General features: G+C 35.9%; 15 protein-coding genes and 1 long non-coding RNA gene across 26 annotated transcripts in view; 10 read left to right on the forward strand and 6 right to left on the reverse strand.

The window, feature by feature from the left end:
- LOC109186763 (tubulin--tyrosine ligase-like protein 12) overlaps positions 1-638 on the forward strand; it is a 6,105-nt gene extending 5,467 nt beyond the window's left edge. The window contains exons 15-16 of one of the 2 annotated variants that reach the window (XM_019336886.1): positions 315-511; positions 570-634. In XM_019336886.1, the coding sequence (XP_019192431.1) occupies positions 315-464 (150 nt within the window). In that variant the 3' untranslated portion in view covers positions 465-511; positions 570-634. Of the gene's footprint in view, positions 1-314 lie in introns of both variants that reach the window. The other variant, XM_019336885.1, reaches the window with a different exon arrangement.
- A 12,228-nt stretch (positions 639-12,866) lies between these two features.
- Positions 12,867-15,697, forward strand: LOC109186764 (serine/threonine-protein kinase At5g01020). The gene is made up of 5 exons (XM_019336887.1): positions 12,867-13,491; positions 13,587-13,722; positions 14,403-14,539; positions 14,663-14,786; positions 14,899-15,697. Exons 1-5 carry the CDS (start codon positions 13,096-13,098, stop codon positions 15,507-15,509), a joined length of 1,404 nt encoding a protein of 467 aa, XP_019192432.1. The 5' UTR covers positions 12,867-13,095; the 3' UTR covers positions 15,510-15,697.
- A 10,432-nt stretch (positions 15,698-26,129) lies between these two features.
- On the forward strand, positions 26,130-28,583 carry LOC109186622 (RING-box protein 1a-like). The gene is made up of 5 exons (XM_019336687.1): positions 26,130-26,395; positions 27,036-27,086; positions 27,210-27,269; positions 28,159-28,230; positions 28,322-28,583. The coding sequence occupies exons 1-5, from the start codon at positions 26,239-26,241 to the stop codon at positions 28,357-28,359; spliced, it is 378 nt and encodes a 125-aa protein (XP_019192232.1). The 5' UTR covers positions 26,130-26,238; the 3' UTR covers positions 28,360-28,583.
- Positions 28,584-35,587: 7,004 nt separating this feature from the next.
- On the forward strand, positions 35,588-38,845 carry LOC109186620 (subtilisin-like protease SBT1.8). Its single transcript, XM_019336685.1, has 2 exons — positions 35,588-37,316; positions 37,982-38,845. Exons 1-2 carry the CDS (start codon positions 35,699-35,701, stop codon positions 38,641-38,643), a joined length of 2,280 nt encoding a protein of 759 aa, XP_019192230.1. The 5' UTR covers positions 35,588-35,698; the 3' UTR covers positions 38,644-38,845.
- A 30-nt stretch (positions 38,846-38,875) lies between these two features.
- On the reverse strand, positions 38,876-41,438 carry LOC109186621 (cation/calcium exchanger 4-like). The gene is made up of 2 exons (XM_019336686.1): positions 41,233-41,438; positions 38,876-41,123 (listed from the first exon to the last, which is right to left on the reverse strand). The coding sequence occupies exon 2, from the start codon at positions 40,996-40,998 to the stop codon at positions 39,037-39,039; it is 1,962 nt and encodes a 653-aa protein (XP_019192231.1). The 5' UTR covers positions 40,999-41,123; positions 41,233-41,438; the 3' UTR covers positions 38,876-39,036.
- A 7,087-nt stretch (positions 41,439-48,525) lies between these two features.
- Positions 48,526-52,557, reverse strand: LOC109186140 (proteasome subunit alpha type-6). The gene is made up of 9 exons (XM_019336059.1): positions 52,291-52,557; positions 52,019-52,113; positions 51,603-51,684; positions 50,523-50,619; positions 50,199-50,257; positions 50,015-50,097; positions 49,342-49,437; positions 49,150-49,209; positions 48,526-48,934 (listed from the first exon to the last, which is right to left on the reverse strand). Exons 1-9 carry the CDS (start codon positions 52,364-52,366, stop codon positions 48,842-48,844), a joined length of 741 nt encoding a protein of 246 aa, XP_019191604.1. The 5' UTR covers positions 52,367-52,557; the 3' UTR covers positions 48,526-48,841.
- A 1,547-nt stretch (positions 52,558-54,104) lies between these two features.
- On the forward strand, positions 54,105-59,155 carry LOC109186654 (3-phosphoinositide-dependent protein kinase 2-like). Of its 2 annotated transcripts, XM_019336737.1 has the most exons (12): positions 54,105-54,782; positions 55,724-55,904; positions 56,051-56,103; positions 56,380-56,481; positions 56,544-56,652; positions 57,018-57,096; positions 57,210-57,375; positions 57,714-57,848; positions 57,990-58,114; positions 58,360-58,582; positions 58,679-58,758; positions 58,860-59,155. In XM_019336737.1, the coding sequence occupies exons 1-12, from the start codon at positions 54,606-54,608 to the stop codon at positions 58,873-58,875; spliced, it is 1,446 nt and encodes a 481-aa protein (XP_019192282.1). In that variant the 5' UTR covers positions 54,105-54,605; the 3' UTR covers positions 58,876-59,155. The 2 variants fall into 2 exon arrangements, with proteins under 2 accessions (XP_019192282.1, XP_019192283.1); XM_019336738.1 differs by lacking the exon at positions 58,860-59,155 and having other exon boundaries at positions 58,679-58,762.
- LOC109186657 lies at positions 58,149-77,855 on the reverse strand. Its single transcript, XR_002055156.1, has 3 exons — positions 77,845-77,855; positions 74,911-74,921; positions 58,149-58,321 (listed from the first exon to the last, which is right to left on the reverse strand). It is a non-coding gene; the product is annotated as an uncharacterized LOC109186657 (long non-coding RNA).
- LOC109186655 (mRNA cap guanine-N7 methyltransferase 2) lies at positions 59,917-69,192 on the forward strand. Of its 4 annotated transcripts, none has more exons than XM_019336740.1 (12): positions 59,917-60,020; positions 60,069-60,222; positions 60,319-60,397; positions 60,515-60,609; positions 61,396-61,467; positions 61,559-61,668; positions 62,483-62,605; positions 62,693-62,785; positions 62,937-63,005; positions 63,235-63,323; positions 63,428-63,558; positions 68,717-69,192. In XM_019336740.1, exons 2-12 carry the CDS (start codon positions 60,097-60,099, stop codon positions 68,864-68,866), a joined length of 1,137 nt encoding a protein of 378 aa, XP_019192285.1. In that variant the 5' UTR covers positions 59,917-60,020; positions 60,069-60,096; the 3' UTR covers positions 68,867-69,192. The 4 variants fall into 4 exon arrangements, 3 of the variants coding, with proteins under 3 accessions (XP_019192285.1, XP_019192286.1, XP_019192284.1); XR_002055155.1 differs by having other exon boundaries at positions 59,924-60,222; positions 68,717-68,921; positions 68,975-69,192; XM_019336741.1 differs by having other exon boundaries at positions 59,923-60,222; positions 63,428-63,522.
- On the reverse strand, positions 69,473-74,322 carry LOC109186653 (pyruvate kinase 1, cytosolic-like). Of its 3 annotated transcripts, XM_019336735.1 has the most exons (16): positions 74,161-74,322; positions 73,791-73,887; positions 73,560-73,657; positions 73,296-73,451; positions 73,074-73,151; positions 72,680-72,811; positions 72,248-72,328; positions 72,003-72,074; positions 71,807-71,896; positions 71,310-71,454; positions 71,041-71,129; positions 70,721-70,816; positions 70,562-70,629; positions 70,307-70,406; positions 70,157-70,216; positions 69,473-69,857 (listed from the first exon to the last, which is right to left on the reverse strand). In XM_019336735.1, the coding sequence occupies exons 1-16, from the start codon at positions 74,227-74,229 to the stop codon at positions 69,705-69,707; spliced, it is 1,584 nt and encodes a 527-aa protein (XP_019192280.1). In that variant the 5' UTR covers positions 74,230-74,322; the 3' UTR covers positions 69,473-69,704. The 3 variants fall into 3 exon arrangements, with proteins under 3 accessions (XP_019192280.1, XP_019192279.1, XP_019192281.1); XM_019336734.1 differs by lacking the exon at positions 74,161-74,322 and having other exon boundaries at positions 73,560-73,887; XM_019336736.1 differs by lacking the exons at positions 72,680-72,811; positions 74,161-74,322 and having other exon boundaries at positions 73,560-73,887.
- A 5,149-nt stretch (positions 77,856-83,004) lies between the features above and the next one.
- Positions 83,005-85,984, reverse strand: LOC109186638. Of its 3 annotated transcripts, none has more exons than XM_019336712.1 (2): positions 85,730-85,984; positions 83,005-85,221 (listed from the first exon to the last, which is right to left on the reverse strand). In XM_019336712.1, the coding sequence occupies exon 2, from the start codon at positions 85,138-85,140 to the stop codon at positions 83,389-83,391; it is 1,752 nt and encodes a 583-aa protein (XP_019192257.1). In that variant the 5' UTR covers positions 85,141-85,221; positions 85,730-85,984; the 3' UTR covers positions 83,005-83,388. The 3 variants fall into 3 exon arrangements, with proteins under 3 accessions (XP_019192257.1, XP_019192258.1, XP_019192256.1); XM_019336713.1 differs by having other exon boundaries at positions 83,005-83,294; positions 83,386-85,982; XM_019336711.1 differs by having other exon boundaries at positions 85,528-85,981.
- An 11,011-nt stretch (positions 85,985-96,995) lies between these two features.
- On the forward strand, positions 96,996-100,530 carry LOC109186640. Its single transcript, XM_019336715.1, has 5 exons — positions 96,996-97,214; positions 98,139-98,765; positions 99,159-99,247; positions 99,885-99,984; positions 100,070-100,530. The coding sequence occupies exons 1-5, from the start codon at positions 97,068-97,070 to the stop codon at positions 100,259-100,261; spliced, it is 1,155 nt and encodes a 384-aa protein (XP_019192260.1). The 5' UTR covers positions 96,996-97,067; the 3' UTR covers positions 100,262-100,530.
- Positions 100,531-103,521: 2,991 nt separating this feature from the next.
- On the forward strand, positions 103,522-108,618 carry LOC109186639 (glucomannan 4-beta-mannosyltransferase 9-like). Its single transcript, XM_019336714.1, has 8 exons — positions 103,522-104,337; positions 104,688-104,786; positions 105,211-105,463; positions 105,604-105,714; positions 106,061-106,197; positions 106,413-106,526; positions 106,731-107,137; positions 108,240-108,618. The coding sequence occupies exons 1-8, from the start codon at positions 104,038-104,040 to the stop codon at positions 108,400-108,402; spliced, it is 1,584 nt and encodes a 527-aa protein (XP_019192259.1). The 5' UTR covers positions 103,522-104,037; the 3' UTR covers positions 108,403-108,618.
- A 4,198-nt stretch (positions 108,619-112,816) lies between these two features.
- Positions 112,817-122,890, forward strand: LOC109186177 (transcriptional activator DEMETER-like). Of its 2 annotated transcripts, none has more exons than XM_019336101.1 (22): positions 112,817-112,935; positions 113,050-113,098; positions 113,578-114,310; positions 114,631-116,442; positions 116,602-116,991; positions 117,340-117,430; positions 117,533-118,530; positions 118,637-118,902; positions 119,014-119,093; positions 119,219-119,303; positions 119,371-119,462; positions 119,536-119,604; positions 119,728-119,764; positions 119,877-119,959; positions 120,311-120,844; positions 121,146-121,182; positions 121,275-121,332; positions 121,491-121,630; positions 121,733-121,798; positions 121,956-122,070; positions 122,163-122,201; positions 122,582-122,890. In XM_019336101.1, exons 3-22 carry the CDS (start codon positions 113,647-113,649, stop codon positions 122,716-122,718), a joined length of 5,793 nt encoding a protein of 1,930 aa, XP_019191646.1. In that variant the 5' UTR covers positions 112,817-112,935; positions 113,050-113,098; positions 113,578-113,646; the 3' UTR covers positions 122,719-122,890. The 2 variants fall into 2 exon arrangements, with proteins under 2 accessions (XP_019191646.1, XP_019191647.1); XM_019336102.1 differs by having other exon boundaries at positions 114,631-116,421.
- Positions 122,891-122,994: 104 nt separating this feature from the next.
- On the reverse strand, positions 122,995-124,314 carry LOC109186178 (probable bifunctional TENA-E protein). The gene is made up of 3 exons (XM_019336103.1): positions 124,102-124,314; positions 123,506-123,652; positions 122,995-123,408 (listed from the first exon to the last, which is right to left on the reverse strand). The coding sequence occupies exons 1-3, from the start codon at positions 124,264-124,266 to the stop codon at positions 123,013-123,015; spliced, it is 708 nt and encodes a 235-aa protein (XP_019191648.1). The 5' UTR covers positions 124,267-124,314; the 3' UTR covers positions 122,995-123,012.
- A 12,722-nt stretch (positions 124,315-137,036) lies between these two features.
- LOC109186114 (cytochrome P450 77A1-like) lies at positions 137,037-138,902 on the forward strand. Its single transcript, XM_019336023.1, has one exon. The coding sequence runs from the start codon at positions 137,171-137,173 to the stop codon at positions 138,725-138,727; it is 1,557 nt and encodes a 518-aa protein (XP_019191568.1). The 5' UTR covers positions 137,037-137,170; the 3' UTR covers positions 138,728-138,902.
- Positions 138,903-142,227: the final 3,325 nt, after the last annotated feature.

The raw sequence follows: 142,227 nt of genomic DNA on the forward strand, positions 1-142,227 counted from the left end.
AATTGAACCTTGAACCTCCTTCCTAACTTTGCGAATAAAATATTCAATTATTCATGCATTTTAGGGGAATGTCATCCAAGTATAATAGGAATTTTAGCAGACCATATTATTTATTTTTGGTACAAATATTATCAAGACCCACGACTCACAATGCTGTGTGCACCCTTTCACGAATGTTCACAACCCCACAAATCTATGTGACATGTTGGCTGTATAAATATCCTTAGTAAAGTTGCTACTTGTGAACATGAACATCCTAATTATGGTTCATGGTATAAGAATTGATGGAATCTACTGTATATGCTTGTTTCCAGGTTACCTACTGTCCTGACTGCAAGAGAGCTTGCACGTATGACACAGAAGCTGTGGTAAAAGGAGGAGAAACTGTCAAGGGCCACGATTTCTACAACTATGTGTTTGGCTGTCTTTTCCTTGATGAAACTAACCATGTATCTCCATTGTAAACAGGTATACCAAATGCTCGAAAGCTTTTGTCCTTTATATGCAAGAACTAATTTACAATATGTGAACGCCATGCTATTTCTTAGCAGCGTTTCTGCACATCAAAGTGTGAAAGGATGTTGTTGTATTAATAGTAATTTCTGCATTTTAAATGATACTCGTAAAAGTTTTTGACATCTTGTTCTTTGTTAGATCTCCTGCCCCCCTTTGGCTCCGTCCTCGGTTAAATATAGAAAACAACTAATCAAGTAACGTCATATTAGGATGTTTATATTATATGGTAAATATCAGAACCAAAAAAAAGTACGTATTATCACTCCAAAAGTAAGTAAATAAATAAATAAATAAATAAATAAATAAATATATATATATATATATATATATATATATATATTAATTATGTAAAAACTTAAATTGTTATTGGAAAAAGGAAGACTTAAAAATAATAATACATATATATATTGCTTGATTGATGACTTTATAATTATCGACTAATTGTTAACTTATATACAAAAAGGAAGACTTAACTTGCATATATACATATATAGATGAAAAAGTTTGACATTAATTGGAGCAAAGCGTGTTCGTTGTTTGAGAGATTATTATCATCATCTTCAATTAAGGATGACATGCGACGTTTACCTTAGATGTTCTTGTCCCTAACAAATTTCTAACGTGGTTACGTTCCCTTCGTTTAATTAAAACTTTTGAGAGCTAGTATTTGAGCTGGTTTACACATGTGTAGTACGGTGACAAAACGAAATTCACCTAGATTGCATCATCTTTCGAGTAGCCGTTACAAACTTACAAAATATATTTAGGTTATTCATAGTTGACCGACTCAAATAAAAAAGCTTAGGGGGGTGTATTCAATCATGACTTTTGTAGAGTTTTAAAGACTTTTAAAATGATAGATTTTAATAAACTTTGATTGACTTTCATAGAGTCGTTCAAAACTTTTTAAAACTTTATAAGACTCTATAAAAGTCTATATAAAAAACATTCATAGACTTTTATCGACTTTTTATTTTAAAAAGTTTACAAAAGTCATTGAAATTCTAAATTGAATACATCCTTACAAACATTCAATGATTTTTATTCTTATCATTTATAATTTTCTTACAAAACATTTATAATATATCATAAAATTCTTCTTATTATATTATTTTTGAATGCTCTTATTATATAGTTCTTCACCCATATCAACATTCTCAACATTATTATTTTTATCCATAGTATGCTGAGACTTATATGCTAATTACTTATTCTTCAAAAAAAAAATGCTAATTACTTATATATATTATTAAAAAACATCAACAAAAAAAACTATTTCATTAGAAATTCATAACAATATTGAACAATAAAATTTATAATAAAAGAATTAATCAAATAAAATATTTAAAAATATAATTACAAGTTGCATAAATAAAAAATAAAAAAATAAAAAATAAAAATCTAATATTAATAATATATATACAAGTTTTCAAAAAAATAATATATATAAAAAATTATACTTGATATATTGCTAGGCTTCCTGCAAAGAGCTATTATTTGCAATAATAATTTGAGACTGTGAACAACAAGGTGTTACTGTTTGCAACCCAAATTGTTGTTGCGAATAGTAGTTCGCTATTCGTAGTAACCTGTTGTTAATATATATATTACGAATATAAACATAATAAAAAAATCAAAATATATAAATATTTATATGAATATTATGAAACATATACTAAAATTTGAGGATGAAAATTTTGATTTGTTCATGTATTTAGGGAGAATTAGAGAAAGTTAGGGATAAAAAATTTATATAAAAAATAAAAATCAATATAAACAAGCAATAATAATGAAATAGAAATAATATTATTTCGAATTTTTAGATAAATATTGTAAAGTTCAGGAGAGAGAGAAAAATTGGTAGAGTTTAGGTATGAGGAAAATATAGGATAATGAAGAAAAAAATAATTTTATTGAATTTAGATAGGTTTATAAAATTTAAATATGGAAAAAATAAAGTTTAAATAGAGAGAGAAAACATTCAAATCTGTTAGAAAGAAAATTTTGAAATCTTGGGGTTGATGGTTGGATTTCAACTATTTATATTAGACCAGGAAAAGTCTACAAAAGTCTTAAAATTAAAAAGTCTACAAAAGTTCATAACTTTTTGAATACCACATGACTTTTAAAGACTCTTTAAAAGTCTTAATCGAATACCACACGACTTTTAAAGACTCTTTAAAAATCTTGATTGAATACCGCCTGACTTTTAAAGACTCTCTAAAAGTTTGAATTGAATACCTCCAAACTTTTAAAGTTCATAAAAGTCTTTAAAACTCTATAAAAGTCATGATTGAATACACCCCCCTTAGTCTGCTCCTGATAAGAATCAAGCTTATAACTTACTAAGTCAATAGTCTGACTAACTTAGTTGGATTACTGATCCATTTCTTTAGTCTTTACTCTATGAACCAAACACCAATCTGCAGGTCACTGGAGTCCAATGGCTTGTACGTACGAATATAATCATTGTCAAATTGTCATTTTCATTTATAACGTACAAAAAATGTCATATTCTTATTTACGTAGTGGGGAAGAAAATGATGATTTGTTTTGAACAAAAAATTCTTATCCAATAATATTATAACCAAAATGAAAATATAGAATGAAGACTAGGCAATTAAATTACTGGAGGAACAATTTCCCCAAATCAATGATTTGCAGCTTGGTATGCAGTCAATAGAAGTTACAATAACACTTCTCTAATATTTTGATTTCTGGGAAGGTTTGGTACAACTCCACTTGATAATTACAAGCTATGCATATGGTAGTTGTTGTTTGATTTATTTGTTCATCTTATTTTTTGACATTTTTGCAATCCATATGACATGTAATAATACTAAATTCTCCTCTTTTTTTTTTTTTTTTTTTTTTTTTTTGGTGGGGGTGCGTGTAATATCTAGTATCTCCACCACGAGATTAATCTAAATTCATTATGAGAGACACATGCAAAGTTTAACTCTTACTTGATGTTAGGGATATTAAGGTCCATACTTAGGAGCTTGACGAGGAAGTGTAATGGGGGAAGCCTGGGGATTAACATAAGGGATTAGGTCCAAAGCTTCTCCCAGGTGAAACATGCGGATTAATCACAGCCTTCGATCTTGTCATAATCAACAACCTAGAATGAAGAATAATTAAAAAAAAACGTGGTGAACATTATGTCGTTTTGCATAAGGTCACAGTTTAAGGTGCGTAAGTTTAAAGCTTAAGGTGCCTAAAGTTTATAGCGTTAGGTGCCTAAGTTTAAAGTTTAAGGTGCGTAAGTTTATAGCTTACGATGTGTATATTTAAAGCTTAAGTTGCATCAGTTTAACTCTTGCGTATGTTTAAAGCTTAAGGTGCATAAGTTCGAAGGTTAAGTTGTGTTAGTTCGAGACACTTGACCATTTGCATCCAATGTTGTCAAGAAGCACATTTTTTTAAAAATAAAATGACAAATTCCTTCAATTTGAACCGTTGATCTCATCCCAATATTTTTCAACTGAGAGAAGCTTCGCACATGAACCATCTTTTATATATATATATATATATATATATATATATTAGTTTTACACACGCATTGCGCAAATGAGTTAATACCCAATGTTTAAATAAATAAAGAGTTAATTTCACCAGAGGTCCCCTATCTTTGATGACAATTTCAAATTTAGTCCCAAACTATTGTTTTTTCCGGTTAGCATGTTAAATGACAAAAACGATAGTCTGAGACTAAATTTGGAATTGTCACAGACCTTTGTTGGAATTAACTCTCTCTCTCTCTCTCTCTCTCTCTCTCTCTCTATATATATATATATATATATATATATATATATATATATATATATATATATATATATATATATATATATAGGCTTTGGATCTGGTGCACTCCCTCTAATAGATGAGACCATGAGGCCTACTAATAACCTTGATTAAATTCCCATCTATGGTTGAGATTAAAACTAATAAAGTCAGCTATTATCAATGTTAAGGTTATATTAGTAATTGTAAGCCTAATTTATTTAAGGACATAATTTTAATGGAATATGAACCATTTTTTGATGCTTTTGAGGATGGAAATTAAAAGATTCTAATATTAAAATAATTAAGGAACTGAATTAGCGTTAACAATGGTAGATGTGTGAAGGCTTCGCGGTTGATGGCAGGAGCAACAATTGAGGACTTTCAGCAAATGGATATTAGCATTACGGGTAAGTGCGTATAAACCTCTAAGTCTGCGCATTTCCATGTTTTTTTCGAAATGGTTAAGAACTGAACCAGGTTGGGTGGTGGGCGATAGCTGACTATAAAAAAACGCGAGCGTAAAGGGACACATGCCTGTGCGTACGCCGTCCTACCTAATAGGCAAGGCATGAGGTGTCTATGTTTTTGTCTTTTCTTTGGGTTGTTCCGGTAAGTGCATATACACTTTTACGCTTAGGCCGTTGGATAGACCGGTATCGAACACCCCCCACACTCGTTTAGTTTTCAGCGTAATACCTAATAGACAAAATAAACTGTGGACATGGCTTTGGTTTTTTTTTTTTTTTTTGGGTTGTAACAGTTAGTGCATAAACACCTTTATGTCTATGCATCTTCCTGGTTATTTCGAATCGTTATAAACTGAGCTACTTCGGCAGCGTAAAGGGACACCTGCCTGTGCGTACGCCGTCCTACCTAATAGGGAAGGTAGGAGGTGTCCGTGTTTTTGTCTTTTCTTTGGGTTGTTCCGGTAAGTGCATATATACTTGTACGTCTGTGCAAAAGTCAATGTTTTTGTAAAACGTTTGAAAATTGAACGAGGGTGGGGGGTGTTCAATACCCGTCTATCAAACGGCCTAAGCGTAAAGATACATTGGGCAGTCCGTACAGCTTACTACCTAATAGACAAAATAAACTGTGTCCGTGGCTTTGGTTTTTTTTTTTTTTTTTTTTTTTTTTTTTTTTTTTTTTTGGGTTGTAACAGACAGTGCATAACTACCTTTGTGTCTGTGCATTTTCCTGTATATTTCGGATGATTATAAACTGAGCGACCTTGGGGGGTGTCCGATAGTCGAAATAATGAACATGTCTGTGCATAATGCATTCATATCTATGATGGTGGTTTTGATTTGATTACGCAGGTTTTTGTATTATCTTACTTTTGAGTGACAGGTGCACCAACGATGGGTGGCGATGTCGACGAAGACCATTGTTATATGAATATATCCCCGAGTGGGACCATTGTTATATATGCACAGACCCTAACAAGTAACACAACTAGCGTGATACAGATAAAAAAAAGGCTAAAAAAAAAGTAAAAATTCATCAACGAAAAACCCCAACGGCATGTTTCAGCTAATAAACACAATCGTATAATCATACTAAATATGCACATTTTGTAATGCAGTCGCACAGCCACTTCTACACACATGCACATTAATATGCACAAAACATAAGAGTAAATGCAAACCAAAGTAACCATTTATCTAACAAATGCATTCAGATTGGAGCTGATACGCACATACCCATTAATATGCACTAACATAACATTGTCTATGCACTTGCTAAAAAATGCAATAAAAATATAGTAACAGGCAACGCGCACAGACACTACCATCTAAACGCATAAACGATGTATTAATCTACAGCATATTTCATCTAATAACACCATGCAACTGATATATACTGCCGGGTACCATAATATGAAAATGCACATGCTATTTAATATGCTACGCACATGCACATTAGTATGCACAAACGCTTCATAGGCTTAACGAGATGCCTGATGGAAGCTCTAATCTTCAATTGCGGGAACATATTAACATCAACCTCGTCAGCCTGACTATTCGGCGCAGGGTCAGCGGGGGCTTGGGCCGCTTCGATATCTTCGTGTGGTGCCAAAGACGGCGCGGGTTGGTGTTCTTCGACAGGGGATCAGGATGTAAAGGTACAACCGGATCGGCTACACCAACGGGGAGGGGGACACCGTGACCTGCATAAATTGAAAAACAACACCGTTTAACCAACCATAAATAAACAATATAAGTGCAATATAAACATAGATAAATCTGCATTTAACATCCCAATCACACACCATTATACCTATCCGAATTAAAACAAATACAAATCTGAAGATGCACTGCGCATATACTATACCCTATAAAAGCACAAACCACGTACACACCCAGAAAGCATAATAATGCAACTACCATAACAGACTTAATAAAACAAAAAGAACACTATAACTGGACTGGACATGCGCATATAATATATCTGGTGCACAAAATATATATTTCTAAAAATGCACAAACCTTAAAACGAACGACCAATGAACCCAATGGTAGGATAAATGAAAAAGATGTTTAAAACACACTGCAAAACCCTAAATAAACTTTATAAATGCAAAATAAAGATAGATAACATTGCAAACAAAGCATTGTACCTATCCAAATTAAATCAGATCAAAATGTGAGAATGCAATACGCATATACTATATCCTAGAAAAGCACAAACGACATACACATCAACCAAAAGCATATAGCGACATACTAATTAACGATAAAAAATGCACATACCACCACGTCTAAAATGCACAAAAATGTGCATAGAATGGATGTTAACATGGATACAATGAAAATAATTAAGGCTAACTAGAAATGCACTCGCATAGTCACTACTAAGCACATACCCATTGTGCCACATCCCCTTACTATTCTTTCTTTGAAAAATAAGGGGTATGACACACTGCATTAAACTACAAACAAAGCACTGAAGAATTAATATGCACAAAAATTAAAATTACAAAACCACGATACTAAATCTACACAATCATGTTTGAACATGTATTCCGCAACTACATGATCCTCTATATGCACATACTAATCAGAACGCATATACTATATACCTACAATGCATGATGTTAATAGCATATATCTGCCCTATGAAAAGAATCAAAAGAAGTTAACAGATTTAAAATGATAAAAGTCATATTAAGTATAGATATAAACACCTGCGAGCTTCCAAATTCCTAGCAATTTTACGTGTTTTTCCACCCTCAGCAACATATGGAATTACAACGCTATGTTTCATTTTTCATGTTAAACCATTCACTCAAATCACATCCATATTATAAACTAACTACATCTAGAATTTATAAAAATTAACAGAGAGCACCATTAACAGACATTGCAGCCGGATAAAAAAAAATGAATGGCCGACGGATAACACTTTTATGCCGGAAAATCAACATCATCACACACATGCAACCCCAAAACCTAACCTGTACCTACCCAGTCCCCGCCTCCCAGAGTCCCCAAAAAAAGAAAAAAAAAAAAAAACATAACTACCCAGTCTCCTCTCCCAGTCCCCGCCTCCCAGAGACCCGAAAAAAGAAAGAAAAAAAAAAGATTCCATGGACGCCGGATAACACGATTCCGCCGGAAATTCACCATCATCAAACACATGCAACACACCCCTAACATCCCCATTAGAATAGCTTGACTACAGAACCACAAAACCCCCCATTGTTAGACTAACATATGATTACCAAAAAAAAAAAAACTTAAATAATAACACAAACCCTAAACTGTAACTTGTATGTTCCCCCTCCCAGCCCGCCTCCCCAGTTCCCCCTCCCATCCGGCCTCCCAGAACCGGCGGTCCGAACACCAAACTATCACAGAAAGCACACACAAAACCCACCGAAACAGAGGCACACCCAAAACCCCCCGAAACGGAAAAAAACAGTAGCAAAAAAGGGGGATTGAGATTACCTTCAATGGGGACGCCGTTTGACCTCCGTTGCCTCTTCGATCAGCGGACAGTAGACCCAACCATGTTGAACGCCGTGGTTGTGATGGAGAGGGAGATAGTGATGGAGAGCGAGAGTTATGATGGAGATGGAGAAGGTGATGGAGAGCGAGAGTTCTGATGGAGAGGGAGAGTTGTGATGGAGAGACGCAGAAGACGAAGTGGGTAAGGAAAGAAGGTAAGAAAAGGTGGGAAGGGTCAGAAGATACGCATATTACCGAGGCAAAATTAAATACACCTTATAATTACAGTAATTGCGAAATTACACAATACTCCCTAATATCCTCTTAAGTCTGATGCACGTGGCAAAAAGACCCAAATCATCTAGACCATTCATCTAAACCAATTAAGGGTCAGAAAAGGTGCTCACGAGCTCACCTGCCAAGGGGGTGTGCACCAGATCCAAAATCTATATATATATATATATATATATATATATATATATATATATATATATATATATATATATAATGAAGGTTGAAATAATAAATAAATAGCAAAATAAAAAAGAAAAGCAAAGCCGGTGGGAGAAGTCCGGCGGCCAAAATTATTCGCTAAGTTCTAGAGCTCTTTGCACCGTATGTGGTGACCGATGGGAGATGAACCACATAACTAATGCTGTAATGTTATGGGGAGATGTATGAGAATAATAGTGTTAGAATATGACAACACGTACAATTTCTCCATGTTTTACATTATGGCCGGGGATCGGAGTTGAGTGGGTGTATATATGTAGTATCTTAGGAATCAGTATTTGTGCACTTAAGTTGGTTAACAACTGGATGGCTATATATATCTCATCCTCTCTAGAAATTAATGCGCCTTTTATAGGTGAGGCGGGATGAACATATAGGACTATCGATATGTCTTACATGTGTTGAACGTAGGTTGGGCGGTCATATATAATTGTCATGCCAAGTGTTCAGATGAGACTGAAGAGATGATGGGATGTGATTTGATGATTGTTCTATTCGAGAAGTATCTTTGAGGTAATTGCACGGCAAAAGGCTTAGCGACCGGTCACGTTAATGGACTTCCTGGTCAAGTCGATTTATATTCCTTTAACCAACCAAACGTTGGAATACAATTCCTAAATCTATTCTTATACATCACGTTTGGTTCATGGAATGAATTTTGAGGTAATAGGAATGTTATTCCATAAGGATTAGAATAAACAATGAATAGAATAGGAATTGTATTCTATTGTTTGGTTCGCGGAAGGAATAGACTTTAAGATTACATTACAGTGTTTGGTTGATTTAAGGAATTGAAATGAAATATGTTTTAAAAGACATAAATACCCTTATAAAAATATGTGATGGTGGTGGCGGTGGTGATGGCGATGGTGGTGGTGGTAGCGGCGGTGGCGGTGGTGGGGTGGTGGCGGCGGGGGTAGTGGTGGCGGTGGTGCTAGGGTGGTAGCAACGGCGGTGACGGTGGTGAAATAGGAAATAAATTTAATTGGGGGTAAAATAGGAAATAGAAACTTTAGGTTATTCCCGAGAACTCAGGAATAGCCTAATACCAGGGGCCCAGGAATCTCTATTCCCCTTGCAAGAGGAATATGTCATTCCCGGGAACCATGTTTCGGGGTATACAAGTGGTTACCAAACAAAAGAATAGACCTATTACTGGGAATGCTATGTTATTCCAGGTCTATTTCGTGAACCAAACAGCTCATTAGCGAGTCAAACAAGAGAATACAATTCATGTTCTATTCCTTACATATTCCATTCCCTATGAAATAACATTCCTATTCCCTCCAAATTCATTAACGTATTGTTAGAGAAACATCCTCAATTTCCACTCACCGATATCGTCTTGCTCCAATACAATAACAAATTATGGTAAATTATTCTGAACTTCGCTACTAAATTAAACCCATAGATATGTCAATGTACAACTACAAATAAAGGAAGTAGAGTAAACCCATGTATTATGAAATAATTCCAAGAAATACACCATGATTCCCTCTACCTACTACCTAGATTGCTACATTCACAATTTCACATCCCCCATCACAAATAAAAGCCACAGAAACAAAAAGAAAATAAGAAACTTAAAACCTTGCCAAAATTGTCAACTAATTGGATAGGTGTTAAGTTGCATGTCAGAAAGAAAGAAAGAAATATTCCACAGGCCCCAAATTTCAAAAGAAAAAACAACATGTTGGAAGTGATACCCCACCTACCCCATCTACTGGGCCCACCCCAAGATATCTTTGGCCTCTACATACAATTCATTTGCTGATAGATAGATGTATCTATACACAAGTATAAAGTGAGGTTTGAAAATAAATATTTTTTTAAAATAAAATAAAATAATAAAATGCAGGGGCTTTGGCTTCTAGAACATCTAACAACTGTGCAGACCAACCTAACCCCCATGTTTGCTTACAAAGTCCTAAATACTGCAGTATTCATCGTTATGTTTGACCTTACAAATCCTCTGACCAAATCATTATTGGAGCAAACCGTGTTACATGCATATACATACATACTCTTCTTACCAAATATAATAATAGCAATAATTCTTTTTAACCTAAAGAAAATGACACTTAACTTTAATCTTTCAATTATGATCATGACAAGAGCAAAATTTAAGTTCGTTATCGTCTAATTAAGAAAAAGATCAGTGAACCTGTTAACTCATACATTCGCTAGAGCTGCAGATTCTCAGTCTGATTCTCAATTTTGGTACTCTGAATTGTATTTGTTCGTTACTCGCTTTAACGAATTAATACTAGTTTTAATTTTTGTTTAAAAAAAAAAAATTACATAGCGAATAAATGAAAGAATAGTTAAAGACAAAATATTATTTCTCCATTTGTTTATATTTTTTTTTTTTATTTAACTTACGTAAATTATTTTCTAAAAAATATCCCCACGGCCCACTCACATATTTTTCATTTTAATCACTAATGTTTAATTGAAATACAAGTTATTGAGACTTGGATCAACAAACTAAATCAAGTATTTAAAAAGTAAACTTTTTTGTTTGTTTCTTAATTATTATATGGATATAGTAAACCTTAACAACACATTTGGTTCACCAACTAAATATTGGAGGAATTGTGTGATTTATATTCTTTGTATAATTTGTAGACTATTACACATGAGCGAGATTTAATTTACTTAATAAAACCATCAGATAGTACTTACAAGTTTCCTTTGTCTTCCAAAAAATACACGGAGTATATATTAAGAATATAAGTCTTAGTCCATCAAGAGTGGGATAGACACGAGTAAAGTATGTATTCTGTTACACTATTTGGTCTGTTTGAAGAATAAGTTTCAAAAATTATATTTCGAATCGAAGGGTTAAGAAATAGAAATGCAATAAACATTTAATCGACAAAAATACCAATAGTGTACTAGAGAGAATGCGTTATAAGGTAATATATCATATTGATAACTTTCGATTTAACTCAAAGCAAACCCTTTAAAAAATGGGTATCAATAAGATTATACTAGTAATTAAAGGGAGTGTAGGATAGGGGATAGAGCTGCGAGATTACAAGTGAAAAAGGGAGAGATCAGAGAGACGATATATAGATGCAATAACCTAAATAACACTCTAATTATCAACTTATAATATCTCTAAAATCATGTCCGTAATTCCACTAAATTCCAATATCTAAACTCGTATTTGTGTGTAATATACTAATATATACCAATTACATCCCTATTTACAAATCGAAAATTCAAAAAAGGTGTTTTGTTTTGCGGCACGTTTCTAAATCATATTACAAGTCTTATATTTTGATTCGTTATGTTTTGTTTTTTTCGATACTAACAATAGTTCAAAAAAAAAAAAAAAAAAGAAAGAAAAGCTCCCCGCGTAAAGGAACACGCAGAAAGGAAGAAAGAAAGAACAATCCAAACACAATATAATGCAATATTTTTATAAATCGTAACAAATATTGAAAATTCCAAAAAAAAAAAAATGAATAATTAAAACCTATTTGGTAAAATAGTTAGCATATCAATCAATTTTGTCTTTTTTGATCACTATTAACTGTTTGACTTAGTTAAATAATCAATATGAATATTTGATTAATTATCTTGTTGTAACAGCTTATTGCTCCAAACACAAATATTTAAAAAGTTGCTCAAAACAGTTTTTTCGATCAAATTTTTGAAAAGTCATTTTGTATGTAATCAACTATCCGTTAACAATTAATTTACCAAACATCATTTTTACAATCAGCTAATGCTATCAATTAATCAGACCCACTAACTCAATCAGCTAACAGTTATTTACCAAACAATCCTTAAAACTAAAACACCAAAAAAGAACAGTCAAATCATATTCGAAATTCGCTTTTCGGCTGGCTAGAGCATACATATGTGGGAAACTGTCTTAGAAGGTTTGGAAATTAAGCAGCTTCCAATCAGAGTGCAGGAAATAAAAGTCAACAGGGCAGCCATGTCATTTCATCACGTTCAACCAATATTTTAGACTTGTGACTTCTTACCCACTAAAAATATGTTATTTTATTGAATTAATATTTATTTATTTAGCCTCCACGTCTACGGAGAAAAGATCCCGCCCGCGAGTGCATGTTATTGTTGGTGTCATCTCCTCTCATTTCTATAAATGTATAAAGGAGTTCGCAAACCTCATTATCTGTGTCTCTTTAGAGATAGCATTTGCTTCTTCTTCTTCTCCTTCTTCTTCAACACTACTATTCGCCTTTGAATTGCCGTCTTTCTCCGATCTGATAATATTCCGTTTATCTCTTCTCGATTGATCGATTGATTTCTCAGTCATACAACGATAAATTAAAGTGGAATCGAATTGAAGATGAAGATCACATTGGATTCGATTTTTACGGGATGTTTCAGGGCGGCGCCGGCGGCCGGGAATGACGATATGCCGGCGACGCCGAAGAAGCCGAGGAGAGAGGCTATTACGAAGCAGGCGTCGTTTACGAGGATTCCGGCGACGGAGCTGAGCTCCTCCGCGCTGTCGGAGGATCTGTCGATCTCGCTAGCCGGTTCCAACATTCACGCGTTCACACTGCAGGAGCTGAAAGTGATCACGCAGAGCTTCTCCAGCAGCAATTTCCTCGGCGAGGGCGGGTTCGGACCGGTCCACAAGGGCTTCATCGATGATAAGCTTAGACCGGGTTTGAAGGCCCAGCCCGTTGCGGTTAAGCTCCTTGATTTGGATGGCTCCCAAGGTCATAGAGAATGGCTGGTGAGCACGCATGAAATTAAAATCATAAAATATTTTATTCTCCATTTTTATTCAATTTAATAAATCATTAATTTTTTATTTATTTTTTTCAATAGACAGAAGTCATATTCCTGGGTCAATTGAGACACCCACATCTTGTGAAGCTAATTGGGTATTGCTGCGAAGAAGAACATAGGCTTTTGGTCTACGAGTACATGCCCAGAGGCAGCTTGGAAAATCAGCTCTTTAGAAGTACGCCATCTTTTACCACCCCTTATTATTATTATTATTTATATAATATATAAATATAAATTATTAGTTTAACATTTTAGTTGAAACATGTTCGATAATAAATTTTTCGGGTAGCTTTCAAGTAGACTAAAATGGAGTTTTAGGACGGTTTTTGTCAAATATTGTAAATGGAAGATAAGAAAAAAAGAAAAAAAAGAAAAAAAATGCAAGTGATTTTGTCACAGTTGACCTAATATCATAAAAATTTTAGTGATGCTTTAACAAATGTGGTTGGTGGAGGGGCTTTTATATAGTCCCCAGATTTTTACCAAATCAAAAATATAATTAGAATTAGTCTGCACTGCTCATTGCATATCTTGCCTAAATTCAACGTTATTGGTTGGTTGAGATTAGACCATTAAAATATTATAGCAATTCTCCCACGTTGTTAAGCAAACATAGACCTTATCATGTCATAAGTATATTATATATACTAAAGTATATATGTCTTTCATTAAATGAGTGGACAAGAAATTTGTCAAATTAGTATCGTTTTATGAAATATAAATATCAATACTGTACATAAAAACGTATTTTATTCGATTAAATTATTAATGACGATACCGTTATGCGACTCGATCACGAGGTCTTTAGCAATTTTTTTTTTTTTAACTTTTTAATATTGAAATAATATAATGTAGGATATTCAGCATCACTTCCATGGTCAACAAGAATGAAAATTGCTCTTGGAGCTGCAAAGGGTCTTGCCTTCCTCCATGAAGCTGAAAAGCCTGTCATTTACCGCGATTTCAAAGCCTCAAATATCTTGCTAGACTCTGTAAGTAACATTTTTTACTCTTGTTTTAAATGATGAGATAACAACATTAAATATAATTCGGTTAAAATTAATCTTAAAATTTTACTATATATTTACTTATCAAAGTTGTACAATTTTCTCCAGGATTATGATGGTAAGCTCTCTGATTTCGGACTTGCTAAGGATGGTCCGGAAGGTGACGACACTCACGTCTCCACCCGTGTGATGGGTACCCATGGTTACGCTGCTCCAGAATATATCATGACCGGTAAAATTACAATCTTATCTTATATTATAATAATTTAATTTTTATTAAAATATTTTGTGAAAAGAAAAGAGAGTTATTAATAAGATTTTTTTGTATTTAATTAATGTTACAGGGCATTTGACTGCAGCAAGTGATGTGTATAGTTTCGGGATTGTGTTACTTGAATTGTTAACCGGTCGAAGGGCAATAGATAAGACTAAACCAAACAGGGAACAAAACTTGGCGGATTGGGCACGGCCGCAGTTAAAGGATCCGCGGAAACTCCGGCGGATATTGGATCCGAGACTGGAGGGAATGTTCTCGGAGGCCGGAGCACAGAAGGCGGCGCTGCTGGCGTACGAATGCCTGAGCCACCGGTCAAAAAGCCGGCCGACAATGAGCACGGTGGTCAAGACACTGGAACCTCTGAAGGATTACAAGGATGTTTCATCTGTAACATTCGTGTACACAGCCCCGACAGAAAAAGATACAAAAACAGTAAGTACTGAAAAAGATAATAAAGGGGAAGAAGAGAAAAAGGAGTTGAAGAAAGAAAATGAGGAGCACCGCCACAAGCACCACCACCAGCACCACCACCACCACCACCAGAACCGCCATCATCAGCATGATCAGAAACACAGGACGAGAAGTCCCAATTCCACGACGGTTTACTCTGAAACAGCTCTGCAGCAGAAATTAAGGTCGAATAACTCTCCGTTACATCATGGAATGAAGAGAGCTTAACCGTATCAAGATAAGATGTTGCAAATCAAATTGTATATATATATTTGCTTTTGTATCATCAGCAACTATCAGTATACGATTTTTCATTTCTTGATTTTTTTTTTTTGTTTTGTTTATATAAAATTTGAGAAGTTGTACTTACCCTTTTGATCAGTTAATAATATACACCGGAGTACTTTTTATGGATACATTAAATTTCTCATCAGAAGAGATAAATCGCGAGTTATCCAATCAGTTATCAATTTTTTTACCTTTGTCTGTATACGTACTTTTGCACCTCTTATCAATTTTTTGAATTTTGGATCTCCCAATGACCCTCATGTCTTCAATTAATAATAATATACTTAAAACAATAAATAATGTCATGAGATGTTAAAATGTGTTTGCAAATTGCTCCAGCCAAGTTAGTTAGATACTATTCTAAATTTGACTTTATGTGAGAGTTGTCTATTGGTATTATTCGTTTGATGCAATCTAAGTTAGTTTACCTCACCATGATCCTTTATCAGATAGCACCTCCAAGTAACGGCTAGTTTTTGTAAATTTTAAAAACAATGGTTTTTAGAAATAAATATATATATATATAATGAAAAATCACAAATTTAGTTCTTAAATTGTTAATCTGCAAACTTTTAAAACTTAAAATGTATTTATACTAGTCCAAACTTACATACTCTTCAAATGTGAAACAAAAACTCCTTTAGGGGCCGTTTGGTTCACGGAATGTTAGATTACCTTAGGGAATGTTAGATTACCTTAGGGAATGTTAGATTGCTGAGAATGTTAGATTACTAGGAACGTTAGATTACCTTAGGGAATGTTAGATTCCTGTGTTTGGTTAAAATTGAGGTATGTAATATAATCATGTTTGGTTTAAGACCGGTTATCTTTTATATATATACACTATAATATTCTTAACATATTTTCATATATTTTTATAAATTTAAAAATTAAAATCAATAAGATAACGGTACCATATATAATTACATAACGTAATAAAAATAAAAAATATATAATTACAAAAATGATTTTATATATATATATATATATATATATATATATATATATATATATATATATATATATATATATATCTACTATACTAATAAGAACCTAAGAGAGTTAGGCCTATAATAGGTAGAAAAATTGGCGGTCAAATTTTTTAATCAAGTGAATGGCTCATATTGATCAGATTTTAATTTTTCCTTGAGATTTCCTAATTTATCCTTAATGAATATGATTATCCGTTAACTTTTCCGTCAAATATTATCTTTTCCGTTAGTTTCTGTTAGTTCACCGTTAACTTACTCATTGATTTTAATAAGAAAGGTCTCAGGTTCGAACCCCATCCCAATCAAATTAAAGTTGGCATAATTAGTACTCTATTTTACTCTTATTAAACTAATAATAATTAATAATTTAGTAGCTACAACAAAAAATAATACATATGCATTTCTTTAATTTAAAATTATTTGTGTACAATGTTTCAATAAATTGATAACAAAAGTCATATCTTCAAGACTTAAGTGCATCTCCAAGAAACTTATTGGTGTGCACCAGACAAGCTTTGTCCCAGGTAGACAGATAACAGACAACATAATTACCTACCAAGAAGTCCTCAACTCTATGAGATACAAGCAGGGTATGTCGGGGTGGATGGTGATGAAGATAGACTTAGAAAAAGCCTATGACAGACTCTCATGGGATTTTATTGAAGACACACTTCAGGCAATAGGATTGAATCAAGTTTGGATAAGTAACATCATGAATTGTGTCTCTACTTCGCGACTGGCAGTAATTTGGAATGGTCAGAGGACCGACTGGTTTAGACCCGGAAGAGGAATTCGTCAAGGGGATTCCATTTCTCCTCTTCTTTTTGTTCTTTGTATCGAGAGACTAACTCACATTATACAGGAATCGGTAACTAATGGGCGTTGGAAAGGTATTAAAATTTCTAGACATGCTCCTTATATTTCTCATCTCTTTTTCGCAGATGATTTAGTTCTTTTCGGCGAGGCGACTGTGGAGCAAGCTAGGGAGATGAGACGCTGCCTGGATCGCTTCTGCACCAGCTCTGGCCAGAGGATCAGTCTTAATAAATCATCACTGTTCTTCTCTAAAAATACAGATATAGACTTACAACATGAAATTGTGGAAGCTGCTGGTGTTCCATGTGTTCCTGATCTAGGTGTATACCTGGGCATCCCGTCAATCCACGGTAGACTGAAAGCTGACTCGTTTGCAGGCATCATTGAAAAAATCCAAACTCGTTTGTCAGGTTGGAAATCCCACACCTTATCATTCGCTGGAAGATATACGCTAGCCCAGTCAGTTCTGTCCTCTATCCCCTACTACATGATGCAGACAACATTGATTCCAGCAGGTGTTTTAGACAAAATCGAGAGACTCACCCGAGACTTTCTTTGGGGCAGCAAAGAGGGTGAAAGGAAATGCCATCTCGTAAAATGGGAAACAATCACCAGTAACAAGGCCCAAGGTGGTTTGGGCATTAAAAGGTTGGAGCTGATGAATCAAGCGTTTCTAGCCAAACTAGGCTGGAGATTACTACAAGGAGATAACAGTTTGTGGTCGCAATTGTTTATAGCAAAATATGGTATCACTAGTGCTGATTGCTCTAATTGGAAACCCAAGGCAAATATGTCTAATGCGTGGAAAGGGATATTAAAGTCTGTTCCTATTCTTCGTAAAGGCATAAAAAAGCAAATAAGGAATGGAGCAGACACATTATTTTGGCTTGAAAGCTGGCTCGAAGATAGGCCTCTGATTGAGATTGCAATAGATGATGTCTCGCAGGTCGACCTGACCAGATCTGTTGCAAGCTATTGGGATAGTAATTTAGGCTGGGACTGGAGTCATCTCAGTTTAAAACTTCCACCTGAATCCATGAATCGACTAGCTGCAGTCATTATACATGATGAACAGGAAATGGTAGACATCACTGGATGGAAAAGTGAGAAATCTGGGAACTTTTCAGTAGCTTTAGCTTACAACCTAGCCAGCGGCGCTTCTAAACCTGTGGAAGCTGCCAAATGGAACAGTATATGGAAGCTTAAAGTGCCAAATCGTATCCGCATCTTCCTATGGATTGCCAGTCATGATAGGATCATGACTAATAAGCAGAGATTTAGCCGTGGGATTACTTCAGATGATAGATGTCCATTATGTGCTGATAAGGTTGAAGATACGGAACATGTTTTGCGGCTATGCCCGGCAGCGGATGGCATTTGGAAGGTGATATTGGCAGAATCATATGAGAAGCTAAAAATCCTTCCTTTCACAATCTGGTTTCAGAAAGGTATCTCGGATATTGGCAGAGGCCATTCCCCTGAAATGCCCACCACCCTCTTTGCCACAACGTTATGGTGGGTGTGGAAGTGGAGAAATGAATGGGTATTCAATGGCTCTGCAAAATCGCTTCCCTTAAAGATTGACTGGATTCGAATGCAAGTTGAACAGACCATTAAGGCCTTCGGAAGATCAAGGGGGCCTTCTTGCTCTAATGAAGTTGCGACATGGAAACAGCTCTGCTGGTCTAAGCCACCAGAAGAGTTTGTAAAAGTAAATATTGATGGCTCTGTAACCACCAGCAACAAAGCCTCCTGCGGGGGTGTAATTAGAGACCAGTCAGGTACATGGTTGCGTGGTTTCACCTATACCATCGGAAACTGCTCACCATTTGAAGCTGAATCCTGGGCCCTGCTGAAAGGCATCCAACTCACACTAGCTATGGGCTACAATAAGGTGATCTTTGAATCTGACTGTGAGGAGGTAGTAGCTTACTTTACAGAATCAAAACTCCCATGCATCACGGCTCACAATATCCTTGAGGCATGTAAGAAGGAGCTTCGTAGAATACAAGTCTGGCAGATCAACATCATTCTTCGGGAGCAGAACCGGGTAGCAGACAACATCGCGAACCTCGCCAGGCATTTGCCGGCCGGCCTCCATGTGCTTATAGACCCACCGGCGACACTCGGTGCCCTTTTGGATGACGATACTTCCGAGCTTCCTCTGTGGCGTTTTGTCCAGGAACCTGTCAATAGCATGTAATATAGCCTGTCTTCCTTGGGTATCACCCTTCCAGCAGATATAAAAAAAAAAAAAAATGTTTCAATAAATTAAATAAGAGAAATAATTTCATTAGTTATATTGTCTTTAATTTATTTTTCTCCAAAGTAAAACTTCTTTACATTCAAATTAATCAATTAATTATATTCACTACATTGTCTATTATCTTTTTTGTGCACTATTTTTTAATTAAATATCAAAGTTATAATACAAAATAATGCTATATATTTATTTACCAAGTATTTTACTAAATACCATGAAAAAATTAGAAAAACATAATTAATAAAGCCAGCCATATTAACTACTTGAGGGATTTGTTGACAAAGAGAGTATTCAAATCACACAACAAATTGAAGTGAGAACTACATCGCAATGTCCTTGTTTGATAATCAGCAGTTAGCGGTTAGCGTTAGCGGATTTGACCAGCGAATTATATCAACAGTTGGTAAAAAGATATTTGAAGAAATTAGCCCCCGTTTAGATTAACATGTAAAATGACGTAAGGGTATACATATAAAAATAAAAATAATAATAATAATAATAATAATAATAATTGTTATAAAAAATAAAAATAAAAAGTATAATTAAACCAATCATATTAACTACTTGGGAGATTTATTGACAAAAAGAGTATTCAAATAACACAACAAATTAAAGTGAGAAACTATCTCGCAATGTCCTTGTTTGGCAATCAGCAGTTAGCTCTTCAATATGAGTATATATTTAATATTTTATGCCCTAATTTTTATTTGCTCCCCCTTATTTTTCGTATTTGGTTTCAACCATACCCATACAATTATTTTATTGACAATTATAATCAATCTTGACTATATTATCTTGCATTTATAAACTTAGAATTACCTATTTAAATACGCAAATTCAACATTCAATTATCTATGCATGAACAATTCCAATATAATTTTGCATTGATATATTTTATAGTACTTATTTTAAAAAAAAAAACATTGGGCATTATCTCAATCGCGCAATGCGCGTAAAAAAACTAGTATATATAATAAGTTAACATACAATATATATATTTTTAAATAATTAAAATTAAAATGGCAAAAGTTATAAATATCCAAGGTTATCTTACATTACCTAAGAAAATGAAGGGAATCACATTCCCTTCAAAATCCTATGTGGAGGGAATGTTTCATTCCCTGGGAATGTTATATTCCCTCAGATAATATGAACCAAAAATAAAAATGTAAACTCTGGAATGTTACATTCCCTTGGTTATGTAATATAACCTGAACCAAATGCCCCTTAGCTTAAAGTTTTTCAGAGTTCCAAATTTCTAACTTAATGAGTATATTTTGAGAATGAATTTCTCATATACCCATTATTCATTTTCAATTGTATAATATATCAAATAAACTTCTCACTTAAAGAGAACTAGACCCAAATAAAAAATGGACACCACTTAAAATAGAGTTAATACGCAAAATGACCATCCGACTATTAGCCAATACTCGATTTAGTCCCAAAATATTAAACGTACTCAATTTAGTCCTCTAACTTTTAAAATCACACATAATATGGTCCTCGGTTACAATTGCCATTAAAAGTTAAAGGACTAAAATGAGTACGTTTAATACTTTAGGACTAAATATAATATTAGCTAATAGTCGGAGGACCACTTTGAATATTAACTCTTTAAAATATTACTTCAAAATAACCACTTAAAACGTCATTTTTTCTAAATTTTCATACAGCTACGTTTGAAATTCTAAAACAAATTCAAGCAAACTCCTAAAATGAACGAAAGTTTAAACTATTTAAGAGTTTAAATTGATAACATTTAGAACAGTTTAGGGACTGAATTTTTAAAAATTAATAATGAGAACACAAAAAATGCGATTTTTCTATTAAAATAAATGCATTCTGACATTTGAGCATTCTTCTAGAGAAAATATATATATATATAACAAAAGGAATAAACAAACTAAAAACAAAGTATAAGATATGAAATACAGCTAGGCAGTCTGAAACCAAAATGATATAGTCCGACCAAATATGGTGTTGGTGAGGGGTGACTAAATCATGCTAGCATCTATCCAAAGACTTGACTTCATAAATTGACGACGACGATGATGATAAGGATGTTTGTGAGGAAGCATCCATGTTGTTTCCTAAGATATAACAAATCCCTAGTTTTAAGGTGCCATTCATGGAGTCAAGGCTCATATAAAATATATATACTCCGTATTTTGTATGTATTTATATGGTCCATACGTATTGGATAAATTGTTAGAATAAACAGTTGTGGAATAAGCTAAGTAGTCGTTTGGCAACTTCGTTTCTCCAAACATCATCTTTGCCCAAGTTTAGATCATTCCACTGGAATTGGTATATATATAGTCAGATAACAAGTGTTTAAAAATGATAATTTTTTAAAAAGGGATTATTATTATTTGTTCACTTCCCTTAACATATGTGATACCTTAATTTGCTATGCATTTTTCAAAAGTTTTTTACCATCCAACAAAAGAGTGGTGACTCCTTCAGTGATAAATTCATGAGCGATGCTATATTTTCCTATTAAATTTATTTTATAATACTCTGTAAATCCGTATTTGATTAATTCTTTTTGCATTTAATTACTAAATAATTTTATTTTCATATGATGCCAAACACTTTGTGCTCAGATGGTATGTAGTGATCTCTCATGTGTGGGAGGTCATGACTCATGAGATTGAGATTGAGCTTCAGTGGAGGCGTTGTTGACTTAGTATGTTCGAACAGATACTACAATGTCAAAAAAAAATATATGATGAAATCACTAATTTACAAATAATTGATAAATAAATAAAAAATAGTTTGTTTACCTGCCAATTAGGAGGTGAATGATAGATAACATTAAAGAAAATAACGTTTTCTAAATTTATCTGCGAGAATTTGGTACACTATCACTAACAATTATTTGATTGGAAGATATTTCCCATATGTTTGACTATTGAACCATCTCCTGAAAGTGTCTTTTTCATTTAGGTATTGTTTGGTTCATAAGTTCTTTTTTGGTTCATAATTTCATATGTTCTAGAATTTGAAATCACAATCATTCTTATTGTGACTGCTTTCTTTAAAATGGGAAAAAAAAAAAAAAGATAAAAGAAAAAAAATTTAAATTAATCATTTAATTGTTACAAAGATGTACCACATTACACTTAAAAAGTCTAAATTAATAATTCAACTACACACATATATGTTTACATATTATATGTTTAACATGAGTTATTACGTGTGCGTGTCGATTTACTATTGCTCTAGTACTAAATTAAAGAATATAATTTGTGTCAACTAAAAATCCAAACATATAGTTAGACTACACATTTGTATTTATATATATGTTCAACAGTTACTATACTAACTTTAGTAGTTAAACTTTTAATAAGTTAGCATGTTTAGCTTTTAGAGTTTTTAACAACATCGTAATGTTAGAAAAAATGCATAACTTCTCTAAAAGTTTAGGTGCTAAAATTGTGATTTACATGTCAATTCTTGTTATCTTCTTTTATATATATATATATATATATATATATATATATATATATATATCTACTATACTAATAAGAGCCCAAGAGAGTTAGGACTATAATGGGTAGAAAAAATGGCGGTCAAATTTTTTAATCAAATGAATGGCTCAGATTGATCAGATTTTAATTTTTCCTTGACATTTCCTAATTTATCCTTAATGAATATGGTTATCCGTTAACTTTTCCGTTAAATATTATATTTTCCGTTAGTTTCTGTTAGTTCATTATTAACTTACTCATTGATTTTAATAAGAAAGATCTTAGGTTCGAACCTCATCCCAATCAAATTAAAGTTGGCATAATTAGTACTCTATTTTACTCTTATTAAATTAATAATTAATAATTAATAATTTAGTAGCTACAAAAAAATAATAATAATACATATGCATTTCTTTTATTTAGAATTATGTGTGTACAATGTCATTATTCAAAAAAAAATTATTCATTATCAATAAATTAAATAAGAGAAATAATTTCATTAGTTATATTGTCTTTATTTTTCTTCAATGTAAAAATTCTTTACATTCAAATTAATCAATTAATTATATTCACTACATTGTCTATTATCTTTTTTGTGCACTATTTTTTAATTCAAAGTTATAATACAAAATAATGCTATATATTTATTTACCAAAGTACTTTATTAATACCATGAAAAAATTAAAAATTAAAAAAACATAATTAATAAAGCCAATCATATTAACTACTTGAGGGATTTGTTGACAAAGAGAGATTTCAAATCACACAACAAATTGAAGTGAGAACTACATAATGACTAATTTTATACTTTAGATTCCAATTGTTGAACTCTGTTTTCACAAATCAGAGAACTATATGTTCATAGTTGATAACTATACAGTTTAGAAAATATGAATTTACAGTACAGAAATTATGAATCTACAGTACAGATATTATGAATCTGCAGTATAGAAATTATGAATCTACGGTATAGAAATTATGAATTTACTGTATTTAAATTATAAATCTATGGTTTAAAAATTATGAATGTAAATTATAGAAATGATAGATCTACAATATAGAAATTATGAATTTACAGTACAGAAATTATGGATATGGAACCGTGCCCACCTTGCGTGCTCAAAGCATAACGCTCTTACTGCCGGAATCTCCTCAAACAATATTAGTATATATTTAATATTTTATGCTTTAATTTTATTTGCTCTCCCTTATATCCCGTATTTGATTTCAACCATACCCATACAATTATTTTATTGACAATTATAATCAATCTTGACTATATTATCTTGCATTTGTAAACTTAGAATTACCAATTTAAATACGCAAGTTCAACATTTAATTATCTATGCATGAACAATTTCAATATAATATTGTCTTGATATACTTTAAAATACTTATTTAAGAAAAACATTGGGCATTATCCCAATCGCGCAATGCGCGTAAAAAACTAGTATATATATATATATATATATATATATATATATATATATATATAATTTTATTTTGTTCATATTCTTTGTTATTTTTATTTTTTATTATTTTTCTTTTTGTCTTTGTTAAGCCTATAATTTATAAAATATAAATATGTCATTTATCTATCAGTTTAAACTTAATTGAAATAGAGCTTATTTTGTAATTAGATTGAAAATTAGAGTCATGCTTAATTTTCAAATAATTTTACATTTTTTTTTGAAAACCAAATAATTTTACATGATCTATTGTATTAGAGTTGTTATACTATGGACCAGGGTCCACCTTACAAGGTGGACCTTGGTCCTAAATGACGTATAAATTGTATTCTTTTTGTCCCATTTTATCTGTCTTACTTACTATTTATTGGTCAAATCAACTCTTTCTTCTTTGTTTATTTTCATTAGTATTTTTTATTTATTTTTAAATTTAATTTTTTTGTGTTTAATAGTACTTTTAGAATTGTTTTTAGATATATAAATTTTGTATATTAATACTAAACATAATATTATGAAAACTTAGATTAAAAATAATTTCAGTCAAACCTCGTTAACCGAACTAGACACCTAAAATGGGACGGATGGAGTATATTTTTAGTATTGGAATTGTGAATTTCTAGAATTTAAAGTGTGTTTCTAAGTCAAAACACATAACAGCTGTAGAAGAGAATTTGTGAACACAATACAAGATTTTCAATCTTCAATTTGTTAGTATTGTGTGATTACAATATTTGAAAAGAATTTGTGAATACAAAAAAAAAAGTAATTAATTACATATGTGTTAACATTGTGTGTTGTATACATATTATGAATTTTTAAAAAGTAAATTATGAATATTTGAATCCGGATCTACCGAATAATTTGCGATTGTATTACCTAATATTTTTATAGTAATTTTTAAAAAAATTTCTTTAATTGTTACAATTTACAAAGGCCATATACGTAAATTGCGGATAGTTATGCTGTGCATCCGTATGCACCATGCGTGCATACGGATACAAAAACGACATCGTTTTATTAAAAATGTGTGTCTCTCTTTAAAAAAAAAATTCAGGTTCGATTCCCAGCAGCAGCATTATGTTGTTCATTCATTCTAAAATTTTAGTTCATAGATTATGAAATTTTAGTTCATTGATTCTGGAATTATAGTTCATTAATTCTGGAATTGTAGTTCATCGATTCTGAAATTTTAGTTCATAGAATCTGGAATTTTAATTTATTCATTCTGAAATTTTTAGTTCATAGATTAGATTCCGGAATTTTAGTTTATAGATTCTGGAATTATAGTTCATCGATTATAGAATTATAGTTCATCAATTCTGAATTTTTAATTCATATGTTGTTGCTGGGAATCGAACCTGATTTTTTTTTTTTAAGGGGAGACGCGCGTATTTAATAAAACGACGTCGTTTTGCATCCGTATGCACCATGTACGGATGCACAGCATAATAACTAGGGTCTATTTGGGCCGAATGCCAAGGCCCAATATTCTGATAATGTCGACACTATGACACATAGTAAAGGCCCATATACACTGTACTCCATTCTACATCGATTGGGAAAGCTGAATTTCTTCTATATACAATATCAGAAGAACAGTTCCAAGTCTCGAGAGCAATTGAATCATCGGAACCGAAACCTAGCTTTGATTAGATGGCATCCTTGGACACCGATGTGACTATGGTTCCGGCCGGCGAGGGCGAGGGCGGCGCCGGAGCGACGTCTTCCGTGGCGTCGACTTCCTCTTCGGCCAAGAAAGGGAAGAAATTCGAGATCAAAAAGTGGAACGCCGTTGCTCTTTGGGCCTGGGGTATGCATCTTACCGTAGTTCGCCTTATGTATCGGTTACAGTTTCTAAAACCCTGATGTTGCTGTGTTTATGAATATTTTTGCATCATTGATTGTATGGATCCGTATATGTGTACATGATTGAGGTTTTTTTGCTTATTGATCTTTATAGTTGAACAAAATATGTATATAATGGCGAATTAAATCCTGAAACTTCTTGTGAATAATTAAAACCTAGCTGCTTGTAATTATTTTTGTTTGTTTGTTTATTTGGTTATTCTTCAACAAATATTTCCAATATGATTTTGGTGGTGGCAATAGGTCTATAACCTTGCTCTCTCTTTATAATGTATACGGGTGATCCATCCTTCAAACACAATTGAATGAAGTGTTAGCATATTAGTGAAGGAAAATAACAATGATTTTTGTGTTTTTATCCCAGCTATATGAAAGGTTTATTGTTTAATTTTGCTAGTTGAATTTAATTAAGACTAGCATATTAATGAAGAGACGATAATGATGTATTATTTGCCCTAATGATGCAAAAGGTTTTTACTAAGAAAATGTGTGTATACATAACTTGCCATGTGTATATTCATATAAGCTAAAGCTTTATTCATTATGTGTTTTGATAATTTGACTTTGGTGATCTATCATTGCAGATATTGTGGTGGATAATTGTGCAATTTGTAGGAACCACATTATGGATCTCTGTAAGTTTCAATTGTCTTTTCTCTTTCTTCACTAATGAAAATGTTTTGTTAGTTGATCATGTTTAACTTGAACTTTCTTTTTCAATATATATGGGGCTTGCTTTTCTTGTGTTTCTTAATTAGGTATTGAGTGTCAAGCTAATCAAGCTAGTGCAACAAGTGAGGAATGCACGGTTGCTTGGGGTATGTAGTTTGTTTTTGCTGTAATGTATTTGTACTTACCCCTTTCCTCTTGTTTACATAATCTGAATTGGCAATTATGTTTCTATGGATTTTTCTGAACTTAGTTTGGGTATGGAATACATGATCTGGCTTTGATCATCAGTATGATCACTAATATTTTATTTTATGTTGTGCTGCATATGATTCTCATATTTCTTTACATCTTCAGATTTGACCTTGTACATTAGCTTCCTTTATGTGCAAATGATTGCTTCACTCTTCCAAAATGAAATGCATATAGGCTCTATTCAAGTTCAATTTTATTTCCTTGCACTATTACTGGTTATCTAATTTTTCTTTGGAAGATAGAATTGTAATTCCCATAGTAGTTGTTTCTGAGCATTAAACTGAATCATGTGTATTTTTAGTCTTACATTAATTTTTCTTGCTAATGTGGCTAATTCAGTTTCCATTTTATGATCACTTCAATTGACATTCTGATATTCAAAGGATATATACTATGATATGCTATCCTCAAAGAATTGATTTTATGATACAAAATATGTGATAGCCTGATCTTGAATTACCTTGTGTAGTTATTTTTGGGATGTCTTAATTTCTAAGAAATTATATTCCCAGTATCCCACAATTTACACTACTGTGTTTATTAATCTACTGTTTCCGGAGTATTTAGTTCAACCTTGCATAGTTGCATGAGGTTGAAATGAACAAGTGTTTCTTTCTCTATGAATTTTAAAGTTTTGTTCTATGCTGTAATTGCCTTGAGTTGTAGTTGACTATATCTATTTATAACTGGCCATTGTTTGTTGGCTGCAACTGGTGTTTTTAATGTGGATGCCTAGCATTGGATTTTGTGCACATTTTTTTAATCAAGGGTAATTGTTTATAGGAGTTTGCAACCATGCATTTCATTTCCACTGCATCAGCCGATGGCTCAAAACTCGTCAAGTGTGCCCCTTGGGTAAGCATTTACTCGTGTCATCTCAATTTTGGCAGAGCATGCAGTTGTTTATTCCCCCCTAACTCTTCTTTTACAATGTTGCATCCTTCAGACAATAGCGAGTGGGAGTTCCAGAAGTATGGTCACTAACCGCATCCTTTGTGAATGAAGCTACTTCCAATCTTCTGCTCTGTTCAAAAAACTATATTCGGAGCATGATGGGAGCATTTAATGCTGAAATGATTTAAACTCATGCATTGCGGATTTGGTTTGCTTAGTTTGTGATATGTAATATGTATGCCATTGAGATTCGTTAGTTATATTTTGCTGCAAAATCTAAGTGATCACTTATCTGATGTCAATACTTGTGAACCCCTGAGGTGAATAGAGAGAGTAACCCCCCACCCCCAACAAAGAGTTTGGCACAATTTGGTACTTTGTGCTTTCCAGCATTCCTACGTGCCTATTTATTGATAAAATTGCAATGTAGTGCACGCCTTGTTAATAGTTCTGGAGTTTTGTTATTTTATTTTTTCCCGGGAGGTTGGGAGTCTAACTTGTGATGTCTTAAGGTCGTTCAACACTTTGTCCTTTAAGCATGAGGTTGGGGGTTCAATCCCCACCTATGTGAATGGAGCAAACCATTTGGCCTGTCTCCTACTATTTAGTGTGCTAACCGTTGGGACGGAGGATTAGTCTTCTGACTTTTGGCTGGAGAGATACCTTGGGTAACCAAACAAAAAATTTAGTATGGCAAGACCACAAGGTCTTGAGCTATGGTTTATAGCTGAAATTGAGATGTAGGCTACTCATTAAAACTTTTGATGTTTTATTTCATATGTAGGCTACTCATTAAAACTTTTGATGTTTTATTTTATATATATACATATGCATATATGGGAGAAGATTAAGATGAGAATAGGCTTTCAAGTGATTAGTGTGGATTGATTTGATTCATTCATTTGAGTAGACCAATGGTTGAACATTATTGAAAAATACAAAGGGAAAAGATGGGTATTATAAATTTTTTATTTTGTAATATTTATACAATTGACTTTGTATTTTTTAAATTAGAATTTTCAATAATTTGATAATTTTTGATGGATGGTTGAGATCAATTTTTATTTTTTAATCGGGAAAATAACACTTTTTCCCTCTAAGTTATATACTTATAGCACTTTTTTCCTTTCAATTATTTAGGTAAGCACATTAGTCCCTTCAATTATTCTAAGAGTGGTTGTTTTTCCCCCTAATATATTAAATTGACATTTATACCCTTAAAATAAACATTTTATTTATTTTACTTCTCCAACAAATTATTGCGTATACGTAGGGATGACTACGATTCGGTTCGAACTGAATCGGACACTATAGCAATCGAATTAAAAGTTTTCGGTTATGATTCAGATCTAGAACTCAATATTTGAATTTCAATTTATTAAAATTATGAATCAAAAAAATTGGATCCTGAACCGTGAACTGGCGGTTCCGGATCCGATTCGCGATTTTGAACCGTTTTTATTTTAAAAATAGTCTAAATTCAACAATAAATGTATTTTATTTTTTCAATTTGGAACATGAACCGTCCGTTCCGGGATTTTAATAAACTCTAAATATCGAGTTTCGATTCTAAATTGTAATTGGAATATTTCGGTTTGGTTGCTATAGTGTTTATTTGGTTTGAACCAAATTATGGTCATAATTTGTTGGAGAAGAAAAATAAATAAAATATTTATTTTAAGGGTAAATATGTCCATTTAACATTTTAGGGGGAAAAAACAGCCACTTGAATAATTGAGGGGGAAAAAATGCTATAAGTATATAACTCAGGGGAAAAAGTGTCATTTTCCCTTTTTAATCTGAGGGAGTTATTTTCATTTGGAGTGACACTAACTTATATAATGCTCTAATTTGTTGTGATGTAGTCTATTTCTTTATTCTTACTCATGGAATTATGTTTATTACATTTAAAATTATTTATTTATTTATTATTATTACTCCGTATTATGACTGTTTTTTCAGAGTGGTGATATTTTCCTTTTTTATATAAAAAAAGTGATATTGGGTATGGCACACTAAAAGAAAAATTCTTGTCTAATCGATCGATTAACAGAGTTGTCTTTTTCATTTCACTGCTGCAATCATCCTTTGTGAGTTGTGATTAAAAAAAGAAAAGGGAATAATAATTGGTGATGAGCAATCAAGGTAAAAACAAAAGAGGCAGATGCAGAGTTGAGTGGGGAAGCGTAATGACTAATGCGTGACAATATAATGATTGTTGTGTTGTGTGCATGGGGAAAACAAAATTAAAATTAAAGAAAAAGAGGAGAAGGCAGGGAACAACACTTTCTGAAAGCGTTGTCTGTAATAAAGCAAGTGCCACTGCTTCTGCTTGGTATGGAAGAAGGACCACTCCCTTTAACTCCTCTAATATGGTTCCACTTTGCAGACCCAGTTGCCTTAATATCAAAACTAAAGTAAAGGTTCACCAAAGAAGATTAAAGAGGGCCGGGGTAAAAAGCAAAAATAACAAATCAAATGGTACGAATTTATTAACTATTACTTCACAATTTCTTATGAACTTGATGTGAAATTGTGTTGGGACTTTGGGTTCTGCTTGTATATTTCCGCCATGTGTTTCCTGGTCCAACTCTATAAATACTATACTTCACCTACTTGAAGGAAGATATGAGTACATTTTTAGATCGAATATTCTGAACTTACTTATGACATGGAATTGTACTTGACAACATTACCATAATCCATAATATTATTACTTTACTTCATTATCTCTTAACTATACACTGCATGACAATACTTTGTAGCATATACATCCTAGACGTACAATTTACACTATTACATTATATAGACAAATTTACTCAATACTCATAACACATTAAATTGAAATTATTTTACTTTTAAAAAGTACCACTTTCAACTCGAATAAATTAATTAAAAGATTTTTCGTGGTTGCTAGTTGTGCTTATTATGCGTAAACATCACAGAACTTGTTTAATTCCACTGCACATGTTACATATACGACGACTAAGGCATCGTCATATTATATACACATGTGCAAGGACAGAAAGATTGGCTAAGTTTGTACGTACATAAGTTGAACATGATCAATAATAGTATGAAAAGTTTTGTTTAATTTAATGTTTAAGAATTAAAAGTGTGTGTATTCAAATAATTCAATTTAGTCGGTGCAAAAGATCATTCTCTTTGTTAGAGCCAGACATTAAAGTAGAATAGGTGCAATAGCTAGCTGTCTGGAATGGCCTTAAACCGCGTGGGTGCATTGTGACAAAGCTACCTCACTACTTATCATCATGTAATTTGTATAATATTATATATGGAGTATTATATTTTATCTGGTTCGTTTAAACTAGTTTACACCCTTATAAGATATTTAGTAAGATAAAATTGTAACTCCTTTCTTATCAAATTTTATTTTTCCAAAAGGCTGAACCCCTTTCTTATCAAATTTCATGAAATTACAATTTATGATTCCATACAATCATGAAACTGAAATTTTCAAGTATCCTTTAGGAACCCAATTCCACACTTTGTGGAATTGTAATTTCATGATAAATTATCATTTTATTCTTTTTCTACAAAATTAGAATTCATTTTCTCCTAATTTCTCCACCCAAGTTCCAACCAAACGCCGATGTTAGAATATTATGAAGACCCACAGAGCAATATTAGACTCAGATAAGTAGATTGTATTCTAGATATTTTGACAAAGAACATCACCTTATGAGATTTTATTTCGTTTGAAATATTAAAGAATAATAATAATAATAATAATAATAATAATAATAATAATAATAATAATAATAATATATGAGTTGATGGCAATAATTAATTCCGATTTTGTAAATTAGGGTACTGTGGGGTGCAATTTGACTACGTGATGTCGAACAGAGAAAAAAAAGGGAATTTAAAAATAATATAAAAACATGGCTGGATTTTGAATATTGAGCATTTAGATTTGGGTTGGTTTTTTATATGCAGAGCGTAGACCAAAATATAATGATAATGTTTAGTAATATATTTAGTTTATCAATTAATTTTAGTTAATTTTATTATTATTAACTGTTTGACTTGGTTAAATATTAAGTGTTTGATTTTTTTTTTAATAATTTATTGCTCTAAAATATTAAAATTCAAAAAGTTATTCAAATCAGTTTTTTCGATTAATTTTTTTAGAAAATTATTTTGTATGCAATCAACTATCAACTAACATTTAATTTATTAAACATCTCTTTACACTTAACTAATGCTATCAACTAGTTAAATCTACTAACTCAATCAGCTAACTGCTATCGACAAATAATTATTTAGCAAACACCACGAAACTGAGAAAATTGGATTATCCGATAAATAAATAAATGAGCATGTAATGATGTATTATGATGATGATTAGGCTAATCTATAAGAAATGTAAAACGCTAAAGCATGAGGTGGTGTGGCATGTTGGAACAGGACTGGTTACGTTGAAGGCCGCGAATTGCGCCACATTCATCGGATAGTGCAGTGGGCCAGGCTGTAGTGAGTCCTAGAATGGTGGCTCAGATCACATGCACAGCCACCTTAGCCAACCAACCACCACCTACCGCCGCCATCCAACGCCACCTCCTTTTCACACTCCGATCCACCGCTTTAATTTCTCACACTAACTCCGGCGCGGTGAGCCTACAAACTAATTCGCCTATATTTTAATGACTTCAACATCAATTAAGAGCATAATCGAGTTAAAATATTCACGAGTTACTTGAGTTTTGATTATATAAATGTTAGAGTTTGATTCTTTCATTGCCAAAATGAGATCAAGTTTAATTGAGTAGTTCAAGACTTCAAGTAATACATTGAACTAAATATGAAATTAAACTCAAGTTTTGCTATATATGTGGCACTGCATTATATTGTAAACAAACCCTATTTTGGCGAAGGATTTAGCACCTTCTTTGGAGAAGAATCTGCGCCAAATCTTTTACCACTGTAGCAAATAAAAACTTACTTTAAAAATAATAATAAGGGAAAATGGCACTTTTACCCCTGAGTTATATACTTATAGCACTTTTTTCCCCTCAATTATTTAGGTAAGCACATTAGCCCCCTCAATTATTCTAAAAGTGGTGTTTTTTCCCCCTGATATATTAAATTGACATTTATACCCTTAAAGTAAACATTTTATTTATTTTACTACTCCAACAAATTATTGTGTATATGTAGGGATGACCACGGTTCGATTTGAATTGAACCGGATACTAAAGCAATCGAATTAATAGTTTACGGTTATAATTCAGATCTAGAACCCAATATTTAAATGTCAATTTATAAAAATTATGTATCAAAAAAATTGAATCTTGAACCGTGAACCGGCGATTCCGGATCTGATTCGCGGTTTTGAACTGTCTTTATTTTAAAATTTTATTTTTTATTTTAAAATAATCTAAATTCAACAATAAATGTATTTTATTTTTTCAGTTCAGAACATGAACCGTCCGTCCCGGTTCACGATTTTAATAAACTCTAAATATCGGATTTCGATTCTAAATTGTAATTGGAATATTTCGATTTGGTTGCTATAGTGTTTGTTTAGTTTGAACCAAATTATGGTCATAATTTGTTGGAGAAAAAAATAAATTAAATATTTAGTTTAAGGGTAAATATGTCCATTTAACATTTCAGGGGGAAAAACAGCCACTTCAATAATTTAGGGGGAAAAAATGCTATAGGTATATAACTCAGAGGGAAAAAGTGCCATTTTCCCTAATAATAATAAGTGTGTGTTTGAATCCCATTAAGAATTTTAGTCATTAAGAAATCCTAACAAATCATAATGGACGAAGATCCCTTGTGCATAAAATGTACAGAAGTGAAAATAAAAAACTGACAAGGAAACTCATAATTTACCTCTTCTAGCAACTTGTGGTTTAATAATACAATTATAAATATTCTAAATGGAATGTCATAGGTTCAAATTGCATCCTAATCAATGATGTTGGCCTAATCATTGTTCATGTTGAGCAGAAACTATAGATAAATTAGATTTTAATTATAAAAAAAAAATAATTAGTCAAGCGTAAGTTAGGATTGTTAATGTATCAACAACAACAAAGACAATAATAATAATGGGGTCACCTATATTAATTTTATTAAATAATGAAAATAAAAGGAAAAAGATATATTTTATATTTTGATAAATTAAAGCATATTAGATCAATTAGAAGTTAAAGTTAGTGTCAAACACCTTATGCTCAGATGACATTTAGTGACCTCTCCTATATAGAAGGTTATGAGATTGAGTCACAATAAAGATGTTGTTGACTCTTTGTGCTTCATTAGGTTGAGAAAGCTATAATGTAATAGAGTCAGTAGCATTCAAAAAAGTTAGTATACAGATAACAAAATACTTGTTTTAAAAAATAGTCCATACATTTTCATATAAGTCTAATTTTCATAAAAGTCAGACCATATATATTACTCCATATATCAATTTAAATTTTTAATTAATTTTCCTTAACAATCTATTTTTTTTTTCATTTTGAAAAATAAATGATTGTTTTTTTTTTTTTGTGAGATAAATGATTGCTTAATGGTTTACCGTCTCGCTAAGAAAACTAGGACGCTGACGTGGTGGTCTTTCGGCAATGATTTCCGGTCAAAAGAAAGATTTTTCACTGAGGGGCAGCTCATTATAGCCGTTACACTTTCATAAATGCATCGACTTTTCCGGCAAATATGAAGACAAAATAGTATCGCCACTACACGCATCGATACTCACCTATTCCTCGTGTACAGTGCCATTTCATTTTTATAAACTTTAATCCCAACAGAAATAATCAATTGATTTATTTTCTCGAAAATTATCTTTTCGGTTAAAATTTGGATAAATACTCGAGAAATGCCATTTTAAAAATATTAATCTGTAAAATTAAAAAGTACTAAATAGCTCAAATGACAAATGAATTTCTTTGTGAGAACGATGTCAACTCTTGTGTCTTTTTGAGTGAATGAAAATTAATTGAGTGGACCCAAACCATAAGACGAACTGAATTAGCTTTGAGTGAATGGATATTAATTAGGTGAATCCAGACCATAAGACAGATCAAAATAGCTCATAACACTTTTATTATTCAAAAATTGATTGAGTGAATGAAGCAAGATTCTTATATCATATTATCTAGATTGAGCCAGTCATATGTTAAAAAATAAGTTTATATATATATATATATAAAAAGTCTTTATAAGTAACGCACATTTACAAAAAAAAATTATTACTGCCATCTTTAAATTTTATATTAGTGTCCTCAGTAACTAGTCATGCTTTGTCCCCCGACACCGGTCTTTATCTCCTTCTATATCCTCTCTGACAGACCCGTTTTTCCCATATACCCGACCCACTTTCCTCTGTTACTATTGTTATAAATCAAACGTTTTTATGCTCTTCTCTTCTGGAGCTCTAATTTGATCTGCAATGGCTTCTCTTCTATCATTATTCTCCGCCATTGCCGTTTGCCTTCTTTTCCTTCAACCATGCCTTGCTTCAAAGAAAACATACATCGTACACATGAAGCATCATGCGAAACCTTCTTCGTTTTTAACCCACCAACAGTGGTACGCCGCCAACCTTCAATCCCTTTCTTCTTCGTCTGATTCGCTTCTGTACACTTATGACACCGCCTATCACGGATTCGCCGCCGTGCTGGAGCCGGAAGAAGCGGAGCTGCTCCGCCAGTCTGAGGATGTTGTCGGAGTGTATGAGGATACGGTGTATAGTTTGCATACGACTAGAACGCCGGAGTTTCTAGGGTTGGATGTTGATCTAGGGCTTTGGGCTGGGCATGGGCGTCAGGAGCTCAACCAGGCTACTCAGGACGTTGTGATCGGCGTTTTGGATACCGGTATTTGGCCGGAGTCGAAGAGCTTTGACGACGCCGGAATGCCTGAGATTCCGGCGAGGTGGCGGGGGGAGTGTGAGTCGGGTCCGGATTTCAACCCGAAAGTGCATTGCAATAAGAAGCTTATCGGTGCTCGTTTCTTCGCCAAAGGATATCACATGGCTTCCGGTATGGTCCGGTTTAAGGAACCTGAATCGGCACGTGACCAGGACGGCCACGGCACGCACACCGCCAGCACCGCCGCGGGTTCTCCGGTGGCTAACGCCAGCCTCTTTGGTTATGCTAGTGGGGTGGCGCGTGGGATGGCTACTCACGCGCGTGTCGCCGCCTACAAGGTGTGCTGGAAGGTCGGGTGCTTCGGATCCGACATTCTCGCCGCCATGGAACAAGCTATCCACGACGGCGTCGACGTGCTTTCGTTATCGTTGGGCGGCGGCTCCGCGCCGTACTACCGCGATACCATCGCAATCGGAGCGTTTTCGGCTACGCAAAAGGGAATCTTCGTCTCATGCTCAGCCGGGAACAGCGGACCAGCGAAATCTTCGCTCACGAATACTGCGCCGTGGATCATGACAGTCGGCGCCGGTACCATAGACAGAGATTTCCCGGCGTACGCCACTCTCGGCGACGGGAGAAAATTCGCCGGAGTTTCATTGTACAGCGGAAAGGGAATGGGGAAAATGCTAACCAGTCTGGTTTACAACGCCGGAAATAACAGCTCAGCCAATTTGTGTTTACCCGGTTCGCTTGATCCAAAATTGGTTAAAGGAAAAGTGGTGGTGTGCGATAGAGGCACCAATGCTAGGGCTGAGAAGGGCATGGTGGTCCGGCGAGCCGGCGGAGTGGGGATGATAATGGCGAACACGGAGGAGAACGGGGAGGAGCTGGTGGCGGACAGCCACTTGCTGCCGGCGGTGGCCATCGGGAGGAAAATGGGGGATTTGTTAAGACAATACGTTAAGACGGCGAGGAATCCCACGGCGGTGCTCAGCTTTGGAGGGACGGTGTTGAACGTGAAACCTTCACCGGTGGTGGCGTCGTTCAGCTCCAGAGGGCCCAATATGGTGACTCCTCAGATACTGAAGCCCGATATAATTGGGCCCGGTGTAAATATCTTGGCGGCCTGGTCTCTTGCAGTTGGGCCCACTGGGCTTGATGAGGATACAAGGAAGACTCCCTTCAATATTTTGTCTGGTAAGCATCTTCTAAGCCCATTCAAAGTTGTTACATAATGAGTGTTCGATACAATTTGTATGTGCCATGCCAACTCAAGCATCGTGACCTATATCTAGACTCAAGATGGCCCCCCCCCCCCCACCCCCCACACACGCGCGCACGCGCGCACACACACACACACACATATATATATATATATATATATATATATATATATAGAAGTCCGCTCAAATGTGGTTGTACCTTTTCGTCTGATCGTTGCGGCCGCTTGAAAATGCATCAATAGTGTTAACAAAAGATATGAAAATGTACAAATACACCAAAAACGCACAATACACTCAAAATAATGCATCATAACTCTGAACATTTAGGGACACTTTTATGCATACTTAATGGTGTGTTTTTTTGGTGATGCGTATTTAATGGTGTATATTTGTGTTATACATATCCTAACATCGTTTGTACATATTTGTATAACTATTGGTGCAGTTGCACTATCCGCACCTGAATTCTGTTATATATATATAATAATGTTGTGTCAATCTAGACATGATATTCAACTGAATTGCATATGAGTCAAATCACACTATAAAGATTAAATTTAATTAATTAAACTCATATGTTTTGTTATTTTTTTTTTTAGTGTGAGAGTCTTAATATATAAATTGATGGAATTTTTGTAGGTACATCAATGTCATGCCCACATATTAGTGGGGTAGCGGCGTTGCTAAAAGCGGCACATCCCGAGTGGAGCCCGGCGGCGATCAAGTCGGCGCTCATGACGACGGCCTATGCCCGAGACAATACCAACTCTCCTCTCCGGCAGGCAGAAGATTTCGCGGTTTCAACCCCGTGGGCGTACGGTTCAGGCCATGTCGACCCGCACAAGGCCCTCTCTCCGGGCCTCGTCTACGACATCCGCCTTTCCCATTACATCAGATTCCTCTGCTCCCTAGACTACGCCGCCGAGCACATTCAGGCCGTGGTCAAGCGACCAAACATCACCTGCGACAAGAAATTCGCCGATCCCGGCCAGCTCAACTACCCTTCGTTCTCAGTACTCTTCGGGAAATCAAGAGTTGTTCGGTACACTCGAATACTAACCAACGTCGGAGCTCCGAAATCCTCATACGAAGTCGCCGTTGAAGCGCCGTCGTCTGTGGCGGTAACCGTGAAGCCGGCGAAGCTTTTCTTTAAGAATGTCGGAGACAGGTTGAGGTACACTGTTACATTTGTGTCGAAGAAGAGGGTGACGGGCAAGGATTCGTTTGGTTCCATTTCATGGAACAATGCCCAGAACCAAGTGAGGAGTCCGGTCGCTTTTACCTGGCCGGAGCTCTTTTAACTTTTAGCAGTCCGATCACGGTTGAGAATTCCGATTATCATAAAGGGTAAAAGAATGATGAATTTTATTGAGATTATTTAGATGCTGCTAGAAATTAAAGCTAATGTATTATTAGGATCGTTTTAATTATGTAATCTCATTTCCTGATGATCAGAAGATCAATTGATTCTATTTGCTTGTTAATAAAATAGTTTTTTTGTTCTACTAGAGAGGCAAAACTATATTATTCATGAAGTTCCAATAGAAGTTGATTTCAAGAACCCAAAGCTCAGAATGTACACAAGAACTACTCTCTATGTTACACAAAAACAAACAGTAATTCATCATATATGCATCTTGGGGATACTACATTTAGTTTTTTCATCATCATCATATATGGATGGATCCAAAAGTTCAAGGCCGAAACAGGAGTGATCCATCACCCACTGCAATGGTAGCCCTGACAGAAAGAAACACCAAGTAAATGGTCATAAGTCCCAAGCCTAACAGCCTGCTCGGGCGCATCCCATTTCTCGGCAGCACAACGAGGGTAAACAGAAGCGCCAGCATCAGAAATCCCAGCGTGTAATACAAGTTGTTGTCCCGTGGAATCGTGTAGGGGTCGGGTTGTTTTGACCATGCTCCCAGCATCATGGAGATGCCGAGCCCAACGAGCGTGTTGAACATTGGCCCCGCATAGGAGCCCGACATGGCGATCTGCACGCCATCTCGGTTGTTCATGGCAATGGCGACGTTGGAGATCAGGTCTCCCATCGAGTTGCCCCAAGCCAAGACGGTTAAGGCAAGGAGCGAGGGGTTGATGCCAAATATGACCCCGAATGCCACTAAGAGGGCGACTAGTTCATTTGCCACGATGTAGAACCATATGATGCTCATGAAGAACCCCCCGAAGATCCACGGGAACAAGAACTTCTCGGGTGGGCGATCGGGTTTGGTGTAGACGAACGCAAGGCCTCCCAGGACGCCACCCGAGCCAGCACCAATGATGTACACAATCTCGGCCCCGAGGGAGCCTCCCTTGTCTTGAGTGTTCCAAAGGAAGGAAAGAAGTAACGGTGCCAAGGAAGCACTCCCCACAGCATAAAACTTGGACCATCTCGTCTCATCAACTATGGGAATCGTCAACCTTCTCGTGAGCATCAATGGCAATTCGAGCAACGAGACCACCTTAGAACACGAAACCTGTGACCACTTATCATCACCACCAGGATGTTCATCATTCCAACCCCAAAAAAACTCGGGGCTCTCCCCAGGACCCACCTTCACAGCCTCGTTCGAGTAGATTGCAACATTCGAAGTCCAAAGCCAATGTGGCAACTTCTCGAGCTGTGGCGCAACATCTTTAGAATCCAACTTCTCGAGCTTCCCTTCTTTCCCCCTTTTGCTTCCATTTCCATCACTACCCGTTACTGGCAGCAATGGAGTCACGCAATCCGCTTTTGATCTCCCGAAATGCTTCCTTAGAATCTCGTTAGCAGCAACACAGACAGCATACACAACATAAATCGAGAAAAAACCCATTGCAACCCCAACACTAACCTCGCCACGAATCAGAATCATAAGCAGAGAAAAAATCACAAAAATGAAGAAACAAACATCCCTCAAGAAGCATTTCTTGTCAATCTGAACACCCTGCTCGGTAACACACAAAGCCACAGTGCCAACAACAACACAAGTCACAAACACAGCTCCCCCGAGCACACTATTCAACCCCATACCACCCGAATCATTCCCAACGAAAGCAGCAATACTCGCAAACACATCGGGGGCGCCATTCCCCAAGGGGAGCAGAGTTACCCCCGCCACAGTCGGGGGCAACCTCAACAAATTCGAGAGCTTTTCAAGACAACAACAAAAGTAATCTGCAGCAGTGTTACCCAACAAGTAGAACAAAGCAACCAACCACACTGCTAATACCAAATACCCCAAACCACTATAGTTGTTGCAATTGCAGTAGAAGAACTTGATATAATTGAAATACCCCCCAGAATCACACCCAGGGTTATCCCTCAAGTACTCACATTTGGAATCATAACCCTGATGATCATATATCCCAGTGCAAACAGGAGTCTTACTAGCACCCAAACTATCCCCACTTTTCTCATCACTGAAAAGATCAGAACTTGATGAATTATCAAGATTCTCCACAATTCTCCTCCTGGCACCCTCTTGCCTAACACCATTCTTGTTAAAACCACTTTGGGAGATCTTAATAGCAGGACGGATAGAAAAAGATTGCCTTGAAAATGAACCTTGGTGAAGAATTAAGATAATAAATACCAACCCAATAAGCCCATTGAAAATTCCACGAAACTTCCATCGAGCCTTGAATAAAAACCCATTCAAAATATCCATATTTCTCTCTCTCTTTCTTAATTATTCAAACTCTCAGATTCCCACCAGAAAGCAAAAATATATTTGTATTCAGATTTCACCCAAAGCAAAAATTTCAGGGTGAAAACCCGTTCTAATCTTCAGAGCTACAGAAATCAAGAAATGGGCATGATAAAATCGCCCCCAAAAAAAATTAAAAACTATACAATATTGCAAAATAGCCACCAAACAAAAAAAAAAAGGTTAGGTTTATACCTTAAAGACAGAGAGAGGGATTGAAGAAGCTTCGTGGTGGTTTCTTAGACAAGAAAAAAGGCGATTTTTCTTGGGATTTTTGACTTTTTGTTTTTGGCAGTGATGAAGATGAAGTTAGATACCAAACTGAGGAGAAGAAAATTTGGGAGGTGAAGAGACGCGCAGAGCGCATGAAAATGTGGTAGCGACGTTTATCGAACAGACAACCGACGATGGAGGGTTAGATACGACATTGACAATGTTAGTAAGCAGGCCAATCAGTGGCGGACACGTGAAAGTTTGTAGATTGATGATTGAAGATTCACGACAATGAATGCTGATTATATATATACGGGTTTTGATACAGTGATAAGGTACTACTATAGTTTTATACTTTTGATCGTAGAACGTTAAGGGTCATGAGAAAACGACTGTATTAATACGGAGTAATAAAAGACCTACTATTTTTATTTTGCGTTGTTTTTTCACTCAAAAAAAAAAAAAAAAACATACTATTATTCTTTTTTGACATTTGAAAATCCGTCTAGGCGCTAGGCGCCTCTAAACCGTAACAATTTTTCCCTAAACCCTCGCTTAGCGTCAAATTCGGCCGCCTAGAAACTAACTCGGCCAAGTTAACTCGTTTCCGGTCGAGTTTGTCGAGTTAACACAGTCGGCCTATATATATATATATATATATATATATATATATATATATATATATATATATATATATATATATATATATATCCCCACACATGTACATTGTTTTTTCATTTTTAGTAAGTCGCATAGTCGCCCACCTAGTGCCTACTGCAACCATGATACAAATACTCCGTACTAAGTTTTTATAATAACGAAAGAAATTCGCAACTACTATTCCAATATGTGTGCATTGTGTAAATATTGTTTTGTGACTCTAGTCGTAAAATAGCGCAAGGATGTAAACTAGTTTAAGTTGCACATAACTTATCTATTCAAATTAAGAAGATAGGTCACTCTTGTTGAGAGTCAAACTTGTAATATTAGGTCATCGGAGTTTTACTTGATTTTTGCAAAAGGAAAAAAATCAAGTAGATGATAGATGATGATTTTTACTTAATTTTTCTTCTTGCAAATCTTGATTTTAGGTGTGGTTAACATGGAGAGAGAAAAGATAAAAAGCAAAGTCATTTTTCGCGAGTCCTAGCTGCAACATGCAACATGCAAGTAATGGCAGAATTAGCAACATGACCAAAATGTCGTAACAAAAGCATATTTGTGAATCAAATGTGACACAATTAATAATTCGAAATTCAAATATAAAATAAGACAAATTTTTCTATGACAATATCTCACGACGAGTCTCAATCTAAAATTGGTCCTTACAAATTAAGTTTATAAATAAATACAAATTAACTAAAAACCATAATATAGAAGAGTCTAAACTAAATTATCATCTACAGACTCCACGTACCACTCGGTGCAAAATCTACTAATACAAAAACTGAAATTAAACATTTTGTGACAATATAAAAACTAATCTAATATTTAAACGTATCACCCATCCACCGCCTCTATTATCAATTTATCATTACTATTTTTAGAAAAATGAAATAACAAAATAAATCATCAACTGAAATACAGTTAGAACTGTTGTTTCAGTTTGGTGGTGCAATCAGATCAGAACTGTGAAGTTTCAGGTCAGAAAGCAGAAATTAACCTCCAAAATAACTACTAGCAACCGTTTGGCGGTTAGGCATTGGCGGTTTGGAACAATACTGTCGTGAATATTCTGGCATGGCCTTCAATTCGTTTGGTTTGAATCCATAGATTCATAAGCCACCTATTCTTTGTACATTGCATGATAAATGCTGATTCAATCACCCCGCCATTAAATCAAATGAATAAGACAATAGTTCTTTTTAGTACTACCGATTCTATTAAAATATAAACTGGAGTTTGAAGTCATAATTTCTCATTTGAGAGAGTCATAATATTGTTATTGAGTTACAAACTACTTTAAAATAAGAAAATAGTTTGATACCGGTCAACACATGCATTCTTAGTTACGTAATTTTATATGGTATTTTTAGTGTTGACCAATAGTTTGATATTGGTTAACACATGCATTTTTAATTAAGTCATTTCATATATGATATTTTTAGTGCAATTTACCTCTTAAATATTGTTTGCAGACTATTAAAAAAATAGAGCTTACTCAATGTATATTCCGCAATATTAGTTACGAATTTCTCTCGTCATAAAAACAATAAAAATAAAAATAAAAATCTGAAAGATAAGGAGTAGCCATGTAGATGAAGCATATTTGTAACTTTAAATCTATTGTTTATTTTATGATAAAATCATATATACAAATAGTGTTTAACGTTTAAATTAGTCAGTAAATTGAATTTATAATTTCTTTAACATTTTAAAGGATCAAAATTGTAAAAATTGAAAAAGAGAAACTAAATTTATAATAATAAATAAATAAATAAATAAACAATCTATCTATTGTATTTATAGTAATTAAAAGAATGTTTTAACTCATATTAATTTGCTGATAGTAAAACTTATAGCTTATTTTAAACCACAAATAAGATATAAACTCTGTTTAATAAACCATAGGGGGCTTAACACAATAGTTTATTTTGAAATAATATATTAAGTACTATTTCAAAATAAGTTATTAGCTTTTAACATTTTTTCTCCTTTTTATCCTTATTAATTTACAAAAATGACACTATCTAACAATTCATTAATCAAAATATTAATATCTCAGTTTACCTTTATATATTTTTTTACATTTATAATATTTTATTCAACAACTAATTTTATCAAATACTTTAATTTCAATCAGTTAATTTATTATTAGCTATTCACTTTTTAACTTTCAACGTTTAGTTAGTTTTTCAGCTAGGTGTGTCAAACAAAACCTGTGTCAATTTCTTAGTATATAAGTTTCTTAAACTTATTTGATTTAAGGGAAAATGACAATTTTATTCATTATGCTATAGAGAAATAGCTAACTCAAATTATTAAATTATAGGTTTAACTAGATTTAGTTTTTGATTTTTTCTTTTTATCAAATTGACACTTGTAGTCATTAGTGGATCATGGTTGCATAGTAGAGTTAAGACAATGTGTCAAGTATTTGAAGTGTAATGAAAAAAATAATTAAAAAAAAAAAAGAGTAATTTTTTTTATTAAATATAATTTTATCTCTTATTTATATTATTACGTGACATTTAAATTGATTATTTATGCAAAAAAATAATTAAATTTGAACAATGCTTGCCCTCCCCCTTCTTTAATGTTAAAGTATTATTCATGTGATATTCTAGATATTTTTGTAATATAATTACTAGAAAGTATGAATTATCATGAATCTTGATATTATTATATTTCTCACATGAAAAATGCATGACATTGACATTCAACTTGGGGTCGTGGGTTTATACAAATAGACAAAAAAAGACTATCAACTTTTTTTTTTTTTAGTGAAAATAATTATTTGAAATAATTATATTCCTATGCAATTCTACTACATAGACTCTCAAATTATACTCTCTAAATTTTACTTCCTAATATGGCGAACACTTTTTTCATGTAAGTTCCAATACAAGTGTCTACATCAAAATTTTGTGTGTGGGAATACAAGTAATATTTTCCGTTCCTATGTGGTCCAAAATGATTAAAGGGAGAGATAGAGTGTCTTGTTATACTATGGACCAGGTTTCACCTTGTTAGGTAGACTCGAATTCAAAATATATAATTTATATATTAAATAAATATATACATAATTTACATATTAAATATTACAATTTACATACTAAATATTTATAATTTTTTTTATAAAATTATAAATATTTAATATGTAAATTATGTATTTTAGATAGGAGTCTGGCTTGAGTGTCCTTGTGATACTGTGAGCCATAGAAATATGAAATGGATCACCAAAATTCCCAACATTTTTTTCAATTTTCAAGAAGATAACAAACATGTCGGCCACATGAAAAAGTTAGACTAAAACACCGTCCATAATTATTAAGATATTTTACAAAATTTACATTACATTTTGTTCTTTTATTTTTTTTTCAGCATTGATATTGACACTCTCGTGAAATATGACTAATTTGTTTGAGTTTCAATCAAGTATCATTAAAAGAATAGATCTTGCACTTGAACCACATTTGAAGGAAATTTTTGTCATGAGCATTTGTGCATACACATCAACTAATTATGAATGATGTAGACAAAGTAGCTGTTGAGTATATAATATAAGAAAAATTGTCAAATAAACCATTTAACTATTGATGAAATAGTAATTATACCTTTAAATTTTAAAAAGTTGAAATTAAACAATTGAACTCAATAAAATTATCTATCTAAGCGCTATTTACACGTTAATTATGAGTCATCTACAATATCATATTTATATTTGTACATTAGGAAACTTTTTGAGCAATTTCTGACTCCTAATCATATTTGAGTCACTATAAACTCTAATTTCACACTTCGAGTGTGTGAAGGCTCAAGACGAATAACTAAAACACTAGAATAACAATATATTTCTTTGTTTCTTAATTTATACTAAATTACTAAAGGTTGAGGGTCAAATAGGCCACTCAACTGCACACCAAAGTGCAATTAGGCCATTGAATTGAAGTAAAACAAAACAAAAATAAATAAATTAATTGAGTCCGTGAACAACACAAAATTATACAATTAGGTCTAAAATGACCTGTTTACCTTAAATTGTGCTGACGTGGTTGGTTACCCATTTTAAAAATAATTTTAAATAAAATAATTAATTAAAAGTCTCCGGCAGGCTTCGTCTCCATGGCCATAAGACGAAGGTTTGTCTCACTAGCCATGGAGACGAACATGGAGACGAAGTCACTTTGTCTCAATGGCCGGAGACGAAGGGATGGTCTCCAACCATGGAGACGAAGCCTTCGTCTCCGGCAGTTCTATTTTTCTAAAAAAAATTAATTAATTATTTTATTTAAAAATAGTTTTAAAATCAGTAGCTGTCATTTCATGTAAATAGATTAGACCTAATTGTATAGTTTTGTATTGTTCAGGGACCCAATTGTATCTTTTTTTAGTTCGAAAGTCTAATTGCACTTTGGTGTATAATTGGGTGGTCTATTGAACCCTTATTCCAATTACTAATACTAATAATGTTATCCTACTAAAATTACACTAACTGTAGAAGGTAATAGTATGATATACATAATATCTTCCTACTAATCTGTAATCAATCACCTTCTAATTCTTATACACCATAGTTGATTCTTTCCATTAATTAAATCCTCATTATTTCTTTCCTTTTATGCATATCAGTATAAAACCATTTTATTACACAATTATTTTCTTTGATTTCTTAGGTAAAATATTATTACAAAAAAAAAAAAAAAGAGTAATATATACAAATTTCCTTGTAGTCTCTCTCATAATAATTTTGTTTAGACTATTTTGGTTTTTCATGGGATTTGGTCCCATACTAGTCTGCTTGCCTTCCTTTCACACTCACCATTCACACCATTCCTACCCTATTTCCTACTGGCTAGTGGCTACTATTCAACAAAAATAATTAAGCATTCACTGTTCCATTCTCACGTTCATATTATATTCCATTTGAGAATTGACGCACCAATCATTCTGGACCGTTCAAAATAGGTGAAGGGAAGAATCTATGCTTCATCCGACCATGCAAAGTGACAGCAGAGTCATTGATTGTCCTGTGGATGTTTATGTAATATGTACACTTCATTTTCAATCATGTTCGTTCTTGACGTTTTTGTTTTTATCAACTTTTATAGATACACGATTTGGCTACGCATTTAATGGTCAATAAAGCTTGTCATGCATAGTTACACATTGACAATTATGGTTCCATTGAAATCCTACTTTAAAAAATATAAACTATAAGCATCATATTATAAAATGACATTGTATCTTATTTATTTAAAGTCATGTATATAATATATATAATCTAATATAAGTTAACAGTGGTGAAAAATTAACGGGAGAAAAATGTGTTGGTGTACTAAATTGTGTTTTATCTATTGTATACTAATAAATCCTTTCTAATTTTTTCATCTTTTTGTTCCATCTTAAGTTGTTAACATTGTTAAATAACACGATTAAATAATAATAATAATTTGTACAATTTATGCTTATGTTTTCATACACTTACAAATTATTTTCAATTATATATATTTTTAATTTATTCGTGATGTATTACTTAATCATAAAAGTTCTAAGGTACCAATTACACACCTAACAGTCCAATACAAACCCTACAAAAAAATATTACGTTTTACTTAAAAAGTATTGCATACCTCACATGAAATAGTTTTACACATAACTTACTCAAAGTTATACCTAATGCAAGCAACACCATGCTACTAGGTAGCATAGACTTTTTGTAATTATTTATATTGTCTTTAATATATATATATATATATATATATATATATATATATATAATTTCACATTCATTTTTATTATCTATTTCTTTAATAATATATCTAAACTACTTTAACTTAAATTATCTTTTTTTTTTAATCCAATATTTCATATTTTCCAATTTCCTATAATCTATTTTTTTTTTAAAGAATTTCTCCAATTAGTAATCGCAATCTTAAACTTCCAAAACAACTTCTCCAATTAGTAATCACAATCCTAAACTTACGCTTTGTGCTAAAATAAAGAGACATAAAATGGTAGGCAATGGCACACTGTAGGAAAGAATATGGTGCCTGCAGCCTGCAGATAAGGTATGTGCATGAGAGTTCATGGCTTACTCTCAATAATCTAACAGGGCGTTTGGTTGGAGGGATTTTAAATTCCCTTCCCACTTAATTCCCACCTAATTCCAAAGGCCATTAAATTCCGTAGTTTGGTTGGAGGGAATTGTAATTCCATGGAATTGCAATTCTCCCATTTTCATGGAATTAAAATCTCATGTCCCCCCTGGTATTTTAATTCCTGGGAAAAAAAGATAGTGATGAGTCAAAATTACCCCTTCCTTTTTTAACCTAAAATTAATGTCTAACAACAATAATGGACATTTTTGACTTTATACTACTTATTCCCTTTCAATTCCCATGTATACCAAACATTGGAATTGAAATTCCCAGTAATTCTATTCCTGTGAACCAAACACTAGAATTTAAATTCTCACTTTATTCCCAGTAATTCAACTCCCATGGAATTACAATTCCTTTCCCACATAATTCCCTCCCTCCAACCAATCGCCCTGTAAGTGTGTAAAGAACCAAAGAAAAATAGGAGAATTAGTCGGCTGAAGAGAAAGATACATTTTCCAGACATAATATTTTCATTTTCAAAGAAAAATGTTTTCAGTATATATAACATTAAAATGAAGTGCGAAGAGTGTTCAAAGATGGTGGTAAATCAGTATTCTCCCAGAACTTCAAACAGCACAATACCCATCAAATTAGGGAAAACTTGCAGGCAACAGGTTACGGGTATAATAAAATCGAGCTATTTGAGAGAACGTTGCATCAGAACAATTTTTTTAGCCCAGCATTCTAAGCGTGTATAAAAATTAACAAATTTTCAGTACCGGGATGGATTTTTGACCAAATAGATGGTTACTCCATTGCTAATTAATTTAGTCACGCTCGCTGATAGCTGTCAAGTGCTTATCGATCTCCTCAGTCGACAGCACTCTAAAGACTGGATCTTCTTGACTCACAACACCGACCTGAGCAATGTCAAAAAAGTTTCATGTGCTAGCAGTCATAACGTGTGTCCAGAAAAATTAACTTAAAAAAATTAGTCAACCCAGCTTGCAACATTGTTACTGAGAGCAAATATTTGCATGAACGTTCACTTCATTACGTTAATAGCAAGGGTAGAGAATAAAAAGCTAGATGAAAGTTGGTCTTTATTCACAGAAGGGGAGGAGAAAGGACATACCTCAATCTCACTGGCCTTGAAATCCTCCTGTAGAACAGATTGAAGTGCAGAAATTGCAGTCTACAAAACAAGAAAAATAAAGCAGGTTAATAAATTCCAATCACGTTGGTTCACCATTTCAACTCCAATGAGGCAATGTCAGAGGAAAATAAGTGTATTTAAAAACATATTCCATCTTGCTTGTCCCTTTACCTGTACAGTTTCATCGTAGGAGAAAGCTGGGTCATTTTTCATTTTTTTCTCAAGAAAGTTGATTGCTTCTTGTTCTTTTGATCCAGCACTGGTTGCCTGACACAAGTCATCTTATCAGTTTAGCTATCAGAAGGAAAGGCACAAGTTTTATTTTAACTCTAATCTGCATTCTATCTCAAGATTGCATATGGAAATTTAAGTACACATTCCAAATATGAATGGAAATTTGAAGATTAGATGACCTCTGAACATCAAGTCAGGCTAGTAGTTCTAAGCAAACAAAGAACACGGTTTTGGCTCTCAAGGAAATCAACTGAACTAGGGTATCCTACTGTTATACTCGGAGCATTGCATCCTAAAGCACACATTATTCAGAAAACTAGTGGCTGTTTTTTTTTTTTTTTTAATCTTAATTTTATGGCTTAAGGGATTTGGAAAAAAAAAAAAAAAGGTGCAGTAACTATGCCCAGATAATATCCAATTCTAAAACCATAAGTTTGATTTGATCTTCTTCAGTTATGCTACTTGATCATACTTTAGATGTTACCCAAGCCAAAGCTCAACCCCATGCGAGGGGTGGGCAATGGGGGGTCACCAACTAATTGCTGGCAGATAAAATGGGAATAACTTCCACTAGTTTTGAATGTGAAGAATATAAAGTTTTCTCAAGTACCTTGTGACCAAAAAAGTGACCAGCAGGATCACACTTGAAGAGCTCAGGCCCTTTCTCGTCATCAATGCCCAACACCATTGCAACTTTATATTGTAAACAATAATAATAATCAGATTATCAGAATAGGTGTCATAAAATGAAGCAGCACAAAGGCTAAAAAAGTGGAGAATGATCAGTGGCAAACCTATTCCAAGAGGTCTCATATACGCATGCTGGGTATAGACCTGAGATTTGTCTGCAATCCTGTGCACAATGTGATATATTTAGTGGATCACTAAAATAGTATTACACCAGATGCTTGAGTGCATTCTTAAGTTCAAAGCTCTACTCAATCATCAAAGTCTTGATGCCGGGAATTTCTAAATATAATATATTTTTACCAATTAGAGCATCTAAATTTTGAATGACTCTCTTTATGCATGATGAATTACACATTGGGCCTAGCAGTTTTCATAAAGTGGCTAGATAAAACACAGAAAGGGAAGAACTATGTGAAGCAACAGAATACCATCTAGACAGCACATCCACTGGCATTTCATATCCATATCTAAAGCGAAACTCAGCTGCTTCATTCCTAGCCTGTTGGACAAGTGTCCTGGCATCAGCTGCAAAAAGGAATAGGAAAACAATGAGAAAGAGTTTAATGTTTTGTCATAATCACAAAACTCAAACCCCAACAGTAAGGCTCAGAAAGCAAGGAAAATAATGTTACTAGAAGGTCAGACAAAACTGCATCACGCAGGGTATAGGAAAGAAAGATGTGTTGAACATTATCTCTGATTTTTTCAGAGAAAGAAGTGCTGGTGCTTGAACCCTTGACCCAATGGCCAATGTGTGAGCACTTGGCCTGAATATCAAGCCCAACATTCATGAAAATAACACTACTAAACAGAAAGTTATGATAAGCTTCCAGCACTACAACTTATCTAGAGACATTCAAAGCAGCAAAAATACTGTTAATTTTTTCACTTGTCTTATAATGCAATAGTATTTGAAATTTTTGTTCTGTCCAGTTTAAGCCAGAGTTGGGAACTACTGAAAACCACATTGAAAGAAGGGCAGAAAGAAATTGAATTTTTTGTTCTGTCCAGTTTAAGCTGGAGTTGGAAATTGCTGAAGTACAATATGGAATTAAGGGCAGAAAGAAGATTTCAACTTTCATGAACAGAAAGTTGATTATACCTTTTCCTAAAGATATTAAAAAATGTGAACTCAGATTTCCTGATAAACAAGGGCTTTCACAAATGTCTCAAATGAAGATCACATTCTCCACTTGCAGTATTAGGTAAAAGTAGTTGAATATTACTAGTGCTGTCTAGTTTTAACCAAAAGCTTGGAAAGTGATAGACAGAATAACATAAGGAAAAAAATAGGCCAAAGGCATCAACTTTCACGGATAGAAAATCCATTATACCTTCGACCATGGATATAAAAAGTTTTTTAAAAAAAATGCTTTGCCTATTCACAAGGCCTCTAAGTCTCTCACTATCATCCCAACCATAGGTCATTATAGTTTATAATACTCAACAATCCCAAAATGGCTGAACTACTAAAACAGTTGAACTACAGGGAACATAAAGCAACAAACCTGTCATTCCAGTAGCCAATAATCCAATATACTTGGTGATGGGAAACAAATGGGTTACACTAGTCTGATCCAATAGCTTATCCTGCTCAAACATTAAAAATATATATTAACAACTTTTAATTTCCCAAGTAACTTTTTTAGTCTCATAATTAGAGGCACCATAATTATAGATTAAATCCTGCAGACCCACATTCATATAGTACAGTTCTGTTTCCCTAACAATACTTAAGTGATTTAGGATTGTTACTCTAATCCGCGATATCAATATCAGAACTCAGCAAAATTTTGACAAAAGAGATGATTTGATGATCTAGAAATTTAGAAATACATTCAGCTTTCTCAGAAAGTAGGAATTATGCATTAACCCAAAACAATTAACATCCGAAGCAAATTTGAGCTTAAAAAGGGCACTGTACCGGAACTTTCTTCTGAGTAACAACACAAACGGAGTCCTTTCCTCTAACACCAATGGAGGTGATTCCGGCAGCCTTTACAGCCTTAAATGCGTATTCTGTTCACGATAAACCCTAAAACTTTTAACGCCAATGTAAAAGGAAGCAAAAAAAAAAAAAAAAAAAAAAAAAAAAAAAAACGAAGCGTTTTTTATGGAGCTAAAAGAAAATAAAGCATTACAATTGACCTCAGAGCTTGAATGAAACTTCGAAAATGGCAAAAGCAAGTCGCTTACCGACTTGGAAGAGTCGACCTTCGGGAGAGAAGATCGTGATGTGACGATCATAGCCGCCTCCGCTTCCTCTGCTCATTATTCAATTTTTAAGATTCTCGAATTTTCCGATTTTCTTCAGTAGATTTTGTGATTCAGACTGAGCTTGGACTGTGTATATCAATAGATTATAGAGTGCGAAAATAAGAAGCTTTGTCCGCAAGACAGATTCGAACTGGTATGTTCGAGGGGAACGGGAAAGAATAAGGTGACAACTTTTCTTTCGCACCAATCATATAGAAAATATCGAGTTTCCCCCTGATTTCTGAAAATGTTTTATTTTGCCCCTTTCTTTGAGAATAGTTAGGGGTAACATGGTATGTTTTTTGATAACCCATGTTTTCCCGCTTTGTCATACATACTATACATATCATGTACTCGTGAACCTGCCCTAAGACCATTAAGAATGGAGTAACGTGGTAATTTGGTTATAGAACATTAGTTTGTTAGTGTTTAGGCTAACTTTTTTGTTTGTATATAAAGGTGGTCACATGCCAATTCAATGTCAAACCAGCCATGAATCGATTTGAAAAAAATGGGTATGGGTTTCAACGGGCTTAGCCAAAACCTGAATCGGCTTACAGAGGGCTGGTTCATGTCCTATAAAATATAGTTCGGAGCCCAGTTCAAAATCGGCCCAGACCCACGTCTGTGCACAACCCAAGTCCCTAACCAGCCCAGACCCGAGTATAAGTTCTGACAAAAACTAGCATGGACTTTATAAATTATAATACACTTTATAATATTTATAAGTTATCAAATAATATTATAAATAATAACTTTTAATATTACAAGTTCAAATGTTATTAAAATCTTATAACTTTTTAATTTTGTAGAAAATCATATTAATTTTTTATTTTGAAATGAATGGTTAAAATGTTATTTTAAATAAAAATATTAATTTTGAAAAAGTGCGGGTGAGTTTTTTGTTGTTGTTTGTTTTAGTACTATTGTAGTATTTATTCTTTTTTTTTTTTTGAATGCATTGTAGTATTTATTCATTGCTACTTTCTCAATTGAAACACAAAGAGTCAATACCGCCCCTCATTGACAAGTGCACAGTGTGCGTGAGTTAGTTAGGATAGATTGCTTTATATCTCAATGTAAAGGTTGATTGCTTCATCGACCTATTGTTATTTTGACAGTTTAAGGCATAAGTTAACTTGTTTAATGATTTCTTATTTATTTCAACAAAAAAAAAAAAAAAAAAAAAAAAACTATCACTACTTTTTACTTTTAAAAATTATACTTTTAAACCTCTCAAGTTGGGGAAGGATGGAGATCATAGCGTCATTGATCCTGTGATTTACCACATTCAAAGAAATAAATTTAAATTGCAAGAAGGGGGGATTATAACTTTAGTGTGACCCACAAAAAAAAAAAAAAAAAAAAAAAGCACAAATAAAGGCTAACGGACACATTAGTGCAAGTTATTTATTTATTTACAGTATGGATCCTATAAAAAATCTCATTAAATTTGAGTTGCTGGAATGTTATAAGAGTGCATTCACAAAGCAATATCTTATTTTCTATAATATTACGGAGTATATGAATAAATTGTAATTGAGGTGATTAACAGGTCCACTAAATAATAAGAGTTCAACCATATCGTCTACCGTCCTCCAAAATATGATCTGAATAAATTATACTCCGTAATTAAGATAATTTAAAAAAATTCACCAAATAATAACAATTTATTTAATCACAGATGTAACATAAGAGATGCCACTCTTGAAGGCCGTTCATTCTTGTGCAATTCCTCACCCCGAGTCCCCTCAGTTTAGGGAGCCACACACAAACCTTGACACACACGTTACTATTAAGAAAATTAAAGAAAAACGAGATGTCATTTCAAAGAGAGTGGTGAATCGGTTCAGAGGAACATTTCCGATACTTCACAAGATTCAATACAAATTTATCAAAGTAAAATCCGCATCAGATGCGTAATGCAATACAGCGGATGAGCCCAATACCAGTATCATAATCATACCATGCATCTATCCCTTCAATCCCCATTCACTCAACATTCATTTTGTATCTAGATTTGCTTTCGCATACCCATTAATCATGTAAACTTTTCACCTTTCTCATATACCCATAACATAAAATTTGTTTCCATTGCTTCTGGGTGTCTTGGGCACATTTGAAAGAGAGAGAGAGCTTCGGTTCCTGGTTTTCCAGAGAGAAATTGAAGGAATGGGAATGCAGTGTTTGATTGTGGTAATAGAGGAGGTGAGTGGAGGGAGACTATGGGGTTTTAGAGATTGAAATGTTTGGGAATGGTGGAGGGAGGAGTAGATAACATGGAGAAAGAATCTGATTCGAAAGGTAAGCTTGAGTGCAATTCTCCCAGTGCTGGGAAATCGAAAAACTTTTCATTCAGAGCACCACAGGAGAAGTTTACAATCCAAGACTTTGAATTGGGGAAGATCTATGGAGTCGGTTCTTACTCCAAGGTTAGCCATTTCCTTTTCCTTTTCTTGCTGTTTTTATTATAACCAATTTTATATTTCTCTTTGATCTGTGATTATTTTTAAAAATAATTTATCAATGTTTTATTGTTGTTAGTTTGGATGATTCTACATTAAATTGTATGTTTTTTTGTTTTTTTTTTGGCTCCCCTTCTTCATAGTATTCATTTGTTTAAGGTAGGATTGATATGAAATGCCCACACGGACTTAGCTCACTGGTTAACCAGCAGTATTTGGAAGAAGAAACCAAGGTTCGAACCTTGGCAATGGCAATGTGGGGATTATGCCCAAAATGGGCAGATCCCTTGTGTGCACCGGCATGCATTTGGCCCTGTCTGCTGAACCATTGAGTCACCTTGATTTACATCCTCCTAAATGTTCAGGCCGGGGTATGGGGGTCCCTTTGGGTTGGGGACTCAACCTTTTGGGAGAAGAAGGATTGATATGAAATGGAGGCTGGAGCAGAAATCATGTTGTTGGTGCGCAGGGGGCATAAGAAATTCTTGCAGAAACATTGAAAATCGGATATGTTTCATATTATGCACAATTTGTTTTCCATAATAGTTTATAGACATCTTTAAATTCAGAGAGAATGTGCCAAGAATTGAGGTTATGTTGGTAAACTATCAGAAAGTTTAAAATTATGTCTGGAGCATATAAAATTTTCTTGAACGAAACTGATGTGAATGTGAAAACAAGTCATTATCACTACTATATAAAGATATGACAATTGTTTTCAATATTTCTTGTTATTTTTCGTTATTCCTTTGATTCGTTTGTGTTTCTCATTTGAATTTATTTATTACCATTGTAAAGTGTAATTTTAAATTTTGTTTACGTATCCTCACAACTTGATCACATGCACAAGTCCAGATGTTTGAGAATGCTATGTCATGAACAATCCAAATTCTGGCTTCTCATAACAGGTTGTTAGAGCAATGAAAAAAGATACTGGAAATGTATATGCCTTGAAGATCATGGACAAAAAGTTCATTACCAAAGAAAACAAGGCTGCTTATGTGAAATTAGAGCGTATTGTGCTTGATCAATTAGATCATCCTGGTATTGTTCGGCTATATTTTACGTTTCAAGACGCTTGTTCACTCTGTGAGTATTTTGATTTTGTTTTTGGTCTATAGTTGTGCATTTCTCTTTTCTTATTTAGTTATTTCATTTTTTTTAAAAATTTTTAAATTTTAAGTTATCTTCTGCTGGACTTGATTTATCAAAGTGCCTTTTGCTTTGTTTTAAAGATATGGCACTTGAATCCTGTGAAGGTGGAGAACTTTTTGATCAAATAACGAGGGTAAGCCTATCATCATTGTTTTTAACTTCTAATGTCATTTCAACAATGTCCTCGGGTTAGGGATTACAACACTGAGTTTCTTGAAGGAGTTCTATGATTGTGCTGGAAATATTTTGCTGATGTGTCCAAATAAATAGTCTTCTTTCTGTTTATGTTAATCAAAGGTGCATAGGTTTCATGAAAAGGTTTCCTGTTTCTTAAGTCTGTCTTATTCTTTAAATGCTTTATCTATTGCTACAATGCAATGTATGTACAGATGATATTCTGTGGATGCAGAAAGGCCGTTTGTCAGAGGATGAAGCTCGTTTCTATGCTGCTGAAGCTGTAGAAGCTCTTGAATATATACATACCATGGGATTGATACATCGGGATCTTAAGGTATATTCTATGTTGATGACATATATTAGTGTATGAAGAGTGCTAACCACTTTATAGTGCAGCCAGAGAATCTACTGCTTAGTGCAGATGGGCATATTAAAATTGCGGATTTTGGCAGTGTGAAGCCAATGCAAGACAGCCGAATAACTGTCCTACCAAACGTAGCATCAGGTAAATCCTTGATTTATGACAAAGCAACCACGAGCATTAAACATCATTCTTCCCGAAAGGTTGAATCCCCAACCCCAAGGGCCCCACACACCCCGGCCGACAGAGCATGTGGGAGGATGTAAATCATGGTAACTCAAACACAGAGGCTAGACATTTGCTTACTGTGCACCAAGAGCCCCTTCACTTTGAGAGGTTTCTCCCACACTGCCGCTGGTGAGACTCGATCCCTGGTCATTCTTCCCAAACTTTACCTCTGTGACCAACTGAGCTGCCCATGCGGGCGAGCATTTAACATCATGATTGCCCGTGCAAGGATAATTTGGGATTTTAGTTATGACGGAAACGATTGTTGGCCTTTTTTCCAGATGATAAGGCATGTACTTTTGTGGGAACAGCTGCTTATGTCCCTCCGGAAGTTTTAAATTCTTCTCCCGCAACTTTTGGGTACGAGTATCTTTTATTTAGTTTACAGCATTTTAATTAAGCTTCGAAGGTTTAAGCTAAGTCTTAGACACATTTGTCCATTATTCATGGAATATTAAACGTGTTTTTACCAGAAATGACCTCTGGGCACTAGGCTGCACGGTGTACCAAATGCTTGCAGGGACTTCTCCCTTCAAAGATTCTAGCGAATGGCTTATTTTCCAAAGAATCGTTGCCAGAGATTTAAGATTTCCAGACTATTTCTCTAATGAAGCCAGAGATCTTGTTGATCGGTTATTGGTAAATGATCGTTTGCTCACACTTTAGTATCACTTCTACAGCTGCTCTTTATGTTTAGTCTTTGATAATAAGTCTACGTGTTTAAGGTTGAAATGAGGAAAGACCGATCTTGTTATGATTGTATAGTGGTATGGAAAAAACAATCTGGCCAGCACTTTACCCCTTAATTGGGCCGACCCGATGTGAACGGGAATTAGTCTGAGTATGGTACGGGCTTAAAGGTGCCTCCTACAGTTAGGGCTTGCTCAGGACACCTCGTGGACTGACCAAAAAAAAGAAGAAGAAAACTACCTACTTTGTTCGAGTATATATTTGTAATGACTTCCATGATAACTCAGGATATGGAACCTCGTAGAAGACCTGGCGCGGGACCTGAGGGTTACTCTGCACTTAAGACTCATCGTTTTTTTGAAGGGATTGACTGGAAAAATTTGAGATATCGGACCCCTCCAAAACTTGCAGTGGAGCAAAGAGTACACATCTCACTTTTAAAGATATTTTACATCCCTTCAGAGTATTTATGTGTCTTTTCTTGGATAAGCGTTATGTTTTCGTAAGTTTTCATTGTTTAGACCCGATCCACTCACGGAGGTAATGATCGGGATGGCTCGCAGAATCACTCACACGCTGCGGATGGTTCGGCCAGAACAAACGAAGGAAGCGAGGGGGCTTCATCATCTTCTGAGGCCGCTAATAGCATCACTAAGATTGCTGCAGTTGATTCATTTGATTCGAGGTGGTAAGTTATAAGTCGCGCTCATGCCGTAAAAACATCGAGGTGGCATTTGGCGCATGTGATCTGTTAAGAGTCCCACACTGATAAAATAAGAGAGAATATATGGGTTTATAAGGCCAGATTAGCTAATTGGTTGGATTCAATCTTTTAGTGTGGTTTGGCCCATATGCATTATAGCCTAATTGAGTGACCCTAGCCCAATCTTAGTTTCTAACATGATCAAACACTCCTTTTCTTCCTTTCATCAGGCAAGAATTTTTGGAGCCTGGGGAGATTGTTCTTATGGCATCTGTGCTTAAGAAAATGCAGAAACTTACGAGCAAGAAAGTGCAGCTTATCCTCACAAGCAAACCACGCCTTATTTATGTAGACCCGGCAAAGTTGATTGTCAAAGGGAACATCATATGGTCCGACAATCCCAATGAGCTTAACGTTCAAGCCGCAACCCCTTCACAATTGAAGATCTGCACGGTACACTCCTTAATAAGCTCAACAGTTGCCAATAAATATGTACACGTTTGGTCTAAAACCGTGTCGTTTTTCACTGTTTTGTGTGTAATGATACAGCCGAAGAAAATTTTGTTGTTCGAAGATTCTAAGCAAAAGGCGGTTCAGTGGAAAAAGGCGATTGAAGCTCTTCAACACCGGTAAATACTCTTTTCTTGAATCTCCTCGCAACATTTTGAGTTGGATATGATGCTGACAAAGGAACTCAATCTAAAATTACTCAATTTTTTCTTGATCAAAGCTCTGGAGCTGTTTGAGCGATATTCTGCCATGACTTCGGTAGCAAAATTGAGTTCTGACTAATACAAATCGAGTTGTAAATTGTTCTTTATGGGTTCTTTTGAAATCCCCTTATTCGGTTTTTTGTAGAGTTTCTGTTTATGATATAGTTTGTGTTAAGTTAAAAGAAAATGTATACACACTGCATTAGTATCTAGTGAAGGGCAGTAAGAAAAAAACTTGTTACTAAAGCCCTTTTATGTATTTGATGAATTAGCTGTGAATGAATTTTGATTTGTTAATCAACTGTCTGTTGAATAGTCCATTTTTATTCCACTTTTGAAGCTCAGTGCATGGAATTGATATCATTAGGAATCTTGATAGCTCCGCCACTCGAGTTGGTCGACTAGTTAAGTTTGTTCTGAATTGTCAATTAATTGAATTGTGTCCGAGATTAATTGATATTATTTATTTATGTTATAATTTATGGCAACTAGTTAAGTTGTGTTCGAGATGAATTGATATCATTTATTTATGTTATAATGCATGGCAGCTTTGACCTCTCATAGAGTTATAGCAGACATTTCAAGACTATTTGCTATGTGTTGCTGAAATTTCCTTGAATTCCCTAGCATAAATTGTTGTCGTCTACAATAGTCGAATAATAAAAAGAATTAATTTCATTTTTGGTTCCTCAACTTTTAAGGTTATATCATTTTTGGTGTACAATTTTAAATTTTTTTTTTAAATTTTGGTGTCTAATTATTTTTTTAAAATCAAATTTTGTCCTTTTGATCAAATTATCAGTGAAATGTTACCAAATTTTATATTTTTATCAATATATAAACAAAAAGGAAATCATATCAAGAGAAGGATAAGAGTTAGTTAATCGTTTTCATAGATCTCTGGTTTCCTATCTTCCTTATTATTTGAAATGATTTTGTTTAGAGAGATATTGTCAGAAATAATTGATATAATCTTGATATGATCTGACAACAAAAATTTGTGCACTAAATATTAAGGACTAAATGAGAGAATTATATAATAATCAAGGAACAAAATTGCAATAACTTTTTCATTTATTATGGTGAGTCGACACAATTTTGTGAATGGAAATATGGAATTATGTGAATCCGGCTCAAATACACACTCTAGTCGTGCACTGAGCATTTATCGTAGCGATATAGCTTTCCGGGTACCAGTGTAACGGCAGCAGAGCTTTTGGAGGGATTCTGAGACGAGACGACGACGCCGTCGCGATGATTCCTCCGGCGACTTCATTCCCGATTTACGCTCACCGCCCTCCCACCGAATCATTCCATCACCGCCTCATCGACATCGTCAAAATCGCTCTCATCAAAATCTTCGTCTCTCCTTACGCCACCGTTAGTTCCCTCTCTCTCTCTCTATACATGCAATGCACAGACTGATATGCCTTTTGAATGATTAAAAAAACGGTATATGAATATATGTGTGTGTAGGTGTGTGAATTGTATTGTGGAAAAGTACCGGACGAAGAAAAATGGGATGAAGCTCAAATTGGTCACTACATTGGCATTGGTATGAGCATTTTTCTTTGAATTATTCCCTTTTTGGTTAGTTTATAAGACGGAGTATATAAATTATCATCTTAAGGCGTCGGTTGTTGAGGTATTTATCTAAGTTTTGCCATCGCAGATGTAGCCACGTCTGGAATGAATGAAAAAAAGGAAGCCTGGGAGAGTCAGCGCAAGGTTTACACCACTGAGTTAATTGAGATTGATCCTTGCACTGTAAGCCCCCTTTATGCGTTATAAAACTTTGTGTATATGTAGCCATATAGTAATAGTAGTTTCATTTAGTTAATTGCATCATATCTAGTTGGATGTGGAGTAGGCCATCGTCTTCTGGAGCTGAGGGTTTTCTCTCTACACTGACTCATTCAGAATTATGAAAGAAAATTCTGTGTGTATTGATAATACAGACCATCTATTCAATGGTTTTTATTTATTTATTTATTTTTATAGAACAGTTATTGTTGTTTTTGAAATAACAATGGAAGACAGAAGTCAGGACTGAGGGGAAATTGGTAGGACTGAAGGCTTGACTAAGGAAACATTTTTCTTCAATTATGGTATACTGTGGGAAGAAAATGAAACATAATGAAGTAAAGAAACAATCATTTTGGATTAGTGAAATCACAAATCTATATTAAAATTTAAAACTACCTAACTGCCAAAATGAGATGATGATGATTCTCTTGTACAAGTTCTTTTAGTAAAGGGGAGGGGCGGCCTCAATAGTCAGTTCAATAGAACTTCACAATGGTTATTAAACTTCTTGTGCATTCATTTGTTCCTATTTTGTGAATTTAGAACACTGAGTATCGCATATGAGGTTAAAGCTCTTCTGATGTCCATCCATTTCTGTGTGATTTTTGATCTTCACTATTATTATTATTATTATTATTATTATCATTTTATTTTTTATTTTTATTTTTACTTTTAGATCTTGTTTATGCCAGGTTTAATTTTTGTGTTATTTCTATTTTGCTACATGACAGCATATTTATTATGCAGGAAGACTTAAAAACGCATCTTCAGGATAAGGACAATCAGGCTGATATTGTTTTTTGCATGCACAATTTACAGGTTCTATACCTTTCTTGTAGTTTTCCCTGTGTGATCAATGATGTTTATATCTTCTGAAAACTCCAAATAAACATTTAGTGTTTGCTTGCAGCTGTGTTTTGAAAGTGAAGAAAAAGCGAGGAAACTATTGCATAATGTTTCATCTTTGTTGAAACCTGGTGGTTATTTTCTTGGTATCACAACTGACTCATCTACTATATGGTAGGACGCTTAACTGTTAATTTCTTATTCACTTTACTTGTTTGTGTTGTATGCAAGTGCTTTAGTCTTGCTTCAGTTGCTTGTAAACATATAAGCTTCTCTTAGTTGTAAATTACATCGTCTTCTTACTTTGACATTATTATGTGATTATGTCTTCATTTCTTTTCTAATCTTACCTAACTGTGTACTCTCTCAGTTGACAAGACAAAATTTTAGCTTGTATATTCAGCTATGCTATCTATCCAACTATTATATGGAAAAAAAAAAAAGGAAATTACAAATAATGATAATAATAAAAACTTGTAGGTCATTAAAACCTAATGGATATGTCCCTGATTTGCAAGAGAATGGAATCACTTAATTCCTAGCACTATTTCTCCATCCCCTTCTCTCTTTTGTGTCTGTATTACCAACCACCTTGCTCATGACTGACTCAAATCCTGAAAAAGAAAAAGTGTCATGTTGTTTGTACTTTGACAGGCATTTGAATCTGTTGGGCTTTACAACTGTCCAATAATTTGAGAAAGAAATAATGTTGTTGATCATTATCTTAGACCTGCTCCCTACTGTCTATTCAATTTCAAATACATTACCATAAGTACTTGGTTAGAAAAATTCAACTTGGTCCTCTGTTGGCTTTTTGGTTATTTTAAGATAACTGGTTAATGGTGATTTGGCATTGTTTTAAGATTAGTTATAGACTAATGTTCCTGCCAGTTGTTTTCATTCATGTAAACTACTTTAAATCTCTGGTTTGAACTGTCATTTGCAATTGTGTACAATATACTACCATCTTACCACGTTACTGTTACAGGGCTAAGTATCAGAAGAATGTTGAAGCCTACCACAACAAGGGCAGTGGAATGAAACCCAACATTGTCCCCAATTGCATTAGATCTGAGAGTTACACAATAGCTTTTGAAGTTGAGGAAGAGAAGTATGTGCTGGATTTAGCAATTAATTTCTTTTACTTATTTTTCTATTTATGCGTAATTTGTTTACTCTCTTTTTCTTTGATTTGCAGGTTTCCTTTTTTTGGAAAGAAGTACCAGATGAAGTTTGCGAATGATATATCTGCAGAAACTCAGTGTCTGGTTCATTTCCCAAGCTTGATCAGGTTCATTCTTGGCTTAGCATCTTATGCTGAATCATGTGGGCTGTCATTTTGGTTTCCTTTCTTTCTTTTGGACTATTAGAGAGCTTATAAATTTATATCCTGTCAGTCTTTGAAAGTTCTATAATTGACTTCTGAATAATTTTCTCCTTAGGTTGGCTAGAGAGGCTGGCCTTGATTACATTGAGATTCAAAACTTGACAGATTTCTATGATGATTATAGGTATGGATTTTGGTCTACAACTTAAACTCCCACTGCATTTAATTTTCCTTTTCCTTGAACTAATGTTTTGTCAATCCTTTCTTTCTAGAATATCAACTCCTCAACCGCCCCCCCCCCCCCCCCCCCCAAACACCACACACACACAAAAGTGACACTTAACTTTTAAGCTTTTCTTTACTCTTTCTTCTATGAGGACTAATCTTCTTTTCCTTTGTTTAATGTCTCATAGGCCACAATTTGTAGGAATGCTACAAGATGTGAACCATAATCTCATTGATCCTAGGGGCAGACTTCTTCCCAGAGCCTATGATGTTTTAGGTGTTCATTTTTATTTGGTTGTTCATATAATACTTCAATTTTGGGGGCTAACTGGCTCATATGATTTCTCATACAGTTCCGTTCACCTGAAATCATTTTTGCAGGTCTGTTCACTACCTTTGTATTTCAAAAGCCTGATCCCGACATTACTCCACCTCTGATGACTCCATTCATAGTAAGAAGAAACAATGATGATGAGGCAAGTGAATACCACAGTACAAAGCACATCTTGCAAGTGAGCCATTCTTGGAATTATCAATCTCATAACTGATACATCAGTATGATTCTAGTAGGCTTAATTGAAAAAGAAGGTTCTATTTCGTTAGCTAGTTCGGCAGTCTTTTTGGGTCTTGAAATAAATGCTGACTTGGGAACAAACCTTTAACCAAGCAAATAGGTGCCAGTCTGCTTGGAAGTGCTTTTGCCTTTAACTTTGTCTATCTGATCCTGGGACAACCCGAGTTTTCTTCTGAGGGTGGGCCAAAGAAACAAAAATATAATCTGTTCAGCAAATAATGAATTTATAATTTATAAACTACCACTATACAAGTGCAATAAATGGAAAAAAAAAAAAAAAGATTTATTTAAATCCACTCAACTTGGCGAAATGTACTCCACATGCAAAAAAATACACCCCCCAACCTGATTTATGTGGTACAGTTTGACTGAGCATGTAATTTAAGACCTGGGAGTTTGACCATGGTAATAATAATTATAAAAAGTGTCCTTGTAGGTTGTCTGTGTTATTTACTTCTATTTCAGAATTTGAATCTGAAGTAATTTTTAATTTCTTGACTTGAAAATGTCTGTAGAAAGTTTGTTTGCAGAGGGCATAGATTCATGTAAGGTAAAAAAAATAAAGTAGAAGTGTTTCAAATAATTTCTAGGTTGCCCTAAAAGGGAAGTCACATGTATTGGGATGAGTGAGTACATTTAAGAAACTAGTATGTTTCCTAGGAATTTCCCTAGGTATCACATTGTTAACATGATTTTTTGCTTTATACATTAGTTACTTCATAGTACAAACACCATGTAATAATAATTTAAAATGTTGAATGTACTATATGTATCCAAATTTTAGAAATGTTTTTTATTTTTAGTTGAAAAGAATCACTATTTGTTTTAGTAAATATTTGTCCTATATATTGTTTTTTTAAATATTATATTCAACATAAAAGATATTATCTTTATTTGTATCTCTATAGATAGTGTTGTATCTATTTAGATATTTTAGTTCATCAAAGTTGTTATTGTTGCATCCATATATATTTTAGTTCTTAGAGCTTTTCATGTTAAAATTAGCTACAACTTGAACTTTAAAATACTGAATGCTACTGTGTAACTATTAATAAAATAAATAAAGTTGTTTTATACACCATAAAATAAAATGTTAAAAGCATAAAACATTGCATAAAAGAAAATGGTAAGCATAGCCAAATAATAAATTAATGAAGTTAATTCTTTTCCACCATAATTACACTGACTAATACATAGTATACAATTGCACCCAACAACATGCAGCAACTATTACCAATTCTTTTGTACAAGTACAAACAATAATAAATTTTTTTTTTCCAAAAATGGATTTGAAATCTAAATTGTGGCTTGAAGTTGAAGTTAATTAAAGGATTAAATGCGTGAATATATTTTACTTGAGTTCTTCTATACACTTATTTGAAACTCTGTTTTCTTGTGTTTATTTTTATATGGTTAATACTAAATCCTTTAGAGTTGTGTAGGATTAAGGTTGGATTTGAAGTTTATATTTATCCAAATAAATTTAATTAAAACTTTTGCTATTTATCTAGATATTCAAAAATTTCATGATAAGTTCAAATTTTGTTCTTTATCCATTTTATTTGTTTCAAAATTTCATAGATTCTTTAATTCTTTAGTATATATATTTATAATTTTATATAAATCAGAATCACTGGAAAAGTTACACATAAGCTAACTGGTTTTCTTTTTATGTATAATATATGTCCATTATATTTATCTCAAAATTTTGTAAAGTTACTTAATATATTTATCATTTAAAAAATCAAAATTACAGGAAATTGACACATAGGCTAACTGATCAGTTATATACATAATATGTAATTAAATGTTTAGGCACAATATTGTATTTCCATATCAACAAAAGCAATCAATTTTTGATTATGTAATAGATATCCTTTTAATCCTTTTCTCTCAAGATATGTACTCCGTAATTAACATATCTCAATATTTGTAAGTGCAAATGGCTATAGTATTGCAGTTGCAAGACTATATATAGAAAAATGGAGCAGGCATACAAAGAGAGTCAAAAAATAAACTAGTACATGAAACCCACAAAACTATACTCCATTATGTTGAGGGAAACAATAGTTGAATACCAAAATTTGAACTTTTACTATTTGATACTTGGGGAACAAACTACAAAAGAAGCAAAAAAATTACAAAAAACGTGGCTATGCCACTCCAACACACTCAGTTTAACATATGCCGAACACCATCAGGAAGAGAGTTGGTTGTTGAGGACAAGCAGACCAAGCAGCACAGGATCAACGTGTGTTGCCAACAGTCCGCACAAGAATTTGTTTCTCTATGGATATGAACCTAGTGACAACTCTGGTTCCTCTTAACAAGCTTATGAATAGTGGACACAATATGAAATGAGGGATCCCTATTGTTTTCCCCATTAGTTGTCTTCTTAATAGTCACTTTCCTGTTCATAGTTGCCCTTTTGCTAATTTCCTTTATTGGCAAAATCAGAAACTCCCCTCCCTTTCCCATAGCTTTTAAATAGGCAACAAGTTGCTAGATTAACAATTAAGAATGCTCTATAACTAATTAGGAGGATAAATTATCTGCCTGAGGTCAATGCAGTTACCTGAGTAGGAAAAATTCAGTTAACTGCATTATAATTTTAAAACATATTCCAAATGCAGAAGTTCCTTACCAGAAGATCTGACTCTTTCAGGTTAGTGCAGTAGTATGATTTGTATGTGAGCTTGTATTAGAGTAATCATCATCTCCTATTGTTGGATTAGTTCTCTGGCCATCCTAGTGTGAGGATATGTACAATTCTAAGGATCAAGTAGTGGCACCTCACCAGTTATTATTCCTATCCTTATGAATATCTGGAGAAATTTAGGAAGTCTTTTGTTTTTTTTCTCACATATGTTTACGTCAGTGCTTATAGTTAACAATAGATGCTATTACTAGCTTTCTAGTCTCATCGCCATAGAGAATGGATGAAGGATCTTTTATAATGTTGAGCGGTGGCATCATGAAGTGATAAATCTTGATTATATTTCAAAATCATATTTTTGTTCATTTGGTAGAGAAGTATTTGGTAAAAAAAAAAAGAAGGAAGAGTGTGGAAAGGAAGACATTGGCTATGTTAAATTGATTAATGTGGAAGAAAGTGGATAAGTATGGAAAGCAAAATAGGAAGAAATGTATTCTTTACGGTCTCTTCATCTCTTTTCATCTTCAGGTGAAGGGAAGTTAGAATTATTTCAATTGATGTCATATTACATTTATTACCTTCTCAAGTGGCTTTATGGTGATGCGATTGATCTTGAATGAAAGGTAGAGGAGCCTAGTTTCTAATCCTTTATTATAGTCATTGACTCATTTCTCTGTCCCACAATGTGGAGAAATGTGGTGCCCCCGGAGAAGAGAAATTTATTAAGGTTTCAGGCAATTAATCTGATGGAAAAAGTATATAGAGGACCAATGTAAAATTTCTTAATGATCAGTTTGAAGTTTTGCCTTAATGTTTGTGTGATGAGGGACTGCTTGATCTCATGAAAAAGTGAGCCTAGTAGCCTACTGATGACTTGGAGATTTCAGTGACCCAATTAATTCTGGCATGGCTTGAAAATGAGATTATTTCCTTTCTGAAACTACTACTATGTTAGTTAAAAAAAAAAAAAAAAAAACCCTAGGTTTTACTTGATAACTATGTGTGAAAGGAGAGCTGAAAATTCTTATTATTCTATCTTTATCATGAGGAAAATGTACCCATAGTCAATAGTGAATTCTAAAATTTGATATTAGGAGTTTTAGCATTTATGATATTGAAAGGTAAGATGAAGAAAGGTCAATGCCATTCCATTTAGGGAAACACGGACATGGTCTTTTGGAGTACCAAGGAGTGAAAACTCAATTTGAAATGGGGAAGTATGGTTGACCGCTACAATGTGTAATTTGGTGCTTGAAAACGGAATGCAATTTAACTCCTAGCAGGTCTTTTACGGATGTAACACTCGTTTCGTACTTCGGCATGCAAGTTGGAATATTTAGCTTCCATGCTGGGCAATGTAGAGAGGCTTTTACAATGTAACGAAAACAGGTGGGATGCATTCCTTCTATGTTTTATGCATATCACTATATAAGGAAAAGATGGTGGCTGACATGCTGTCCTTTGCTCAGCAGGTGTAATACACAATATCCGCCACGTTAATGGAAGCAGAAATACCTTCTTTGTATGGGACTAACACTACACTGGGTATGGAAGACAAGAACATAATTTAAAAAAAAGGTGGATTTTTATCGGTTGGTTCTTTGCACAATTGGTTCTAACTTCTAACTATTAAATAAGTTAATGAATTCTGAAAGGGGGGTTGAATTTGAATGAATACTGTCTTGTCTGTCTATTGTGTATTTTTAGGGTTCATATATGGAGAAAGGGTGCCTTGAAACATTGAGGACTTGTAAGAATAAAAAGGGGGAGGAGGGGGCTAGGAATTTCAAAGTGTATTTGAGAAGATACCTGCATCTAAATGTATCAGGCCAGAATGAGTTACGCATTTTATAGGGAAATAACACATATTATATCACTGTACATAGTAACTTAGTAGGTTATAACTGCACAAACCTAAATAAAACAACTGACCAGACCTAGCTCCATCCTGCCCCCTAAGGAGACAGAATGCATATCAACACCTAGGGATGAGGAGACAGAATGCATATCAACACCTAATTCCTTTAGGAGAGTAGGTGTAAACTAATGAGCATACATGAGCAATTTAGAGAAACCATTAGTGTTGGTGCAATTTTTAAGTGCTGACATTTCAAATGGTTATATGCATCCTGCATCCAGAAAAGAGTTACGAATACATGAATGGTAGTTTATAGAAAATTAACAGTTGGTGAACCTGGCACTAACTAGATAAGGCTTTCGGTTAAATGATTCTATATTCATTTCAGTTGGTCTTTACTTTGTCCAGGAACTATTTTGTTACTTCTGGTATTTCTGTTTCATTAACCTTTTCTTTCTACGTAGAATTTATTTATGTAGTGTATAGCAACCCTAAATTTGTCAAGATTTTGCTTGCCTTTGCTGTGGTTTTGTAACTTCATCCCGCTGCCTATTTCATTCATTTTCTGTTTTCTGGTTCTAGATGATACCGATGGATCCACAAGGAATTGTGTGGAGAGATGATGAGAAGAATGGACAGGTTGAGTCATCCCAGGGATTGGGCAAGATAACAGAACAAAAGGGGATATTAGGTCCCGGCCCAGCAGAATTGCGCTTCCCTGAGGCACTTTGACCCATCATTGATTAATGGCTGAAGTGGATTAGATAGAGAAGTGAGAAGCTGCAAGTTTACTCTAAGTTCAGTAATTTCATTTTGGAGAGGGAAGGGAGAAGGTGGAAGAAGTTTTGTATGTTGTTATAAGGCTAGTAGTTTTACTCTGTTGAAGAGCTTTAAAATTTGCCAAGACATCCAGTATGGAGGCATTGTACAGTCTGTACTATTTCAGTAGCACAAGCCAAGGTATTGTGTCACTAATAGGTGTAAAATCACTGTTATTTGGGGTACCTTTTATGTCACTGTCTGTATGTATTAACAACGCTAAATTGTCATTAGTTTTCTATTGGCCTTAAAATATAAGAAAATACTACTTGGACTACCAACTTTTACTCCCTCTCACAAATTCTTGATGTAGACACATTTCTTGGAACTTATATGATGAAAAATAATTGTGACTTCCAAAACTATAATTTCTAAACGCGGTGCACTTCAAAGTTTACATATATATTGTAATGGTTACTTTGTTGATCCGAGCAGTGGGATTGTGTGAAGAATGCACTGTGAGCATGATAGACCGGAAATCCATGAGAGGTATTGGCAAGGAAATTGATCAGAGGGTAATGAATTCAGGAAAATCATTCTTAAAGAAACCGCACATTCTTCTTGATATATAGAATACATGCAATTGTTGAATTAAGCCACAAAATAACAAAAACAAAAATCCGACCGTAATGTGGGATAGCTAGTCGCCAAACACTACACTACAACATTGGCTACTCATAAAATACTCTTTGAAAGAGCAGTGCAAAAAGCTTTGACAGAAGCCAAAAAACCGATGAGGATGGATTAAAGTCTAGTCCTCAAGCTCAATGATCTTCACAACAGACGAGTCACCTACCTTCTGGAAGACAACCACCCTGTCATGTGGCTTTATTACCCCTAGGGCCTTCCCGTGGTCCAGTGCAACCTTCAACACTGATTCATTTGTTGCATTAGTGGGGTCAGCCTGCAAGAGAGCAAATCTTAGAAACTATATTGATACAATGAGGTAGCTCTAACTTAAGGATTGCAAATTCAAATGAAATACCACTTTAGTTATTTTCTTTTTGTTTCCCCCTGTGATCATTGCATATATGATACAACATCTTGATGTAGTTTTGAAGACCATTTTGAAGAATTTGTTATTCAAAAGAGAAAGCAACAATAAAATAGATCTAATTCTAATAAATCCTACTTAATATTGGAATGCAGAATGTGCAGTGGAACTAATCAAAGCCAGAGTGAATTGGGAAAGAAAAATCTCACCGGATGACGGGGATCTGCAAGCATGGGAAAAATGCCTCTGACTATTAGAGATTGTCTAGCCTGCCCATTGTCATCATCGAGATAGTTAGTGACAAATACTTCCAAAATCCATCAAACTAAGGGCCATTTATAAGTAGAAAGGTATTTTACCTCAAAAGCCCCACTAAATGTCCAATGAAGCTGATTACTCTTCAGTTGAGGAATAACAACAGATAGTACAGGCATTGTTGGCCTATACTTTGCTATTAATCTGCATAACCAAGGGAAGTTCCATAAATTGCAAAATGTGCATGAAAGAACTACTAGAATTTCATAAAGCTCTACATGGCACAAAGACGGTAGAGATATTGCTTGGAATCATTTTCTTCAAGCTTTCTCTAGAGATACAACAATTTTCAGACATACCTTGCTGCTCTCCCTGATGATGTGAAGCAAATAATAACAGATGCCTTAACCTTGATGGCAGCACGCACCTGATTTTAAGCAAAAGAAAGTATGAGTTATGTTGCCAATACAGTGAATCTGCATGTGGGCTTCTTTCCTGTTAAACTAAAGCAAACTCACTGCAGAGGAGGCAATAGATTCCAAGTGGGACATTGGTTCTCCAACATGTTTAACAGTTTTCTTGAAGTAGAAATCTTGATTGAAAACCTTCTCAGCCTGCATACAGGGCTTTAAGTAAATTACAGTGATCCACATGATGTTCAATTGATAAAAAAGGCCTCCATCGCAAAGGAAAAGGATAACATAATTATGAACTTTTAAATTCAAAACATTCCTGTAGCATTTGGTCTGATTCATTCAGTTGACCCAAAAGCAAAATGATATACAAAAGCATAATACCAGATAACTGCAAAATACAGAAAAGAATTAGGAAACTCTACCTCAGAACAAATTTTGCCGACGACTGAAATAGTCTCAACAGGATATAATCCTCGCAAGGTCTCGGCACCTAGAAGAATCGCATCACAACCTGAGACAAGCAGAGAAGAATTGCATGAGACAGGTGCAAAATGAGCCTTCCCGGATTAAGGCCCACTCAGAAAAGCAGGACTAGAGTAACCACAACAATTTATGGAACAAAAATATTAATCAATAAAGCATCAGAAACAGAATTACAGAATTTTATTTTTATCGGGAGGTCAAATACTACCATCAAGTACAGCATTGGCAACATCCGTTGCCTCAGCACGAGTGGGTCGCAAGTTATCAGTCATAGTGTCCACAACACGAGTAACAACTGCTGGTTTACCAGCCATGTTGCACTTGAAAAGGGTTACCTTCTGATGCAAAAATACCTGAAAAGCAATAGAATCTAGTAGTTGGCAACACTGTACTTACTATAAACAGAAAGCAGAAAATGTCAACAAATATCTAAATGGGAAAACCAAAATAATAAAATAAAAAGCATGAGCTTTTATTTTTAAGGAATAAATTACTTCTGATTGCCACCAGAAAACTCATTCCTTATGTTCCATTTTCTTTTCTATTATAAATTGCATTTCCATTCCAACTTTTGTTTTGATTGGCATACTATTAAAGCAAACAAATACTTCAGCTCAGATTTTTTTTTTTCATTGAAATGAAAAGAATCACACTTTCCTTGCATATTTAGTCCCAACTAATTAGTCACACATAATAGCAATGTACCTTCTCAGGAGGGAGATCAATCCCCAGATTTCCACGGCCAAAAATGATTCCATCTGCTTCTTGCAGAATCTCATCTAAGTGTGTCAAGCCCTGGAAAGAAATGAAAGTTGATAAATTATAAAGCACTAACTTATAACACTATTGGCATACAACTTCTGTTTCAAAATACTGCCAAAGCACTTGAAAGACCTCTGACCTCCACATTTTCAATCTTTGCAAAAATTTGAGTTTGACTAAGATCCCCCAGCTTAGAAAGAAAATCCCGAGCCTAACATGAAAAGCCACATCATAGTTAGCCAGGAAAGCCAAAATAGCACTTGCTTATGCTACATATAGTTCATTCACATATGATCAGAAGCAAATGCATAAGACATAGAAATACAGAGTGAAAAGGAAAAAAATATGAATTATTGGGAACTGCACAATGCCACAATCACTTACATGTCGAACATCTTCTGCATGTCGCGTATATGATAGTGAAAGAAAGTCTATACTGTTTCTAACTCCCCAAGTGCTTATGACCTGACACAGTCATGAAAGATCCAAAGACACTTGATAAGGACCAAACTCATCATAGCACTAGGAAGGAAAACTATGGCAAATTCGTGAACATAGTGCAAAATACTAGAACACAAAAACAGGCTTAGAAAGGAACCCTGCAGCGATTTATATTGCCAAACAAGCACTAAAAGCTGAAAAGCCATTAATTCAAACATAAATTGATCTCCAATAATATGCAGTGTATTCATAAACAAAACCAAACAGATCCAAATATACAGATCATAGAAAGCCAGTATATCCAAGCATATTTTATCCTCCTAACACTGAATTGATTGCTGTAGTTGACCACTAGGTATAAGGTGAACAACATACCTCCTTATCTTTGTCAGTCAGGGTAGGCTGATCAATGTGAATTTGGTTAACATGTAAAGTGTACAAAGACCCAGACAAGGTGGCAGAACTTTTTATAAGGCAAACCACATCATCCCCTTTCACCTCAGTAACCTGCATCAGACAAAATCCATCAGAAACACCGATTGTGCTTAGATTAATTTCGTTTTATCAGTGCTTTCGCTAGGTTCAAGCAAGGATGGGACTTCAGTAAAAAAAATTCAAATTTCTTAACCACATGGCTATAATTGATAGCAATAGTAAATTGCCACAATACAATGTACAGTGTATAGTGGTACCAAGCTTATCAATAAATAGCCAAGAAGGAAGAGTATCTCACTGCTTAGATACAAGGTATCAAATCTATAGGCCTTACCTCAAGCCACACTGAGGTAGTTTCTTTTCCTGTGAACAAGTATTGACCAATGAAAATAGTGTCTCCAGTTTTCACTGACTGCAGAAACAGAAAAGTAGCCTCAGAGTTCAGAACATAACACTCCCTAGAATGTTGATCTATGCACGTCATAAAAGAACAATCTACATTTATGATTACAGATGTCTCATAAGAAGCAAAACTTTCTCATATCTACAAGCTGACCTTTGCCAAGCCATTAAAATTTATAGGGAGTAGATTTGGAGTAGCTTCCTTTTCTACATCAGGAGTCAGAACTAGTAACGTATCTGCTTCAAGGGAAATAGGATGGTTGCTTTTATTGATGACTTGCAATTCCGGACCACCGGTGTCCAGCATAACCTGGAAGAAGAGAAGAACAACCACATGCTCACACCTCCAGAACATTATTAAACAGGGAAGCCCAACAGCTCACAGAACTCACACCAAGCTATCAGACAAGTCACTTACTGCACAGAGTTTCTTCGTTTTCTTGACGGCCACCTTCAAATTTTCTAATGTCTCCTGGTGAAACTCAGGATCACCCCATGAAAAATCGAATCGTGCCGCTATTACAAACAATGAGGGAAAAGAGGATTGGTTCATCACCAGTCTAACCAAAATAGACGTGCAAAGAGCGAAACTGTCGAAGCTAAACGGAAAACACACAAATCCACACAAAAGCGTATAGTTGTCCAATACCAGACATTCCAGCATTGAGACAGTCGGAAATGACATCAACGGATCGCGATTTTGCACCCAGCGTCCCTATGATCTTCGTCATTGCAGGAAAGAAGCTCTGCGCACCATTTAAATTCACCAAGTATTATTGTACTATATACGAATCGCAAATAAAAGTAAAAATCACAGCATATTATACTATACCAGCATCATACTGAAACTTTCAAAAATCAAAATCAACAAGTCGATGATCGAGTAGAAGCATATGCATTGAACCATACGAGTTTGCGTTAATCATTCAAAAAATAAAATAACTAACAAACAAACCGGAAAAACTACCAAAACGAAAATAAATAAATAAATACGCTGGTAACCAAGCGAGTTGACTCACCGCTTTGGACGGCTGGAGGATGGAGGCCATCCGAATCGGCTCTTCAAGTAACAAGTTCGAGGAATTCATCTCCGGTCACCGATCAGCGTTTACTATAGCTCAGAGAGAGAGAAAGAAAGAGAGAAGTTAGTATCGCGGCTGTGAAGACGGTGGAAGAACAATAATGCGTATATATATGTATCATATGCGTATTTAGTTTCGAGTATTCTCTATTATTTCCAGTTTTGAAAATGAAAAACACCGTACTGTTCTACAGTAGCACGCACTGGGTTTGGAGTCTATGGGCGAAATGGGGAGCGAGGCGGCACGGCGTTGGTGCGGCACGTCGCCATCATTGGCTAAAACACACGTCTCACGAGGGTCAATGCCATGGGCTACTATTTTTGACCACTTCATTTTTATTTTTTATTTTTACTAGAAAACTTATTAATAATTATAGTTAATACCCAAAATCGTCCTCGACTATAGTGGTTTTTCTCAATTTCGTTCTAAACGACTTTAGTGACCTAATATCAGAGTTTTTTGCACTTTTAGTCCCACGACTATAGTGGCACTGGCAGAATTGATCCACGACTTTTGAACCTTACAATTTTAGTCCACGACTATTGATTTTTTTGCAAAAATGGTCCTTCCGGCCACTTTTCCGTCAAAATTTCACCGGAAAAAAAAAAATTTCTATTTCTAGTCGGGTTAAAATTGACATTTTACTTATCTCAAAAAATTAAAAGAAAAAAATTGATATTTGACTACATACAATATTACTGGGCTACATACTACTGCCCCAGGCAGCGGAGTACATGTACCACTCCAATGCTGCTGCTGGATAACCCAACTAGCCCGGGGAACGCCACGGCCGCTCCGCCGCTTACTAACAGCCCTGCCTGCTCCAGGAACTCCGCCGCCTGGGGCAGTAGTATGTAGCCCAGTAGTATTGTATGTAGTCAAATATCAATTTTTTTCTTTTAATTTTTTGAGATAAGTAAAATGTCAATTTTAACCCGGCTAAAAATGGAGAATTTTTTTTTTCCGGTGAAATTTTGACGGAAAAGTGGCCGGAAGGACCATTTTTGCAAAAAAATCAATAGTCGTGGACTAAAATTGCAAGGTTCAAAAGTCATGGACCAATTCTGCCAGTGCCACTATAGTCGTGGGACTAAAAGTGCAAAAAACTCCCTAATATCATTCCAGAATTTTGTGTTTCGCTCAATTTAGTCCTCCATTTGTTATTCCGTCAAATTGGTGTTAAATAAAGGGACAATTCAGTAATGTCAATATTGATCTCTCTTTACTTTCAACTTGTGAAGTGCGAAATTCCTCTTTCTTGTACGAATTACACCCAGAATTACTTCCGGACCTGCAAATCAAATTTTATATTCGCAGTTTTATGAGTAATTCTGGGAGTAGTTCGTAAAAAAAAAAAGGGATTTCGCAGTTCACATGTCTATGAGTAAAGAGATGTCAATATTAAAATTACTGAATTGTCTATTTATTTAACACCAAATGGACAGAATAACAAATGAGGAACTAAATTGAGCAAAAACACAAAAGTCTGGGACTAAATTGAGCGAAACACAAAAGTCTGGGACTAAATTGAGCGAAACACAAAAGTCTGGGACGATATTAGGTCACCAAAGTCGTTTAGGACGAAATTGAGAAAAACCACTATAGTCGATGACGATTTTGGGTATTAACTCTATTAAAAAGTATGGCTGTAACTTTTCGATAAAAGACCACAATAATTTAAATCAATCTAAGTAATCTATACATGATAGACTCAAATAAAAAAGGTTAATAGATCACTCACACTTAAAATAACTTTATCCTTATCAAACTTGTAATGAAGCACAAAAATCGACTAGTGACCCGCTATCACAAATCACTAGAGTTTCGACAATCTAACAGTGACATTTTAGACAACAAAGTGCCGCTTTTGAAAAACGAAGAAGAAGACATAGGTCGCCTTCTCAACTGTTGAGAAGATGACCATCTGGGTCCCCTTCTCCGTTTTTTCAAAAGCAACTTATGTCTGTTTACCGGTCACTTTGTTGTCTGAAATGTGTCAAAATGTCGACGACGGATTGCCGAAACTCTAGTAACATGTGATAACATGTCACTAACTGATATATAAAATCTGACAACGGACAAAGACACTAAGAGAGTACAATTTATAAATTATATAAAATCTTTGTAAGGTATACTTTCCTCCTGCATGCACAAAATATAAATTTTCAAAACAAATAACCGTATAAATTTATAACCCATGATATTATAAAATTCGAGATTATATGATATAATTTAAAATATACACTCAAATCTTCCCATAAAAATCAAATAACAAAAATTTCAATAAGTAAAAGTAAGAAAGGGGCAGAACTATATTTTTAACTTTTTTAAAATTATTATATAATTAATTGAATATATAAAACTTTTTATTTTACTAATTGACATTTTTATTATAGACATTATAAATTTATTTATAATATATTATATTAACTTTTTTTTTTACACGAAGAAGAAAGGTAGAGAACAAGCAACAATCCTTTTCAATAGTATCGATATCAATAATTAATACCTGGTATAGATCTGGTTGCCACTTGCCACAACATTAGTTATGAATGCTGTCATTTTCATATTCCAGAACGTCACTATTGCTAGTCTTTTCAAAACACATGGACGACTATGAACTACGGAGTAAGGAGTATATCTATTTAATATCTGACCTATAACGCCTAACAAAAAGCTAAATTTGTTAAATCTTAATTTCAATTAAAAAAAAATATATGTTGGCAATATAAATTGTATTGTATTGCTAAATTATAGGAAAAAATTACAATTTATACTTCTCACAAATATATTAATTATCAATGTTAGTCCTGAATTATTAGTAGTATAAATATTCTTTTTAATTTTCAAAACGTGACATATATTGCCCTTCCCTTAATAAGAAGAAAGGGAAACATTGTTGTCTGTAGGAGGAGAACAAACGAAGAAAGAAAAATGAAAGAAAAAAACGTGATCTTCGAACAGGAAAAATGACGGGTAACCATATTTACACCACTAATAATTCAGGGGAGTAGCATGATACTAAATTTTAGTAAATAAATATGAATGATGCATGATAAAATCCATTTGTCTTTATTTATTAATGCAATTGTTTGATATTAAACATTAAATTTTAGAAGTCATTTTATTGTTGGAGCAACTGAGAGAATCTTAGTCGATATTAACACTATTTAGCCCTTTGCATCCGCATGAAGATCATTTATATCATATAGGGGTGATCCCAAACTAGTGTACCCCAATCTCCTGCTTGACCTAAGTTGATGAGATAATTCACACATTTAGTACATGACCTTAATACATGCGAGATCTTCATGATCTATCTGAAAGACATTAACTGCTTATAATTGTTACAAGTTATTATCTTAGCTATTACATATCACTTTAGAAAACATAAATTTTCAATGATACACCCTACGTAGTACAAACAAATTGATCTGTATATATAAATAAAAAAAATCACTTCAATTATAGATAAAATTCAACATACTTTTTGAAAGTCCATGTAAGATAGTAGTGTGTCTTATTATATATTTTGTATCTTATAACTCCATCTATAATTTTACATTTATTTTGATCATATACTTTTGCTTAAAAATTTCATTGCGAAAATTTTATTTGCACACTACATATATTTATAACTAGTTGTATATATATATATAAGTAATGCAACATTTTGGTAATAATTATTAATGAATGGTTAATGTCTAAATTTGATTTTTTATTTATATATGTAAAATTTTGTTTGAGCATGTAGTTTTTTTTTTTTTTTGGAGCACTATCAACTTTATTAGTAGGAGTAAATAACTAAATTGCTCTCAAGATTTTATCTATTAAAAATATTTGATCACTTTTCGTCGACAATTTGGCTGGATGGAATGAAATTGAGAAAAATTAAATAATTACGATACTAAATTAATATTTTTAAAACTTATGGACTGAAATTAACAATACTCCAATAATCATGAGATCAAAAGTGAAATTAACTATATGTGTGTGTGTGTAGAGACACATACAAACATTTATGATTTATATTATAGCACTTAGCTAATAAAGTTAAACAAAAAATACAAAGTTGATAGTATATACAAACATTAAAGTACAAAGTGTGTGCAGTATGAACCGAATCAATCCCTTTAGACCGGTGATTAGTTTTGAAATGGCAATGCCCAAGCCCCAAGGTAAATGATTCAAATAGTAAGCAGGAAGATTGGAAGAAAATCAGTGGGCTTAATTATACAGGTCGCCGGTCAAGGCCTCTTAAATTACTACTTCCAAGCATCATTCGTTGGAATACTGAAAAGGTTCAGCCGACAATGTCAATTGTCAAAAAGCAGAGGAATTCAACTGGGAAACAAGGGACTTTATTTTTATTATTAAAATTATTATTATTATTATTATTATTATTATTATTATTATTATTATTATTATTATTGACCAAGTACTAGCAAGAATCAAAACTTTTAATTTTTAAATATGAAAATTATACTTTATCTATTTGGCCACATTTTTATACTACTCTATAATTTTCAATTGATGAGATTAAATATTAGATTTAAATTACTGATTTGTATATTAGTACATGTACAAAAATGTCCATGATGGCAAACCAGATTGTCACCTTCAATTCCCAACTCCAAAGTGATTGTTTGAATACTGTGGAAGTGGTGCACGCAGATTGACAAAAACAATTGAATTTCATTATAAAGGTTATTGACTGACTAGAATACTCAACCAACTTCAATCTGTATTTTATTAAGAATTAATTTCACTTTTGGTCCCACGACTTTTGAGTTCTTATCACTTTTGGTGCACAACTTTGAATTTTTTCAATTTTGGTGCCTAACTTTGTTATATTTATCAGTTTAGGTCCTTCTAGCCAAATTGACGGTAAAATATTTCCAAATTTTATATTTTAGGGGCAAAATCGTCATCCCATGGAAAGATCTTCAATATTTAAACAAAAGAAAAATCATATTAAGAGGAAAAGAAGAGTTTGCCAATGGTCGAAACTATAAATCCCATATATCTGTCTGGTTTCTGCCCATCTTCCCCATTATTCTCATCATCAAACACCTATAGATATGATTTTACGGTGATCTTGTTTAGATATTGAAGATGTTTCCTTGGGATGAAGATTTTACCCCTAACAATATAAAATCCAACAACATTTCACAGTCAATTTGGCCGAAAGGACCAAAATTGATAAAAATAACAAAGTTAGGCACCAAAATTAAAAAATTTTAAAGTTGTGCACCAAAAGTGATAGAACATCAAAAGTCGTGGGACCAAAAGTGAAATTAATTCTTTTATTAATAGGAAACCTTGCACTTTTCGTCTCTAACTTATAACGTAATTATAATACTGGTCTCCATTTATTGGTCGTGTTCACTTTCTGTCCCTAAGTTAGAACTGAAGTTGTAAATTTTGTCATTTTTCTAACAAAACATTGTGGACAAAATTTTCAACGTCAATTATACTTTAGAGACAAGAAGTGAACACGACCTATTAAAAAAATGACGGAATTTACCTCATATATGTGTCTACCTTCCCTAAACTGTCGAAATGGCCAACTTTTTTGAACTACCTAATAGAAATCAAACCGAAAAATGAAAATTTCAGACAATTCAATTATCAGTCAGAAAATATAATATTTTTATAAAAATTATATTTTAACTAAAAATATTATACATGTGACGGTATTACAGAATACTTACCTCGTATATTTTCTTAATTTAAGTTCTTAAAATGGGCTTCTAGCTCTTCTCTGAAGGGCAACAAGCCCATGAGAAATGAAATTCAGGACACAGTCTAGTAGTGGGCTTTCATGAAACAACCATTATGCTTCTATCTTGTTCTAACTTCTAAGCTGTTGTGGTGGAATGACCTTTCTCTTTATTTTTTAAAATGACAATTTTATAGAATTAATCCTAATCATTAAATTTTTGGTGGGTTGCTTTTGCTTAGGTTGTTTAATATTTTCTTATAATTTTTAAATTTATTTTTTATTTAATAGTAATTTTAATATACTTTTTAAATATATAAAAATTTATATATTAATACAAAATTAAATATTACTAAAAAAAATAAATTGTAAATACCTTGAATTAAATCTTATTAATTGAATCAGACATATAAAACGAGACGAAATAAATAAATAATAATAATAAATTAGTGGAACATGTAGTGATACAAATAACTAGATGATTACACCCTTTCGATTGGATTCGTCGAGCATGATTTTTCTAATGCGATTTACCTCTTTTGTGTAATTTTAGCATGATTTACCCAATGCACACCATCAAATAATGGCTGCAAGTTTTTCTCGTCATATATATATATATATATAAAAAATAAAAAAAATAAAAAAAATAAAAAAAAAGATGATTTGTTCCATGAGGATCAAATTGAAACTAAATTTAAATTTTTATGAGCAAATTAAATTTATTGAAACTTTGTGGTTACGCAATTATTAGTACATTAAGCATGAAATTCCAACTATTTAAAAAACTATAACACCAAAATGAAAGTTGAATAAAAAAATTTGACGAATTTTAGTGTTTATCAACAACCTTTATGCGACGAATACAAAAGACAAATTAAATTTCGTCGCCATAGTGTTGGCGAATCATAAGATAGGTAGATAGCAGTTGCGGTCTTGGGAGGTTGGGCAATTATGAATTATGCAATGCAAATTGGACAACTAACGCACTCCAAATCCTATATATTCACTATGAAGACAAACCAAAGGTCATTTTCACTACCCACTACGTCCTATCCTTTACTATATTCTAAGACCTAAGAATATCACTCCATACTACATATATTGAGCAAATCTTGTCTGTCATCAATTAGGTAGTACAGAAATGGAAAATAAAATACTCCCCGGGCTGAACTCACTGGTTCAGTAGGCAGTATGTCTATAGTGGACAGATTCTTTGTGCACACCGACATTTGACCATGTCTGTTGAGCCATTGAGTCAGTATAATTTACCTCCTCCTAAATGTTCTGGAGTTGGGAATTCAACCTTTCGGAAGAAAATGTCATGTTATCCGTTATATTTTTTTAAATCAATTTAATTCTTCCTTCTTTATTTATTTTATTAAGATCTTGTGAAATCAAGAGTTTCGTGATTTCAATTAGTCAACCGAAACATATCATGTTATGCAAGATTTTGGCTGCCATTGTGCCAAGTATATCTCTAACACTTTCCAAGTAATTTCAAGAATGGCCAACTCTGGGACCTGTCATGGTCAAGACCAAGCAAAACAATGACGCCACGCAAGTGGAAAACTGGGTAGAACCTTGAGGAAACTATGGCCATATAAAATAGTTCTAACAGTACGCGTAGAAAGCTAAGTGCAAGAAACCAAATTTCAAGTGAATCCAAGCATACCCAACAAAGGGATCTTGGCCAAAGAGGCAGTTTAATTTCTTCATCATCCCCACAAAATCTAGTTTAGTTCTTTCTCCTTGTTGGGTGCGTATGCTGTTCATTTCTCCTTTTTTTGTCCAGGCTACCTTTATTGCAGGTCAGATATGGGCGTGTTTTGATACGATCTTACATTGATTCTTTTAAGAATTAGAGGATTGTGTTTAAATTGGGATCAGATCTTTACTCTTGAACTAAGTTTTGTGGATCAAGGAGCAACATTAAATTGCGGATATGCTTGCTAGTTGGTCTTTATAGGTTGGACGGGGTGTACAAGTAATTAACGAACCTCCCCATGAGTTTCTAGTGGGGTTGGATTTGGACAAATGTGCGTTCTGGGAGCTAGAAAGGTCCCAGTGATGACAAATAACGTTCACTCTCCAACTAAGTTTTGTGGTTCAACCGCTCAGGAACCAAAACTAGATTGCGGATATGCTCGCTAGTTGATCTTTATAGGATGGATGGGGTGTACAAGTGATGAACGAACCTCCCCATGAGTTTTAGTGGGGTTGGATGAGGACAAATGTGGCATTCCGGGAGCTAGAGAGGTCCCAGTGATGGCTAATAACTTTCCCTCCAACTAGCTTTTGTGGTGGAGTCAGAATCTCAAACTAAGTTTTGTGGTTCAACCATTCAGGAACCAAAACTAGATTGCAAATATGCTCGCTAGTTGATCTTTATAGGGTGGACGGGGTAGTATACAAGTGATGAACAAATCTCTCCATGAGTTTCTAGTGGGATTGGATGAACGAACCCCCGAGAGCTAGAGAGGTCCCACTGATGGCTAATAACTTTCTCTTCAGCAACTAGCTTTTGTGGTGGAGTCAGAATCTCGACCTAAGTGCCATCAATTGGTGCTCTCATTGAAAAACGGGTGTGTGGCAAAAAGGCCTACGGATGCTCGAGCTAGCTTTTGCGATAGAGAGAAGCTAGTGTGTGACAGGAAAGCACTACCCGATGGCTCGAGCCTCGAGCCTCGAGCTAGCTTGAATGGTGGTGCCAGCACAACTGCACAAGCATCAACTATCATACATTCACACTATGTGTGTTCACTGAGTCACAGCTAAGAGCTAACACAATTTGTTTCAGACAGATCATGCATTCATGCCATATTACCAGAATCGAATCTAAAACAAGCATTCAACAAGTGGACTGCATTCTTGAGAGATAATAAACTCATACTCTCATGCCTAAATGAATCAAATCGGTTTCAAGAACATAACTATCAAGGAAACAAAAGACAGACCCTCGAAGCGTCCTCCCGCTTAACAGGCAAAAAACCAAGACAAAACGCGGTGATCATTGGCACAAGGATAACAGGCAAAAGACGAAGACAAAAACGCGGGGATGATTGGCACAAGGGATGAGAACGACAAAGATAACTCTCAAACATTTAACATTATGTATCAAGGTTCCCAACTTGCATCTCATATATGGAGTATATATGTATTATTGCCTAGCAGAAACAAGCACAAAACTAAGTCTACATCTATAAAAAAGAAAAGTTGAAACTCATTCACGCATTGATTGCCAGATTCGCGTGGCAAAAAAGAAAAGTTGAAACAATATTCTGATGCTGAAAATAGAGGCCATCACTTAACTGCTTCGAAATCAATCCATACAAGAAATAACGTCTCGATAAGTCCCACAAGGGCAGGTGACGAGAACCATTTCAGCAATAAAGCCTTTGGAATGGCCCTGTAGTTGTTAATTACAGTTCCACCCGAGCATACAGTCACTCTTCCAAGAACTCGTCAAATGTTCTAACACTGGCACATTCTTCGATTGCTTTGGCATTAAGCTCTCGACCGTATCTCCATATGTAGTTCAAACCAACAAGGAGCTCGGCAATTGTTGCCTCGATTTTCGGCTGATTTGCAAAGTAAAGAGTCTGTACAAGTAGAACGTTTGTTCTCGAAACAAAGTTCTGGTGCTCGAAGCTCCTTTCAGACTGCCATCTTATCATGTTATGGGCGAGCGGGGCAAGCCACTCTAGTATTCCCGTCAATGCCTCGTTCCACTCTTCTGCAAGAGCCATGTCACATACTGATGAGCTCAGTTTCTTAGCATACGGTTTCAGTTTTGCTCTGAGGGCCGTTCTTATGCTGGCGGGCAACATATTGTACAGGTCATCTCTCGCATCGTGCCCTATCAAGTGAGGAGACGAAACGAGCTTCTCGATCACAATGATAACGTTGGCATAATGCAACGCCAAAGCAGCAGCCCCGAGAGTCTCGGGAGGGGCATTCATCAAACTTTTTTTCGAGCTGAAATTGGGCATATGACCATAAACTGAATTGCCCTCTACAGGTTTGGCACCACTCGGATCTCCAGAAGGACCAGAATAGCCACCGTTTGTATTTATATAGCTATTACTCATAGGAAAACCATTCAACTTATTGGATTTTGAAACCGGGTTCTTTCCTTGTAAGTTTCCTGAATGCCACCACTTAAAGGCAGATTTATTTACTTTGGTGGTCTGACTAGACTTGGCCTTCGACATTTCGAGGGGACCTGAGTGAAAGTTAACAGCTTTGTGCCCTCCGGGAGCCAGGCTCTCTGTGGAAGTCGAATTTCTGAGAGGGCCTGAATGAAAGGTGCTTATATTTGGTGTTCTTGAAATTGGACCGGACCTAGTAATAAGGCTCTCGATTGGTTCTGAGGAAAATCTCGAAAGACTGGTTTCAGCTGGATGAACAGATGACTGTGTATATGCAACCGATTGGCTACGATGAATGTTATCCGATTCAAGAACTTTCGAGTCTCTCATTTCCTGGTCCCCAACAACAGGATTAACTCCAAAAACATGCCCAATCCTACAATATATAGTGAACACAGCTCGAGCCAGAAGGCGAACGACATAATCATAACTCCTGCTCCAAACCGAGACCTCTTTAAGATGCTTCACTTCCTGCTGCTTCCATGAAACCTTCTTCTCGTACTCGACTAAACTAATAATGTCTGCATCCTCGTTACACTTCATTCTCTGCAACGTCTGTGCAAAATCCGCGAGGGATTCCATTTCTTGGTACAAATTGGAATTGATCACAACAAACCGTTCCATCTTCTTAACTTTCCTGTCCATCTTCTTCCACGAGAGATGCCACCCGTACGGATCAATCCCGATTTTGAGCAAATCATTGAAGGCCTGCTCAAAGCTCCTCAAGAGAGGATCATTGCATTTCTTTGCAAGCCTAGCCACTGCAATTGCCACATTCCCCAAATTCTCAATCATCTCACTGCAAATTAGCCTAGCAATATAGGCATCATCTTCTGAAACCAGCTTTTTAATCCCAGGAGAATTCTTTATCTCTTCCCTCAAACTAGCAACCTGCTTATCACACAGAGACTTCCATAGATGAACCATCTTGGACATCAAGCTTGCAACTTCAAAGGCCAAAACCCCAATTATCTGCTTCTCAGAAGAACCCCCACCACGCTTCTTGGTTGTTTTCCATAAACTACGCAGCCAAGACTCGGCAACCATGGCTAATATGAATGAATCAGAAACCGCAGGCACAATAGTCTCTGAACAATCCAAGATCTGTCAGCAGAAGAGGATGAACTACTGAAATAGCAAAAAGCACAGATTAAACTATGAATCCCCCCCTGCAACAGATTGTTTCTAAAGAAACTAATTGGGGGAAACAAAAACAAAGAAATTTTGAATCTGGGCATGAAATTTTGCCCTTCATGTGGAGGACTAAAGCAAAGCTTTATCCTTTTTTGCTTTTTTTTTTTTTTTTTTTCTACACCCTCTTTTCCCTTTTCAATTTTACATTTTCCACACCCCAAAAAAATAAAAATAAAATGAAATTTCAAGACAAAGATTTCCCCTTTCCATAAAAACTAAAAAAATTCCTGAATTATATACCTTGTAATTCTTTTCTCTCAACAAAAGCAAGATACATAGTGCAGAACACCAAAAATAAATAAATAAAAGTAACTTAGCAAAAAAGGAAAAAACTTGACGCAAGAGGAAACCTCAGAAGTCCAAGAAATACTAAAATCCTCCAATTTTAACCCCAAAAAAATGACAGGAAAATGGTACGAACTCATAAGAAGCTGGAACTCACTGATTATCTGAGGGGAAAAAAAAAAAAAGGGAAAATAGGAATCAGAAAGTGGAGCAATCACGAGGTATCGGTTCTGTGCCACCCTTGGGTAAGGGTGGTGGGTTCTCTGGGGGTTGGAAGGAAGGAAGAAGGGAAGAAGGTGCAGTGGAGAGTGTGTTCACACTCCACATGCAGGCAGGGAGGAAGACGGAAATACGGAATTGTAGAAATGGAAACCGAGTGGAATTTATGGTCGCACTTATTTATTTGCACGTCAACCCCCACCCTTTATGGTTTTCATTTCATTTATTTTGTGCTTTGATATGTGTACTTGATTTTAGTTGGGGATGTCCATCACGGAATCGAGTTAATATTTATCATTCTAAATTTTTATTTTTCACATTGAGAAAATGATCAAATAGACATTTAAACTTTAAGTAAAAATATAATTAGCCTCTTAAATTTTAAAAAAGTGTAAATTTGAATTTATTATTTTGGTGCGTTTAAAACCAATAACCGGTTATTCATATGTAATAACCTGTAATTAAGATTCTGGCGACATTTCTAATAATAATTCCGGTGAAAAAAATTTTACGACAATAAAAATAAAAAAAAAATCAGGTGGCCTACTGGAGAGGACAATCGGCACGTCGTCTTCTCTGATGGAGAAGGCGACCAGATCTGATCGCCTTCTCTAGTCCGGTCGTCTACTCTGATGGAAAAAAAAAAGTCACCAGAAGTTGTTTTTTATGTTTTAATGGTGGTTTGCGGCGGTCAATGTCGATAATATTACTGGTAACTGGTAACCTGTTGGTTACTGGTAAATCAAACTTATTTGACTCATTTTGACAAATTTGAGTGTTTAATTACACTTTTGCCTAAAGTTCAATGGTCTATTTAACCATTTCTCGTGTCTTATGGTGACTCAATAATCTCTTAAATGATTAGATATGTGCCTTATGTTCATAATGAGCCAATTAAATTGAGTGAAACTCTTATAATGTGGTTGTCATGACTCGATTATGAATTCTCACCCTCAAATTCTTAATCTACCATTAAAGTACCAAATTCTCAATTTACCACCTAAGTACCAACTGATATGCCTATACGATCGAGCCATTGAGTTTATTTCATTTATTTTTATTATAAACATAAAACCTCATGTCATTGAGTTCTTTGAATGAATTCAACTAAAAAATTTATATGTATGAAACTTTTAATTTTAACAAATTAACACACTTGTACTAATACTAGTATAAACTTGAAATATTGTTTAATCAATCCAAATTTATAATTTTAAATTTCAACTCTAACACATAATGTAAAAGTTTATTCAAAGTCTTTCACATTTTAGTTTAGAAATTTAGACATAAAATATAAAGTAAAGCTAAAACAATATTATCATTTGTGAAGTTTAGCATGTTGCATAACGACATATTATTCTCTCTCAACGTTGGAATATCCAACTCAAAGCTCATCACCATCCCCTTTGGCTAGGGATGTAAATTGAGTCAACCCATTTGATTTAATGTTAACCTATTTGAATCATCCAACTAAGTTATTTATTAGGTTTATGATACGAGTATATCCACAGTAGAAGAAGGTGAAAATCAAGAATTGGGAGAAAGAAAAGAAGCAACCCATGCTACTATGCCAAGGAAAAAACGAAGGAAACCGGCATGGATGGTTGATTACATTTGTTAGACTAATTTTATTCGTAATAGGATACATTAGTTTAGTCCTAATACATTATTATATCATATTAATTAGGAATCATAGTCCTAAGCATAATAGGAGTAACTTAGTATATAATCACCATGCATGCTAGGGGGAAAGACATGTGAATTATTATTATCTTTTTCTTCTCTACTCTCATCTTCCTTCTCTGAAATCTCTCTCTCTCTATCTCTCCCTCTCTCTCTCTGATTTTTCCCCTCCCCTAATTCCATCTTTGGAGTCTGCACCCACTCAAAGCGGTGCCGGCTTGATACGGGTTCGTATCAATTGGTGCTTTCATTGCATCGAACTCATCTTTCTTGTTCTTTTACACACTCAAAACTGTAATCCTACTTCATTATGTCAGACAACCAATCCACATCAACAACTCGTCCTTGGGAGTAGGCAATTGCCGAATTTCAAAAAAATTATGATAGACAAACTGTTACAAATCACCAACTCATTCAACAACTCATTACCTCCGTGTCACGGTTGGAAACGATGGTAACAACAAATAAAAATGCAGCAGTGCAACCTCAAACACATGGAATTTTAGGGCCTCCACCTGATAATCATCTACAACCATCTTTGCAACCGGAGAGTGGCCAAGGGACTCAACGATTTCATATGAAACTTGAGTTACCTCGCTTTGCTGGCTCAGACCCTCATGGTTGGATATTTAGAATTCAAGAATATTTTGATTTTTATGATACACCCGACACACAGCGATTGCGAATATCAGGATTCACAATGGAAGGGATTGCTTCTGGGTGGTATCAATGGATGAAAAGGAATGGAATGTTAACTACATGGAAGGAATTTTTACAGAATATCACAAAGCGGTTCGGCGAGTCTCGTTTTGAGGATTCCCAAGGAAAATTGTCAAAATTGACACAGCAAACCACAGAAGATCCAATCTTAGAAGAAGAAACCATAGTGCATGAGCAAGATGACATAATCGCAGGAGATATTTCCAGTCTAAACTCATTGGCAGGCCCGGTTAATCCCAGATCACTTAAACTTTTGGGAGAAGTTAATGGCCGAAAGTTACAGATTTTAATAGATAGTGGCAGCACCCACAACTTTGTGCAACCCAAAATTGCTGAGCAATTAAAGTTACATACTTTGAAGGTCACACTAAGTGGCACAACACTGAAGAGAAGCACATTATACCATCCACAGACTGACGGGCATACAGAAGTAATGAATCGAGTATTAGAGCAATACTTAAGGGCTTTTACTCACATCAAACCAACCAATTGGACGTCATACTTGGGATGGGCAGAATTTTGCGGCAATACAAGACCACCACCCACCTTAGCACTGTATACAAAAGACACACCAACAGTGCAAGCACTAGATGAATTATTGTTGGATCGTGACAGATTGATAAGGCCACTGAAACACAATCTTCGGGAAGCTCAGCATCGCATGGCCCAAAAAGCCAATGCCAAAAAAAGCAAAATGAAATTTTCAGTAGGAGATAAGGTTTGGCTTCGTCTACAACTATATAGACAGATATCAATAGCACGTAGAAACTCTAAACTAGCACGACGCTATTATGGTCAATTCAACATCTTGGAAAAAATATGGGAAGTTGCATACCGCCTCGAGCTACTACCACAAGCAAGAATTCATTCAGTATTCCATGTCTCACAACTCAAGAAACACATAGGAACTGAAGAAAATATAGAGGTCCAATTACCAGAACAAATTGTGGGCCGATCACCAATTTCAGCTCTACTAGCACTCTGTGGGGAACAGAATGTTCTAAAAATGGAAAAATACAACGCCAAGTCTTAGTGCAATGGTTAGATAGTAGTTCAGAAAACGCCACTTGGGAAGCTGCGGAGGAAATGGAACGATGGTACCCGAATCTCCACCTTGAGGACAAGGTGGTCGTCGAAGGGAAGGGGAGTGATACGAGTATATCCATAGTAGAAGAAGGTGAAAATCAAGAATTGGGAGAAAGAAAAGAAACAACCCATGCTACTATGCCAAGGAGAAAACGAAGGAAACCGGCATGGATGGTTGATTACATTTGTTAGACTAATTTTATTCGTAATAGGATACATTAGTTTAGTCATAATACATTATTATATCATATTAATTAGGAAAAAGACATGCGAATTATTATTATCTTTTTCTTCTCTACTCTCATCTTCCTTCTCTGAAATCTCTCTCTCTCTCTCTCCCTCTCTCTCTCTGATTTTTCCCCTCCCCTAATTCCATCTTTGGAGTCTGCACCCACTCAAAGCGGTGCCGGCTTGATACGGGTTCGTATCAGTTCAACTAGTTTTTTTACGTGCATTGCGCGATTGAGATAATGCCCAATGTTTTTTTTAAAAAAAAAAAAAAGTACTATAAAATATATCAATGCAAAATTATATTAGAATTGTTCATGCATAGATAATTGAATGTTGAATTTGCGTATTTAAATAGGTAATTCTAAGTTTATAAATGCAAGATAATATAGTCAAGATTGATTATAATTGTCAATAAAATAATTGTATGGGTATGGTTGAAACCAAATACGAAAAATAAGGGGGAGCAAATAAAAATTAGGGCATAAAATATTAAATATATACTAATATTGAAGAGCTAACTGCTGATTGCCAAACAAGGACATTGCGAGATAGTTTCTCACTTTAATTTGTTGTGTGATTTGAATACTCTTTTTGTCAATAAATCTCCCAAGTAGTTAATATGATTGGCTTAATTATACTTTTTTTTTTAATTTTTTTATAACAATTATTATTATTATTATTATTATTATTATTATTATTATTATTATTATTATTATTATTATTATTATTATTATTATTATTATTATTATTATTATTATGAAATATATGTATACCCTTAGGTCATTTTACATGTTAATCTAAACGGGGGCTAATTTCTTCAAATATCTTTTTACCAACTGTTGATATAATTCGCTGGTCAAATCCACTAACGCTAACCGCTAACTGCTGATTATCAAACAAGGACATTGCGATGTAGTTCTAACTTCAATTTGTTGTGTGATTTGAATACTCTCTTTGTCAACAAATCTCTCAAGTAGTTAATATGGTTGGCTTTATTAATTATGTTTTTTTTTAATTTTTTCATGGTATTTAGTAAAATACTTGGTAAATAAATATATAGCATTATTTTGTATTATAACTTTGATATTTAATTAAAAAATAGTGCACAAAAAAGATAATAGACAATGTAGTGAATATAATTAATTGATTAATTTGAATGTAAAGAAGTTTTACTTTGGAGAAAAATAAATTAAAGACAATATAACTAATGAAATTATTTCTCTTATTTAATTTATTGAAACATTGTACTCAAATAATTTTAAATTAAAGAAATGCATATGTATTATTTTTTGTTGTAGCTACTAAATTATTAATTATTATTAGTTTAATAAGAGTAAAATAGAGTACTAATTATGCCAACTTTAATTTGATTGGGATGTGGTTCGAACCTGAGACCTTTCTTATTAAAATCAATGAGTAAGTTAACGGTGAACTAACAGAAACTAACGGAAAAGATAATATTTAACGGAAAAGTTAATGGATAATCATATTCATTAAGGATAAATTAGGAAATCTCAAGGAAAAATTAAAATCTGATCAATATGAGCCATTCATTTGATTAAAAAATTTGACCGCCATTTTTTCTACCTATTATAGGCCTAACTCTCTTAGGCTCTTATTAGTATATATATAATATATATATATATATATATATATATATATATATATAGTAGAAGTAGATATGTCCTAAATTAAACTGCTTTTACAAAAATAAAAAATAAAAAAAATCGATCAGATCATTGATTTCGAACAAGTTTGACATTCTTATATGTGATTTTTTTTCGAATGAAATAATTTTTACTACACATAGAGTAAATACTTAAAAGTAAAAAATTTATCAAGATTGAACTAATGGTTCGCTTGAAAATTCGGAAAATGCCTTCCGAAAGTTATCTTTCAATTTTTTTTTTCATTTTTTTTTTGTTTGAGTATTCAAATAAAATAAAGTCAATGAAAATATTCATTATAGTCAACAAAAAATACTCAATTTTACAGAAAAAAAAATGTTTTCCTATTTTTTTTAGTCGGAATGCATTTTTTGGATTCTTTATTTTTTTGCTTCTCTCTCCTCTCTTATATCTCTTCAAGTTCTCTCTCATATCTCTTCAAGTTAGTTTCTAGTTTATTATTATGATCACCTATTATATTATTATTATTATTATTATTATTATTATTATTATTATTATAACAAATGATATGTTCATTTTCAGAAGAAAAAAAAAATGAACAAAACAAACAACATGCAATTTCTTAACTTCCAGTCAACACATAAACTATAGCTTTCTGACCTTCAGTTAAGAACTCAAAAATTAAAAATATTTTTTAAAAATTAAGTCATTTTCTTGAAATCATTTTTTTAAATAATATTTTTAAGTTTCCAATCAAACCCTAAGGGGGTGTTTGGTTCAGGTTATATAACATAACCAAGGGAATGTGACATTCCAAAGCTCACATTCCTATGTTTGGTTCACATTATCTCAGAGAATCTAACATTCCCCAGGAATGTCACATTCCCTCCACATAAGATTTTGAAGGGAATGTGATTCCCTTCAAAATCTTAGGTAATGTAAGATAACCTTGGTTATTTTAGTTTATTATATATATATATATATATATATATATATATATATATATATATATATATAATTATTTTTGTAATTATATATACTTTTATTTTTATTATGTTATGTTAGCATATAAAATAATTTTGTTTCTCAAGTTCAAGATTTTAGTTAATATTTTAAAATCATGTAATTATATATGATACCGTTATCTTATTTATTTATTTTAATTTTTAAATTTATTAAAATATATGAAAATATGTTAAGGATATTATAGTGTGTATAAAAGATAACCCTAAACCAAACATGATTATATTACATACCCCAATTTTAACCAAACACAAGAATCTAACGTTCCTAGCAATCTAACATTCCCTAAGGTAATCTGACATTCCGTGAACCAAACGACCCCTAAGTGTCAAGTGTAAAGTTGATTAACATATTCATCAAAATCACACACCTTGACTAGGATTATGTGATCTAATGGTACCCGGGTTGGACTTCCATTTGGAAGATTATAAGTTTGAGCCTCAGAGGCGTTATTGGTTCTTTGTGTTTCAGTAGGTTGAGAAAGTATATGAACAGATACTACAATGTAATAGAGCCATTAACTTCAAAAAAATCACACACCTTGAGAGCATTTGCTTAAAACATCGAAATCATAATAAATACAAATATAACACACACATACAATACATGATTTTTATACGGTGTCAATAGTAGGAGTATAACTCTAAATATTCTTAGTTATATTATGTACTATGAGCGCCAATGACTTGTGGTCTAGTGGCATGAAGTGGCTCTCCCAAATAGGAAGTCATGTGTTGCGGTATTGACTTTCTATGCTTCAATATGTTGAGAAAATAGCTATGAACAGATACTACATTGTAACAGAGTCAGTAATAAAAAAAGTTTTCATTATAACAAATAATATAGGAAAATCCTCTGCCACTACATACTCATAGTTAATCGGCTCAAATTGAAAATGCTAATAGACAACTCCTATAAGAATAAAACTTAGAATATTGTTATTACATATTTGTGTCTCTATATTAGTATCAATATCATTGTCTAAAACCAAAATGTTAATTCTATGATTATATCTAATACCATCTATATTATGATTTTGATTATATATATACATACACACATACACATAGAGTAATGTAATACAAGGTCCATCATTGTGCAAAACCAACATTTTCACATTCCTTAAGCAATCATTATTATATAGCTATTATTACTAAAGTTCTAAACTAATTGGATTCTTGTTTTTAGTTATTTATTATGAAGTTAAAAACCATTAGTTGTAATAATTTAATAACAAACTTATCTAAGTGTGTTCTTTTGACTCTTGTGTAAAAGGTTGAAAATTAAAATAAAATTGTGAAAGTTGGGTCCAAAGTAACTTTAAAAGGTTTCACATGAATGATGCTTGCCACGTAATCACAATCCACGAACAGCAATTGGATGATGATTATAGAAGAATGGGAAAAGTTGGGTGACCAAAAAGCAAAGTCAAAATGTTGAGGGGGCGAAAGCATAATATTGTGCGTGGAAAGGGGGTGTGTCGCAATCATAACGGGCGACCACGCGGAGAAAACAGCGCTTTTACTGTTTTGACCCCATGACGTCAAATCAGGTCATCCGTTAAGACCGACAGTGGGTTCGACCCGCTACCCGAAATCTACTTTTTCCCGTCTTTAAAAGCAATAAATTAAATATTCCGTATAATATATGGTCGAGTATATTAGTATATTGTATACACAGAAAATATTCTTTATAAATTGTATGCATTAATAGTGAATCACCGCCGTATCATGAATATAACTAGTAACTAGTAACTAGCTTTTATATGTGCAACGTGCTAAAAATACATATATATTAATACCTAATGTTAAAATTTAAAGTTACAAAATGCATCATATAATAGTGTTACAAGGCTCATAATAAGGTGAGAATATAAGTTGATGATATAAGTTGTAGTTCAATGTTATAACTTATAACTTTAATACTTTATAAGTTACCTAAGATATTACATTATGAGTTATAAAAATGTATGTTTCAATGGATTACGTGAAAAAAAAAAAAACGCGAAACAACGTTGTTTTTGGACCGTGGTGCACGCAATAACTACTGATGACGGTGCACTGGCGCACCGTAACCGCACCTGAACTTTTATATATATATATATATATATATATATATATATATATATATAACTAGGGTCCACCATCCTTGGTTACAGGACGACCAAGACCCCATGATACAAACAGAGATGCCAGTACAGTTACAGGATGCTAAGGTGGTGGGATTGATTGATCAACAAACACGGACTTGGGATCTTTCAATTTTAATTGATCTTTTTCATCCTAGTGATGTGGCAAATATTCTTAAAATACCAGTTTCTCCGGATTATGATGATACTTGGTATTGGCCTGGGGACCCGAGAGGAGTTTATTCTGTAAAGGGCGGATACAGATTAATAGTTGGTAATTATGGGAATGAGAATGGGACCTTTACAAAGTGGTTAACCTTGTGGAAACTCAAAATACCCCCAAAATGGAGAATGTTCCTATGGAGAGCCATTTGTGATATACTGCCTACCACTTCTAACTTGCTTATAAAGAGGGTAGAAGTAAACCCATATTGTGCCATGTGTGGATCATCTCAAGAGGACACTATGCATTCTTTAGTGTTATGTGAATTTGCAAAGAACATTTGGGACCGATCCAACCTTCCAATCCCCAATATTATAACGAATATTTTTCATATTTGGTTTGGTGAGCTCCTAAATGTTTTAGATTTTGATGGGATGTTATATGCAGCATCAATCCTCTACAATATTTGGAGAGCACGGAACGGGGCGGTTTGGAATGCTCTATTACCACGGCCACAATCTTTGTTGGCAGCAGCGAATTCGGCATTGCATGCATGGAGAAGGGCAAACCCGCCAGCAGTCCAAAACCACGTACCACTGCCTGCAACGCAATCTCAACATCTTGGCTCTCATGCGCCACTCGGACCTCACGGTATTGTACAGGAAGAGCCACCTCGGAGGCTATGTCGCATCGACGCGGGGTTTATACACAATACGGGCAAGGCTACGGTTGGGGCAATCCTCGTAGACATGAATGGAGGGTATGTCGCGGCCTTCAGTGCACCCCTCCCGGATTGTTTCTCACCACTTATGGCCGAGGCATTGGCATGCAAAGAGGCTTTGTCATGGTTAAAGGATCGAGGGGAACAGAACATCGAAATATATACAGATTGTTTAATGCTACAGCGTTATCTTACTACACCGTCTACTACGTTTCGCACTTACGTCGGCTATGCCATTGACGCCTGCAGAGCAGCTACAGCTTATTTTCAGTCTTGTTCTTTCCATTTTATTTCTAGACTAGACAATTTTATAGCTCATGCCTTAGCTACTTCAGCATATCAGCAATCGGCTGCTATGTACTGGGATCTTCTCCCACCAGACATTATTTCGACATATTTTTAATACAGCACCACATATATTTTCAAAAAAAATATATAACTAAGGTCCACAATACTCACGGTGGACCTTGATTCATGATATAATTTGCAATATAATCCGGCAAATTATTTTTTTTTTTGAAAGGAAAATATTTCAATAAAATCAAGCAATTAAATGTTCAATACAAGAAGGGATATTAGAAAACCAATTAAGATGACCAGTATGAGAACTAGCAGCTCTAGCCAACACGTGAGCAAGCTTATTCATTGATCGATTGATATATTGAATGGACACTGATTCAAAGTGTCGTTTAAGAGATCGGCAATACTTGAGAACGCAACCTGCATAAGAATGATCTGGTAAGCCATTATTCAGAAACTTGCATACCAACTGACAGTCTGATTTTAGAAGAATGTTATGCCAGCCTTGTTCAAGAGTCCAGGAAAGAGCTTCTTTAATAGCCAAAGCCTCTGCAAGATGAGGGTCTTTAAGACAACGAATTGGTCCACTTCTCGCTGCAATGAAACCACAATTGCTATCTCGAACTATTATGCCATAGAAACCATCTTGATTAACATAGCCATGCATCACCACGTCTGCCCCATGCAAAGGAAGATTCTGCCGGTCATTATAATAGCCTGTAGCCATACGGGTAATCTCATCCACATGCCACAACTTCCTATTCCAAACCCACTCATTCCTCCTTTTCCAAATACTCCAGCAAATAGCAATACAACGCAGCAGCTTACTATTGTCATATTGCTTGAATAAATCTCTATTAGCCAAAGAAACCAATGTAGGAAGGACGTTCCTAGCACATCGCCGGATGAAATTAATGAATTTTGGTGGAATCTTCAAACACCACAATTCTTTCCAAGCTGAGAAAGAAGAATTAAGGTGGTGGTTGTGTAGACCACGGTCCAAAATGACGTCGTTGAATTTTATGAGTTAGAATAATGTACATTATGAGTTGAAATAATATACTTTATGAGTTAGAATAATGTACATCATGTGGTAGAATAATGTACTTTATGTGTTCGAATAATGTACATTATGTGTTAGAGTAATGAAATTTTCGGAGTAAGATAATATACTTTGAGTTAGAATAATGTACATTATGAGTTATAAAAATGTATATTACAATGAGTTGCGTGAAAAAAAAAATTACGCGAAACGACGTTATTTTTAGACCGTAGTGCATACAATAACTATTGATATAATCCATTTTACTTCTCAAAAAAAAAAAAAAACTATTGATATAATCCTATGTGGGCTTGCAACTGTATGTTCTGTTGGGCTTATTCCTATAGCCCAGACGCCCTGGACCTTCACACTAAGAAGAAAGCCCAACTTCATCAAGTGAAATTACAAAAACACCCCTGAGTTTTATCTCGAATAACAAACCTACCTGCCCCCTTCATCCGCCACTTTCCTATAAGCGCCACTACAGACTATACAAAACTGAATTAACATTAACAACCGCCTTCTCCAATCATCTCAGCCGCCGGACAACAATGGGGAAGAGCAACGATTCTATTGAGAGAAGAAAGAACAAAAAGATCAGAAGGAAGCAGGACGAATCTTCCAAAGTTTCCACTCGAATCGCCTCCATCATCGCCGCCAAGAAGCGCCGCTTGACCGGCAAACGCCGCAAGTGTCAGGTAATATATATATTTTTTTTTAAATAAAAATATTTTTGAGGTTTGTTTCTCACTGGAGTTAGAATCTCTATTAGATTGTGAACATTATGCTAAAGTACTCTTTCATAGTTTCATCTCACTAGTTGGACTCAAATGTAGTAGCAGAATGCTATTTCAAACTCCAATCTTGTAACTAAATAGGTCGAATCTTTTACATATAAGCAATGGAAAACCGAAACAGGATATTCGCGTGCGCACACACGTGCATAATGAATGGATAATAGAAATGAGCACCTTTGAAGTAAATTGAATGTGGCACCAATTGAAGATGAGCATAGATAGAATATATCAAGATCACTTGGGCAGTTTTGCTTAGACACATCATCCATGGATGCCCTGGCTCATAGTAGAGCTAGGTGAACGTGTAGATGTTTCTAAGAAATACTTGCTAGTGCTGGGATTTAAATCTGAGCTTGTGCTAATGAGAGTTGGATGTGGAAATTGAATCTTACAGCATATTACAGCTATCTTGGGATTAAAGCTTAGATGAGGTGAGTTAGAATCTATGAGGGTATGACTTTACAAATTGCTTTCTCGATGATAAGGTGGATTCTTCTCTAATTCTCATAAGGTTTTCTTTGGCTTGAGGAGTGACTAGGTTTTGTGCATTGTTTTTATTCCTGTTCCTGGGAATAAGAAATATATTTTTGATTATCTATTTAGGTGGTGAGAAATGTATTTCAATATCATATTTTGTACTCGTTGGTTAAAAACTAATAAGATTTTGCAATATATTTCAGCATTTTCTTTTGTGTTATTCTCATTGCTTGTTAACAAATTTTTGCATAAATGATGGATGTGGCACATGATGGTATTTATCCCTACCTCTGTTGTTTGTGATTCCTTCTCTTGAGTTGTAAATTTAGTCTATTTTTGAATCAACAGGGCATGTGTTTCAGCCTACCTACACCTGAGGACCCCTTCAATGACAAAAGTGGTAAACCAGATCCTGTGAAGAACAAAAAGCGCACAGATTCCAAGAAAGAAAAGAGGGTTGACAAGAAAAAGCTAGCTCCAAATAAAAGGCCAACTGATGTAATTCATGCAAACATGAATCAAGAATGCAAAATAATGCAAGTTGAGAATTTACAGACTGCACATACAATAACTGAAAAGGCTGCCATGCTACAAAAGACAGCACTCCCAGCTGTAGGAAATAGAGTATCAGATGATGCTGAAGAAGGGGACAGTTTTGAGAACTATGCAGACTGTCCATCAAAGTTCTTGCTGTTATGCTTGAACACTATTCAGAATGCTATGCTACATGATGGAGTCTCCAATGATAAGGGTGGCAAGCCATTTTTTGCTCATTCATGGGGGATTGAATTTTGGAAGCGTTATTCAAGTGGAAAAGATATCTTAGATACACGTCAAGCCCATTCTTCTATTGAGCAAATTGCTTGGATTGCATCAGCTGCTGCTGATACTATAGCAAAAAAGGAGAAAGAAGGACTATCATTGACAAACCCCTTCCTTCTGTATCTTGTTCCCTCTCAAGAGAAAGCTGCTAAGGTTCTACCTTCTCTCCTGCAATTTTTATTACTTTAATGTCAAAGAATTTATACAACCATGGTTTAAAGATTCTAGATCTGTTCTGCATTTTATGGCATTTATTACCAGTTGGATCCATGAGATGAATTGGTGCTTTCATGCAATTTAAATTATTGATGGTTTTAGTAGTATTGGTGCTTATCATGCAATTTATAATATAGTATATTTTTGCTAAGCTGTCAAGAATGGTCTCAAAAGACTAATTTTCTGACTACTTAATATTGAGAACCATAAGGACAAGAAACAATGTTACGTGGCATTTGAAACTGTTCTTTGTCATTTTGGGCATTCTGCTTATGGCTATGTCTTATTTATGTTTGGAATTCGGTGGATGACTGTCTCATTTATGTTTAGGTACGCCAAATTTGCAAGCCCTTGAAAACACTTGGAATTCATACGATCAGTTTGCACCCAGGTGCTTCCATGGATCATCAAATTCAGGGGTCAGTATAATGTCCTTGCTTTCTCCTTTTTAGGTTATTGTAAGGCAATATACTTTGTAGTTTGTACAGCCCACGGCCCACCTGTGGTAACCTTGTTGATTCCTATCAAATTAGATATTTCCTTGTGTGTAAATTAGAGATTTAATTAAGCATTTCTTAGCAAGTATATGACTTGTGATAATTTCTTGCTAGTGTTTATAACAAGATTTGGTGTTTTGCTGAATATTATCACCTCTATGATGGGCACAATCGTATCAGTGTGACTCGAGAAATAGAACCTTTTCAATTGCCTTGTTTGCGTAATGTAGAGTAGTAGCTTTTTGAACTTTTGTGTCTCTGAGCAGTTGGTAAAGATGGTAGTTTTCTAGATGTTTAATGGAGAATCATGGTTTTTGAATTATCCTGTCTGAACAAATAGCATAGATGGTAGATTCGTAATTTGTTTCAGCAGATCCTAAAATAGTACCAATCACTTATTTGCTTAGAAGAAATATGTGATCTATTGTGCATGCCATTACAGGTCAGGGATCTCATTGCTACATACACATTTAAGGCTCTTACTTCCTGTTTTCTTTTGTACCTCATGCACTTTATGCTTGCTTCTTGTACACTTCCAATTGGAATTTGTTGGTTACAGGCTGAAGAGTTGTGAACCAGAGTTTGTTATTGCCACACCTGAGAGACTTCAAGAGCTTGTCTCATGTAACGCTATCAATATCTCGGGGGTTTCTCTACTGGTAATAATATTTTCTTTTCCCTTTGCCTTTTCCTTTTGCCAACCATTCCTTTAAAAACCTCTTTTACTTTGATTCATCGTCACAGGTTGTTGATGGACCGGCTTATGAAATTGGAAGCCTCGACGTAATTAAAACCATTGAACAGATTATTTGTGGGAGTTTACAAACAGTGGTTTTCAGTGGGTGCTCAAGTAATTCTTATATTTCAATTTTACAGAAGCTTATTCAGGGTTCATTCTGCAGAATCCCCCTAGAGTCCTTGACACATGAAAGATGAAGTTTTCATTTTTGTGTATATATAGCCTTTCTAACACTTGTGCTCCATTGAGGACTATTGAGGACTTGCCAGAACTCCACAGAAGTGCTGTTGTTTTCCATGACCTTCCAAAATGTTATAATCATTATTATTAAGTGATTAATTAATTCATTAAACTCATTTAAGTGTTCTTTTGTTTGGGTGGTGAAGTATTTAATCAACAGAATGTCCTAAGGGAAAAGACTAATCTTGCTTTTAAGTGGAAAGATATGCATCTCTTTCTAAGTCTCTTCCTTCATATATGCGTGAAGCTCTCTCTATACTTCTATACGCAATCATCATTCATTATTATTTATATAAATAATAAGAAAAATTGTACAATGTTGTTCTGCACTAGTACGAATAATTACTTAATTGTACCATATATATATAATTGGCATCGAAAAAGTTTCTAATAATAAATTTTTAACGAGTTAATCACCTTTTTGGTTATTTAGGGACCAAAATGGTGATTTTCATATTTTAAAAATTTCATCAATTTGGTTATGAAAATGTTTAATTGGCGAAATTTTAAATAATTTGAAACTAAGGATTATATTAACAGTCTGATAACAATTGAGAGACAAAAAATAGTGATTTTCCCAATTAGAAAATGTATGCCACTAAAATTAGGTAAAAAAGAGTGAAGCTCTCAACCTATAGATTAGAGATTAAGTCTGAGTACACATTTGTCTTAGATACAAGAAATTGTTGTAATATTTGTTGTAATATTATAATGTAGTATTTCTTATAAATTTAACAAACCTAACAAGTTATAGCAAACTTAGGATAATTGGTAAGAGACTAAGAACATCCCCGAGACAGAAGAAAAAAATTTAATGACTAGTGCATTCTCTTTAAAGTGAATTCAAATTAGTCTTACAGTGATAAAAGATACCAAAGATTAATTCAAAGTATAAATTTGTGACTCTAACTAAGCTTGTAGGGTTAGAAACTTCATATTCAACCACATTTTTCATAAATATATATGAAAAAAAAAAAAGGTAAAATCTCATTTGTGTCATCCAACATATCAAACGTAGCAAAAAAGAAAAAGAGCTGCAATGCATTTTAACCAAATTAAAGTACTCAAACATGGTTGCAGGTATTTTGAATGGCAAGAAAGGAGATTGGTTGGTGGGCAACCACGGAGGGCGGTCCCAAACCAGACAGAAGAAAGAAGTACAGTCATGCAAATGATGTTTTTCATCTGACCTGCAATAATCTCCTAAATCTAATCATGAAAATAACAACACAAATGCAAAGAAGAATTTGGCATGTGGATGAAGCTTCCATATTGGCTTAGATCTGCACCCATAGCTCTGATCTCCTGCATTCTTTCTGAGTCGTCACACATTATGACTTTGCTTTGTATAATCTTAACTCCAAAGTTTGACCAATCATTTTCATGGCAACACCCACAACTAATCATTTGTATATATGCCCCTACCAAGATCATACATCTATCTCTTTCTATTCCGGGCTTTCCTTAATCACTTCCTTAATGACAGTGATTACAACCCTTTAACCTGGGGTGATTGAGTGGAAGGGACTCATACATCCTTAATCAAAGGTCAATGGTTCGATCTTTGGCTTTGGGTATGGAGCAGCCTTAAATTTCCCGGTCAGCTGTCCCACCCAAAAGAGGTATCTACAATTCAGCGAGTGGATTAGTCACTGTGTCCGATGGTGAAAACCATGAATACACAAAAAAAAAAGTGATTACAATCTTTTCACTCTACTCGTAAAGCAGCTCAGTTGGTACTCATGTGATAGATTGAGACCCGATATTACAGTTGTTGAGAATTATATCTATTGTAGTGGGTTCCTTGTAAGTATCAAACACTAGTCTTCTCACCTAAGAGCCCGCGAGTCACCCTGAATTATACCATAATGTTTATTGATTTTGAACTAAATATTTTATCACAATATTTATCAATGACATACAAAATAAAATAATAAATATATTTGAAGGTTAAGTTTAAATATTTATATATGTCACTCGTATCATACCAAAGTAACCAAACTACTTTTAATTAATCAAAGAAAAACTCATTCATTAATAAAAGAAAACGAAGGCTGATGTTTAGCATATTAATTAATTACCATTTGGGTAGGCTTGAGGAGCTTGGCATAAGTTTGAGAAGGGCAAAAAATGTAGAGTTCAGACAAATTTTTTTTTTTCCTTCTTTAATTAATTGGCTAATTCTAAGCACTGCTTAGAGCCTTGGACTCAAAACGACAAAACAAAAGAAAACAAATGAATTACCAAACACCCACTTTATTAGCACTTTGGTTAATTAAAATTATCCTAATAAACTTACTTTTGACCAAAACCCTATTTACTAAATAAGACTATATATATAATCCATCTTCTAACTTCTAGCTAACTACTTTCTAAATTTCAATTCCTAACTGGATCACTCCTAAAATTTATATCAATTCCAAAATCTCAATTTTTTTTTTTTTTTTTTGAAAAATAATAGAGAAATGTTGTCCCGAAATCCCCTTTGTTTCCAAAGTACATTCTTAATTAGTAGAAGTAGGTAAATTTGATTGATGTAATCATTTGTGGTCATCCTCATATAGACATGATTAGTATGCCCTAATCTAATGATGACACTTCAATATATTTAGTAGTCCACATGAAAGGATGTTTAAAAGGGACTTTCATCAGCCAAAAAGTGATCGAACACACTAATAGATGTATGAATCCAAATCTTATTGTAATCATAAAGGATACTGGTAGTGTTAATGACCTAAAGGTTCAACAAAACCTCTAAAAATATGATTTTAATGTTTGAACATCTGAAAAGATAAAATTACCAATGTTTTAAATTTAAATTAAGCCAAGAAATTCATTGAATCTATCATATATAGTATATGCACATAATTAAGTTATGATTAGAAATTATCAATAGAGTTTCATAGGCTACGGGTAGTTATATTTTTTGGTGAGGGAGAAATATTTTGGGTGTAGCTAGCTAGGTAGCAAGTGGTTAGAAAAAAGATAATGCATTCTCATCTTTTTCTATTTACATATAGGTGAATGTTAGATGAGTAAGATAGGTAAATTACTCATTGAATTGAACTTGAAATAAGATTTAACTCGAAAAACTAAGTGAAATCCATCTTCATTCATGAATTAGTAGATAATCATAGATCATTTGAGCCTTCGAGCTGATCAAATCAACCTTACGAGTTCTAACAAATTGGCATGTAATCACAAGAGGTAGCTAAAGAGTCTGCATGGACCGCTCAGTTGGTTTCTAAGTGATAGATTGTGAACAGTGATACATGATTTAATCCAAACAGTCGCAGTGTGAGAATTACACCCAATGTAATGAGCGCCTTGTGAGCACTGCACCACGTACGAATCCTTCCACTTAATAGGCCGCTGAGTCACAGTGACGAGGAGATTAAATTTCGTTTAGCTTGAGTGTTGTGCATGTATGTATAAAGTGCCCTCTCTCTCTCTCTCCCTCTCTCTCACTAGATCCAAGCAAAGAGAGATTTGATGATCAATGAGTAGTGACTGACACAAAGTTTCAAAGTCCAGCTCTTAGTCTTCCCACACAAGCAAAATAATCAAACTCCATTCCCACTACTACCACAACTCCATGCCCACATGCACTAACAATCTTCATATATATTTGTATTGTCCATTTCGCAACACAAACGTGTACAAGCTAGCTAAGAACCCTTAGCTTTCTCCCCCTCTTTCTCTCTCGTGAGCTAAGAATTGAACCCAGAGAAAGATGGAATCCTCCATTGCAGTGTTTGGCATCAGCACCCAAATTGGATTGCTATGGCAGCAAGTCAGGCAGCCATTGTTGGTCCCATTTTTGAGGATTATGGTGTTTTTGTGCCTCGCAATGTCTCTTATGTTGTTTGTCGAGAAGGTTTACATGGGCATTGTCATGTGTTTCATTAAGATTTCCAATCGAAAACCGGAGAACAAGTACAAGTGGGAACCCATGAAGAAGGACGATTTGGAGATTGGAGACTTCGCCTACCCTATGGTTCTAGTTCAGATACCAATGTACAATGAAAAAGAGGTAACCTAACTTAATTTGCTAGGTTGCATTTATTCAAGTTTTTACTTTTCATTTTTTTGTCCAAACGGGAGAAATGTTAAATGTATAAGTAAACATATTCTTTAAATTCTTTTAAAAACAATATATTTTCTTGTAAACTAAACATATCATTATTTACTATCTAAGATTAATTTGTTCGTTTTCTAGCTAGCTTCAAATTTGTAGTAACTACTATTTTTGTATGACTTTTTTGAACTTTTATACATACATATATATATATATATATATATATATATATATATATATATGTGTGTGTGTGTGTGTGTGTGTGTGTTGTTTTTAATTTCTTCCAATTTGCATGGTTTTATAAGGTTTATCAACTATCCATTGGAGCTGCTTGCAACCTTTCATGGCCAGCTGATAGACTGATCATTCAAGTTCTTGATGATTCAACTAATCCCACCATTAAGGTATATAATAAAGTGGAATTTATTATACTTTGGATCTTTTGACTATAAATAGAGACCTAAGGTCATTCTTTAGTAGTAATTCAGAACTGTTTTTTTTTTTTTTTTTTTTTTTTTTTAATAGAGTTTATTAATCTTATTGAGGAGCCCACAATGAAAACACTTTCTTTGGACACTTCAAATTTGCCCTAAGATTGTGCCCTAATGACATACCACTTAAATGTAGTCTATAGTAATTAATCTGCGGTTAAGTGAGATTTTAATAAATGTAGACCTGAAGAATTTTTGTACCATTTTTATGTTTTTATTTTAATTGATGATATTTACTATAAAAATAAAAATATAAGTAACATTATATTACTTTGGGCTCATTTGTTTGTTTGTGTTTTTTTTTTTTTTTTTTTTTGATATATTAAATCATGAAAAGGCATTGGTCCAGCAAGAGTGCAGGAGATGGGCAAACAAAGGAGTGAACATAAAGTATGAAATCAGAGAAAATAGAAATGGTTACAAAGCAGGAGCCCTCAAGGAAGGAATGAAGCATAGCTATGTGAAGTTGTGTGACTATGTAGCCATCTTTGATGCTGATTTCCAACCCGACTCCAATTTCTTGTGCCGCACCATTCCTTTTCTTGTGCACAACCCCCAAGTTGGTCTGGTTCAAGCTCGCTGGAAATTCGGTAAATTTTTTTATTTTTTTTTGCTGCCCTTTTTTATAAGCAAATTTCAAAAGTTATGGTAATCGTGATTATTATAAGTTATAGGTTATGGTAATCGTGATCAATTTCGAGGTTAACATAATTTTATGATGGATTTGCAGTGAACTCTGATGAATGCATGATGACAAGAATGCAAGAGATGTCTTTGGATTACCATTTCCTGGTGGAGCAAGAAGTTGGGTGTGCAACCCATGCATTTTTTGGCTTCAATGGTAAGTAGGCTATATATACATATATACATATATACATCAACAAAACTAAACCCAGCAAGAGAAATATGTTTATGATTCACACAAAATGTCCTCACATTATTACAAAAAACGCCATTTACATTTGTAATAGCAGACAATAGGTATTTATACTATTATAGACGCGTATAAGGTAAAAACGAAAAGTGCCAACTTTACGTGTCTGTAATCTAATATGCATAAAGTTGGAGCGAATTAAATGTTTTTTTATTACTTTGAGCATCTTTAATTTCACTCTTTGAGTCTAATTAAATATGCTTATTATTACATTTTTGGGGGTTAATAATTTTGGATTGAAAATAAAACGTAGGAACTGCTGGTGTTTGGAGAATTTCTGCTCTGAATGAGGCTGGAGGTTGGAAGGAGAGGACCACTGTGGAAGACATGGACTTAGCCGTCCGAGCCGGTCTTAAAGGCTGGAAATTTGTTTATGTTGCTGACGTTAAGGTATACAATTTTTTTTTTTTTTAAATTCCAAATATAATGTTTATGCATTCATCTTAAAATGAATGACGGAATGAGTGATCATGATTCTTGGTCACACAGAATTAAATTTACCAACTGAACGTACATTCTCGTGACAAAAAAAATGTTATGTATCCACATTTTCTAACTCAAAATTAAACCTTGATTACGTATGGTTTAATTTCCATATATAATAGGTGAAGAATGAATTGCCCAGCACTTTCAAGGCATACCGTTATCAGCAACACAGGTGGTCATGTGGCCCTGCTAATCTTTTCAAGAAAATGGCCATGGAGATTATCACAAACAAGGTAATAATTAATTAATTTACTATTACCTTTATTAGCACATTCTCGGGACAACTCCTATCAAATTAGTTGATTTTGTAATCACAAGATTTAGGCTGACCTTCTGGATTTAAGTTAATCAGTCGTTATAAATAACTTTAAACTGATTTACTTCATTTTGATTCTTTATCGGTTAGAGTCACAAGGCTAAATTAGGTATTATTGCAGAAAGTGTCGGTGTGGAAGAAGTTGTATCTAGTGTACAGCTTCTTCTTGGTCCGGAAAATAGTGGCCCACGTCGTGACGTTTGTGTTCTACTGCGTTGTTATGCCGGCGACCGTGGTGATCCCGGAAGTCCAAGTCCCCAAATGGGGAGCGGTTTATATCCCTTGCATAATCACCATGTTGAACGCAATCGGCACGCCCAGGTCCTTTCACTTGCTGGTTTTCTGGGTTCTCTTCGAAAACGTCATGTCCCTCCACCGGACCAAGGCCACCTTCATCGGCCTGCTTGACGCCGGCAGAGTTAACGAGTGGATCGTCACGGAAAAACTCGGCGACGCTCTCAAGACCAAAACGCCGGCCGCCACCAAGGCGGCTATAGAAAAGAAGCCTCGCATTACAATGGGAGAGAGGTACGGTAGGGTGCACTTTTTTATTTCATTTTGCCTCAATATTAAATAGGGATGTAAGTGGTTTAATGATACCCGTGTTGGACTTTCAGTTTGCCTCTCATTGGAGGCATTACAGCTAGTTCCATAAAAAGGATGTAAATGAGCTGAGTTTGAGTTAAAATATTTTAGATTGTCGAGTTCCTAATAAGCCCCATATATATAAATTATAGTCCCGGTCACTTGAGCTTCAATTTTTTGAGCTCGAGCCTACCTATTGTTTATTGAGTTTGAGCTCGAGCTCAGCTCGTTTACACCCCTATTATTACATTATTATTTACTTTTCTTTTGAATGCTGAGTTTGAGTTTAAATATTTTAGATTGTCGAGTCCCTAATAAGCCATATATATATATAAAAATTATAGTCGCCGTCACTTGAGCTTCAATTTTTTGAGCTCGAGCCTACCTATTGTTTATTGAGTTTGAGCTCGAGCTCGGCTCGTTTACACCCCTATTATTACATTATTACTTACTTTTCTTTTGAAAAAAAAAAAGAAAGAATAATTACGCATTGGCGTTTGGTTGGGAGTAAGGAATTAGGGTGGAAAGGAATTGCAATTCGGTGGAAAAAGAATAAGGTGGAAATAAAGTAAGAATTCAATTTACATTGTTTGGTAGAGATGAATAGAATTATTGGGTAGGGAATGAAAAAAAGTGATATAAAGACTAAAATGTCCTTGTGTAATAATAATAGTAGTAATAATTAAGGGTACTTTTGTCATTTCATCCTTTTTTCCTTTTCCCACAACCACCGAATTGCAATTCATAGGGGGATACCCATGAATTGCAATTCAGCAAAAGGGTGGAATTGCAATTCCCTCCAACCAAACGGCATAATTGTGGCTTCCACTGAATTGCAATTCAACTACAGCCAAATTACGCCCAACCAAATTAAAATTACGAATTTGATAAGTTATAGTTATATATAATCAACATTTATATATTGAATCTTTGTGCTTCAATAAGTTGAAAAAATATATATGAACGTATATTATATTCTAACAGAGTCAATACTCAATAGTACTAAAAAAGGAAATATAATCAAAATTTATGTTATTGTTGATAGGTTACATGTGTTGGAGCTTATGGTTGCATTGTACCTCTTCTTTTGTGGGTGGTATGATTTCTGTTTTGGGAAGAACAGCTTCTACATATACTTATTACTTCAAGGGATGGCGTTTTTCATAGCAGGGATTGGTTACGTTGGTGTATCTGTTCCAAGTTCTTAGCTCATTGTTTAGATTTTTTTTAAAAATTTTTTGTGAGAGTATATTTTTATCTTAAGTAATTACTACTGTTTCAAAATTATGAAACGTACGGTAGCAGGCATTATATGTTCTTTATTATTTTTAGTAGTTTTATTGCAATAATATTAAAGATTACAATTCCAATAATATTTGTAATTGTGATTTTGTATTTTGAAGAACATAAATGAAGACATCTTATCAAAAGTATTTGTACTATACTTTCTACGAGAATTTGCAAACTAATCTCAAATGTCCAATTGTTCATTTAGGATGATCGAATGGATGAGATTAATACGGATGTTCTCACCCTATGTATAATGTTTGGTAAAGTTTAATTAGTTAGTGTAATTTTGATTATATAATTTATTTAAAAAAAAGTCAAATAAGCCCTTTAAATTTATAAAATAGTTTAAATTGCGTAATTGAAAAAAAAAACACTCATATAATTTCTTGAGTTTCTTTAAAATTAGTAAAAAAGTACAAAAAAAAAGAGAGAGAGAGAGAGAGTAATAATTAGTCATAATTCCAAAACTCGATTTAAATTAATAGGTTACTCTCATTGAAATTAAATTTGTAATATTTTAATTACCAAGTTAACAGGTAAATAATTTAGTTGGATTCAATATTTTTTTACCATTTTTTTTTGAAACAAAAGAAACCATTTCATTAAAAGCGTAATAAACTCGAGATACAAACTGGTGGAGTTTCAAACCACACCCGTATGTCAGCTGTAGAATCGGTTGCCCGAGCTAACTCGTGGGCCACACAATTCGCTGATCGATTAACATGGGATACCGTGACGTTCCCGACGTCATTAGCAATTGTCATGCATTGCTTTACAATAAGTCCTACATACGAATAATCAGAAGTACACTTATTAAACGCATTACAAAAATTAAGACAATCAGATTCAAGAATAATGTTCCTGATTCGTTGGGTTTTCAACCAAGTTAGCGCTTCTCTAGCTGCCAACGTCTCGGCCACGTATGGATCCTTCTCTCCCGCGAGGCTACCACTCCTTGCTGCTATAAAATGCCCTTCGTGGTCCCCGAGTACAGCACCGTAGAAGGCATCTTCCCCTCGCAAAGCTGCGTCAATATTGCACTTAACCGTGTCCTGTGGTGGTGGAGTCCAAATAGCAGTAGCATGCCGTATTGTTGCTCCTCAGCTGTCCAGACGTGCATAGCCTTCTTTCCAAGTAGTCTTCATCCGATCGCGCATTTGCCGTGTTGTATTGATAGAAGGCACCTTATTGTTCCAAACCATGTCGTTGCGTGCGAACCAAATAGACCAGAAAATCGCTGCTAGTGTTACTGCCTCATCTTCCGTTGAGTGTCCATTTAGCGCATCCATCATCTCAAAAATATTTCGTCCGTGTAGCATATCCGTGGACTCCCAGATTTCCTGTGCAAATACGCATTCCCCAAACAAATGTTCAATTGTTTCCGAAACGAACCCACACATGGGGCAGCCACCTCCGATCCATACATGCTTGGTCCGGAGGTTATCCCGAACGGGCAAAATGTTACGGGCACAACGCCATAATAAATTCTTGACTTTGGGCGGTATGGACAATGCCCAAAGTGCATCCCAGGCCTGGAAATCGGACACAAAAGCTTGGCGAGACGTCATATCTCGAAGCAAATGATATCCATGTTTAACGGTGTATTTGCCCTGGATATCCCCCACCCAGCGCCAGCAATCCCGATATTGAGAATGAACAGGAGTTGCTAGAATTCTTACCACATCAGCTGGAAGGAAAAGATCACGGATGATATCTTCATCCCATTGGCCCCTGTCATCGAGCAACCCATGTACCTTGGTCTCTCGTAGTTCGTCCACGCACGGAGTCACTAGAGCCAGGTTAGTTAGTCCCGCAAGCCAACTCCAACCCCATATCTTTGTGTCACGCTCGTCACCGATTCGACGTGCCACGCCCAATTTAAGCACTTGTTGCCCGGTAAGGATGCTACGCCAAATATAGCTTGGATTCGTACCTATTTGAGCCTCCAAAAAATCCGTCCTCGGGAAATATTTCGCCTTCATGACCCGAGCCACTAGTGTATCCGGGTATGCCAATATTTTTTTACCATTAATTATACTAATAATTGACTTGTGCGACGGACTATATAAACATATATGTTATGTTATTCTAGTATAAGATTTTTTAACTTAAAAAAGTTAAATGTATAAATATGATAATAAATAAACAGTTAAATAATTGAATAATCTATATAATTAAACTATAAGTATGATAAATATATAATGTATATAATTAAACTATAATAATATGTACAATTAAACTATAAGTATGCTAAATAGTTTGTAATGTTTGTCAACAAATCTAATTTTATTCTCACTTTCATCTTTGACCCATTAACTTTCATCTCATTAATATATATGGAGTATATTATACTTGCAAGTTAAATAAATAATTTTAAAAAGACCACCACAAAACAATGCAAAACAATGTAAAACAATACAAAGCAATGTAAGTAAGCAATAGACCACCTCTTTGGAGAAATCATAATCTTCTCTGTCATAAACATGTGTTGGGAAATCTGCATCTTTCAATATTCCCACAATAGTTATGTCACAAAACTTTAGCATATACCTGTGATTAGTAATTTTGTTTCTATACTCATTATAAACCACCACAAATCTATGAATTCGATAAACTTTGCCTTTTTAAATTTGTTGAACCACTTTTCAACATACATTCGAGGAATATGCATATGTATAAAAGTTCCCTTAAATTGTAAAAAAAACCATATGCATCAACTAAAATTTTAGAAATACAAAATATTAAGATTAAGAATATAGTAAAAAAAAAAAAAAAAACCTCTACATCATGTACTACACACTCTATAGAGTTTATGGTTTCAGAACCTCTTGTCTCTGGAAGACGAACGACACGAAGCACTCTAAACCGGATGTTATTCTACTGGAGTCTAGGATGAAGTTGACTACTAACAATCTCGTTGTGAAGTTGAACCGCCATTGAGAATCAGTGTAAATAAGAGAGTACAAATGCAGAAATACGTTGGAAGCTTACATCTTTGGGTTCAACACAATGATGAATTTATATAGCAAATTGTTATGTTATTACCACAAATAATTATTACGTTTTATTCTATGTTATTACATTGTTTATTCTTCTTTACCATAATATAGTGTTATTTATTCTTTGGGTTTAGAATAAACTTTTATTCTATGTTAATATTATCCATTGATTTCTTAATATTTTTACGTTTTTTTATTCTAATCATAATTAAGGACAACATAATACAATGCAATATTACCAATTTTCATGCATTATTTTTTTATCAAATAAAAATTACCATTACTTTGACCAGTAAAATAAGTTTAGGCTGGAAGTTTGGAACACTATTGACGGATATATTGGGAATCGACCCGAGGGCGCGAAGCAAGGACGGGTCCCGGGGCGGCGCCACGTACCCGCCCCGGCCGGGGCCTCGCCACGTGGCCCCCGCACGGGCCACGTTGGAGGCCGGGCCTGCCTCTCCAGGAGGACGGGCCGGCCTCTCCGGGAGGCCTGGCCTGCCTCTCCAGGAAGCCGGGCTTGCCTCTCCAGAAGGTCGGGCCGACCTCCACATGGGCCCGGCCTGGGCCCATGATGAGCTCGGCCTGGCCCCCGCAGCGCGGCCCGGTCGCGAGACCGGGCGCGGTCAACTCCAGATCCAACTAACCCCCCGTTTTAGGGGGAGGCGGTTGGGGGCTTGGCTTGTATAAAAGCCCCCCTCCTTGTCCTGACAAGGGACACGCTATCTACGATCTACTTTACGGACACACTTTGTACTGGAGAATCATTGTAATAGCCAATTCCACGGCATTTAATACAATTTACGGTCTCACGGCCTTCGATATATCGTTCGTATTATTTATCTACTGTTCGTATTCTTATTCGGGTTAGTTAAGTCGGACCCCCGGTTTAATTAATTCCATCAACTATATATATATATATATATATATATATATATATATATATATATATATGCTTTAATGCACAAAAATAACATATTAATATTTTTTTTTGAATGCTACTAGCTCTATTACATTGTAGTATCTGTTCATATACTTTCTCAACCTACTGAAACACAAAGAGCCAATAACGCCTCCACTAAAGCTCGAACTCACAACCTTCCAAATGAAAGTCCAACCCGGATACCATTAGACCACATAGTCCTGGTAAATAACATATTAATATGAACTTTTAAAAATTTAGAGATTTAATTGACTTTTCATCTAAAATTTACACTTTCTCCTAGAAATTTGTTGATTTATAAGTTTTTGAAAATTGAGTTGAATTTGTAATCTGGACGAAAAAGTTTGAATTACAGAGACTTGCAAATGCAGCTCAGAATCCTCCTGAAGTTGCTTCTCCTCGTTGGTAATGGTGTATGTGATAGCATGCTGGGTGGTAGAGGACTGACTTGGTTCTCCGGCGCGGCGTTGAACTCCGGCAAAGCAACTAAGCTAGAGATCAGTGACTCAGTGAGCTTATCTACAACTGGAAATCTTTTATTTTCCATACAATCATACATTCTGCTTTTACATTTTTACTGAATTTTCTTATTGGCAATCGCAATTTTTTGATTTTTTTCCTAGAATCACATGGGAGATTCTGCATGCAGATATGCGGGTTTTCTTCGCCCAGGTACATACAGTTCAATCTTGCACATTTAATTTTTGGAATTGAATTCTCTAATTTGTTGTTACTATACTCTCTGATTTGCTGCCTTTTTGGTTCAGTCATATCTGGAAATTGTGTTATGTGCAATTGCTTATTACTGAATATAGGTGATGGGGTTGCATGGTTTGAGAAATTGGATTAATTTCTGGGGATTTCTTTTTCTTGTTGAAATTTGCATAGAGAGAAAGAAAGAGAAAGATGTTTGTTGAAATTGAAATTGCTGCATTTACTGCATGATGAGATTTTCATTAATTTCCCCTCAAATTAATGCACTTTTGTCATGTGTGCTTTCCCATTTGCTTTGGATGAAATTTTATCCATGCCTCTATAGGTTTGGTTCTGGGATTTGGGGCATTAGTGAAGAGGGTCCATAGGGAAGTGGAGATTTTTTCTTTGTTTGCACTTTGCAGCAAATTTCATTTCTTGAATGTTGAGTGTAACAGATTGATGCAGCAGAATGAAGACTTTTGGGTAGTTTGAAGAAGTGATTGGAATTGGTTGTGGTTTGCTAAATGAGTATGAATCTCGGGAGGAGATTTTCGGTTCCCCAAGAGAATGGGGATCCATGGATTCCAGTGATACCACAGATTACCGATTTGTCTAGACCCACTCTTGTTCCGGCTGACTTGCAAGGGAACCAGATTTTACCCAGGCATGATCTTATTCCGTCTGGAATGCAAGGGAATCAAACGGAGATGACAAATTGGCAGGAACTGGTTGGGATCTACGGGGAGCTTCTACAAGAAGGAGATGATACCGGAGCAATTCAGAATGTCAGATCTGTGGAGCAAATGGATGGAAATTCAATGGCACTGATGAATTTGAAGCAGAAGGAGCTTCATACCTGGCAGAATGGTGTTGTTCAGAACCAAAGCATTGATCAGAGTATGGTGTCATATGGGAAAAATCTTGGCCATCTAAATCCCGGTTGGAGTAATTGTAGTTCTCTAGCAAAATCAATGGCAACGAGGAACACACCAATTGCTTGTTCTATGAATGCATCACCAGAGAAGAGCATCCCTGCCACAAGTAAACCCGACATTCCCAGTTCTTATCCTCAATTAGAAGGCAATTACACTCACGGTGAATCCTCAAGTCCAATGCCCCCAAAACAAAAGCTCGTGTTGCATTCAAGTGCAGTTTCCAGTAGTTACACCAGGAAACGCCAATCTCATGGTAAGTTTAGCCAAATCATTTTATAGTGAATATGCTTTACAAATCTGTTGTCAAAACTGCATCGAAATTCAGACTATCTATTTTCATGAATTCATTCTGAGAACCTTAAGTATTCTTATGACTACCTGAGAGTATATATCTCTGTGACTCTGTCAACTGTTCAGTATTAGTCATTTGATAGTTATCGAAACTCAAAATTCATACTTGTTTGATAATAGTCATTAGTCATTAGTCATTTTGGCAGGGACACAATATAGTCATGTGGGAGAAGATCCATAAGTATTTTAGAGTAAACTAAAATCTGAATGCTGTTTTGACAGATGGTTTTGCCGTCCCATATACTGCCAACGGTGACATTTATTCACCATCACCGGAAACTGTTGTAACCTCAGGTGCAGCCAGTTTTGTCAAATTTGCCCCAATAACTCCTGATAAGGCGGATCAATTGAAAATCTGCCATCATTCTGAAATACAAAACTTTTCAAGCGAGGAAAATTCAAGTCCAGAAAAGGATAACCAGGAACAGACAACCTGGGCTATACGAGAGGGAGATAACCACTCTGTCTATCTCATACAGAATACTCCAGATTCATTGTCTGCAGCAATATCACCATTGTCAAAAGGAAATAACACTGATAGCAAAGGTAATGCAGAAATTGACCTGAACAAGACCCCCCAGCCTAAACCTCCTAGAAGACCGAAACACCGGCCAAAGGTGGTGGTTGAAGGAAAACCCAAAAGGACCAGTAAATCTTCTGCTCCAAAGAATAGTACTCCCAATGAGAATCCATCAGGAAAAAGGAAGCGTGTGCGCAGAAAGCCACCGAAGACCCCATCATCTAAACAGGACGATGAAATGAATGGGGTTGCAACTTCAAATGCAGATAAAGTAAAATCATGCAGGAGGGTTCTGAACTTCGACGTAGAAAATGGGGCAGCAAATGGAAAACAAGGCAGAGACGAGGGTAGCCAGGTAGAGGCACGAGGACGGTTTGACCAATCTTTTAATTTGAACTTGGGTGCTCGAGATAAACTAGTGTCTTTGGTTAAAGATGTGTCTACAACTTCCATGATGCAAGAGCAGCAGAATGGAGAACAGCAACTAGTAACTACAAGCAGCCGCTTCCAGAAGCCAATTAATGTGCCTACAAGCCCAGCTACACCTAAGAGTCATAAACTGAATGCCATAGCTAGAAATTTGAACGTGCGAAATACTATTCTATACCAAAATAGTAGACAGAATGGGTACAATCAAGTAGAAGAAGTTGACCATGAAAAAGGAATTAGCAGAAATGACTTCCAAACAAACACTAGTCAAGCAAGAATTGAGGAAACAAGACAGTTGGCTTTGCAGAGTACCAGTCAAATGCTGAGAGATATAGCTAAAATGACTGGAAACCGAGGATTCAAGAGAGACCTTCACAGCTCTGAGTTGACTGATTCACAAGCTGTTAACCTGGTTGGATCTCACTTGTTGTGCCACAACATGTCTAGGACAGGAAAGCTTAACAGTGATTGTAGTACATTGGGGATATGTTCAACAACTCGCAAGAAAAAGAAGTCCAAGGACTCATTTTGTGGAACCATTACCAGTACACCTTCCTATGTTACAGCTGTCAAAGATTGCTCAGCACACATGCAAACGGGTAGCTCTATATCTCCTGATAATAGCAGATTATCGAATCCTAATCTTCATCGTGAAATAAAATGTCAAAATGCAGAGAATGTAATGAGTGGGGATGCGGCCAATCGGCATTTAAACCCCTTGACAGTGGGGCTTCACTATCAGGGACAACACACTTTGTCTCAGTTGCATCCAAATGCAGAGAAACAATGTACTCCATCATATTTTCAATCAAATGCAGGAATAGAGGCTGAGAATATGTCCCAACAACACACTGAAACCGATGGCCACAAAGCCCTAGCAACAGTTAGAAACTGGAATACCAAGTGTGCTACAGTGTCTGTTTCTGAGTCTGTACAAGGGCATGAAAAACGGACTTCACCTGCTACCATTTCTGCAAAGGCAACGGAAGTCAGACAGGCATCACCAAATCAAGCATCCAGATCCAGTAGGAAGCAAATTCCAAGAGAGAAAAAGAATGCACAAGGTGACCAGCAACACTGCACAGGTACAAAAGTTTATGTTCCTCCTAATACACCACCCCCCCCCCCCCCGCCCCCCCGCCCCCCCAACACACACACACCAAAGCCCCAGACGGAATGTCTGGCTATCACATTAAGTATTCGTGCTATGAGACTTCTAATTAACCATAACAATTTTGGTGCAGGCCCACTGGAATCAGGGGACTATACAGTTACTGTTGATATACTTGCATTGCGACTGGAATGCCTAGCTATCAGTGACAAGAGGAATAACTTGGATATAGAAGATCAAGGTGCACTTGTTCCATACAAAGGAGATGGTGCACTTGTTCCATACAAAGGAGATGGTGCACTTGTACCATATGAAGGATATGATCTTTCAAAAAGTCGAAAGCCGCGACCTAAAGTGGATCTTGATCCAGAGACAAATAGACTTTGGAACCTATTGATGGGGAAGGAAGGAAGTGAATGCAAAGAATCAATGGATAAGGACAAGGCCAAATGGTGGGAAGACGAAAGGGAAGTGTTCCAGGGACGGGCAGACTCATTTATAGCTAGAATGCATCTTGTTCAAGGTTAGCATAAATTCAGCATGCCAAGGACCTTGTAGTTCAGTGATATTGGTTTTGGTATGGTCTTTCTAAATTTAAGTCACTGGAACTGTTAACATCACATTTTTCTGTGTCACACTAGCTCTTGGCTATAGTTTAGAATGCCCTTCTCTAGTTGAACCACTCATTACATGTCTACATCCAAAATGAAAGCAGAAAAAGCAGTTTATAGAATGCTCACTGTTAACCTACTAGTAATTAACTAGCATTATTTTCCCTGATGTGAACATAGAAAAGGACATTTGCACTTTTGACCTTCTAAAGCAAAATATATTATGGCTGCATACCAAAAGACAATTTTAATCTGTGCAGGGGACAGACGATTCTCACGATGGAAGGGATCAGTAGTAGACTCAGTAATAGGAGTGTTCCTCACACAAAATGTGTCAGACCATCTTTCAAGGTAAATCCAATGACTTTAACATTTCGAAAAGAACTAAAAAGCAAAATTGGAGACCACAAACAAAAGTTTTATACTCTCCTATGTCTTTCCTTTTATGTGTAGCTCTGCTTTCATTTCTCTCGTAGCCAAGTTTCCCCAGCAGTCAGTGATTAAGGAAACAGAAGTTCAGGTAATAGATCCAGATGGCACTATTTCTTATCATAAGAGCATACTAAAGCAGCCAGGGCATAATCACAGCTCAGCAGCATCTGGTGAAGCATCTGACCTCATAATGAAAAATCTAACGAGAGCAAGAGAAATTCATATACCAAATGAGAAGAATAGAAGAATGGAGGAAGAAGTCATTTCATTGCAAAATTCATCTGTGTCTTTCATTCTTCAAGCCAATGAAGAAATCAAATCAAGCACTGGATCCAATTCAGAAGCTGAAGATCGATTAAGTGGGAGTAGTCCTAAGAATGGACAGAATCAACCAGAATTTTCTTTACAGACTGAAGTAACTGCCTCATTCCAGGAATTTCAGCATTATGCTATGTACAGTGCACTATTGAATAAGAAGACAATGCCTAGGAATCAGCAATCAAAAAATCCAGTTAGTAGCAGAGAAAATGGTACACTGGACAGGGGCAGTACTGAATTTGATTTCCCAATCAATTCTAATAATCAGTGCATAGAAAATTCAGCATTCACTTTCAGTGATCCCTGGTTACTGATAAAAGAATACTCCGACACACAGGAAACAACCTCTGACTATGTTTGGAAAGAAAATGCATCCTCTTTGCATTCAGTTGCTAATGGAACAAACCAAGAAAAAAGTGCATATTACTGTTGCACAGGCGTGGAATATATTGCTCAAAATACAAGTACTTCAACTTCCAAGGAAACAGAGGCCACAATAGTTCAAGCCTCAGGAGTAGACCAAGATGCATTTTTGAAAAAGAAATCAGAGCACCTAGTGAATCTACAACCGCATCCACAGACTGGACATATTCAACATTTTGCCAGTAGTGATCAACAGGAAAGGTCCAAAATAAGTCAACTGGACAACACTTTTAAGGCGTCCTCAGACACTGCTAAAGCCCATGCTAAACAACAATCAGGTGATGCATAGAAATATCCTGATAATTGTGGATAATTTTTTTTTCTCTAGGAAAGTTCTGTTGTAGAAAAGCTTAATACTTACAAAATACAATACAATCACTGCAGAAGGGGAAATACATCCTGACAAACTGGCTACTGAGAACGCCATAAACGTTTCAAATGCAAAAAAGAGAAAGACTGAAAAGGAAAATAACAAGGTAGATTGGGATAGCTTGAGGAAGCAAGTGCAATATAAGAGTGAAAAGATAGGAAGAAGCAAGGACACAATGGACTCGCTGGATTATGAAGCACTTAGACGAGCAGAGGTCAAAGACATATCTGCTGTTATCAAGGGAAGAGGAATGAACAACATGCTGGCAGAGAGAATCAAGGTGGGCATGAGAGTTCACTATGCTTTTTAAGATTTGAGATCAGGATAAGCGACCCACACCCGAAAACAGAGAATACCCCCTAAAGAAGTTATTTTTTCTGACATTGTGCAGGATTTCCTTAACCGGCTGGTTAGAGATCATGGAAGTATTGACCTGGAATGGTTAAGACATGCGCCACCAGACAAAGTAAAGTGAGCATTGTAAAATAATTCAAAAAACTTGCTAATATATCTTGCACCATAACTTCCTACATCATTCCCTAACTTTTTTTTTTTTTTTTTTTTTTTTTTTTTTTTTTTTTTTTTTTGTATTACAGGGAATATCTATTAAGTATTCGAGGACTGGGTCTGAAAAGCGTGGAGTGTGTGCGCCTATTGACACTACATCATCTTGCATTCCCAGTAAGTTTCATTTTCCTACTTCTGATTACTTGGACATAGGATCTTGCACTGAAAGTTGAATTTTTAGGTTGACACAAATGTTGGAAGGATTGCTGTACGATTGGGGTGGGTCCCTCTCCAACCACTTCCCGAGTCACTCCAGCTGCATCTCCTTGAGATGTAAGTGATATATGTGGCATCCTCTATTTCCAGAGTTTATCTGCTATGTTGAACGTTACCATGTTTTATACAGGTATCCAGTACTGGAGTCAATTCAAAAGTATCTATGGCCCAGACTCTGCAAGCTGGATCAGAAAACTCTGTAATTCATTTAACCTTCAAAATCATTATTTCCTATAAAGAAATTAGCTTTTTACCAGAAGTAGACTAAAAATTTTTTTGACATACCATTCATGTCACTCACTGAAGTACTCACTAAGTGCAGGTATGAGCTACACTACCAAATGATTACATTCGGAAAGGTACAAATGTTGCATACCAGTGGAGTTTATTACTGTCCTCATTCGAAATATTATGCACACCTTGACCATAATGGTGGGTGCTTCTTTGCTTATTTCTGACCTTGATTTGCAGGTTTTCTGCACGAAGAGTAAACCAAACTGTAATGCATGTCCAATGAGGGGAGAATGTAGGCATTTTGCAAGTGCGTTTGCAAGGTTAGAGATTCAATATAATTAATTACACACGCATCTAGCTCACTACTAAAGACTGTTTCAATCAAATAGAAAAAAGTTGAGATCAACAATGAAAAAGGGGCACTATAGGCTTAATTTTGTTATTATCTGTCACTTTTCTGAGATGCGGTAACTTAATTGAGTAACGTGATATTAGGAAAAATTGCACAGAAAATAATGGAACAACACACACAAAAAAGACTTTGGAATTTGAATCAACTGCATGATGTTGAAAACTTGGAAACCTTCATCCCTTAATTCCTTTTCCATTTAAATGAATGCACTACAAGAGTGCATGAGTGTAACATAATAGCGATAGCGTATTACCTACAGTGCAAGGCTTGCCCTTCCAGGGCCAGAGGAGAGAAGTATGGTGAATTCAGGTGCACCTATCTCAGCTGATGGAAATCCCGCTGCCTCATTCAAGTCTATGCCACTTCTCCTAGGAAAGCCAGGAGATCGTACTGTAAGCTCAGCTGATGCATTTGAAGCTAGTTACATGTCCTCTCTCTTGAACAAGCCTATGCCACTACCTCCAGAGATAACTAGCTTAAATAGAGAAGCAACAGAGTTCATTACAAGCAGCTATGAACCTATTATTGAGGAACCAGCAACACCTGAACCAATGCCAGAAGTTTCAGAAAGTGATATTGAGGATGCATTCTATGAGGATCCTGATGAGATCCCTACGATTGAGCTCAACATCAAAGAATTCACAGCCAATCTGCAGACTATCTTGCAAGAGCAGAGCATGGGAATACAAGAAGGTGATATGTCCACAGCTTTAGTTGCTTTGAATCCAGAGGCTGCTTCAATCCCAACACCAAAACTGAAAAATGTGAGTCGCCTGCGTACAGAACACCAAGTGTAAGTTTCTAAATTCTTGATAAAGTTTCCAAGAAATGACATACCAATTCCAGAAGAAAACAACTTGAATTGAATGAACTTCTGTACATTTAAAAATCATAGGAAACCTTTACAAGAATGTCAGATGCTGGTAGTAATTAACAAATCAATCAGGCACTCAATCATGAGGATCAGCACTGAACCAATGGCCTTTGTAGAACATCCTGAAATTGCCATTTCATCTAAATGAATGCAATCACAACTAAGTCATATAGAGCATGTCTTTTGCTGTTTGTCGATAACTTCTATAATCTTTTTGCAGGTATGAACTTCCAGATTCACATTCACTTCTTGAAAGGGTGAGATATCAATCTTCTCTTTCCTTGAAGTTAAATATTTGGTTAGACAACACTAAGCTTGAAAACTGACCCTACAACATTTTAACATTCAGATGGATAGACGTGAACCTGATGATCCAAGTCCATACCTTCTAGCTATATGGACACCAGGTAATCAAAGATGTTTTGATGAAATTCTATTTGATTTCATGTCTCAAAACGGGTTTGCACCATAACTTGTTTTGCTTTTCTTTCCTTTTATCTCTTTTTTTTCCCCATCATGTTTTTGTGTGCCCTGAATGCATACCTGATCGGTACCAAATGACCAGGTGAAACTGCAAATTCAGTTCAACCTCCTGAAACAAACTGTGATTATCAAGCATCAGGTAGACTGTGCAATGAAAATACATGCTATTCATGCAACAATGTTAGAGAAGCAGATTCACAAACAATCAGGGGCACACTTCTGGTGAGCAATCTAAACATTACCAAATAAGAAATTCAAAATTTTCTATTGAAAGAAATTTAAAGGCATGATTTTGGTTTTGCTGAAATACCTACCTTGATGTAGATACCATGCCGAACAGCAATGAGGGGGAGTTTCCCACTCAATGGAACATATTTTCAAGTGAATGAGGTAAATATAATTCATTTTATTCATTCAGTGTAATGCAAGTCTCTGTTTGGCTTACCACGCTACACCCAGTATAAAGCTGTAACCTGCAAACGAACAGACTCTTTCAGCCTCTCATATGATCAAGAAATATCTTTACACCTGTTCTTTGGTTGTGCAGGTATTTGCTGATCATGAATCCAGTCTTAATCCAATTGATGTTCCAAGACGATTGATATGGTACCTGCCAAGACGGACAGTGTATTTTGGGACTTCCGTCTCCACAATTTTTAAAGGTATGCTGAGAGATAGTCATTACATTAACTAGAATTAATCATTTTATGGATTGAGAATCAAATTAAAGCAACTAATTGCGTGTACTTATCAGGCCTGTCCACAGATCAAATTCAGCATTGCTTTTGGAGAGGTATGGACAGCTTCTTCTATTCCATCACTTGTAGCATAAGAACACACTTGTAGCTTAACCTTAAGCTGAACTTCAGTGGAAAAAGGATTACATAAATGTCTGCATGCATAAGAAAAATGCTTGTCCATATATCAATTTGATTAAGGTGATGATTTTTAAAAATGAAACTACTCGTAAAGAAATGAGAAGCATGATTAATATCAGCAAGGGAAAAGGCTTGATTCAACTTTTTCGTACTCAAATTATCATATTAGATGAATATAATTTTCGCAATTTAGCAGGCATTACCATCTTCATATTCACCATTCATTTCAAAATCAGCTAAGCCCCTTCCATACTCATTTACTCCATACAAATGCCATATGAAATGGGTGTTGCAGGATTTGTCTGTGTTAGGGGGTTTGATCAGAAAACTCGAGCACCTCGCCCTCTTATAGCCAGACTGCACTTCCCAGCAAGTAGGTTGGCCAAGAATAAAAACGAGAATGGAAGAAAACAAGCTTCTGCTGCTAAGTAGGATGGATACACAGTCTGATTGCTAACATTTCTGGCTTCTTAGAAGGAAATGCAAGCTAATTACATATAATACCCAGTGGCTGAAGTAGTGTCAAGTTTTGCTCTCCTTCACAAGAAGCAGTTTGTATTCTTTCATTACCATTTTTCAGGATTACTGATAGCCTGATAGGAACAATTTTTACAAGACAATACATACATAGCATCTTTATTTTTATTTGATAAGGAGTAGTATTATATAGACGATATGATACACGTTAGTGTTACACCTCTTTGTGATCCATCTAAATTCTAAATTCTAAAATGCGTTTGGTTGCATGCATTTGTTGACGACATTATTCCAGAACTGAACAGAAATCTCAAGAAACTCCAGCAGAGTAACCTCAGCCTTCACAATCACATCACGGGGAGCCTTCTCCAGCGCACCATCCGCTGTTCTTTGAAGAGAAAGGCAGTAGTCGCCTTGGGCGTCGCCGCCCCATTTCCGGCACGCCTCTTTCATCTCCTCCGGCGTCCTAGAACCCTCAGATAAGCAGTGAGCAAAGGTGCGGTGATAAACAGTTTGTGTAGCCCAGAGAATTGACAGCGCCGCCGTGTAGTCGTCGTCGGTAAGACTCTCCAGTAGCTTGGAGTAGTCTATGGTGGGCTGATAGGGCACTACACTGTCCAGGGAAACATGGAGCTTCTCCGCTTCCTGTACGTTTCGATCAATTCCATCATCACGAAGAAATTTAAGTATCAAATTAAAGTAAAACTCATCACTCGATCTTGAATTGTTATATAATACTCACTCGTTCCAGCCATGAAATCTTGTCATTTTGTAAACCGATTCCGGTCTGAATCACTTGTACTATGTCGTTTGATTCATGTCTTGCTTTCTGCAACAAAGTGGATAGGAAAGGAACAAACGCTCTTTTTGCCAGCCAATACTCTTGTCCCTACAACAATATATATTCAAATATCATATATACAATACAAAAATACTCCGTAATAATATTTTTAGCTCCTCAATTTTAAAAATTAAGGTCCTGTTTGATAAAATAGTTAGTTTATAAGTCAATTTTAACTTATTTGACAACTATTAGCTGTTTAATTTGATTAAAAAGTCAATATAAATATTTAGTTAATTAATTTTTTGTAACTTCAAAAAGCTACTCAAAACAATTTTTTCAATTAACTTTTTGAGAAAAGAAATTATACCAAACAGCTATTAGGACTAACAGCTAATTTACCAAACACATTTCTACAATTAACTAATCTTATTAACTAGTTATACCCTCTAATTAATTCAGCTAACAGCTAACAATGGCCTAAATATGTTTAAATCAATTAATATTATATTGACCAAAATGAAACAATTGATGGAGGGAAAAATTAGAAGTAATACAAGCCAATTGTTGAAGGAAGAGAGGGGAAGAGTGGCGTCGCGGATGGCTTGGGTGAAAGGGTTGCGGGTGGCTGCAATCAATAACAAGTCGTGCTTCCTCATCCATGTTTCCGTCATTCCCATTCCCTTTTTGCTCTCTGCAACATTTTCCACTTTTCTCTCCATTTTCTTTTCTTTTTCAATTCTCTCCTCCCAATTTAATTTGCTTCAACTCTCAGCTCGCTCAGCTCTGAGTACCAACCATTATATATACATACATATATATATATATATATATATATGCGTCGATCGACATGCTAACAGGCCAGGTGTCGCCATATCTACTTTCCAGAGCTGCATATATGCATGCAATATTAATGCAACGTATATTGTTTTCTGATGATGCATCCAGCTACCGCTTCATCCCGGCCTGCAACGTCACACGTTAAAGGCTGGCCTGTTTGGTATTTTGTTATTAAAATTTGTACATAAATAAAAAAATAAAAAGAGAAAGATAGTAACTTTGAAAATGTCTTAGTATTGTACAAAGAATAAATTAAAATGTATAAATTATCAATATACATTAGTACCCAACATAATTTTTATTTCCATTTTAACTGCCTTACCGATATTGGATCTTATTATATTTATTATTATTATTATTAGATAATTATAATAATTTTTTATTTTTATTATTATAAAAATAATTTAGTTTGTAATAAATTTATTAATATATTTATTAAAATTTAGATAAATAAAAACTTAATTAAAAATGAGCTTGCATACAAACTGTTATATATATTTTGTTCCACATCCCTTATGACACATTGTAACTTTGAGAGAGTCTGGTTATCATGCTAGCTCACTAAATTTTATGTTAACCTATTCGGGTAATCGAGTTTATCAATTTTTTATTAATCAATTTATCATGCTAAAAATTCACGATCCACTAGACTCGGCCGGCCTGGTTTGGTTCGTAGTATAGACCGGACTAGACCTAATCCAAGTCTTATAGCAACTAGGCCAGTTGTTGGGTCAACCCAAATAGGTTGGACTTGGATTGTGCTTTGGGCTAGCCTGCTCACTCTACACACGCAAATTATGCCCTGAAAACGTGTTCACCGTGAATGGTGAACACAAGTCCAAACGACGTCGTTTTTACGTGAAAAAAAAATTAGCTAATGTGCTGTTAACGACGCGCGTTTGATCAAATTATGAATTTTGTGTTATGAGATTATGAATGTAATGTAAATTCATAATCTCATAACAGAAAATTCATAATCGCATGATACTGCTAATTCTACGTAAGCAATATAAATAACACAAGACCAAGTAAAGCAGGTAAGTCTTTATTGATCAAGGTAGAGTTCCTAAGTACAATCTACTTGGTTGCTCTGAGTACCGACTGACTGCGGTCGGGAGTCTCTAGTTACAACCTATCGATCGTCCAAAAGTCCCTTACACTGTAACTACTGTGGGTATTTATAGCCGCTGCGCCGGGGACAAGATCCCAGCCGCTCGGCATGTCTTCCACGTAGCCACCACGTGCCATCCTCCTGGGTGCCCTGCCTGTCGATGTAAAGAGCCGCCACGTGTCTTTAGTCAGCTCTCTCGCCGAAGGACTACCGCTCGGGGCTGACACCATCGCTCGGGCAGCTCCCGGTCGGTTCCCGACCGGGTTCTTCTCAAGGAGCCCGAACTGTTACCTGCAGAGACAAGGAGAAAGAGACAAAGACTCCTCGGTCGTGGTGGAGCTATGTCGGTCGGGATATTCCCTACCAAGAGCCCCCCAGCCCGGGCCTTTTTGATCAGTCGGGAAAAAACGGGACGGGATGAAGAAGCCCAACCGTCAGCCGCCAAGCCGACCTGCCAGCTGTCATTCCCTTCTACGCCACGTGTCGGCCTCCGCCGGCCTCGGCGATCCCATCCGTCGTCTCGGATTCAGCGCGGGTCGTGTCAGGCAAGTTGGCCCATTTCCCGCCTAAATGCCCTCCTATAAATAGGCCCTTGAGGCCCTCGTTTGAACTTTCCTCACTCTTTCGCATCAGTCGGTACCCTCAGAGAGTCCCGAGCAGAGCAGCTTAGCAAGGCAGTCGAACAAGCGAACTTCAATTTTCAAGCTTCGAACTTCAATCTTCCTCCAATCGGTAAGCTCTTAACCCTCCTCTTTACTTTAGGCTCTCATTCGGGAAATGGGCCTTTACGGCCGGGAAGCAGAAAATGCTTGAACGCACCCGCAAGCGGTTGGAGGAGGCCCTCGACGCCGATGATCTCCAACTGGTCTTGTCGGCCTTACCCCCGGACGTGGCAGATCCCGGTCCCTCACCCTTTACCCCGACCCCGAAAGCCAGGGCAACCGAGCCTGGGGCTTCGTCGGCGGCTGCCTCGAGCGGGAAAGAGGCGACCACCAGTGCTCAGGAGGCGAAGAAGTAGATTTAGGCTTCTTTTCTTCTTTTTGTAAGACCTTAACCGGGAGCCCGGTCCCGAATTGTACCGGGCGCCTTTGATGGATTAATAAAATTTTATTTTTGCTCTATCTTGTGCCGCTCGTCTTTTATTTCCTTGCTTTTCATTTTTCGCACACCGATCATAGTCACCCGACCACTTGGCCTTTAGACCCGGTCTCGCGACACCCGATCCGCTCAACGCCCGACCTTACGACCTTATGGCCTGGTCGTGCGTTCGATGTTTCGACTTCAAAACTGGCCACCCGATCGGGTTTACCCGATCTCCAGGCCTTTGTCGAGAAATTTTCAAGCCTCTACGGTCGGAATGTAACCGAGCGACGGGCCGAGAACAAGCAAGCCTCTACGGTCGGAATGTAACCGAGAATTTTCAAGCCTCTACGGTCGGAATGTAACCGAGCGACGGGCCTTATCCCAGTCCCCACACTATTGTGCGCACGAGGCACGAGTGGGTGCGATAGTGGACAGAAGTTGGACGGATCGGGGAATAATGCTGAGAGCTCCTGGCTTCCCCGATCGGTGGCGTGACTTGAATGTCCGCCTATGTGGAGCGCATTTTGACCGGTCGACAGACTTCGCCCGATCGGTTGAATGTTGAAGTGATCTGCTCATGACGAGGGTGAAAGAAAATAACCGATCGTGCCGCCGCATACAATCGGTCGGGCAATCATCGATCGTATATACATTAAACTTTTACAACCATGAAATTTACATAGAAATGACGACCGGGACTAACTCGCAGGTCCAGCCCCCACTTCGTCTAAAAATACAAAAAATAGGCTAATGCCTAAAAAGAACGAGGTGCTCGGAATTCCAAGTCCCCTTTATTAGCCGACCCGTCGTTGTCTCTAGTCGGTATGTTCCCGGCCGGATGACGGCGTTGATGATGTACGGCCCTTCCCAGTTCTGAGCTAGCTTTCCCCCTTCTAAAGGTTGACTGGCCTCCCTTCGTCGTAAAACGTAATCTCCGACTTGAAAATAGCGAGGGTTGACCCGAACGTCCTTCGAGCTCTTGACGCGCTTCTGGTACTCGGCCATACGCCGAGCGGCTAGCTCTCTTTTTTCTTCGACCGCATCGAGATCCACAGCCATGGCGTGTTCATTGTCCTCCGCGTTGTAGGTTCTCTCTCGATCGGTCGGGATCCAAGCCTCGATCGGGAGCCGGGCTTCAGCTCCGTAAACCAGGGCGAAAGGGGTCTCCAAAGTAGCTTCCCTCGGGGTCGTCCGATAAGTCCATAAGACATATGGCAACTCATCGGCCCAACTACGACCGGCCGAGTGTAACTTCTTTTCAAGACCTTCCAATATCGTCCGGTTAGCATTTTCCACTTGTCCATTTCCCTGCGGGTAAGCGACAGACGACCGGACATGAGTCGTCCCGATCGTGGCCAAGAAATTCTGAAAATATTGGCTCACAAATTGGCGACCGTTATCGCTGATGAGATGTACGGGCACGCCAAAACGGGAAACGACATTGCGCCAAAGGAACCGAGCACACTGCTGAGATGTGATCGTGGCTAAGGGCTCGGCTTCTATCCACTTGGAGAAGTAATCAACGGCGACGATTACGAACCTTCTCCGACCGGACAGCTGAGGAAAGGGGCCCAAGATGTCTACCCCCCACCTAGCGAAAGGAATTGCGGTCGTGACTGGCTGGTAGAAGGTTGCCGGTCGTCCAGGCATCCGGGCGTACAGTTGGCACGTCTCACATTCCCGAGCTAACTTTTCACAGTCTAGCTGGAGGGACGGCCAATAGTACCCGACCAGCATGATACGACGGGCCAGGGATCGACCTCCCTGATGTGAGGAGCAGATTCCCGAGTGCAGCTCCTTCATGACTAATTCGGCCTCGAATGCGGTCAAGCAACGCATAAGGGGGCCTCCATACGATCGCCGATAGAGACGACCGTTCACGACTTGGAACCTCGGGGCTCTCAACTTGGCTTTTCGAGCACGCTGCGGGTCGTCTGGAAGTCGACCGTGCTCGAGGTATTCCTTCAGATCGGCGATCCAGCTATCTTCCACCGGTTGGATTGGATTGACCGGCAGGCGATGGATACTGTGCTTGGGGATCACCAAGATCCGAGCTATCTTCGACATGTGTTCCGGGGCGTCTTGGGCCAATTTGGACAAGATATCCGCATCGGCGTTATCCAATCGGGGTATATGTCGGACGGTATACCCCCGGAACTGAGCGAGCTTTTCCATGGCGAGGTCTCGGTATAGTTGTAGACGTTCTCCGTTAACCTCATAATCTCCGAGAACTTGCCCGACCACGAGCGCAGAATCTGTTTGGGCTCGGATGTATTCAGCCCCCAAGTCCCGAGCGCACTGCAAGCCATTAACGAACGCTTCGTACTCGGCTTCGTTGTTGGTCGGGTGGAACTGGTACATAAGAGCAAAATAGACTTTGAATCCTTCTGGGCTCGTGACTACCACTCCTCCTCCTGCTCCTTTCTTGCTACTTGATCCGTCAGTAGCTAGCGACCACCACTCGGCCTCGGGATCCTCAACCTCGGGGGGTCGGGTATCCCGGGCGGTACACTCGACCAAGAAATCTGCCAGAGCCTGACCTTTGATTGCTGGTCTCGGTCGGTATTCGATCGCGTACTGGGTCAGCATTAACGCCCACTTAACTAGGCGGCCTGATGATGAAGCGGTTCGGAGGACTGGTCCGATCGGCTGATCGGTCAAAACGCGGATCGCTCGACCTTGGAAATAGGGAGCTAACTTCTGCGCGGCTATATACAAGGCATAGACGACCTTCTCTAACCGGGAGTACCGGAGCTCGGGACCATGTAGCGCGTGGCTTACATAGTACACCGGTCGCTGGACCCCTTCCGGATCGGTTCGGCACAATACTGCGCTTACTGCACGATCGGAGACGGCGAGGTACACGTCTAGCTCTTCTCCGAGCTCGGGGTTTGAGAGCACAATAGGTGACATGAGGTACTCCTTCAACTCGTCAAAAGCTGCTCGACACTCTTCGTCCTAGACGAACCCATTAACTTTTCGCAATACCTTGAAGAAAGGTAGAGCGCGCTCGGCTAACTTGGAAAGGAACCGGCTAAGGGCTGCCAATCGACCGGTCAATTGCTGAACCTCCCGAACGGTAGAAGGTGGTTGCATGTCCAGAATCGCTTTAACTTTGGCCGGGTTGGGCTCAATCCCTCTCTTGGTCATCATGTAGCCGAGGAACTTGCCGGTCTGAACCGCGAATGTGCACTTGGTCGGGTTCAGCCGTAACTGGTACTTCCTCATGATCTGGAAGCACTCCCGGAGGTCCCGAGTGTGGTCGGATCGGTCACGACTCTTGACCAGCATGTCGTCAATGTAGGCCTCCATCGTTCGGCCCAATAGATCGGCAAAGAGCATATTGATCATTCTCTGATAGGTCGCTCCTGCATTCCGGAGGCCGAACGGCATTACTCGGTAGCAATACAACCCGTCCGGGGTTACGAAGGCTGTCTTGCTCTCGTCTTCATGGTGCATCATTATTTGGTGATATCCCTTGAAGGCATCCATGAAGCTCATCAACTCGGCCCCGGCCGTCTCGTCGACCATCTGGTGTATGCTCGGTAATGGATACGGGTCGAGCGGACAGGCCTTGTTGAGGTCCGTGAAATCTATGCACATCCTCCAAGCTGGGGGCTTTGGAACTAGAACAATGTTTGCCACCCACTCGGGATAAATAACCGGGCGGATGTGCTCGATCGCTGCCATTTTCTTGACCTCCTCTCTGACAAACTCGCGGCGATCGGAAGATAGGTGTCGTGTCTTCTGCACGACCGGCTTGGCTGCGGGATCGACGGCTAGCTTGTGATAGATGACCGACCGATCGATCCCGGGCATGTCTTCGGGCCCCCATGCAAAGATATCAGCGTATTCCCGGAGTACGGCCAGAACTTCCGCTCGGAGCTCGGGAGTGAGGGCTCGGCCAATCTTGACCTTCCTGTCCGGGCGGTCCTCGGACAGGGGAACTTCTTCAATCTCTTCGGAGGGCTCAGGCTGCTCCTTCCGTTCCTTAGCCTCTTCCTTGGCTATGGTGTTCACCCGGGAAGACGGACCGGAGTCACGTCTATTGACCGCTCGAGTGTAGCACTTCCGGGCGGACTGGACATCGCCACGGACCACACCGACCCCATTGGGGGTGGGAAATTTCATGCAGAGATGGGGCATGGAAATTATCCCCCCGATCTTCATGATGGCGGGTCGGCCCAAGATTATGTTGTGGACACAATGGAGGTTGACCACAACAAACTCCAGCTCCGTCTTGATCGACTTTGGAGGCGTGCCGATCTCTACGGGGAGCGTTATCTTTCCCTCGGGGTAGATCAAGGCCCCGGTAAATCCCGACAGTGGTACACCGACCGGAGTCAGCTCCTTCCTGTCGAGGCCCAGCTTCTCGAAGACGTCCAAGTAAAGGACGTTCACACTGCTGCCCGTGTCCACCATAACCCTTTGGACATCCGTCCCCTTGACATCGATCGTGACCACCAGCGCCTCCATGCCGTGGTCGCTGCTGCTAGGTTGGTCCTCAAGGGTGAAGGTTATGGGCTCCATTTTTTGTCTTTTCCCGGTCTCTCGGGAATCCACGATCGCAACCGGGCAATTCGTCCTCGGCTGGGAAGCGTCTTCTAGGCCACCAAATATGACATGGATGGTGGGCTTGCCGACCGGGCGACTGCTGGTCGGGGGATCAGGGTCCCGTCGGTCTTCATGACGATCGTCCCTTCGATCGTCTCTTCGGTCCTGACCCGACCGATCGGAGCGGTGATGAGATCGCCTGTGATCCCTCCGATCGGTATTCCTCTTGCTTTCCTCTCTCTTCCCCACGCACTTGTCCAATTTTCCCAAATTGAGCAAATCTTCCAACAATTGGCGCAAGTGGGTACACTCCTCGGTATCATGCCCGGTGCATCGATGGTAAGCACAGTGCTTACTCTTATCAGGGCCGTCTCGATCGGGATGGGGGAGTTTGATGAGGTTGCAGGATTGGGCATACTGCATGGCCTCCGCTGCAGATCGGTTTAAGGCCGTAAACTCACCAGGCCTGGTGCGGGATCGGGGATGATCGTCTGCCGATCGATGTTCCGCCCGGCCGGCCGGTTTACGGGACGAAGACCCGACCTCTTGTGAACGTTTCACGGCATTCGCCTCACCAGCATTGGCGTAATCCGTGACCCTTCGGAGGGCCTCCTCATACGTGGTCGGGGGGTGGAGGATGAAATCCTGGTATAGATACCCCGCCCGAAGGGAGATATGGAGCATGTGGGTGGCGGTCGCATCATCCATGGGTTCGACCTCTCCGACCGCCGCTTTCCACTTGATAAGGAAGTCGGTCAAGCTTTCCCCTTCCAACTGCTTGGCCTTCTCGAGGTACATGTAAGACTTCCTCACCACTTTGGAAGTAATAAACTTCCGTACAAACTTGATCGCCAGGGTCTCAAACTTGTCGATCGACCCGGGTGGCAGGGTTCGAAACCACTCCGCTGCCCGACCGGTCAGGGTCGAATAAAAAGCCCTGCACATCACGGCGTCCGAAACGCCCTTCAGCATCATGTTGCTGAAAAAATCGTTGACGTGGGCCTCCGGATCTGTTCGACCGTCGTAACTCTTCTCTCCCGAGACCTTTAAGTCGAGCGGGTAAGGCTGAGCCATTACCGCTGCTGTGAAAGGCGTCTGGTGTAGGGTCGATCGGTCGGCCGGGGGTGCTGTAGGATACGCACTCCTGAGCTGCGCAACTTTAGCCTGGAGGTTGTAGAGCAATCCTCGGGTTTCGTTGAGCTCGGCGGCTTGAACGGCTTGGGCGGTATCCCGAGCGCGTCGCCGTCGGTGAGACCTCGACCCGCTATACCCGGATGAAGCCTCGTGGCTAGCTTCCTGCATTTGCACGTCCTCCTACCCGCGGTTCGGGTCTTGGGGTCCCAAACGCTGGCGCATCTCTGGTCGAAGACGATCAAAAGCTACCGCTCGGGCAACCTCTTCAGGGTCTTCCGCTTGAACGGCCTGAGCTGGTGCCTCCATCGCATCAGCACCCCCCGACCCCAACCGCGAATGAGCCGAGCGTCGAGCCCGGGAAGTGAACTGACGCTGCGGCTCTACTTGTGCGGTCGGTTGTACTGGAGGGGCGGCGGCTGGAGCTGTATGAGCTGGCGTATATGGTGGATAACCAACCGGGGAGGTGTAGCACATCGGTTGGCCTGGCCAGTACCCATACGGTGGAGGTGGGACCGGGTATGGATACTGGGCGGGATACATCATCGGCGGCTGCTGGTATGGCAGACCGGGTGGTGGGTATCCCGGTTGTATGTAATTTACCGGTTGCTGGGCGGCCGGGTATGCATTTGACGGATGCGGTGGTGAAAGGTTGAGGTTGAGGTCCATCGTCTGACCCTGCTGTTGGGTAGCATAGTGGTCGGAGGAGCTCGCCGCATCCGCCTGGTCGTCGGCGAAGTTGTTGTGTGCCCACGGATACATATTGGTATGGTGATCGGGTGCTCGTCAAGACGTTGGCTTGTTGCACGGATCCCCACAGACGGCGCCAAAATGATACTGCTAATTCTACGTAAGCAATATAAATAACACAAGACCAAGTAAAGCAGGTAAGTCTTTATTGATCAAGGTAGAGTTCCTAAGTACAATCTACTTGGTTGCTCTGAGTACCGACTGACTGCGGTCGGGAGTCTCTAGTTACAACCTATCGATCGTCCAAAAGCCCCCTACACTGTAACTACTGTGGGTATTTATAGCCGCTGCGCCGGGGACAAGATCCCAGCCGCTCGGCATGTCTTCCACGTAGCCACCACGTGCCATCCTCCTGGGTGCCCTGCCTGTCGATGTAAAGAGCCGCCACGTGTCTTTAGTCAGCTCTCTCGCCGAAGGACTACCGCTCGGGGCTGACACCATCGCTCGGGCAGCTCCCGGTCGGTTCCCGACCGGGTTCTTCTCAAGGAGCCCGACCTGTTACCTGCAGAGACAAGGAGAAAGAGACAAAGACTCCTCGGTCGTGGTGGAGCTATGTCGGTCGGGATATTCCCTACCATCGCATAAAAGTAAAATATTTATTAAATTATGAATTTTCTGTTATGAGATTATGAATGTAATGTAAATTCATAATTTCATAACAGAAAATTCATAATCTCATAACAGAAAATTCATAATCTCATAACAGAAAATTCATAATCTCATAACTGAAAATTCATAATCTCATAACTGAAAATTCATAATCTTATAACAGAAAATTCATAATCTCATGGTTCCAAAGTGAAAGTGTAGGCATGGTTTCAAAGTAAATGTGCAGGCATGGATTCATAATTTATGAATGTCCGTGATTTCGGACGGGAATGTGTAGGCATGGTTCCAAAGTGAATATGCAAGCATGAATTCATAATTTATGAATGTCCGAAATCATTGCTCACCTCAAATTAAAGTGAAACCGCGAAATGTGAAAATGAAGAAGAAAAGTCACGCAATTAATTAAGAAAAAAAAAAAAAAAAGATAACGGTGTACTAACACCGTTGGAACCGTGTTCACCATGAATGGTGAACACAGTTCCATGGCATAACGATTGTTCTACACACATCTAATCTCTCAAGTAAAAATTAACATATTCTTTTTGTCGAGTAACACGAATGTTCAAACCTTATAAGTAAATGGCATGCTCTATTATGATTAGTCATACTAGTGAGGATACCAAATGTCATATTTAAAAAAAAAAAAAAAAAAATTAGGAGGAGACCAACGTTTGAACTCGCATAATGATTAAGTTAACCATCATTATTTGACAGCAGCGTCGTGGATCTCTCGGTCCATAAATTTCAATTAATGTATAAAAATATCATTAAAAAACTCTAATTGAGATCTTTTAAATGATATCCATATTAATATTTTTTTTCAAAATTTTAAAATATTATATAGGTATATAAAGTCATTAATTTAGATATTATATAAATTTAGTTCATAAAAGTTAGCACTTTAAGTACATAGATTTACTATTGTTAGTAACATTTCATGTATTGCCGTATTATTTTTATTTACTTATAACATTATTTTTATGTACATAAAGACAGCTAACTTTGTAAGCTCATTAACTATGTATTCAAATTTCCAATTCAAGACCCTAATTAATTATACTTTTTACCTAATCCAACCTAACATATGTAGTACGTAACTCGTACCCATACCTTAATTACATAGTGGCTACATTGAAATCAAGAGAACCAAAGACAGATCAGAGGGGCCTGGCCTAATATTGCGATGAAGACGTACGTCATAATTTCTATAAATGTATATTCAATACAATAAAAATTAAAAATTAAAAAAAAAAAAAAAAAAAAAAAACAAAAATCATCTTTTGAGATACATCTAATATATGGTATAGTGGGTCAAACTCATAATATATATTATACGTTTGATACATATATAAGGAGCTCTCCATTCACAAGGATCACATGCCTGCAAACCCTTACTTAAGGAACCCTAATAACTAATACTATTATTTATGAAAAATTATCAATAATTTGTACTGTACAAAATGATATCTAATTTGTGATGAGAATTAAAATATTTTATATTTATTAATTAACTATGAATTATTTTCATTCTCACTATTTACATGTCAACAAGATATAAGTCAGTCTAGCTTGTTTGACAATTAGCAATTATAAATAAGAAACATTAATTTATGTGTCGTTTCTTAAATAATAAAAAGTTTATGAAAAAGTTTCAAGTTATTTTTAAATTAATTAAAAATTCAGAAACTTGTTTCCTAGGTCAAAAAAGTGTTTCTCACCCAAAATTTGTAAAAAGTTTCGCCAAACCAAAAATTTTGAAACATGTTTCCGAAGGCATTGTATTTTTTTTTTAAATTGACTTTTTAGTAATTGGTATATAATATTTAATATTTAACTATTCTGTATTTATTTGTGATTTGGTTCACTACTTTTATTTATAGTGTAATATTTTTTTATAAAATAATTAATATTTATGCATATTAAAAATATTTATAAATACACCCCTATTTTTTAATTTTTATATTTAAACATGTTTGCCACATTTCATTTCTTATATTTTTTGAAATTTTTGTTTTTCATTTTTCTGTTTTCATGCTACATAGTTAGGACATTTGGTTGTAAGTATTTTCCCTAAATACAATATATTATAATATATTGTATTATTGGGTGGTTGTGGTGCAAGTGGAAGAGTTAGTGACTTAATCTGTTAGGCAACTCAGGATATTTAGTCAACTGAATATCTGCCTACATTGATGGCATGTAGGCTTCTAAGCAAAATAGTCCTCCCACAGCTCCCGTGTTCGATATACACGCACCATCGAATATTCGCGAGAGAAGTGATAGACAAAATACTAACATTTATTCTGCAGGTTTACCATCTCGTGGCAATACCAACGACTATGGCTGGGGATATTCAGGCGATCCTAAAACTTTCGCTGTAACGAGGCAGGTTACTCGTTTACTATAGTTTATTTTAGCCTTAATATTATTATCTAACATTGGTAACTCGATCAAAGGCTCTATTTGGATACAATGGTTAATTGTTGGGTTGGGTAGGTTTTGGAATTTATAGTTTGTAAATGAGGAGTTGTTAAATAACTTAATTATTAGGTCATAATTCAATCTATTTTGGTCTATAAATCCAATAATATATAATAGCCCCATATACTTTACAAACGTTATCTTTAGTAAAACTTTATTAGCACATACTATTAACAATCACTAGCTAGTTGTTATTCTGATCTTTACATTATTGTGTTGTTGTTATTTATAATATAATTGTACTGTGTTGTAAACTTTCTAGAGATCGAACTTGAATTCAACATGTCAAGAAAACCATCAAGTCACTCTCTTGACATAGTGTGAAACTGTGAATATAAATCCCTACCCTTAATCTAATTTACATTATTAAAGTCAACAATTATATATATAAATACATCTTGAATTCATAAGTTATATCAAACATGCCTTAGTTTCTTGACATAGTAGCCACTATCCAATAGTATACATTAAGTAAATTCTGCTACCACTTAATTAACTGCACTAGGAAGATTCAATATTGATAAGAATCTAACTCATAATATTTTGATAGTCATGATTCACCCACTGGACCACTCTTTGCCCGCATGGGGAGCTCAGTTGGTCACACGAGTGAAGTTTGGGAACAATGATTCAGGATCGAGTCTCACCATCTAGCGACAATAAGGGAGTAACCTCTAAAAGTGAGGGGTTTCCAGCTGGTTCCTTGTGGACAGTAAATAAATGTCTAAACTCTGTGTTCAGCTAAGTTACCATAATTTATATTTTTTCAGATGTTCTGTCAGGTTAGGGCGTAGAAACCATTGAGATTGGTGATTCAATTTTTTGGAACAATGAATTGAGTTTGGGTGAGTAGATGACTAGATGGACCTTATTAATTACCTATGCCACCAACCACCATGCATGTTACTATCTTCTTAGCCTCGCGGTCACATACACAAACATTTAATTGATCCTCACCAGTAATTTCATGCATCCCATTATTCTTATACTCCCTCCCCATTGCTCTTTTCCCCTATCACCATTCTCTCTCCCTCTCCCCCCTTTTCCTTTATCCGATCAAAACAAAAATGATGGATTCAGTCTCTGCAATGTCGTCTTCTCTTTCCCCTTACTATCATCTCATTTTCACCTCCTTGGCTTTCTTGCTTTCCGGCTTGATCTTCTTGCTTTCCAGAAAATCAAAGTCCAAGAATAAGCCCAACTTGCCTCCCGGCCCGCCGGGCTGGCCGGTCGTTGGCAACCTGTTCCAGGTGGCTCGATCTGGCAAGACGTTTTTGCAGTACGTGAGAGATCTGAAGCCGAAATATGGCCCCATTTTCACTCTCAGAATGGGAACAAGGACGATGGTTATAATCACTAGTGCGGATTTAGCCCATGAGGCTCTCATCGTGAAAGGCCAGATTTTCGCCAGCCGGCCGAGGGAAAACCCGACCCGAACCATTTTCAGTAGCAATAAGTTCTCCGTGAACGCGGCGATTTACGGCCCGGTGTGGCGGTCCCTGAGGAAGAACATGGTTCAGAACATGCTTAGCTCGACCCGGTTGAAGGAGTTCCAGAGCGCTAGAAGCGCCGCCATGGATAGACTGATTGAAAGGATTGGGAACGAGGCCAAGGCTAATGACGGCGCGGTTTGGGTGTTGAGAAACGCCCGGTTCGCGGTTTTCTGCATTCTGCTATCCATGTGTTTCGGCGTCGAGATGGACGAGGAAACCATAGATTCCGTCGATCAAATGATGAAGGCTGTCTTGATTGTTCTCGATCCTAGGGTTGATGATTTTCTCCCGATTCTCAGCCCGTTTTTCTCGAAACAGAGAAAACGGGTTTTGGAGGTGAGGAAGCAACAAATCGAAACGATTGTGCCGTTGATCGAGAGACGCCGCCGGGCACTGGAAAACCCCGGCTCCGACAAGTCGGCGGCGACGTTTTCCTACCTGGACACTCTTTTCGACCTCACCGTCGAAGGCAGAAAATCTTCCCCGACGAACGCGGAGCTCGTGACGCTCGTCTCCGAGTTCCTTAACGGCGGCACCGACACGACGGCGACGGCCATCGAGTGGGCCATAGCGAGGTTGATAGAGAATCCTGGGATACAGTCGAAGCTGTACGAGGAAATCAAAAGCGTGGTCGGAGACCGGAAAGTTGACGAGAAGGACACCGATAAAATGCCGTACTTAAACGCCGTCGTAAAGGAGCTTTTACGGAAACACCCTCCCACGTTCTTCGCGCTGACGCATGCAGTCACGCAGCCGACAAAGTTAGGCGGCTACGACATTCCCATGGATTGCGGCGTCGAGTTTTTCCTGCCGGCGATTTCGGATGACCCGACACTGTGGTCCGACCCGGAGAAGTTCGACCCGGATCGATTCCTCTCCGGCGGAGAGGACGCCGATATCACCGGCGTCACCGCCGTGAAGATGATGCCTTTCGGCGTGGGGCGGAGGATTTGCCCGGGGCTGGGGATGGCGACGGTGCACGTGAACTTGATGCTGGCCCGGATGGTTCAGGAATTCGGGTGGTCCGTTTACCCGGAAAACAGCAAAGTGGATCTTAGTGACAAGTTTGAGTTCACTGTGGTGATGAAGAATCCTCTCAGGGCCAAGGCCACTCCCAGGGGGTGTAAGTAATGGTGATTAGGGTGTGAAAGATTATATTAATTAATCATAATTAAGGAACACAATTTCTTATGTCTTTCATTGTTTTCTTGTTGGGGGCATTCTGGGATTTCCTTGTCGTTTGTTATATTTCCTATGATGAATGGTGATGATGATTTATGGATTGATCTTGTGAAGTTCATATCCATTGCTATTTTGGAGAGTCAATTGTTTTCGCATTTTTGTAATTAAATTTTCTAAATGTGTTTTCAATTTTTTTTTAAAAATATATTTAACTTGTCATGTTAAATTTGAAACTAATTTGCGTCTATCTGGAATGCATGCAAAAGTTTTTTTTTTTTTGTTTTTTTTTTTGTTTTTTAAAATAAAGAAGCTAATTCATTAATTATAGGGTGAAACATTTAAAATAAAGATGGATGGAATGGTTAAATATTCTTTATAGTTTGACATAGAAACAACTTCCGTAGCAATTTTAAAGAAAACTTAATTCGCAGTCTGTTTCACAAATTTATTTAATTTGAAGGTGAATTCTTTGGAGGAACTTAAAACTTCTTTAATGATTTGGTCAAACGTACACAAGACTAACAGTGGTTGAATAGTCCTGCACGCCACCGGATGACCGGAGTATCTATTTCCATTGACAATATCTCCATCGAGTTGAACTGCATATAATAGTTTAGAGGAGTCTCTTTTTCATTGTCATGTTTGTCACCCAAGATGACATTCACATACGCTATGGCCAGTTTTATCGTTTCACGCTTTATGAGAAAGAACTCGTCAAAACAACGAGAGGAAAAACACAGAAACGACAAAAAAATAATAATAATAAATAAATAAATAAAATTATGCCAGTAAAACAAAGTAAAAGAGAAATAATCGTGCAAAGCGGAGAATGAAAGACAATGAAGGCGGACCAATAAGCACGATGATCTAAAGTTTCCAGGTTTGTTTGTTTTTTTTTTTTTTTTTTAATGTTGATAATTTTATAAAAAAAAAAATCAGGTCAATTAACTCATATCCATAAGCCCAATGTCCTAAGAAAATTATCTCGAACCAGAATGGATTGACCAAATTGACATCTTTATGTAGATACACTCAACACGTACGATCTTTTTAAAATAAAACTAAAACTTTAATTATAATTAGACTATTCAACTAACTATACAATTGTATTAACAATTCCGTGCACTTTACAATTGTATTAACAACCTGGTGCCATTAACAGTTGTGTTGTAATTGGTTGAATTTCATTCACAAATGCACTATGCTTTCAACACATTAATTACCTATCTAGTTGGTGCATGTTGAACACTTGTTCGTAGCCACAAATTTGCAGTGGTGTGGAGGGAAAAAGAGCACATGAATCTTTAATGTTGTCCTTTGCAGTTGGGCATTAAATTAGTCTTCTGTAGGTGGTTAGCTGTTATCAAAGCCTCAACGTGACATTGCTAATGACATAACAGATTCTAGTTCTATGCCCCACAACATGGCAACCAAGAACACCCTGCTCTTTTCATTCCATAAAAACATTAAACACCAGTTTAGTGCTCGATCGGGAAACAGTTTTATTGGTATAGATTTGAGCAAAGCATGCGATAGGTAGAGAATACTTGTTCAATCATTATTGTGTGAACCATAGTTTACACAATTGGGTAGACCACGGTCCAAAAACACATAAAGTATATTATTATACGGAGTAATTCATAAAATATAGTCCGTATTATTTTACCCCGAAAAATTTATTATTTTAACACATATAAAATACATTATTCTAATTCATAAAATACATTATCTTATTTCAGAATGTTCATTATTTCTAACATAAGCGCAGAAAAAATAAAATTTTAATATCAAAACAACATTGTTTTGAACCGTGGTCCACACAATAATTTGCCAGAGTTATTAATATGGCCTGGGTCTATTAGCCCTGCAACTTAGCAGCCCTATAGTTGATTGGCCCGCCTCACCCATTCAAGGTCCTTTTTTGTTTTTTGGTGGATAAATTGGATATATTATAACTTCTTTTTTTGGGGGGGTCTTTATTCCGCAAATTATGCTGTGCAACCGAATGCACCTTGCAAGGTGCATACGGTTGCAAAACGACGCCGTTTTGATTAAAAAAACGCGCGTCCCACTTAAAGAAGAAATCAGGTTCGATTCCCGGCAATAGCATTTTTATATATCCAGAAATTCATAACTATATAACCACAATTTCATAACTATATATCCACAATTTCATAACTATATATCCAGAGTGAATGAATGAAGTAAAAATCCACAATGAATGAATGAATGAAGTAAAAATCCACAATGAATGAACTAAATATCCACAATATATGATTGAACTAAATATCCACAATATATGATTGAACTAAATATCCACAATGAATGAACTAAATATCCATAAATTCATAACTATATAACCACAATTTCATAACTATATATCCACAATTTCATAACTATATATCCACAGTGAATGAATGAAGTAAAAATCCACAATGAATGAATGAATGAAGTAAAAATTCACAATGAATGAATGAATGAAGTAAAAATCCACAATGAATGAACTAAATATCCACAATATATGATTGAACTAAATATCCACAATGAATGAACTAAATATCCATAAATTCATAACTATATAACCACAATTTCATAACTATATATCCACAATAATGTTATTGCTGAGAGTTGAACCTGATTTTTTTTTTTTAAGTGGGACGCGCGTTTTTAATCAAAACGACGTCGTTTTGAACTGTATGCACCATGTGCATGGTACATTCGGTTGCACAGCATAACTATTGTCTTTATTCTCCACCTAGTAATATTGTAATGAGTAATGCTATATACCTCTTTTTTTTTATTTATAATTTTTTTCCTCTTAACTTGACATCATTTAATTGGTTTAATTTTATATTTTTAATTAGTGATTGATTAGCAAATTCATGGTCACCCAATAATTGAGAGCTACATCAAAAAGAGAAATATGAGAAACTTTGTTAAAGAGGATTAAGAAGCATTTTCCTAATCTAATATACTAATATATCATTATAACATATAAAGAATAATATTTTAATTTCATTATTACCCTCATTCAAATTAAATCTTAAATTTCTTTAGGACTTTTACTAGTCCACTTTCCCGTGGCAAATTATTATGTTTACCATAAAAATAAAAAATTAAAAAAAAAACTACATTTTTAATATACTAAAAGTATATTATTTGTATACTAAATATATATTAAACAAAATAATATATTTTTAGTACTCAAATAACATATATTATTTGATATTATATAAAATAATGTACTTTTAGTACTCAAATAATGTACTTTTTATTTATTGATTGTCAGTGCATACATGATACAACACTATAACAATAATAAAATGTATAAATAATATTTAAATAAATATTACTACGGAGCAATTTAAATTTTAAAATATTCAACAATATATATATATATATATATATATATATATATATATATATATATATATATATATATATATATT

This window comes from Ipomoea nil, unplaced genomic scaffold, assembly GCF_001879475.1.
Source record: "Ipomoea nil cultivar Tokyo-kokei standard unplaced genomic scaffold, Asagao_1.1 scaffold1407, whole genome shotgun sequence".
NCBI lineage: Eukaryota > Viridiplantae > Streptophyta > Magnoliopsida > Solanales > Convolvulaceae > Ipomoea > Ipomoea nil.

Excerpts from the sequence above, each read along its gene's own strand:
- LOC109186764 (XM_019336887.1), top strand. The coding sequence starts at position 13,096 with ATGAAGATCACATTGGATTCGATTTTTACGGGATGTTTCAGGGCGGCG. Across the intron at positions 14,540-14,662 it reads CAAATATCTTGCTAGACTCT|GATTATGATGGTAAGCTCTC; the intron begins GTAAGTAACATT and ends AATTTTCTCCAG. Across the intron at positions 14,787-14,898 it reads TCCAGAATATATCATGACCG|GGCATTTGACTGCAGCAAGT; the intron begins GTAAAATTACAA and ends TTAATGTTACAG.
- LOC109186622 (XM_019336687.1), top strand. The coding sequence starts at position 26,239 with ATGGCATCCTTGGACACCGATGTGACTATGGTTCCGGCCGGCGAGGGC. Across the intron at positions 26,396-27,035 it reads CGTTGCTCTTTGGGCCTGGG|ATATTGTGGTGGATAATTGT; the intron begins GTATGCATCTTA and ends CTATCATTGCAG. Across the intron at positions 27,087-27,209 it reads GAACCACATTATGGATCTCT|GTATTGAGTGTCAAGCTAAT; the intron begins GTAAGTTTCAAT and ends TTTCTTAATTAG.
- LOC109186620 (XM_019336685.1), top strand. The coding sequence starts at position 35,699 with ATGGCTTCTCTTCTATCATTATTCTCCGCCATTGCCGTTTGCCTTCTT. Across the intron at positions 37,317-37,981 it reads TCCCTTCAATATTTTGTCTG|GTACATCAATGTCATGCCCA; the intron begins GTAAGCATCTTC and ends GAATTTTTGTAG.
- LOC109186621 (XM_019336686.1), bottom strand. The coding sequence starts at position 40,998 with ATGGATATTTTGAATGGGTTTTTATTCAAGGCTCGATGGAAGTTTCGT.
- LOC109186140 (XM_019336059.1), bottom strand. The coding sequence starts at position 52,366 with ATGAGCAGAGGAAGCGGAGGCGGCTATGATCGTCACATCACGATCTTC. Across the intron at positions 51,685-52,018 it reads TTACTCAGAAGAAAGTTCCG|GATAAGCTATTGGATCAGAC; the intron begins GTACAGTGCCCT and ends ATGTTTGAGCAG. Across the intron at positions 50,258-50,522 it reads GTGGATGTGCTGTCTAGATG|GATTGCAGACAAATCTCAGG; the intron begins GTATTCTGTTGC and ends CATTGTGCACAG.
- LOC109186654 (XM_019336737.1), top strand. The coding sequence starts at position 54,606 with ATGGTGGAGGGAGGAGTAGATAACATGGAGAAAGAATCTGATTCGAAA. Across the intron at positions 56,104-56,379 it reads TTTTTGATCAAATAACGAGG|AAAGGCCGTTTGTCAGAGGA; the intron begins GTAAGCCTATCA and ends CTGTGGATGCAG. Across the intron at positions 58,115-58,359 it reads GATTCATTTGATTCGAGGTG|GCAAGAATTTTTGGAGCCTG; the intron begins GTAAGTTATAAG and ends TCCTTTCATCAG.
- LOC109186655 (XM_019336740.1), top strand. The coding sequence starts at position 60,097 with ATGATTCCTCCGGCGACTTCATTCCCGATTTACGCTCACCGCCCTCCC. Across the intron at positions 61,669-62,482 it reads ACTGACTCATCTACTATATG|GGCTAAGTATCAGAAGAATG; the intron begins GTAGGACGCTTA and ends TTACTGTTACAG. Across the intron at positions 63,324-63,427 it reads CAGAGCCTATGATGTTTTAG|GTCTGTTCACTACCTTTGTA; the intron begins GTGTTCATTTTT and ends TCATTTTTGCAG.
- LOC109186653 (XM_019336734.1), bottom strand. The coding sequence starts at position 73,826 with ATGTCATTTCCGACTGTCTCAATGCTGGAATGTCTGGTATTGGACAAC. Across the intron at positions 72,329-72,679 it reads TGACTGACAAAGATAAGGAG|GTCATAAGCACTTGGGGAGT; the intron begins GTATGTTGTTCA and ends TGACTGTGTCAG. Across the intron at positions 70,217-70,306 it reads CATTTAGTGGGGCTTTTGAG|GCTAGACAATCTCTAATAGT; the intron begins GTAAAATACCTT and ends GACAATGGGCAG.
- LOC109186638 (XM_019336712.1), bottom strand. The coding sequence starts at position 85,140 with ATGGTTGCCGAGTCTTGGCTGCGTAGTTTATGGAAAACAACCAAGAAG.
- LOC109186640 (XM_019336715.1), top strand. The coding sequence starts at position 97,068 with ATGGGGAAGAGCAACGATTCTATTGAGAGAAGAAAGAACAAAAAGATC. Across the intron at positions 99,248-99,884 it reads ATGGATCATCAAATTCAGGG|GCTGAAGAGTTGTGAACCAG; the intron begins GTCAGTATAATG and ends TGTTGGTTACAG. Across the intron at positions 99,985-100,069 it reads TCTCGGGGGTTTCTCTACTG|GTTGTTGATGGACCGGCTTA; the intron begins GTAATAATATTT and ends TCATCGTCACAG.
- LOC109186639 (XM_019336714.1), top strand. The coding sequence starts at position 104,038 with ATGGAATCCTCCATTGCAGTGTTTGGCATCAGCACCCAAATTGGATTG. Across the intron at positions 104,338-104,687 it reads CAATGTACAATGAAAAAGAG|GTTTATCAACTATCCATTGG; the intron begins GTAACCTAACTT and ends TGGTTTTATAAG. Across the intron at positions 105,715-106,060 it reads TGCATTTTTTGGCTTCAATG|GAACTGCTGGTGTTTGGAGA; the intron begins GTAAGTAGGCTA and ends AATAAAACGTAG.
- LOC109186177 (XM_019336101.1), top strand. The coding sequence starts at position 113,647 with ATGAGTATGAATCTCGGGAGGAGATTTTCGGTTCCCCAAGAGAATGGG. Across the intron at positions 119,463-119,535 it reads CAGCTGCATCTCCTTGAGAT|GTATCCAGTACTGGAGTCAA; the intron begins GTAAGTGATATA and ends TGTTTTATACAG. Across the intron at positions 121,799-121,955 it reads CATATTTTCAAGTGAATGAG|GTATTTGCTGATCATGAATC; the intron begins GTAAATATAATT and ends TTGGTTGTGCAG.
- LOC109186178 (XM_019336103.1), bottom strand. The coding sequence starts at position 124,266 with ATGGAGAGAAAAGTGGAAAATGTTGCAGAGAGCAAAAAGGGAATGGGA. Across the intron at positions 123,653-124,101 it reads CTTCCTTCAACAATTGGCTT|GGACAAGAGTATTGGCTGGC; the intron begins GTATTACTTCTA and ends ATATTGTTGTAG. Across the intron at positions 123,409-123,505 it reads AGATTTCATGGCTGGAACGA|GAAGCGGAGAAGCTCCATGT; the intron begins GTGAGTATTATA and ends CGAAACGTACAG.
- LOC109186114 (XM_019336023.1), top strand. The coding sequence starts at position 137,171 with ATGATGGATTCAGTCTCTGCAATGTCGTCTTCTCTTTCCCCTTACTAT.